Source organism: Cimex lectularius, unplaced genomic scaffold, assembly GCF_000648675.2.
Source record: "Cimex lectularius strain Harlan isolate CLEC.00 unplaced genomic scaffold, Clec_2.1 scaffold378, whole genome shotgun sequence".
Lineage (NCBI taxonomy): Eukaryota > Metazoa > Arthropoda > Insecta > Hemiptera > Cimicidae > Cimex > Cimex lectularius.
In genome coordinates this window covers 140,483-284,661 of record NW_019392932.1, presented here as the reverse complement: position 1 = coordinate 284,661, position 144,179 = coordinate 140,483, and the positions used below count along the sequence as shown (strand labels likewise).

At 35.9% G+C, this 144,179-nt stretch overlaps 4 protein-coding genes and 1 long non-coding RNA gene across 7 annotated transcripts in view; 4 read left to right on the top strand and 1 right to left on the bottom strand.

Annotated features, from left to right (window-relative positions):
* The first annotated feature begins 30,687 nt into the window (after window positions 1–30,687).
* Window positions 30,688–31,286, top strand: LOC106664064. The gene is made up of 4 exons (XR_001340130.2): window positions 30,688–30,723; window positions 30,792–30,872; window positions 30,944–31,031; window positions 31,105–31,286. It is a non-coding gene; the product is annotated as an uncharacterized LOC106664064 (long non-coding RNA).
* A 14,060-nt stretch (window positions 31,287–45,346) lies between these two features.
* Window positions 45,347–104,782, top strand: LOC106664063 (glucose dehydrogenase [FAD, quinone]-like). The gene is made up of 2 exons (XM_014389442.2): window positions 45,347–47,119; window positions 104,206–104,782. The coding sequence occupies exons 1-2, from the start codon at window positions 45,638–45,640 to the stop codon at window positions 104,554–104,556; spliced, it is 1,833 nt and encodes a 610-aa protein (XP_014244928.1). The 5' UTR covers window positions 45,347–45,637; the 3' UTR covers window positions 104,557–104,782.
* A 3,995-nt stretch (window positions 104,783–108,777) lies between these two features.
* On the top strand, window positions 108,778–110,064 carry LOC106664151 (protein FMC1 homolog). Its single transcript, XM_014389601.1, has one exon. The coding sequence runs from the start codon at window positions 108,849–108,851 to the stop codon at window positions 109,167–109,169; it is 321 nt and encodes a 106-aa protein (XP_014245087.1). The 5' UTR covers window positions 108,778–108,848; the 3' UTR covers window positions 109,170–110,064.
* A 2,582-nt stretch (window positions 110,065–112,646) lies between these two features.
* On the bottom strand, window positions 112,647–135,177 carry LOC106664106 (short/branched chain specific acyl-CoA dehydrogenase, mitochondrial). Of its 3 annotated transcripts, none has more exons than XM_014389525.2 (10): window positions 135,056–135,176; window positions 117,402–117,540; window positions 117,109–117,209; window positions 115,980–116,186; window positions 115,752–115,922; window positions 115,570–115,695; window positions 115,328–115,510; window positions 113,799–113,934; window positions 112,865–113,045; window positions 112,647–112,793 (listed from the first exon to the last, which is right to left on the bottom strand). In XM_014389525.2, the coding sequence occupies exons 1-9, from the start codon at window positions 135,071–135,073 to the stop codon at window positions 112,870–112,872; spliced, it is 1,257 nt and encodes a 418-aa protein (XP_014245011.1). In that variant the 5' UTR covers window positions 135,074–135,176; the 3' UTR covers window positions 112,647–112,793; window positions 112,865–112,869. The 3 variants fall into 3 exon arrangements, with proteins under 3 accessions (XP_014245011.1, XP_014245013.1, XP_014245012.1); XM_014389527.2 differs by having other exon boundaries at window positions 112,674–112,793; window positions 117,109–117,202; window positions 135,056–135,177; XM_014389526.2 differs by having other exon boundaries at window positions 112,674–112,793; window positions 112,868–113,045.
* Window positions 135,178–139,330: 4,153 nt separating this feature from the next.
* LOC106664148 (60S ribosomal protein L26) overlaps window positions 139,331–144,179 on the top strand; it is a 4,863-nt gene continuing 14 nt past the window's right edge. Inside the window, exons 1-4 of the mRNA XM_014389597.2 lie at window positions 139,331–139,443; window positions 143,220–143,397; window positions 143,790–143,930; window positions 144,016–144,179. The exon at window positions 144,016–144,179 is cut by the window's right edge and continues 14 nt beyond it. Of these exons, the coding sequence (XP_014245083.1) occupies window positions 143,230–143,397; window positions 143,790–143,930; window positions 144,016–144,156 (450 nt within the window). The 5' untranslated portion in view covers window positions 139,331–139,443; window positions 143,220–143,229 and the 3' untranslated portion in view covers window positions 144,157–144,179. The remainder of the gene's footprint in view (window positions 139,444–143,219; window positions 143,398–143,789; window positions 143,931–144,015) is intronic.

Genomic DNA, 144,179 nt, shown 5'->3' with positions numbered 1-144,179 from the left:
CACCAAGCAGTTGGTACGCCAACCCGTCGTTAAGCCCAGACGTAGGACAAGATACGGAGATAAAGAAAAGGACTAATCTTGAGACCACAAAGGGTGATAAGGCCTCAAGGTTAAGGTTATAAAGAGTCGGCCTTTTGACGACCTTGCGCATCACGATCAATATTGGTCTATTCTCTAATCTCCATCATTGTGTAGAGCTTTTCGTTAGGCTTAAGACTTTTTACGAGATCTGTGCCAAAGGCTTCCGTGACCCATGGCCCCAAAAAAGGACACGTTCTACTGTTTCTTCTTCATGGCACAAGCATGTTTCTTCCTTTCAGCAAACCCAAACCTTTAGATTAGTGGACTTCAGAAACGTACAGGACCATCTACTGTTTGGAAGACTAAAGAAATGGAGGATCAGGACTCGATTAAATCAAATCCCAGTAAATAACCTTCACCTTTCACCTTACAACCTCGGCTCTAATATATTACAACTATTCCTTGATCAGTCCCAATCATCCAAGTACAATCCAATTGAACCGTGGACTTAATCTTAACCGGTTGTCTGATGACTCGACGTTTTAGTCAGTAATTTACGAATTTACGATCGATAGGAATCCTCTGCGAATTTACCTTGTCCAATTTATCGGTATCTTGTATGTCCTTCTGCCCTGATACCCAAACACGGATGATATTGTCGTTTTCCGCAATGTCTGTCAGAGCCGTGAGGCAGTCCCGACGGCTCTGAACTTTTCTGCTAGCTGGCATTTGTGCCACCTGGCAGTTGGAGGTAATGGCTAGTAATAATCCGCGTTTTAGAAAATGTTGTACTAATTGTTGGCTTTTTCGATTTCAACGAATATTATAAAATTTGGCCGCATACCGAGGCACGTGCCGCGACTGGCATCTCTCCCGAAGCCCGTGATCCGAACTTCGAAGTGTTTCAAGTTGTTTTAAAACGCAACTAAGCTTATATAATCCATGTCAACTTCCTGGTAAAACAATTATTTAAAAAAAAAATTCGTAATATCGTTCTATTAAAATTACGCAAACATGGTTGACCACGATTGACTAGTTAAACGAGATCAATTCAACTTAAGCATAAAAATTAAGGGAAAAATAATACAGATTTTTTGAGGATTTCAGGCCCCAGAATCCAAAACCATAAAAACTCCAGAATACTATTTTTTGGGGGGGAGGGGATGATTAACCGCTTTTCGAGTTCTCAATTATTTACCGTCCCTGTTTATGTAAACATACAATTTATAGGGTTCTAAACATCACCAGTTCCGGCATGAAAATATTTTTTTTTGTCTGAAAGTTCTGTATCTCTGATGTGCCCTGAAGAAAGGATCAACGATGAAAATTAAATATTAAGGGTGGGGACTGCAGATCTACAGGTCGCAGGGTCAGATCCATCCCGGAGGACCAAATAACGTCAAGGCTTGCATTTAATGGGATTGGGGTATAATAAATGTATAAAATGTGTACAATGTCTACCATACCCATTATTAATTTCTTGACTTAATTGTTTTGATATTTAATTTCATATACCGCAATTTTATTATCTTTCTTGTGGCATTTGGGACAAACATCCAATTTTATATTTTTCTTTAAATTCTCAAATTACAAAACAGAATTTTATTTTTATATTTAATTTTAATTTAAATTATAAATAATTTTATATTGTCTGCTAAGCGCCCAATTATTTTATTTTATTTTTTATTTTTTTAATTCGCAGATGTAAAGGAATTTTACTTCAGATGTTTATATTTCATACCATATCCTTCGTTTCTAATTCTATAAAGAAAGGCTCAATTGTTAATTAAGTAATTGTTAATTTGAAGTTAAAAATTTTTACTTTTAAGTTAAAAAAGGTTAATTAAACAAATGTATTAAAAAACGTTAATTTTAAGTTAAAAAGAGTTCATTTTAGATTAAAAAGGTTGATTTGGAGTTTAAAAGGTTTTATTTGAGATTAAAAAGAGTTCATTTGGTGTACAAAGAGTTAATTTTATGTGAAAAAGAGTTCATTTTAAATTAAAAAGGTTGATTTGGAGTTTAAAAGGTTTTATTTGAGGTTAAAAAGAGTTCATTTGGTGTACAAAGAGTTAATTTTAAGTTAAAAAGAGTTCATTTTGAAATTAAAAAGATGGTTTGGTGTTAAAAGAGTAAATTGGATGTTAAAAAAAGGTTAAGTTGAAATTAAAAATTTAATTTGGTGGTAAAAACGTTAATTTGAAGTTAAACAACAAACGACAAAGTTATACGCCAACAGAACTGGAAATTTTCACCCTCAACACAAATCGACTGTTAACTTGCTGACCAGTTGAAAGTATGAAAGGTAATACTGTTTATGAAACGTTTTCGGGTACATTATGATATCCTATAACAGTGCAAAATATCTCCTGTGATTAGTTTTCTCCTGTATTGTTTGCCCATGCCTAATATGCTCACACATTTTACTCAATCTTGGTTTTTGTCTATAGTTGATCAATTCGTGCAAAACTAAGCAGTTGGGCCCATGGGTATGGATCCGATGTCTTGTCACTCGCACTCTCTCTCTCTCTCTCTCTCTCTCTCTCTCTCTCTCTCTCTCTCTCTCCTCTCTGAAGAGGCAGTAATTTAAAAACTTAAATTTTATAGATGATAGCTCCACATACACGTTATTTTGTGGGTCATCAAACATACGTAGCTTGCATTCTCTACATATTTGGAGGGTTTGTTATTTTCTGTATTGTTATGTCTGTTTGGCGTGTCTCTTCTCTTCTCCTTAAACGGCTTGGCTGTTCCTTTTATACATGAGTCAAAAATGAAAGGGTCTTTCTGTATTTGTTTATGAACAGCTTTGACGTTCTTGACCCTCCTGGTTCATCTGATCTAGCTTGCTTTCTCATTCCTCCATCTTCACTGCGCATGGAAGTCCCATTGTATTTGGGGTCACTTGTTTTCTCCATTCCCTACTTCCTATCTGTTCGTTTTCAGACAATTATGCTAATAACTTACTGTCCCATTGCCGACCTTCATCAGACCTGGAAGCTCCATATCTTCCTAATTTTCCTCTGGTTTTTCTAGACTCCTAGTTTCCTCTCCATTGACTACTGATGTGTTATTCATTGGTTTTACCGTCCAACCACATGCTTCTTCTTCTATCAGATATCTTCGCACCCCTTCTGTACTCCTCCTTCTAGCTCTTCGGAATTCTGACCTCTGTCACTCTAAACACATAGCTGTGATCAGTCGTCAATCGTTCTCCATCTGTACTCCGAACCTATAAACCTTCTTCTATCTATCCGCCGAGCCCCATTCCTTTCCACCTTTAAGTAAATTATTTTAAAAACAACCCTGGACAGAACCGTGTCGACTTCGTCACGGAAAACTCGCCTTCACTTATTACAGACTGCTGAGACAGCAGGATAAAAGTCAGGTCTGTTAATTGGACATTGCCGATTCTTTGGATATGCGGGGAGAAGAACGAAGATAACCTTTGGATATTATGAAATAAGGAGATTTAGCCTGAGCATATTTTGGCAAGAAGTAAGGAGGTTTTTGATGAGCTAAATAGGTAAAAATAACCAGCTAATAACCAGCAATAAACCAGCTAATATAACTAAAAAAGGATTACCAAGGCGATGAAAGCTACTCATAAAGGGCAAAAAACATCTGTGGAGTTCTTAGTCCGAAGATGGCCGCGGTGCATGACTCCCATGCACCCAGTCATCTCAAAACAAAATGAATTTGAAATGTCTCGAAATTTTAAAAATTTGTTTTTCTGCCCGATGAAAAGAGTTTTGTTTTAGGCGCTAAAAAGCCCCCCGAGGCGACTCAGGATCTTTCTGACGTTGAGATATAATGCGGTTATAAGGAGGACGAGCCAATCCCACAAAAAAGTAATGTTCTGCAATTTCAAAACCGGATTCAAAACCCGGAAGTTTAAGCTTAAAATGGTTTTCAATTTAATGTGAATGTGCCGAGTAAGTGTCGAAGGTACATTTTACCCGGCCATATTGTGAAAGATGTTATCTCTGAAGAACAATATTGAAATAAAAAATGGCCAACCGTCCGGCGTGGAGGCGGAGATACGATTACGTGAGTCGGTAGTGAAACGTTGTTTACATTCGGTCAAGATTATATGGTAGATGTTGCGTTTAATAACGTAACTACCGTCGAGGTGGACATTAAATCCAGAAGACTCGCTAACCCTGACCTCAGCGTATACTTTCCACCTGGCTCTTTATCTGGGTTAGTCGAATAACCACTTTTTCTTAATAATAACCACATCTGAGCTTCTATCGCGATTTTTTTCACTTGGAAAGTGTCATCGTTTTCTTCTCTTCCTGTCGGGAGGGGTTAGCCTGTGATAAACCCCGCGGGTATTTTTTCGACAGCTGTCCAGTTGAGGAGATCCTTACTGTTGCGTCAGGACGTTTCCGCGAAAAAAGATTCATAATAATTCAATTTGCATAGATTGTCGCGAGGAAATGTTTCGAAAATCCTGAAAAGCCCGAAAAGTACCACCTCAGTCAAATTCAAAGAAATTATGTAACTTTTGCCATTATGGTTTGACATTTAAAAAGAATGTGAGATTTGAACAAAGACCAATGTAATATTTTAAATTCGCATAAACCATTCCTTCTTAACGGCTTTCGTACCCAACATTCCAAGACCGAACAGGAGTCGTTGATACATTTCCTTAGTTCTAGAGGGCAAAAAGGTTCCTGGATGTGGCTCTGGCTTTAAAAAAGGTATGGCACCTTTTTATATACTTTATACCCTTTATATACTTAAACTCTTTCTACCCACTTCTTATTACGTAATCCTGGATTTGATTTCAAAGACTAGGATTCATATAAGCCTTAGGTAGGCCGTCCACTGGAGCCGTTTTCGGCCGAACTTGCACGGCCGTTGTACGGCCGAATAGGGCCGGATGATCCAAAAGCGAAGAAACGAATGAGCACGCGTCCATTAGAACCAATTCGTTCGGTCGTGTTGGGCCGTGTACGGCCGAAGTTGGATTTTCCAGACTATTCGGCCGAATGGTTACTTCGACTTCAACTGTCAACCACGTGACATCAAACGCTCACCATTGTTTAACGCCGTTCTTTGCTTTTTGCTTACCTTTTCGTTTCGTTTTCATTTCGATGGAAAAATTGATAAGTGCGGTAGAGGAACAGGCTCTTGGGACATGCGTGATCCACTCTATCATCGGAGAGATGTCCAGCGTAAGCTGTGGTCAAGGATAGCTTTAGAAATGGAACTTACAATATTTCATTCCATTTGTATGTAAACTAAGAATTTTCGAGCAGCAATAAATCTCCTACATCCATTTGGGCTGTGTCGTGAACTGACGAAAATCGGCTACAGTGGACGACGGCGTTCATTGCCGGTCGTCCGTTTGGTCAAATAGTTCGGCTGTTGAACGTTCGGCCGTCGTAGTTCGGTTCCAATGGACGAGCAGCCTTAGGCAATATGCTACTTTCGAATGAAGATTAAGCGAACACTGTCAAGGAGATTAAAATTCTAGGTATTCGAATAGCCCTCTACTCGTACACCCAGGCGTCACCCAGCGCAATTACCGCAACTATTATAGTCCAGAGTCGTTTGGATACGTATCGAGGCTCTGTCACACACTAGAGGAAATAACATCACCCTAGTCTGGGTACCAGGGAGGACACCTATTTGCCATGAATCCTTTTCTGGCATACCAAACTGCCAAAAACCTATTGCAGATCCTCCTCTGGCTAGCTTGAATACCGACTGTATTCAGATGGCTCTAAGACCGAGTATGGATCAATCTATGGGTAACCAAGGATTGCACTTAGGGGCCAATATGTCACTCTTCTTTCAGGCGGATACTGTGCCAGGGAGATCAAAAGGTTGGGTACTACCAACCAATGGTATAGTCATCAACTCGGACAGCCAAGAGGTTCTAAAGGCAACTATTGTCCGGAGGTAATAAAGTCCGGTTGTTTTGGGTAGCATCTATCAGATATTGGGAACAACTGCAAAATTACTCTTGTTTCCGTACCAGTATATACATGGCAGAATGTCAAAAAGGAAGCTGATAAATTGGGCAAGATAAATTCGATGAGGACATCTATCGGCTGTGAACCATTTTGAGGAATACCAAACTGTCATAAAACGTTGATTCATCAGCGAAATGGTTAATAAGTCCACGGTTCAATGGGATTGAACTTGGATGATTGGGATTGTTCGAGGAACAGTTCTAGTAGATTAGAGCCGAGCTTATAAAGTGAAGATGATTTCTTGGGATTTGATTTGATCGAGCCTGATCCTCCAGTTCTCTATTCTTCCAAACAGGAGAGATGGTCCTGGAGGTTTCTGAAGTCCACTAGTCTAAGGATGTGGGTTTGCTGAAAGGAAGAAACAAACTAGTGCCAGGAAGAAGAAGAACCAGCGGAACGTGTCCTATTTTTGGTGTAATGTGGACACCCATTTGTGCCCAAAAACCACGAGACTGTGTATTAAGAATACCTCGGGTCGATGGGCTTGTATAACAGGAAACAATCCATTAAGACCATCGCAATAACTAACCGCAGGACCACAAAATCCAAGGATGTGATAGGACTAATGACAGTAAAACTGCACACTGGTCACCGCAGATTTTGAAAGCATGTGCATATAAACACGGAGTAACAGAAACAAGTCAGTGCAAATCTTTCCAGGAAGAAGAAGAAAGAGCTCAGGTACTCGTTGGAGAGGAAAAGCCAAAGCTTGAACACACACGGGATGCCTTAAGGTTAACCTCGCTCTGGATAATAATTCAGATTGCACAATAGACCAACATTGGACGCGGTGCATAAGGTCCTCTCTATAGGTTATCGGACAAATGGGCATGTGACATCACTGTTCTCTCTCGGTTTAACGAGGGCAGTGATCATTATTTCTGATATGTGACGTCACTTTAATCTCCCTGTTAGCACCATGGGGTTTGACGAGGGTTTTAACACGCCATGTTTTTAAGTGAGACGTCTTTATTATCTCCCTTCCACCATTTGAATTTGAACGAGGGTTATTACCCCACTTATTTTTCGAGTGACATTGTTCTTCCTTTCTTCCACCATTTTGAGGTTTGACGATGGTTGTGATCACTCCATATTTTTTTTAGTCCAATGTCACTGTTTTTTCAAGCACCATGGGGGTTTGACGAGGTATGTTACCACACCATACTTTTATGTGTGACGTCAGTTTTATCTCCCTTCCACCACTATCTAATTGGACGAGGATTATTACCACACTTATTTTTTCATCTGATGTCACCGTTATCTCCCTTCCACCACTATGGAATTCGACGAGGGCTGTGACCACCCTCATTTTTTCGAGTGACATTGTTTTTCCCTTCTACCATCATTATGGGATTTGACGTTGGTTGTGATCACTCCATATTTTGCAATGTCACTTTTTTCCTTCTAGCACTATGGGGTTTGACGAGGGTGTTATTTTATGTAGAGTAACATGACCGTGCTTGTCTCCCTTTCTGAGACCACCTCACGTCTGAGGAACTTGCCTGTGCAGGTCGCTCTCCATCACCACAGCGATGATAAAAATTGAAACGTTCGTAATTTGGATGGAGCAAACGGGATGTTTCAAGGCGAGTCCTTACTCTGTTGTGGGGTCAGCTCATGAGGAAATTCACAACAAGCCGATTTCACTTTTCGTAACTTTTGACGTTGGTCGAAATAATTTTTTTTTGGGAGGGATGGCCATGGAAGACGCAGTTCGAATCATACACGACTGAGCTTCATTCAACTTCCTCCTTCTTTCCGATAGCCCAAACACACGATCAACACAATGCGGACCAATAAATCATTAACAATAAACCCTACAAGGAAAAGGTGTAATTAAATCACATCCACCAATTACAAACTTAATTTTATATCCAGGTTTAAAAAGCCTAACAAGTTTAGATCCATGTCGTCCGCACAAATTGGGCGTAATGTTGATGAGCCGTGTTTGAATTTAATATAATTACGGCTCGGAGAGGCCAATAAAACTGAGTATGACAGAATTTGAACAAACGACATTTCAAGAGGAAAATACTTCGGGTGATAAAATAAACGATCGATTGCGTACAAGGTGCGGATTCATTATCATCAAAGCGGTCCTGTTCGCCCGTTGTTATTATCGCTTTGAACCCCCTCAAAACGTTATTTGAAACATGTAAATTTCAGGAAAAACGCTTGTACGAGGCGGGCTAAAGGTGCCTATGCGGATATAGAGTAAATCCTGGACAAGTTGGAGTTTTCTTTCATTTTTAAATTGAGAAATCAATAAACAACGTTGCAGGGATTTAGCAATACCAGAACCCAAAATCTTGGGGCTTACATTACTGGAAATGGGCTTTGATTTTTGCGACCTTTTTAAAAATATATTCACTCTGCGGAGGACGTGTGCTCATCGATTTTTATGAAATTTTTTCTAGTGATACTTGATCAATTAAAATAAATAAAATTTTTAATAAATATCATTTGTTTTTCTACCTTTGTTGTGCATATATTTCAATTAATTATTCTTTTTATGTAAGGTCTTGGTTGAAATGAAAAAGTAGGTGTCACGAGCGGGATTCGAACTCAGGACCTTCGGCTAAATACGCCGCTGCTCTAACCACGTCATGATAGTTCAAGTGGTTAGAGCAGCGGCGTATTGTGCCGAAGGTCGTGGGTTCGAATCCCGCTCGTGACACTAACTTTTTCATCCCAACCAAGACCTTACATAAAAAAAAGAATAATTAATTGAAATAAGTAATTTGGTCAATTAGACTACCAAACATGTAACATTCGCTTTATAGTTTCACCTAGGATAAGAAATTATAAATTTTGCCAACCGACAAAAAAACCTGAATACAAAGTTTTGGTAAAATGGAAAAATATTTTTTTTCTCAAACTTTTTGCCTTCCAAACCGCCCAGATTTTTTTTTAAATCACAAAAACAGTGATAACGTAAAAAAACTTCTTGAGGCCTAAGAACACTATAAAATACACACTTAGACATTGGTTTTTCCTAAATAATATGTAGGATCGCATTCGTGAGTAAAAAAAAAAAAAAAATTAAAAAATTGGCGATACATGTAACACTTTAAAATAATAAGTTACAACAACCAAAAGACCCAAAGATGCTAGGAGGAAAGTAGACAAAATCAATTGTTTTCCCAAAAAACAAGTTCAGATTCATTTTTAGCCCCACTTTATAACCATATTTTGCCAACCATGTTCAGATGTCATTAGAGGTGAAAAAGTAAAGATGATTTCGACAAAAACATTTATTTTATATTTCCAATTCTAAATTAATTAAAAACTCACTTTTTGCACTATTTATAGGGTTGTAAACTTCACCCGTAATCTGTTCTGAAGAAAGATCTTATGATGCAACATAAATATTGGAGATAAGGGGGAATTGCACAGCCCACGGGCATCCATAGATCGCTGGTCGAGATCCGGCCCGGAGGACCAAATAACGTCAAAGCTTGTTTCAAATGGGATGGAATAATACGCTCGGGTACAAACCATGAGTAATCCACCCCTATCTCCAATATTTAAGTTTTATCGTGAGAACTTCCTACAGGCCAAACGAGGGGTGAAGTTTAGAACCCTAGAAACTACAGGTAATAACGCAAAAATGTGTGTAATTTATTTAGAACTGGCAGATTTTGTGGTATGTATTGATATTCACTAATTATTCACTAAATAAAGCGTAGTTCAGTGCCATCAGAGCGAGGTTTCTATCTTGACTCTTTCCTGAGATATTAACATTTTTGTGATTTCAGCCTAAAATCAGTTTTTTTTCACATAAAATCGAAATGTCTCAGCTTTAGCGGCTTTAAAATTTAAAGCTGACCTTCATTTCGCAAACTACAATACATTTTCCACAAGATAACAACATTTTCGTTGATTTTTTTAGAAATGCTCAATTGTGGCTTGTGCAATGACTTTTCCATCAAAATTGTCGCGCATTTCACCAAAATTACCTTATTTTATAAGTATTCCAAGGGTATAGTCACTTTTACCTTTTTTAGAACTTTTACTGTGAAATCTCCTTTGCAAGGTTGAAAAACGTGATATCGAACCCCCCAAAGATAGCAGCAACCCAAGAACATCGTACATGTCATATTTTTAATAGAAACATTTATTAGTTGGTAACCAAAATCAGATCTATTTCCCTTCTTTCTTTCCCTCATTTCATTGCACGTGATTTCAAGTTCTGCACTTTTCAGAGTTCCCCATATTTAAAAATCTAACGAGGCCAAATCCGGACTCCTCCCTGGCCACGTCACGAGAAAAGTGTATCTAATTTTTATTATTATTTATTTGAATATAAAATATATTTTGCATTGTATAAATTCACTTTTCCACATCCTAAATGTATTTGTTAAATGTAAACATTGTTTGTAAATCCCAGGCCCTGAAGATGATCTCAATAAAAGATCGAAACGTTGGCACGATAAAGAAAATGTTTTTCTGAAACCTACATCACACCCGACAGCATCTCACGATATCTGAATAACTATCGATTAACGGTCACTAATCTCTACACATTATTATTTATTTATTTAAAAAAAAATCGTTAACCTTTTTACCTAGGATAAGAAAATAATGACAGACAGCTAGGAAAAGTTCAAAAGTTTTCAGCCCCGACCGGAAGTAAAATACTGCAACACACACTTAATACACAGTCACACCAATTCATACATTTATACATGATCGCACTCATTCCTCCACCTGTTCACTATAATATACAAATCTAAATTGGGGTCGATGGGGTACTTATATAAGATTTCCGACATCAACCCAAGTCATACACACAACCTGAGGGGCGGTGGAGAACCTACTTCACCATTAGCCCCTCTCCATTCACACTAATTAATACATTCACTCATAAAAGACCCAGAAACACGAAACACATAATTTAACTTTTATATACAATAAGAAATTCCCAATTTCCTTAAAAAGCGGAACAGGGAACCCTGAAACTCGCTGCTGTGTCCGAGAACCCCTTTTAAATCTGGAGGCATGCCTACTCGCGCCCTGTAGGGTGCCAAGGCACGACACGCTTCGGTTATGTGGGACACATCGAGCAACCTTTCTCTGCATAAGGGACACCTTCGGGGGGATTGGCCCACTAGCAAATACCCATGTGTCAACCGCGTATGAACTATTCTTAGTCTGGCAAGAATATTCCTTCTTTACGGCTAAGATCCTCGGGAGGCCATCGTGCTCTTAACACGAAGGAGCCTCTCGGTAGGATTGTATCAAATGAGATTAGACATATAAAAACCAAAATACACTTGCAATAGTTTTTGATGGTTATGAAGGGTGTTAAAAACTAATGAAAATTTCTTTTTTGGGAAAACAATTTTATTTCGTCTTACTGTGCGTCATTTGGTTTTTTAACGCTTTATTTGTTTAAACTTTTTAAAAACGATCATGCTTATTATTTTCTTATGTTGGGTAAAACCACAAACCGAATGATTCTAACCTTGAAATTTTTTTTTTCTTTTAATATTGATCACAAAAAAAGTTTCTTTCAAATTGATGCGGATACCCTCCCTTGTTAGTATCTATCATTTCAATTAGGCAATGCAGAAATTAAAAAAAAAGTCCTATGATTGCGACAATTTGTAAGATTTTAATTGACAATTAACAATGACATGTGGGGAGCGTCGGTGGCCGCAACGGTTTAGGCGTTGACACGGCGCTCATCACTGCAAGGTAAAAGTCCCGGGTTCGAATCTTAAATCCAGCGGCCCTGCATTCGAACCCGACATACTTACAAATGGGATTTTTTTCAAAAACACCGCCACCCCAAGGGTTGATATAACCTCTGCTGTTACAAACCCTCGTTAAAAAAAAGAAGACATGTTTGTAAATGTTTTTTGACTTAGGACCATAGACGTAGACCATAGAAATATTATAGACAATAATGTTTCTGGTTTTGTTTAACATGTCAAAAATGTAGTATTAATGAGGAAAACAGGAGCAAGGAAAACTTCCCTGAAGGCCGTTATAAATTGAATTGTTTAAATTAATTATGAATTTCCGGTACTGATTAATTGCGTTTGTAATTATAATGATTGATATTTATAATGAATATTTTTTAAAAATCATATAGATAATTAAAAACATCAAATCTGTCGAATTGAGTTTTTTTCCAATAATTTGCACAAATAAATATAATATTGTCGCACTTTTGGCTCCTGCTTTGAGATATTTTTTTGGGGGATTTTAAAATAAAAAGTGTTTCGTTTATTTTGTACAAAACCGGTTCAAGGCGAACACGTTTTCCTGCGTCAATTTACAAGTTGTTTATAATAATAAAAAAAAACAAAAAAACAAAAAAAAACAAGGAAAATATCGCGGAACAAGTAAGACAGTACTTATAAAAGCCCGACGTCCTAAAGTGGGAATTTCCCTCCTTGAAACGCCTCAAGCTGATTAAAGGGAAAAAGGGTTTTAACGCAGAATTTGGTCGATAATTCCCAGCAATGGCGCATTGTTGAAAAAGAGCTTTGTCTATGCGGTTTGGATTTTTTTTTTTTTAATTTGTTCGCGTGTCTGACCTCGATCCGTTCAATCTAAAATTTGTCACTTTGAAATCGATGAAATCAGCCCTCGATTAAGCGTCGTTTTAAAATGCAAAAGGGAGCGGGAAAAAAATCCCCGATGCGCCCATTAGGGCGTTCATTGTACTGCAACTTTGATCAATATGTGAAAAATCCGCCGCCAAAAAATATAGCGTAATTTTCTTCCTTTTCTCGGTCCAGGCGGCAGTTCGTTTTAAAAATAAACCTGTCAATTCGGCCAGGAAAATTCTCAACGCTCTAGAAATTTCCTCTTGTTTCAGTTTGTTCAACTCTCCACGAGATCAAAATCCGTGAAAATCAGACCGTATTGAAAAACGAAAAAAAAATTCCCTGACACTGATCCATTCACGCAAATTAAATTTTTAACAATAACAACAGATATAAATTGTTAGCAGTCGATCCTGTGTTAACGAGTTTTCACGATTTTCCCCAGCTAAATGTTTCTCAAAGGTTGAGTTGGACGGATCAGGATGATAAAGAAAACCAAGGACATTCATGAACAAATACGAAAAATACCACCTCACCTTTCACAAATGATAAAACAAACAGGTCTGTCAAAACGTTACACATGCACATAAGTGAATATGGTAAAATGACAAAACAAACAAAAACTGACGGACCACCAAGATGACAAAGTTGCTGATAAATAAAACCCAACTCACGCCTTCATTTTTTACAAAAGTATAAAACGACCAGGGCTTACAGAAAAACACACAAATCCACCACTGAAGATGGTAAAATGACAGCAAGCAAGAACAGAAGGACCATGATGATCAAGAATGTCAAAGTTGTTCATAAATAAATACAAACATATATTTATTTAGAAATCGTGAGATGCAGTCTGGTGTGATGTAGGTTTCAGAAAAACATTTTCTTTATCGTGCCAACGTTTCGATCTTTATTGAGATCATCTTCAGGGCCTGGGATTTACAAATATATATTTTGCATTGTATAAATTCACTTTTCCACATCCAAAATGTAATTGTAATATGTAAACAATCCGAGGCCCTGAAGATGATCTCAATAAAGATCGAAACGTTGGCACGATAAAGAAAATGTTTTTCTAAAACCTACATCACACCAGACCGCATCTCACGATTTCTAAATAAATATCGATTAATGGTCATTAATCACCACACACAAACATATGTATTTCATTTTTCAAAAACGATGACAGGAACAACCAAGCAGCTTAAGAGAAGGAAAGGGAGAACTAACAAAAATAACCACAAACTCTCCAGTGAAGAAGTAGAAAAAGCAAACTATAACAGGTGGTCAAGAACGTCCAAGCTGTCTTTTGGTGACTGGGATTTTTGGTGGCCCTGACAAGAGCCGGTGTTGTTTTGTAATGTTGAGACGATGAACTGTGTGTGGGTACGCCGTTGGTAGTGGTCCGTGACTGAGAGAACCGTTGGCTGAGGTCCGGAGCCGTGAGTCGGTTGGCTCTCCAGCGGTTGAAGGGACTCGGATGCAGCAGGTAGCCCAGTGCAGCAGTTGACCAGTAAAGTCAAGTCGGCTGTGTTGAGAAGGCGAGTTCGAGTCTAATGCTGCGAGCACCCTTGCTGTCGTCGGTGCTCTATTAGGGATTGGCGAGACTCGTCGAGTAGACGAGTCTGACGGAATTGATGAAACCAGTGGGGCAGTTATATATACGAAATGGCTCTACTCTGATTGGATGCAGAGTGGAAGCGAGACCATTCCAGAACCGATGGTCACGCCTAGCGGGTACCGTGGTAATTGCAGGTAGCCACCACATGTCCATAAATAAATCCCATTTCACTTTTGACCCATGAAATAAAGGAAGAGGACGAGCAAATACAAATCTACCTATGTAGTGGAATGAAACCTGTAGACGAAGGTGACAACCAGCAGTCGTCGAAATCTCACAAACACATCGTAACAACTTTTCAACCAACTGGTAAACTTCGTAGTATTTGTTTTTTTCAAACTGAAATTATGTTATAAAAAAGTTTCCACGAGTGTGAGGTGAGACAAGATAAACAAACAACCCTCTTTTAATCTTTCGGAATAATTTTTTTTCCAGTAATATGAAAAATGTAATATGTTTTATTATTTTCTTTTTAGTTTTGTCCGGGGAAAGGGGAAAATTAGAAAAAGAAAAAAAGAAGTGTATGGCAACGGGCCTAATTTCATACGTGACCCTGCTCTGGGATTCATATCTTTCCACAAACTCTAAGTAGGGGGTCGGACCAAGTTTAGTGAGGCACTTTTCCAGGGGAAATGAAAAGCTTTAAGTGTTCTGAACGGTTTGAGAAAATTTCCTTAGGATGCTTCAAAAGTAATGCCATATAACCTACCCTGAGAAGGTTGAAAGTACTGGCAAACTGCTTCACCCACAATAATGAATATGTAGGTTCATCCATGGAATCTTGACCAAATCAATCTAAAATTAATTTCGAATTGAAAAGACGATCAAATGCAAATTTTTTAAAGTATAGTAGCCGGTTGATTTTTAATTGACCGAACCTTTCAATCAAAGATTATCCTAGCTGGTTCGATTCGGTTAACGTCCGGAATTCTTTCCGGTCACTTAAGTTACTATACCTATGGTATTTTGGTACTCTCAAATGTTGCCTTCTTTGGTCGAGAAATATCATGCTGCAATAGTTCACAGCCCATGAAAGTCATAAAAACACTATATGACCATTAGGATACATTCAACGCCTCCCTTCGATTAATACCAGCTCGTGTACATGGGTCACAATGCAATAAGTTCTGTGTACTAAAATACAAAGATGTACCTATAGTTATATACAGAAGTTGTTAAACCCACGATTACCTAGTGGTAGTTTCGTGGGCGAGAACATTACACCTGAGGCCAATCAGGATTCTCAGTACTGCCCAGAGTCTAGACATGCTTGGCTTTTATTGAAGTCAATAAGAATGATCCCCAATTGCTGCCTTAGAAGTCCTTCTGAATCTCTTCACCACATATCTATTTCAGGAAGAGGAATAAAAGACGAACATACAATACACAGGATGTTGCAAGAACTTGCTCCGATAGTCTACCGCCTACAAAAGTGCAATTGAACCTTCGGGAATGAGCTAATTCAGATATGATGAGAAAGTTCAAATTAAATTCATAGAGCAGACAGGCAGAAAGATTCCCAGGTAATAATGGTTATATATGGTATACAGACAGGTCTACAGTATGGGTCATGGGAGCTGTATCTATTGAAATAAACCAAGGGCTTGGGCAATATGTGCCACTGTCTTCCAGACGGATGCTTTGTCAAAGAGATCAAAAAGTTGGGTATTACCAACAAAAGAATAGTCTTCTACTCGGAAGCTAGACAGCACTGAATGCTCAATCCGATCGGGATTGCATCAAAGCCCCCCAAGGATACAACAATAAAATTAAACTTGTTTCGGTATTAGGGCATACAGGGCAGAGGAGGTCGATAAATTTGATAAGGACATCTATCGGCCTTGCACCTTTTTTTGGCATACCAAATTGCCCATAAACGTAGAACGACCAGACATTAAGAATCAGTCCTAGGTTCAATGGGACAGAGGCATCCGAAAAAAGGTCATCAAAAGACCATCGCAAAAACAAACGGCAGAACATTTCGTAAGACGTGTTAGGACACTGGACACTGCAGACTCATAAAGCATGTGTTTCAGTACGGAGTAACAAAAACAAGTGTTTTCATGTTCTCTGTTGGGTTGAAGCCCTATGTAGACTCAGGTTTTCGGACCTGGCACAGAAACGCCAAACCCTGAACAACACAGGATGCCTTAAGCTAAGCTTTGCTCTGGATTATAATTGAGATTGCACAATATTGGACCTGAAGGTGGTAAAGAAGGCCGATTCCTTTCAACCTTAAAATTAACCCTTATGAGGTGTCATTATTACGCACTATCTACAGAAATCAGAAATTATCATGCTTAACCAATGATTCAGAACACAGAAAGACACAAGCATTAGGCCTCAAGGACTGTTACCGACTCATGATAGGCCTCCAAATGTAATTGTTTCTACATGTAGTTTTGACAGATTCTCTAGGCCTTCTCCAGACTTTATCCAAGGATAGAAGGGTGCGAAAAAGTTTATTAAAAGACCACCACAGAAACAAATATCAGGACTAATCAACCTAGGACGTATTAGGACTGACTGGGCACTGCAAACTCCGGAGGCATTGAGACCCGGAGCAGCACTAACAAGCCTGTGCAGATTCAGATGGCGGACCATGTTCTCTGTTGGTGCCATGTCTTATTCAGGCTGAGTTTCCTACTAGGAGAGGAAAATCCAAGGTCTGAAGGACACGAGAGTCCTTGGCAAGGCTTTGGGATCTGGTAAAAAGTTTTATCCTGACGAAGAGAAGAATGACGAAGATTGTACAATAGACCTTGTATTGGACCAATATTTGGTCGCAATGCGCAACGTCGTAAAAAGGCCGACTCCTTATAACCTTAACCTTAACATTATTAGGCATCATTATTATGCTTGACTCTATAAGAATAAGTCCTCGGTTCAGTGGGATTATATTCCAAGACATGTATCCTGCATGTTGACAGACCATTACCAAAAATAGAAATTCCAGGATTTAGAAGTATAACCATTTTTACATTTGAAAATTTACTTTTTCCCTCCATTTTTGTGTCATTTGTTTCTGCTGGGTTAAAAGTTAGTCCTTGGTTGACTTCAAAAATGTGGGAGGAAAACCGTGTGAAATTCTTTGATAGAATTTCAGTGGCGGTCGTCGGTTCTGCCTACTTCCTTGGCGGAGGAGCGTGGGAAGCTTTAATTCCTCGATTAGGACCGGTCGACCAGACCAGACCAAGTACATCAGAAAGCGTTAAACTATGCAAAGCCCCCGAGCGGCGTTCCCTTTACTTCAAGGGCTTTGGTTATGCCGTTTTTCTAATCCGGCAAAACCCATTTTGTTCAGATGAAAAGGGAATTTATAATGGGCGGTAAACCCATCTTAACTTTTTTTTCAGTCGGTATTAGTATTAATTTTATAGTACTTTTTGATTTATACAACTTAAAATTCTATACCTCATCACCCACGCTAATAAATACATTCACACTGAAAAATGGAGATGTACCACGTGTGGTTGGTTATATGTATCCATATGCATTTATCAATTATAAGTACCTAATAATATTATCTTTGAAGTCACTGTTATGCTTAAGAACTATTTCCAGATTAGATGGTTGGTTACACCGTTCTCGGTACTCTCTTAACTTATTACATTCCTCTAATAGGTGTCTCACCGTTACCGGGTTTCCACAGAGTGGGCAGAGTTTTTGACTTCTACCCGCTAGAGGTGACCGTGCGTGAGACGGGTGTGACCTATTCGCAACCTTGTTAATATTATTTTGTTACATTTTTCCAAATTCTCCACGAGCCATGGCCGTACTTTTATTCTTATTCTATTAATTTTAATTAAGTTAACGGATATATTGTTGTTAGTTAGATGAAAATAGAAAAATACAAACAAATGTTAATCCTCATTTTTAATAACGGATTTATTTAAGAATAGTAAACTTGAAAATTACTCACTTTGTAAACAAACAACTTTTCTCCATTTTAATCCAGTTCTATTCTCTATAACCATGTCAAGATACCATCTTGAACCAGAAGTTCACAATATTATTGTGAGAATAAGTCATCGAGGTCATCCGCAAGTGGATATCGCAGAGGCAGTTGGCATTCAGAACGTGGTCTCTAGGGCATTAGCCCGATTCCGTGAGACTGGAAGTGCCAATAGGAGGCCTGGTGATCTCGACGCTAACGGAGGACCGAAATATTGTCATTGCTGCAAGAGGGAACCCTTTCCATAGTGCCTGCCAGGTCTTAAACGAAGGACAAGATGTTTTGGCAAGGCCAATCGGATGCCACTTTGAGATAACCTGCAGCAACAGCCCGTCACCAGCAACTCAGCAGAATATGGTGCAGCGAGCGCCTAGAAGAGAACACGGATTGGAATGTTATGTTTACTGAAGAGTGGCGTTTCTGTCTACATAATGATAGCAGGAGCCGAAGAGTCTATCAAGAACAGGGGATGAGTACAATGCCCCAGTTCGTGCTCCTTTCAGTACGCCTTCATTTTTTCCTTCCTTCCTTTCCTTTTTTTTTTTTTGGAGGAGGCGGTGTAATGGTCCGGGCTGGGATTTGCACTGGAGGACGAACTGGACTCCATATCATTTGATGGCAACTTCACCGCAGTCCGTTATGTCCATGAATTTATCGTGGAATATATCTCTCACACCAGGGATCATGGATTGGCAGGGATTTTCCATTTCTGGATGACCTCATAGGGGCAGAGTTGTTCATCAATGTTTAGAAAACGTGAATTTCCCAATCTGCCCCTTCCCCCATTGTTTCTAGACCTCAATCCCATCGAGCGAGCACATTAGGGATGCGTTGGAGAGAAGGCTTTTCCATCACCATCCGCAGCCAGTTGACCTGCAATAACTGAGTGCGACGTTGCAACATCTCTGGAGTGATTAGTGACACAACCTTCTTTAAAGTATGCCTACCAAGTGCACAGAGGTTTTAGCTAACAGAGGACATTATACGCGGTATTAATTGTTTAAACAAAGTATAGTGTCCAATAAACAAAATAGTGGAAGTAAAAACTTTTATTTTGTTATTTTTCAAAATACATTAAATAAATTTTCCTTCAGTAAAAAACAATAATTTCTAATAAATTTTAATGCAATTTATAGTAACAATAAAATAAAAATGCTAGGGGAAGTAATAAGGAAAATAAGTAATATATTTATTAATTTTATTAAATCCATCCATGAATTATACATTTACATTTTTACTAATCATTGTAATTAAATCTCATAGGGGTCATAAAAAAGGAAGAGAACCTTTCGAATATACTGTTCTTTCTGAAATTTTTATATGTTTAGTACGATCAATCAACAACGATTGAAACAAATATTAAATATGTTGAACCGGCACACGGGCACTACTGGGTCTGTCTTCACTCGCGGGTTTTTTGTTTGAGTTATTCAAACGCGTTTCGGCATTACGCCATCTTCAGTGAAAAACTGTCTGTCATTTAGTCTGAGTGGGGTTTATATAGTGTTGCGTCCGTCGCTTGTCGCTGGGGGCGTTGCGTTAGGGGGCGTGGTCTCCATGACATTATTACACAACGCACAAAAAAGGACGAAAACTAAACATACTGGAGAACCTCGAGATACACAAACAAATAACACTTAAAGACGGAAAACTTACAAACAAACTCAGAATCACACACCACCTTCACACCACTAAAAACACTCCATAACAAAAAACGAACGTTCAGAAGAACAAAACATCGTAACCAACACCAGGAAAAAACAAAAAACCAACAACCCACAAATAATAACCGACAATGGAAATAACCGCCACCGAGACCGACCAACGAGCACGGAGAGCGACAAGCGACGGACGCAACACTATATAAACCCCACTCAGACTAAATGACAGATAGTTTTTCACTGAAGATGGCGTAATGCCGAATCGCGTTTGAATAACTCAAACAAAAAACCCGCGAGTGAAGACAGACCCAGTAGTGCCCGTGTGCCGGTTCAACATGAGTTCGCCAAATCGCAGACCAAACCCCATCATCTATTATAAATATTAAATAGATCCCAAAACAAAATATGAATTTGTTTTATTGAAAGTATGAATACTATTTTTCACTTGGTGAAAAGCGGTAGTTTTTGATTATAAAAAACGATAGAGACGAGAGAAACGTCCCTTTGTCCCGTCTGAACAAAAAACCTGGGTATATTACAAAACTACATAAACATTGTACCCAATAACCCTTTGGTTATTTATATTTCCTGGGCTCATTTATGAATTTTATTTGATTGCAATGGGAAATAATTATAGCTGAAGAAAAATGAATGGCGGTTTAATGAAGCGAAAGGCTATGAAGGAAAAACTGTTACCTCCTACTGGCTAGAAAAACCCTAGATAAGCCTGATTATCCACCTATTCTTCCTGTATTTTCCAATCAGACTCATTTCAACAATTCGGTGGTTTATATTTCTGGAATAAAACGGAAAATCCGGAAAAAATATATCGTTCCTTGTTCAATTATCTATCATTACAAAAAAAAGGTATATACATACGATATATTTATTTTAACATATCACATACATAAATATGTATGTATTTGTGTTTTTTTCCAGGTCCTGTACCTGTAGAGAAACGAGTCAAACTGGCACTCAGCGTGAGGGATTAAGGGCAAAGTCTCGGTGCCATCGTAGTTTAATGCGACGTGGACGGTCCTCGGCATGGAAAAGTGTCGAAAATGGGCAGTATGATGAGAATGGATATAATGCTTGTCATGAAACTTTCAGATGCGGGATGTGACAAAGATTCAGGCAAAAGAAATTCTGATGTCAATGGATAGAGGTTAGTGACGTAATAAAGAAGTTTGACATTCTGTCGGAAAAATTTTTATGGGATGGATGTATGCACGGGATATTATGTGGCTTGGAGGAACAGAGTAGGTTCTTTTCTTCTCCGTTTGACTCAAATGGTCGCAGACATGTGTTTTCGTTGTCCAATGTTATGTTATATTTTCTCTTTTGATGAGATTCCATCAAAGTCTGCCGGCTAGGTATATAATCCTAAGGTTCCGACTTGAGTGGAAGTTGGCAGCTTCTTGTACAGTGGAGGCCTAGATATTTTCTTTCTATGTAAATGTAACCCACTAATTATCGATATCATGTGATAGGTGGTGATGATTTGTTGTGACAAGCAGTATAAATATCGCATAGGAACGATTCTTTGTGGGACACCGCCTTGTATTGTCAGAAATCTGAGTACTCGGGAGGTTTTTCAGCTTGAAAAATGAATATACAGGGGAATGCAATTAGAAAAGGTGTTCTCAAGGAGGTCTTGGATGTTGGAGGCCAGGAAAGGTGGTAATGATTGTCTTGGGATGGGAGTATAAATGTAAAGGGGATGGAACCAAGAATGATTCCTTGTAGGACATCGGTTTGTATTGTCTGATATCTTGAATGCCCTGGAGGTTTTTGAGCTTGAAGAATTAACACGAATGCAATTAGAAAAACGATTAGCCCAAATTGTGCTACAAGTTGGTGGCCTCTTGGATGGGATTCGGGTGGAAAAACATGCTGTATCTTCAGCGTTCGTGATGATGGTGTTGTGATGTATTAATGGTATAGGATGTCACCAAGAACGGTCCCTTGAGAGATGCCGGACATCGCTTTGAAAAGATTGGGCTACATTGAGAAAGGCGCACCGAAGCCATACTCTTTGTACTCTTGAGTAGAGGGAATGAAACAACTCTTAAATATTGCTGGCTCGTGCAACATTAGGGACGAATTGTCGTCGAGGATTTCGGACCTCATGGGAAGAAGATCGATGGGTCTCTAGATAGATATATAGTTCCATATAGTCAGGATTGTTTGCTTGGCAGTTTTAAGGGAAAACATTATAACCATAGATATTCAGATATCGATTAACGGTCACTAATCTCTACACATTATAACCATAACTGTTTATTCGAGTAGATTCATTTACCTTGGTTTCAAATTCTCGAATTTAATTGACGATTGAAAAAGATTTGTATCAATTATTTCAATGAAGTGTCGAAGTGAGAAAACAGGATCCTTTTCAACTCTAACAAACTTCACCTTATCTTCACTCACAAAGTGCAGACAATTGAGTCTGTATTGTTGGTTTCAATCAACGAGGACCGGCCTCTGCCAAGGAAATGTTGGCCTGGAAGACTGACAGTTTCCAATTCGCCAGTGTCAGCTTGGATTTGCACGAATCAACCGGGTGGCCGATTATTTTTGAATAGCCTTCACCCTAGCGTGACCCGAGGGGGTGACGGGACCTAAACAGGAGACTTGGGCAATTACGCTGAATATTTCGCTGGTTTAAGGTGAAAAAATGTATTATTTGTCAAATAAAGTTTTTATTATTATTATTTATTTATTATTATTACTGACGGAAGAAGATTGTAAGATGCCAAACATTTTTCAACTACGCTCCCCTTAAATTAATTATTAAATATTCTTTTTTTTTTATATACAATTTTGTTAGTGCTTAAGTCAGAATGATCTCTTTTGAACCGAAGAATGCTCAATTTAACAACGTGATGAAGCAGGAATGACTCTTGACCTCGTGTTTCCATATTAGCCATGGAAATAGGCAATGTCAAGAGCACGGCACCGGCTGGGGGCAGCAGGGAGAGAGGGCAGACAGACCGATATCGATATTCCTCCGGGCGGGATTCAACCCACTCCATTCTCGCTAATAACTTACTTTTACTCGTAAGATGTCATACACCCCCTCCAGAGTACTCGATATTCCTCGGAACGGAGTTGTATGCAACTTCTTCCTTTCACGCTAATAAATTACATTCATTCCTATAAAAATTAACGTAAACAAAACACCAGATAGAAGCATAACAGTTTGGTCACATTCACTCCCCCAAGTACCGATATTCCTTCGGGCGGAATGCAACCCATTCGTAAATAATTTAATCATTATTTTAAAACTGAAGACCATTCTTGTCAATTCGACAAGGAAGAGTTAAAAATTGGAATTACTGATAAAATGTGACTTCAACCAGAGTGCAATATGGACGTTTGCCACATAAGTATAAAACGTTCGGCGACCTCGAATTGAGAAACACGCACGGTCTCGTTGATATTTGAAGATTTCCCCTTTTGCCATGAAGGACGGCCGGGATATTTGGCGCAAGTGATGTGATTTCCGATTATGATTTCACCGGTGAAGGTGAACATCGCCTGTTGAAAGCGCATCTGTCGAGGTGGCACATTTTTGCCTAGTTTAGATAATAAAATTTACGACCTGATTCGACTCCGGTTAGGCCATCGCGGCAATAATCGGCCATTAAGGCCATCGCTGTCATTTAGGTGGAATGATAGTTAAAATTCTCCATTTATATACAGACCTTGGTGTCATATCCGTACCTCATTCTATTTCACCAGTGGCGAAACGTCGATTATAACGAAACTTTTTTTTTCTGCAACTACTAGGTTGAAAAATATAAGACACGTGCACGAGTATTCTTACCAATGCCCCAAGGAGTCGAGATGATGATAATGAAAAGAGAATGGCAAGCATCTCAGCGTTCTGTTTTTTTTCTTTTTACGAGGGTTCGCAGCAGAGGTCATATAAACCCTCAGGGTGTCGGTGTTTTTGAAAAAAAACATTTGTAAGTATGTCGGGTTCGAATGCAGGGCCGCTGGATTCGAACCCGAGACCTTTACCTTACAGTGATGAGCACCGTGTCAAAGACTAAACCTTGCGGCCACCGACGCCCCCCGTTCTGGTTTATTGTACTATTCCTAGCTCCCTCCTTCAGTGCTATTGACTCAATCCTTCTCCAAAGTATTAGGTCGTACTGCCCTTGCTACAATTCCTTGTATCCCGAGTTATGTCTACATTGAACGGTTGCTTCATATTCGAAGCCTACGGTAGCTGTTTCTTCCTCCTCATTGCATAATCTACAAATGGGATCATCACTGAATATGCCCATATAGAGTAGATGTTTTACCCAAATGCCAATGACCTGTAAATAGTAAACTCCTCTGAGTTTACCCCCTCACTGCTATAGTTGAGATTACCAGTCTCGGTTGTTTTAGCAGTGTTTGGTTTGCTGTCTCTAGTATCCCTAGAGTTTATCTACTTCTCTATTTGTCTTTTTTGATCAATTCCGTGATGGAGGGTTGTGTATTTTTTTGTTATCCCAAGTTAAGGCTTATGATTTTGCAGATCCTCCTCAGGCCAGTGGGAGTGCTTTTCGTTACCCAAAATTCTTTTTATGGCACCCGATATCATCAGGTTTTGGAGATTTTGAAATCATTCGTCGGCTAATTTTGATTTTTTTAAAACATGCAAATGCTTTCATAGCTGCTTGGCTAGAAGTGTAACCTCTTTTAAGTCCCAGGAGTCGAGAGAAAAAATCTAAACAATTTTTCTGTTTTCTATTCCGCATATATTTCAATGTATTATATATCAGTATTTTTTATTTTTACGTGGGATAATAAAATTATTCAATGAGATTAATCATATAAAATGTGACAAAATGCAAAAGGCGCTGCGAGTAAAGTAGGCAATAAAATTAATTTATTTATAAATATGATTTTTTTTCCTTCTCGGCGATGTCCGGTGACCCACATTGAAAAGTTCATAACGTCTCTGGATTTTATCCAACTTCAAGGTTTTTACAACAGTTGGAAAGTTGAATTGTTCGTCTTTCAGCTTTTGTTGACAATGTTTTTTCATAATAAAAATCCTCGCTGTTTTTGGTTTTTCATAACACCAAGTACAATGATTTTTTTTTTTCTTCTTCTTGAGATCTGCGAACTGATGAACCTGTAGTGTGGTCGTTTCCAATCGTCTTTACATTCTACGTATTTTGTTAGCTTTGTCGTCAGATGAACATCTTCCCGTTATTTTCAGTGGTACTTTAGTTTTTCTAGTATGTTTTCTTTTATAAGTTTATTAAAGTAAAGTATGAAGTAAGGTCATGTAAATGCATATTTAAAGCAGATTTATTGTTCATCAGCTTTGCCGTTTTGTCCTTCCTGGTCCGCCCGTCCTCGCTGTTTTTGTTTTTTCATAACACCAAGTAAAATGATTTTTTTTTTAAATTCTTCTTGCGATCTGGGAGATCATGAAAGCTTTCTTTTATGAGACTACTCTCCTGTTGAAAATCGTGGGGGAAAGCATTAAAACGCACTTTTTAATGTCATTTTTCTAATTAGCAATCTTCAAAGGAGTTGTAGAGATTGGGAAATAAGTGTTTACCAAAAATTATTTGTGTATGATTTGGCCCGGGGTTGTGAATCCAAGGAGATTTCGAGAAAAATGAAAGCTAATTATTTATGTCAAAACCCGAAAGGTCGGGTTTCAAGCTCCTAATTCCCAAAGGCTTTCTAAACTATAGGTTAAAAATAATTTAACCTTACAAATTGAAATTACACAAAAACAATGTTATTTTTCAAGGTCTGACTAAACTCTATTTTTCGAATTTATTACAAAAATATAATTTAATCTTCTTTCTTCGTTGTTATTAAGAAAAAGAAAAATTTTAATTAATAATTTTATTATTGTTCCAACAATACTTTTCTCAGTTTTCAATAATTAGTAGTGATAGCGATCGGCAGTGGTATTTGATTGCTTTTTTGCATAATGTTGAGAAGGTCATTAAAACCTTTAAACCCCCCCCCCCCAAATAATTTATTCAGTTTTTTTGTTTACTCGATGTAGCTTAACCATTAAAAATTTGTAATGAAACTTTTTTTGGTGATACTGGGTCGAAAAGTATTAGACAGTAGTTCGAGCTTTCTTGCCTATGAGCCCCAGGATAAAAAATATATTTTTGATATGTATTCCCCCTTTGTTGTGCATCATTTTAAAGTTATTACTTATTAGTCGATTTTTGACGTAGGATAATAAAATAATACGCCAGGGTCATATTAAATGAGCTTAGACTTACAAAACGTTGCAAAAACCAAAAGACCCTGGAAGTAAAGTAGTTTTTTTTGCATCGAATTCGTTTTTAGCTAATTTTTTAACTATCGAATACATATATATTACACAGGGCGGGCGACCAGGACCCGAGGGGTTAAAAGTTTAATAAATCTTTTGGACCTATTCACAAACCCCAGGATTGTGGACCATTTTATCCTGGGGAGTGTTTTGGTTATGTCCTCTCCTTCGAAAGTATTAAATCTTTCCCTAGCATACCTATCGCATTCTGCGAGGTAGTGTCGAGCCGTTTCTTCTTTTGTTTCGCAGAAGCGGCAGAAGGGGCCTGGTAGAGTACCCATTATGAAGAGGTGTCTTCTCAAGGGGCAATGGCCCGTTAGGATACCTATCAGCCTCCTTATTCCCCTCCTAGAGTTAGAGAGTAACCATTTCGTTTCTTTAGGTTTGATTTCCTTCAGAAACTCCTTCGATTGCCTGCATCCGGGGGACATATTCCATTCCTTAAGGAATTGTTTCATGCCCCAGCTACTTATACTCTCTTTTGCTGTGCTTAAAGAGTGGGGTAATACCGGTTGTGGCCCGACAAACGCAGTATTTGATCCTTCCTTGGCCAGGCTGTCCGCCTCCTCGTTGCCATAGTGCCCCTTATGAGCAGGTATCCATATGAGGGTTACCCTATTCTCATACCTGGTGAACTATCGAATACATATATTTATTGCAATACAAAATATATGTATTCTTGGATTATCAAGGTGACAATTTTTTTCTCAGGTGTTCGGTGTTATGTAACTAAAAAATTCATAACTACTCTGGATTTTATTCAAATTCAACGTCATTACAACCGTGGGGGAAATGTCGAGTTCGTGAATGTGGGCTGTTTTCCGCCCGAAACTGCCGGATTGGGAACCGTTTATCCTTCGATCTTTGGTTATTTACTGAAAACACCACTCTCAGAAAGTACAAGAAGAAAAACAATAAAACCGGCCTTTCTGCGATAAAATGAGGACCTCTGATAAATGACGAAGGCCCCACGACTTAAGCAACACGCGAAAAAAATTATTATTCTGCTTTTTGCAGTTTCGTCTAGTTATTCTTCTTCATCTAGTAAATAGAATGTCAATTTATTTTTGTTTAAATTTCAATTCCTCTCACTCTTTTGGAATTAAGTTAAACTTTGATAACAATCTTATATTTATAATCCTTTCGCTGTCTAATGGACAATATTGGTAAGAGGGTAAAGACAGAGCACTAAAGATCTTCAAAGTCTAATGGCTATCCTCATTCTTTGATTGTAAAGCTAATTAATCAAAATTTAACCAAAATATCTTCCAGTCAAAGCATTCCCTCCTCAAGAGAGTCCTGTGTAGAAACAGGAGGATTTATAAAAGCTTAAGATTTGTACCTGATATTAGCAATAAAGTGAGGGTGCTCATAAAAAAAACTATGCACCTGATATAAATATTTGTTTTACATATTCGAATAAGCTAGATAGATTCTCCACAACGTTAAAAGATAAAGATGATTTGTGTAAAACTTCTAACGTTATTTATAGAAATGTGTGGTGGTTAGTGACCGTTAATCAATGATTATTCGGAGATCGTGAGATGCGGTCTGGTGTGACGTAGGTTTTAGAAAAACATTTTCTTTATCGGGCCAACGTTTCGATCTTTATTGAGATCATCTTCAGGGCCTGGGATTTATAAACATTGTTTAAATTTTACAAATACATGTAGGAAAAAGTGATTTATAGAGTATCCTGTATGGGATGCCATGCCAAATACATGTGCCAGACCATGCAAAGGCAAAAAATTGAGTGTATGGTAATAATTGTAAAAGATCGATCGAAATTGTTAACCGGGTTGTCACAACACCGGGCACAATTTTCATTTTGAATTTGACGTGTTGCATACAGAATCATCAGGCGTGAGAAGAAAAGTAAAGGAGACTTTGTACATTTACGTGGAGGAGACCGTAATACTGATCATACATCAAAATACAATGTGGAAATATTTCCGAGATATTTGGTTGATAAAAAATTATGTGGTAAGAATCTGAGTGAGTGAGTAAGAGAGAGTGTGAGTGCGAGTGACAGAGAGAGAGAGAGAGAGAGAGAGAGAGAGAGGAAGAGAGTGAAGTGAGAGATAGAATGTGAATGTGTGAGAGAGAGAGAGAGAGAGAGAGAGAGAGACAGAAATACACAGACAGACAGCAGATAGATACACACACACCTCTAGGCTGATGAGTGATGAATTGGAACGCTTGGTTGAGCCTCAAACTTACCTAGGTCCATATCGGCGAAGGAGAGTTTTGTAAAGGATAAGTTAGTAGTTAAGGTTCAGGCGAGGTTTTTAGAAGACTAGTCAGTCTCAGGTGTGCATCCGCAGTTCAGTCTTGCCGTTTCAGGCGAGTGGATTTCACGTCAGTCTTTTATCAATATGCAATCCCAGGTATGGTCGTATGTCAGCAGTCGGTATCAGTATTTCATTCTGACGTAGTGGAGGTTTGAGTGATATTCTTAGTGAAACCCGAACAAATTTGCTTTCGTTCAGTTTGATTCTCCATTTGCGGTACGAGTCTTCTAATAGGGTAAACGTGACGAGGTGAGTGAGGTGAAGATCCCGATCCAACAACATGATTTTATAGCCGCCTTTTATTTACCGTATAAATTAGCAATTCCAAGTACTAGCAAATTTCAGTTATTATAACATTCAAATAACATCAAGGTCTGTTATTCAATTAAGAATTTAAATTTAATTTTAAAACCAGTCGTTGATCGTATCCTTAGATAGTGCATCGAAACAAAATTAGACCTTTCACGGCTTATACGATCGGGCAATAACGACATTTTAACTGATCCATCTGCGGAATAGGGGGCTATTAACAGAGTATAAAGTCCAGTTGGTCAGTCGGCGTTCGATTTATGCCAATAACGGCACCTTTTAAAACTGATGCCGTGTAATTGCGTGCCCCGAGGTAATTCACAATTTGACTTCTACACTTAAACACCATGGAGTGACAATTATCAATGTTTTGACAAATTACAGTAATTTTTATAGTAGCACCATTAGCTCAATTATGTATAGCTTCTGTTATTTGCATCTGTTGCGTTTTTAATACACATACACAATATCCATTAAAGTTCGTGGTCCGATTGACCAATTAACATTTTTCAATTAATTAATATTTATGAAAGGTATTGGTTGAAATAAATATATATAGTTGAAAACAACGGTGCAATCGTATTTTAAATTAGTAAAAAAAGTAAAAAGTTAAGGCTAAAAGTTTGAAAAACGCATTTCGTTAGTTCTGTTGTTAATTCCACTAATTTGCTTCTTCACTAAAGCAAATATTAATTGTCTTTATTGTTTACATTCTGTCGTTGTTTGTTGAACTCGCTTTAGGAGAGTAGATCTTAATTCCTGGAAGTAAATAAATTTTACAATAGTACCTATTTGTCACATTAAGTATTCCATTTAAAATGAACCGAAGAGGACATTTTTACGATCAAAAGCGAGTTGATATGCACGACAGCTTTATAGTTACTGGTGGTATTTCGCGTGGTGCAGTCAAGTACTCATAGAAATTTCCTGATCGCCTCAAAGTAAACCACAATACACTGCAATATGAGGAGATACGGATCAGATGCTCTTCCATCACCAAGAAACCGGCAGCGTTATTTCGACGAGGAGCTGAATATTTTACTGTATGTTCTCTCCGAAATGTTGGAGGTGTTTTATGTTTTTGAAAAAATAAAATTAGAGATTTACTCCAGACTTACAATTTTAAGCCTCATCTTGTCCAGGGACTTCGGAACTCTGATTATGACAGGAGTCTAACGTTCCTTGCACAAATGTCAATTTGGGAGGCTGAAGAAAACGTTCTTCCATACATCCAATGGACTGATGAATCCAAGTTCACCTCTAATGGCATAAAAAACCGTTGTAATTTGCGAACGTGGGCAGAGGAAAATCCGAGAATTTCGAACTTTTGTCATCATCAGGTGGTTCACCTTATCAACGTTTGGTGTGGTCTTGACAGAATAAATCAATCGTGTCTTATTTCTACGAAAATAATTTAAATGTTTTCGGTTCGTCAATTTTTGAGGAAGGTTTTACCAACACTATTAGATGATGTTCCTCTGCAATAACGACAAAGAATGATTATCCAGCTTGATGGATGCCCCACAGGTGAGACGTTGTTTGGTAGGTTGATACGACCTCATGGTCTGGTCTGTTGGCCCCCTCGGTCACTACATTTGACCCCACTTGACAATTTTCTGCGGGGCCAAGTAAAAAAATAGTTCCTACCCCAATCATAGCACAGCAACCTCAGTTGAAGAACTGCGACAAAGGATAGAAAATGCTTGTCAATTCATCTCCCCTGAATCTATCGCTCTAAGCATCTGAGTGGTTAAAAAGAGCAAATCTTTGTACCTTTACGCAATGTTCTAACATGAAATATAATTAATAAATAACAAACCAAACGAGTCTTTTAACTGTTTGTCATACATTTGTCATTTTTTGACCAATTGAAAATCTGATTACACCATTGTTTTCAACGTAAAAAATCGTTTAAAATATTTTTCAGGATGCATAGGGTCGTATTTGAAATGTTGAACTTGAACTGGGCCTGTTGTACCCTGTATAATTTTTCTCCAAAAAAAAGGTAAAAATTTGAAACTGGATTAAAACATATCAAGGACGTTTTTTATTATTTAAATTTGTTTTTTATAGCATCATTCGTTAAAGAGAAATTCAGCCGAGCCATTGAAAAGGGCACCCTGTACCTCACATTCATGGGTATAATGTTAATTGGTACACCTAGTTTCTAATACTACATTAGTTTAATTCACTGGTCACTAATTAACAAATTATAATGTTCCCAGTTGTTTGTAACCGTGCCTCCTAGATCGTCATGTTTTCTACACTGAGAGAACTCACGTCGCATTGTAGCCACCACTTCACCTCCCCTTAGTAAGTTTATTTACTAAAATTTAATATATAGATGCAATGATAATTAATACACTTTTATTATGTTGTCTTCCAGACCTCACAACACATTCTACTTCTCAACTTTTTCCATCTTCTTCTCTTGTCTTATGAGAAGGTGTCCTTCTCGGCTTTATCAATTATACAGTCTGTTAGGCATAGAGATGTACTATTTTATGAGGTTGTTTGTTTAGTAAACATATTTTAACCTTTTCAGGTGTTTGCCACCGATACCTTCTAAATCACTTAATAAATTACAATTAATTAAGGTTTTTAGTTGAGATAAAAAAGTCAATTGCATGAGCAGGATTCGAACCCACGATCTTCGGCTTGATACTCCGCTGCTCTACCACTTGAGCTAACGTGACCTCGATCCACTCGGACACCAACTTCCCATCTCAACCGTATCTTTTGAATTTTCCCTCCTTTTTGCCATTGACATATTCGAATCCCGCTCGTGCCATTGACTTTTTTATCTCAACTAAAAACCTTAATTAATTGTAATATATTAATTGGTCAAGCGGACCACGAAATTAGTGAATTCACTTAATAAAGTTGTTTATAACATGTAATATATTGGTACAATGTGAATTTATTAAATACAACTAATTAAATAACTATTATAGTTTTATTCATTGGTCATTAATTATCAAATTATAACCTTCTCCGTTGATGTTAACCGTGCCTCCTAGATCGACATGCCTTTTATATCTCCACACATTCCACCCTACTTACCACGTGCGACTTTTTTCCTCATCCTTCTTCTGTCTTTTGAGAAGGTTTCTTTTTCGACTTTATTAATTATACGCATTCTGCCAGGCCTAAAGGCTTATTGGAATGTGGACAGATTTTACTAAAATTCGACTGATCCAAGTTTGCCCCGAAGGTGAATAATTCTGCCCTGGCCCCGATTATAGTTTTAAAAATAAGTTTATGTCGGAATAAAATTACATGTTTTCCCTTTTGTTAAACTGAGCGCAACAGGGGTTAAAATCGCTTGGGGTACATCGACAAACATCTAAAACGGCTTAGTGTGACAGAAGGGCGAATATAAATGATCAAAAATATGGCGATGGCAGGACTTTGAAACATTCCGAAAACCGCTGATGTGATGCCGAGCTGACAATTAGGATTTGCAGGGTAATCACGTAATGTTTTAAACCCCCGCCCGCCGGCGTTAATGAAAATGGGAAAATAAATCACACGAACTCGTTGTGGGTTAAACACCGCCTCTTCTTTTTCTATGCACCTCTATTCATTCCCACTCGTGTCTGTTCAATTAACAGCTCCCGTTGTAGCAATTCGCTCCTCCTGAAACGCATATCTCGTATAATTGGCCTATAACGGACCATCCGCCGGTAAATATTCGCCTCCCTCACCTTGACTTTTAATTAATAAATCCGCAATCATCGGATTTTATCTCCCAGCTTAACGATTAACCGTCGCTCTGGGCTTTAAAAAAATTATTTATTCAAATTCAAATACAAAAGGAACGTTTAGATTACATAAAGGAGGGCATCAGTCCAAACCTTACTTTTAGACTTCATCCAGTTTATTGTAAGGGAAACGGAGTGGTAAAGGTGGAATTTTCTTGGTTATTGTCCTCGAACGTAGACCGTATCGAGAGCTCAACAAGGAATTTAAAATTGACAGATTTCATCTTAAGGTCTGCCGGTGACCTATATATTGGACTATGTTGGGTTGCTGTTATTGTATCTGTGTAACGTCGTGTTTTACTATTTATTTTAACGTACTACTTTTAGGAAGACTGAACTAAATAAAAACTAAGCACCAGACTAAGGAACGATCTCATATCCGGGAATCGGTGTTACCCAAAAAAGGGAACAGGGAAAAACAGTGTCAACGGTTCTACAGCTAAATTGGCTTTTGTAGTTTCTACTTACAATGGAAAAACACTTGAAAGCACTACTCTTAGTCGAACTGTATGAGAACTAATCACGAAACTATGTAAAAACCCCAACATCCTGTAATCAATGCTGACCACAGTGTTACCCTAACAAGTGAATGGAGGGAAAAACAGTGTCAACAGTTCTCCAGCTAAATTGGCTTTTGTAGTTGCTATTTATATTGGACACTTGAAAGCACTACTCTAACTTAGTCGGACTGTATGAGAACTAATCACGAAACTATGTAAAACCCCCAACATCAAGTAATCAGTGTTGAACACAGAGTTACCCCTAACAAGTGAGTGGAGGGAAAAACAGTGTCGTCTGTGTTTTTTTTTCTCACACACCCGAATACAGGGTGAGTCATTTTTTGACGCACCATTGGAAAATCAACGCGGGTGCGTTTAAATCTGACTCGAGGCTTATTTCCTTTGATTAATACGTTAATAAAAGAAAGTGAGTCAATTTTCGGTGCACCATAGGAAAATCAAGGTTGGTGCGTCTAATTATGACTCGGTACATTTTATTTTGTTAGTCTCGTACCAAAAAATAGGCGAGTCACCACTTTTCGACGCACCATTCGTTACAAATTAGTTTTGATTGGAAGGAAAATAAACAAAACCAATATTATTAAAACATTATTCAAACACAATGTAAAAATTTAAAAAAAATTCTTCACAAATTAATCTGATTAAGGTTTAAGAGTATTTTTTTTCGTCCGATCATCGTTTTACGATAGACTAGGCTACTGTGTTGCAGCAAATGGAGGTCTGTTCGAACAATTATTATAATGATTTTGAACATTTTTGATTTGCTAACAAAGGAGATTGTTACATTTATTTAATTTTTTTTACTTTACCAGAAAAAAAGGGGATTGTTATATTTATTTAATTTTTTTACTTTACCAGAAAAAAATACTCTGAAACCTTAATCAAATTAATTTGTGAAGAATTTTTTTAATTTTTACATTGTGTTTGAATAATGTTTTAATAATATTGGTTTTGTTTATTTTCCTTCCAACCTACTAAAATTAATTTGTAACGAATGGTGCGTCGAAAAGTGACTCGCCTATTTTTTGGTACGAGTCTAACAAAATAAAATGTGCCGAGTCATGATTAGACGCACCAACGTTGATTTTCCAATGGTGCACCGAAAACTGACTCACTTTCTTTTATTAACGTATTAATCAAAGGAAATAAGCCTCGAGTCAGATTTAAACGCACCCGCGTTGATTTTCCAATGGTGCGTCAAAAAATGACTCGCCCTGTATATTTGAATGTAAGGTTGGTGCGTTTTTGTACACACCATAGGGAAAAAAAAATGTATATTTTTTATTAGAAAAATACGAAAATTCCACCACACCATATACCGGGTGTCCTTGTCTCCTTGAATTTCTCTTGAACCAAGGGTGATATAAAAAATACCTGCTTTATATTTTTTAGTCGTTTCAAATTTGTACCTTTCTTGGAGAAAAATTATACAGGGTACAACAGGCCCAGTTCAAAATTTCATATAGGACCCTATACATCCCGACACATCATTTTAAAGAATTTTTTTTACGCTGAAAACAAGGGTGCAATCGGATTTTAAATTGGTAAAAAAATGACAAAGTTATGGCAAAAAACACACTCATTTGGTTTGCTAATTATTAATCAAGTTTCATGTTCGAACTGCCTGCCTTGCGTAAAGAGACTAAGATTTGCTCTTTTTAACCACTATGCACCGGTGCTCAGAGCGATAAATTCAGGGGAGATGGATTGAGAAGCATTTTCTATCCTTTGTCGCAGTTCTTCAACTGAGGGTGCTGTGTTATGATTGGGGTAGACACTGTTTTTAAATGTTCCTCCAGAAAATAGTTAAGTGTAGTTAAATCTTGTGACGAGAGGCCAACAGATCAGGCCATATGGTCCACCTATCCCGGAAGTGACTATTCAAACGTTTCACCTGCGGGGCATCCATCAAGCTGGATAATCGTTCTTTGTCGTTATTGCAGAGGAATATCATCTAATAGTGTTGGTAAAACCTTCCTCAATAATTGAGGAACTGAGCACCATTTAAATTATTTTCGTAGAAATAAGGCCCGATTAATTTATTTCCGAGAATTCCACACCAAATGTTGATACTGTACGAAATTCTCGGATTTTCCCACATTCGAAAATTACAAGGCTGTTAACTCGGATTCGTCAGTCCATTAGATGTATGTACGAACGTTTTCTTCAGCATCCTAAATCGACATTTGTGGAAGTAACGTTAGACGCCTGTCATAATCAGAGTCCCGAAGTCCCTGGACAAGATGAGGCTTAAAATTGTAAGTCTGGAGTAAATCTCTAATTTTATTTTTTGAAAAACCTAAAACACTTCCAACATTTCGGAGAGAACATACAGTAAATTTATTCTTTTTATGTAAGGACTTGGTTGAAATGAAAACACTAGTGTCACGAGCGGGATTCGAACCCACGACCTTCGGCTGGATTCGATCCCCCTCCCCCGTAACACTAGCGTTTTCATTTCAACCAAGACCTTACATAAAAAGAATAATTCATTGAAAGCAGAAATTTGGACAATCAGGCCACTAAACATAATGGATTTAACACAGTAAAATATTCAGCTCCTCGTCGAAACAACGCTGCCTGTTTCTTGGTGATGGACGAGCAACTGATCCGTACCTTCTTATATTGCAGGCAAGACGAATGAACATTTTATGGTTTTCTCTGGGGCGATCAGGAAATTTCTGGGAGTACAAGTCGGACTGCACCACGCGCAATACACCACTATCAGTAAACAGACGTACATATCAACTCCCTGTTGATCGGAAAAAATCCTCTTCGGTTCATTTTGAATAGAATACTGAATGTGACGAATAGGTACTATTTATTTACTTCGAGGAATTAAGATCTACTCTCCTAAAGCGAGTTCGACAAGCAATGACAGAACGTAAACAATAAAGACAATTAACATTTGCTTTAGTGAAGAAGCAAATTATTGGAATTAACAACGAAACAAACGAAATGCGTTTTGTAAAACTTTTTATCTTTTTTTTTTTTTTGACCAATTTAAATCCGATTGCACTATTGTTTTCAGCGTGAAAAATCCTTTAAAATGATCTATCAGATGTACAGGGAAATTTTGAAGTTGAACCAGGTCTGCGGTACTCTGTACAATTTTTCTCCAAAAAAAGGTAAACATTTTTCAGCTAGACTAAAAATATTAACCACGTATATTTTCTTTGTTTTTGCGTCATTGGTTCAACGGAATTTCAGTCAGGCCATCTTCAAAGGGCACCCTTTATAACCACGTGGTGCATGATTTTCTTATGGTGCGTCGAAAAATACAACTAGTACATTATATAAGAAACACTTTAATTAAAAATGGTTATATTTTGCATTTTTAATTATTAAAACGGAAATAGTGCAAAAAACGCTTTCATTTTTTTGTGTAAAAAATGCACCTGTTCTGTTTTAATAGGAAAAGGTTAATAATAGGAAAAAAATAAAACTGTATATAAAGTTTCATAAAAGCGAGGTAAGTTTCAAATCGATCCGTGCAGCCAGTGGTCAATGAGGAAAAAAGCAACTCTTTAGGGGCGGAAATCACCATCTTACGCAAACACCCCTTTTCTTCTACGTAATAAAATATTAAACAAAAAACTTTACATTGTTACGGTTTAATGGTCATAAAAATAAATAAATTGTCATTTATGGACTATCGTTAGAAATTATAGATAGGATAACTGCGCGAGTAATTTGCGTTAAGCTGTCGGATCTGTTTGTTTCTTTGTTACAGGGGAAAACAATTTTTTTTGTTAAGTAATAATTTATAAAATTAACATATATTAATCCATATATGTTTAGCAGTCATAATTGACCTATTGATTATTTCAATTAATTATAATTTTTATGTAAGGTCTTGGTTGTGATGAAAAAGCTAGTGTCACGAGCGGGATTCGAACCCACGACTTTCGGCGCAATACGCCTCTGCTCTAACCGCTTGAGCTAGCGTGACTTCGATCCATTCGAACAGATCCCAAAAAAAGGGAAAATTCCAAAGGTTGTAGGTTGAGATGAGGAGTTTGTTTCCGAGTGGATTGAAAGTCACAAATGCTCAAGTGGTTAGAGCAGCGCCGTATTGAGCCAAAGGTCGTGGGTTCGAATCCTGCTCGTGACATTCTTTCTCATCTCAACCAAGACCTTAGATAAAAAGAATAATTAAGTGAAATAATTAAAATATAGTTAGGTAGATATAAAATAAATAAATTTAGGTAGATTTTTTTTTTTAGGTAGATATAAATAAATAAAATAAATTAAAATATAGATAGGTAGAAACTAGTTTTATTGACGTGCCAAACAACCAATTTTGCCTAAAGACATGCTTAAAACTGGTCCATTCTATTTTTTATTATTCAGAAATCGCGAGATGCGGTCTGGTGTGATACGTTTCAGAAAAACATTTTCTTTATCGTGCCAACGTTTCGATCTTTATTGAGATCATCTTCAGGGCTCAAAGAGGTTGAGAGTCAATAACACGACACGCAAGAATGGCACAATTACACAGAAGACAAACACTTTGAGCCCTGAAGATGATCTCAATAAAGATCGAAACGTTGGCACGATAAAGAAAATGTTTTTCTGAAACCTATCACACCAGACCGCATCTCACGATTTCTGAATAATTATCGATTGACGGTCATTAATCACCACACATTTTTATTTTTTATGATAAAATTTACTTATTTATTGTGATTTTATAATTTTCCGCACGAAAAATAAACCTCGTATTTCTAAAGGGATTACTTTTGTGTCCCCTAAGGAGCGAAATTGCGTCAAGGAAAATTTCCCTTTAGAAATCCCCGGCTCGAAGGTTTTCTTCTTATATAATACAACCTGTTTTGTATTGCATTTCCTCCTCCCGAAACCATATTTTACTTAAATATTTACATAGGGTACACAATTATTGTATTTTCCCCCTGAAAGCATCGAAGAGAACGGCTGAAACAGTCAAAATGCTTTGATCACTAGCCAAGTAGAAAAATATCGAAACTCCTTGGTTGAAGGTTTGATTATTCACTTACATCCATGCGCAGATTATTGCTCTTAAATCATTTAAGGTGCATTGCCGATGTTTCGGAGGATTTTGGAATGTAAAGATTGGGTAATTGGAGGTCAGAACGTTGGGATAGACCCCAAAGTTCATTTTCAAAATGGGTGGTAAGGATAGTTTCAGAAAGGTTAGAATGTCTCTCGTGTATACTGAGAACAGGATGACTTCTAAGACCTTGGGTTACCCATGAATCTGTACGATAGCCGGCTTATAGGATGTCTTAAAAAGTATCAATGACTATTAGCAGTACTTGGGAGATTTTTGGGATTGTAAGGGCTGGATAGTTGTAGGTTAGAACGTTTTGATGACATGATGTTGATGAGGATGGCGGTATTGTTCAGTGGTTATATTTCCGAAAGGTTCCAAAAAGTCAAGAGGATAATTCTGTAAAAATATCCATCCAGCTCAGTCCAAAAAATCCATCCAATTCTGTCGTCAAACGTGCCCATAATGTGAAACAAAATCCACTGCTTCTTAGATGGTCAATGTTAGTGGACGTTTACTCGATCCAGTTCGGGTGAAATACAAGGAAAAAATTTCCAAATGAACTAATAAAACTCAATCCAAAAAATCCATCAAGTTAGTGGCCGCATTTGAACGAGAAAACAAATCAAAACTCTCTGCCTTATAGATTACCATTATTATATAATGTTTACACGACCAGTTCAGGGGAAAATCTAGGGAAAATATTTTGGAATGAGCTATTAATATTAAAGCTCCTCAGATCAGGAAAATGAAACGAATTGTGCCGTCCAACGTAGAAAACAATTAAAAATTCACTGCCTCATAGATTATCAGGATTATAGAATGGATATCGGTCCAGTTCGGGTGAAAATCGTGGAATAAATTTATCGAATGGCCTAATGAAGGTCAATCCGAAAAACATTGTTAAGATTGGCCAAAAAAATACCAAAACAGTTACACTCCATTGTACACCGATCAAAAATAAATAGGGATATTTGTAATTTATTCTTGCTCTGTTAATTTTAATTAAATTAGCCGATATATTCTTGTTAGTTGGATAAAACAAAATAGAAAATACGAACCAAAATCAAACATATGTTAATCCTCATTTTTTATAATGGATTTAATTAAAAAACAGTAAACATGAAGATTATTCATTTTGTAAACAAACACCTGTTTTCCTCTTTTATTCATTTTAATCCAGTTCTATTTTCTACAACCATGACAAGACACCATCTTGAACCAGAAGTTCTATTATTATATTATTGTGAGAATACGACAGCAAGTGGAAATCGCATAGGCAGTTGGCGTCCAGAACGTGGTCTCCCGGGCTTAGCTCCGAGAGACTGGAAGTGCCAGTGGATGCCTGTTGATCTCGACGCTAAGGGAGGACAGAAATATTGTCATTGCTGCAAGAGGGAACCCTTTCCATAGTGCCTGCCAGGTCTTAAACGAAGGACAAGATGTTTTGGCAGGGCCAATCGGATGCCACTTTGAGATAACCTGCAGCAACAGCCCGTCACCAGCAACTCAGCAGAATATGGTGCAGCGAGCGCCTAGAAGAGAACACGGATTGGAATGCTGTTTGTTTACTGAAGAGTGGCGTTTCTGTCTGCATATTGATAGCAGGAGCCGAAGAGTCTTCCAAGAACAGGAGATGCGTACAATGCCCCAGTTCGTGCTCCCTTCAGTGCAGTTTGGAGGAGGCGGTGTAATGGTCCGGGCTGGGATTTACCCTGGAGGATGAACTGGATTCCACACTGTAGAAGGCTAACTTAACGCAGTCCGTTATGTCCATGAATTTATCGAGGAATATATCTCTCACACCAGGGATCATGGATTGGCAGGGATTTTCCATTTCTGGATGACCTCATAAAGGCAGAGTTATTCATCAATATTTAGAAAACCTTGGAATTTCCCATCTGCCTGAGAAGTTTAGGTCAAACCTAGAAAACTCAATCCTGTAGGTGTTTTTAAGCCAGGAAAGCTTCGTTTTGCTAGTGAACAAAAATTACCCAAATTTTGTTAAAATATTAAATTGGTGTTCACAACCGGTAGGTATGACCTTTATTTAATGCTGGGTAGGGTGATGAACATATTAGAAAAATCACATCAAATTCGTGAATTTTCAACAATATGTAAATTTGAATAGCCATGTGTAAGAAAATTATTTACTTTTGTTTGTGTAAAATATAAGGAAGAAAGTTTATTTCTTTAAATTCTCGTAGGAAAACTCAAACGAGGTTACATCTTTTTAACAAGACACCACTTTTTTATTTTATTTTTCCTTCCCCCTTTCCTTCACAGTTTCACTTTACGACGGCATTCCCGTTGGGCAACAGGTATTTACGTTTGCCGGGAAAACGGGACGTGTCGTTCCGAGATTTTTATATAAAAAAAACGAGACGCAGTATTGATTTTTCAGCCTGCCTCGACTTTTCAACCCAACGGAACTCAAAACAAATGTAGTGTTCAAAGTGTGGAGGAAGAACGTCCAGCGAAATAGCAATGAGGACATTTTTATTTTTCAAACCTTTCTTGGTTTTCATTTGGTAGTTGGCGACCATTTTTGCCTGCCTGTACTCACTGGGTTGGCCTGTCTGTCTTATAAATCTGACTTCATGTAAATCACACATACACGCCAAAGATGAAATGACAAAAGCGTCTGACATACCAGACCTTCCCAGCTAGAGTAAGCAATAATGCACCCTGGAGATCACAATAAAAGTCACATCAGTTGTACAAAGCAATTTATTAGTTTGGTCTTTTTCTCCGAATTCAAGAAATCTAACAGATTTCTTCGTCAATTTAATTTAATTTGGAAAACCGTTTTCCTTCGTTAGTAGTTCCGCAGGATTGACGATCTATACCCGTCAATTAACTTCAAAATAACCTTTTTAACGTCGAATTAACCATTTTTAACTTACAATTAACCCGTGTTCATCTCAAATTATCCATTTTTAAATACAAATTAACACTTTTTTTACTTCAATTTGACTCATTTTTAACTTCAAATTAACCTTTTATAATTTCAAATTAACCATTTTAACTTCAAATTAACCCGTTTTAACTTCAAATTAACTTTTGTCAATTTGAAATTAACTTTTTTTACTTCAAGTAATTCTTTTTTACTTCAAATTAACCTTTTTCGATTTCGAATTAACCTTTTTTAACTTCAAATTTACTTTTTTCAACTTCAAATTAACCCTGTTTAACTTCAAATTAACCTTTTTCAACTTCAAATGACTCCTTTTTAGCATTCAATTAACCAACTCTTTTTAACTCAGAATTAACTTTGTTACGTTAACCTTTTTTTAATTTTAAATGAACCATTTTTGACTTCAAATTAACTTGTTTTTTATTTAACCATTTTTAACTTTGAATAACCCTTTTTGATTTCAAATTAACTTTTTTTAAATTAACCCTTTTCAACTTTTATTTAACCTGTTTTGACTTCATTTTGACCCTTTTTAACTTCAAATTAGCCCTTTTTAATTTCAAATGGCTCCTTTTTCAGCTTCCAGTTAACACTTTTTTACTTCAAATTAACTTTTTTAACTTTCATTTAACACTGTTTGACTTGAATTTGACCCTTTTTAACTTCAAATTAACTCTTTTTGCTTCAGTTCGTCCCTTTTTAACGTCTAATTAACCCTTTTTTATTTCAAAGTAAATATTTATTTTGATGTGCCATTGTTGGTCAAGGGAGAACATAAAAACAAAATTCCAAAAGTTTGAGAATACATCCAAGTCGATGGGGACCTGTGAAGCTGTGGATTTTATTTTTTTAATTTTTTTTGGACGGATATGGAAAGTTGGGTCGGCATTAACAATTGCCACCTTGGTTTGTCCTTGTTACAAAGACTTTCACAGATGAGATTACTTGCCTAATTAAAGAAGAAGCGAAATTTGATTTATGCACAGCCATTAGGAAATAGCCGTGTTTTTATTTAATTTACACACAAAGGAAGCTAATTGTTTAACGACTCTGTAGATTCTTGTCAACATGAGAACGCGGGTAGCACGGCAGCGGTTGACAAATTCCGTCCTTGAAATACGCACCTCATCAGTTTTTCTTATCATTTTTTTTTTCAAGTTTTCTTTAAACATTTCAATCAGTAATTAAATTTTTTTATGATATATATAATAAATGTCTTAGTTTCTCTAAGCATTGTATCACTATACCAATTAATTAATAGTCACGCTACAACTTCACAATTTTTTTCTACAGAGTTTCAGGATTTTCTCAGGAAATTTTATTGGACTATATAAGTGGAAAGGAACGCCAAGGGATGTTCGCCACTAATTTTTTTAAACAATGCGAGAAGGGTTTTATCGAGGTTGGTGTCTTGTCACCAACTACATCTCCTCCAGGATCACTTCAGGATAATTTGTCCTGAAAATCCAAGGACGCACTCTTTGGAAATTTGTGGATTTAATCTTCGAAAAATTAAAATTAACGCTTTTTAACTGCAAATTATCCTTTTTTAATTTCCAATTAACTTTTTCTTTACAGAATTAAAAAATATAAACAGATGGCATGAAATATAGGCATTTAGCGTAAAATTCCTGATTATTTGTCCTATAAAAAAGGTTAATATCAAATCGAAATAATTTTTTTATTTGAAGTCAAGGGTTAAAAAATTTACTTTCAAATCAAAATAATTTGTACATTTGAAGTTTCAAAGGGTTAATTAGATATTATATTTCTAAATACTTAATGAAGCTCAATCCAAGAAAATCCTCAAATTTTGTAGTCTGACTTGACAGAAAGAATAAAAAATCACAGTCCACTCTCTCATAGATCATCAGTATTAAACAATGATTATACGACCAATAATCGGTGAAAAACGAGGGAACATATCTCCGAATAAACCAATAAAGCTAACCTATCAAATTTAGCCGTCAAAGATGGCCAAAAATAACTAATATCCAATGCATTTTAGATCATCAGTGCTATTTATCGTTTACGCGACTCAGTTCGAGTGAAAATTGTGGGAAAATATTTCCATATGGAATAATAAGCTTAATCCAAGAAGATTTTAACAAATATGGCCGTCAAACGTGGACAAAAATTAATAATATCCAATGCTTTTTAGATCGTCAGTGCTATTTATCGTTTACCCTACATAGTTCGATTGAGAATTGAGAAATATTGCCATATGAAACATTTATTCTCAATCCATGAAAATTAAACAAATATGCTAGTCAAACGTGAAAAAAAATAATATCCAATGCTTCATAGATCGTCAGTGCTATTTATCGTTTACACGACTCAGTTCGGGTGAAAATCGTGGGAAAATATTTTATTATAGAATAATAAGCTCAATCCAAGTAAATCAATACTACTTCAAATAATAAATACAAATATAAATAATAAATAAAAATGAATTTGCTCATTAGAAAAGTATTCATATATGGCGTCAAACTTGGCCAAAAAATATCTAAAATCCACTGCTTTATAGATCGTCAGAGTTGTAGGGCGTTTACTCGAATCAGTTCCGGTGAAAATCTAGGAAAAATAATTCCATATGAAACCATTAATGCTCAATCCAAGAAAATTAGACAAATATGGCCGTCAAACGTGGAGAAAATAAATAATATCCAATTCTTTTTAGATCGTCAACGCTATTTATCGTTTACGTGACTCAGTTCGGGTGAAAATCGTGGGAAAATATTTCCATATGGAATAATAAAGCTCAATCCAAGTAAATCAATAATATTTCAAATAATAAATACAAATATAAATAATAAATAAAAATGAATTTGCACATTAGAAAATTATTCGAATATGGCCGTCAAACATGGACAAAAATGATTAATATCCAATGCTTTTTAGATCGTCAGTGCTATTTATCGTTTACCTGACTTATTTCGAGTGAGAAATGTGGGACAATGTTTCCATATGAAACATTTATGCTCAATCCATGAAAATTAAACAAATATGGCAGTTAAACGTGAAAAAAATAATATGCTATGCTTATCATCAGTGCTATTTATCACAATATCATTTTTTAGGAAATACTTCGATATGGAATAACAAAGCTCAATCAAAGTAAATCAATAGTATTTCAAATAATAAATACAAATATAAATAACAAATAAAAATGAATTTGTTCATTAGAAAATTATTTTAATATGGTCGTCAAATTGCCAAAAAGCCCAAATCCACTGAGTCCTCGATCATCAGTATTACAGAATGTTTATACTGGACCCACGTCAGGGGAAAAAAGAGGAAAAAGTATTGCCAAACGAACTAATGAAACTCAATCCAAGAAAATCTTTTACATTTGGTCATCAATCTTGGGAAAAAAATATCTAAAATCCAATATATCATACATATCGTCTGTGTTATAGAACATAAAAAACCATATAGTATCATATTGACAATGTTGTTTTTATAGAACGTTTACTCTATTCAGTTCAGGTGAAAATCGAGGAAAAATATTTCCATTGAAATATTAATAATGCTCAATCCAAGGAAATCCAGTAAATTTCGAAATCACACATGACCGAAAAAAATCAAAATCTACTGCTTCATAGATCATTAGTATTAAAGAATGATTTCTTAATCCGTTTATTTGATGTTAGAAAGGTTAATTTGAAACTAAAAGGTGTTAATTTAAGTTTAACTTAATGAATGTATCAACGGTTATTTTGATGTAAAAAAAAGGTAATTCAAAATTAAAAATGGATGATTTGATGGAAATAAGCTATAAATGTTCAGAACTCACAACCCTTCTTGGCCTATTTTGTATTTTCTTTGCGTTACAATAACATAAGATTACAATAAAAAAATAATTAATTAATCTCATAGGATGCTCTTTTTATTATTGTAATTCAATTTATAGTGGATTAACATATTATGAGGGATGTTTATGGAATAAAATTTTTCAAATGTGTGGTAACCGGAAATTTCGTATAGAATAAAATTGAGCATCAAACTTTGGTCAATAAGGAGCTTTTTAGTCCAATTTGACATGTAGGGTATCCTCCTTATTGTACTGACTGTTCATGAGACACCCTGTATATTATTTTAATTAGTGTTAAATTTAAATCAGAATAAAAGTTGTGTGTAATTTTTTTTGATATTTTTTTTGTTCTATGGGAGCCGACGATGTTTGTGATTGATCCTAATTGTAGATGTGAAGTTATGTGATGATGGGTTTGTCTCTCGTCCCGAATGACTGGCTGCAATTTAAGGCAGGGAATTGCAGTGGGTGGCAAAGTGCGCGTTACGTGCGGTAGTGAATTTAAATCGATTCGGCGCCTATAATAACAAAGTGGCAAATGAATTGTTATTGTTTTTATCGTTAAAACGGCTCAGATATGGTAATCGATGGAATAACAGCCGTTAGGGAGGTGGTGACTCGATGTTTCAACCTTGGAAGGCCTACCTCGTCTCTGACGAAATATCTCCAGAATGGGGGGTTAACCCCTTTTCCTCCGATTATTCTGCCTCGGTCGACCGCAATATTCGCTCGAAGTCTCGCACGCACGCATCTCTCTCATAACTCGTAGGCCTCGGAATTTGTTTGCGTACTAAACTAATAACGCATGAAGTGACCGTCGATGAAAAGTAAGAGGGGAAGTTAAACAGTGGAGTGTTTACATCTATTTAACATGTTTTGTTTAAAATGGATTTTATTTTTTTGCGTGTTCGAAATCTCAACCGGGCAGTTTCAATCCGTGCTGAATTATTACAGGGAGATATTGAATATACCCCAAGGGGCGACGAGGGACACGGACGTCTTCAAGAAAGAGTACGATTTCATAGTTGTTGGGGCCGGGTCGGGCGGTAGCGTCGTAGCGAATCGATTGACCGAAGTCGGCAACTGGTCCGTCTTGCTTTTGGAAGCCGGGAAGGAGGAGATTCTCATAACGGACATACCACTCCTCGTATCTTACATTTTGGGGACGGAGTTTAACTGGGGGTACACCACAGAGCCCCAACAGTTCGGCTGTCTCAGCATGAACTCGGGCCGGTGCAACTGGCCCCGTGGAAAAGCCATGGGGGGCACGAGTGTGATCAACTATATGGTTTACACGAGAGGATTCAAGGAGGATTACGACAATTGGGCCTCCTTGGGAAACACGGGCTGGGGATACAAAGACGTGTTTAAATATTTTCTTAAATCAGAAAACATTCGAGTTCCCGGCTTGGAAAAGTCCCGGTTCCATAAGAAGGGCGGTTACGCGAACGTCGAGAGGCCGTCCTGGAGAACGCCCTTGGCGAAGAGTTTCATGGAAAGCGGCGAATCCCTCGGCTACCCGACTGGAGACAACGACGGCCTCACACCTCCCGGATTCTCCTACGTACTGACGACGACGAAGCGAGGCGCCCGCGAAAGCGCGTCGAAAGCTTTCCTCCGTCCGATCAGAAACAGGCCCAACTTGCACGTGGTGAAAAAAGCCAGAGCCACGAAAATCCTAATCGACCCGACATCCAAAAAAACCTACGGGGTGGAGTTCGTCAAAAACAGAAAATATTACAAAGTAAAGGCCAGTAAAGAAGTCATAGTCTCAGCTGGATCTCTCAACACCCCGCAGCTGCTCATGCTGTCGGGAATCGGACCGAAATCCCACCTAGAAGAACTAAACATTCCGGTTTTAAAAGACTCCAAAGTGGGTCACAATTTGCAAGACCACGTATCCATGGCCGGACTGGCTTTTCTGGTAAACGACACCGTTTCTATAGTCGAGAACCGGTATATGAACCCGAGGTACGTCTTGGATTATTGGGTGAGAGGAGAAGGTCCCTACACCCTCCCAGGGGGTGCGGAAGCCGTGGCTTTCGTATCGACGAAAAACAATCCGAACAAGACCCATCCGGACATGGAATTAGTTTTCGGACCGGGGGCTTTCACCGGCGACACAGGCGGTTCCATCCGTATGAGTTACGCGATGAACGAAACCTTCTTCGACCGGGTTTATCGCCGTTACCAAGGAAAAGACGCGTTCAACGTCGTCCCCGTCCTCTTGAGGCCTTACAGCAGAGGTTATTTGAGACTCAGGTCCAAGAATCCCTTCCATTGGCCCTTGTTCTACCCCAACTATTACACGGATCCCAGAGACATCGACGCGATGGTCGACGGAATCAAAAAGGTAAGATCGTGAAATGCTTTAATGCTAGTTTTTTTTAAAATTTACTACTGTTTTGAACTAGTGCGATTTCTTTGGACTTTGTAGGATAACATAAACAACTATTTTTTACTAGTCATCGTCAATTTTAATGTATTATACATATTGTATTAAATGTTCGGAGCCAACTGGTCATCATCAGTAACACTATAAAAAAAAATTCTGAAATAATATTTTAACAACACACTGCATAAAATTACATTCCAAAACCATGACAAAATACATAAATATAACATACCTCAACTTAATTACAATCTGTTACTAAAATAAATAACTGCATTTTTTCCATAAGATAATATAGTGAGCATTGACTTATGGAAAAATGCAACCTCTTGCTAAGGGACAGTCTTAATGACACTGCTTTTGTCCGCTAGAGGACATGTCCTCTAATGAGAGGTTTTTATAATTTGATAACACATAATCTGAATATACGTACAGACACTACATGTGAAATGTATCTGTAAATTTTCAATGACTTTTACAATTTACATTTTTACTAAGCTTGGATTTATGGGCTAATTTTATTGCACTGGGTCTCGCGATATTTTCTTAAAAATCAACCATTTCTTTTCTATTATTTTCAAGTCAACTTTTGGCGGGAGAGAGTGATAGACTTTAACGTTTGATGAGTGGGGATGAAAGAGGGGGGAGGGAGAGAGAGAGAGAGAGAGAGAGAGAGAGAGAGAGAGAGAGACTAAAACAAATACAGTCAGGCAGAGACAGAAAGTGAGTGTTTGAAGGAGAGAGACAAAGTAAGATGGGAAGCTAAAAAATTAGGGTGACTAGGAGAAACAGAAATAGGTAGGGAGAGAAAGGAGATCAAAACATGAAAGACAGACATGAAGGGAGTGAGAGTGACTGTCTGTGGGAGAGAGAGAGAGAAAAGGGAGACAAACAGAAAAAGTGAGACAAGACAACACAGACACAAAACGTGAGAGAGAGAATGAGAGAAATGGAGAAAGATAGCGAGAGAGAGGGGGAAGAGAAAGAGACGCAGAGAAAGAAAGAGGCAAGCTAAAAGGAAGAAAGTTAGACAGTTTTTGATTACGGCGAAAGGAACATAGATATGTAGATATATAGATGATAGATAGAGAGAGAGAGTGTGTGAGAGTAAGAAGAAAAGAAAGAGAGAGAGAGGATGAGAGAGTGGGAGAAAAAGAATGAGTGAGAGAGCCTAAAAGGAAGAGAGGCATACCAAAGAAAAAAATTTATCACGAAATCACCTAGCAATCTGTATGTGTTAGTGAAATGCTTTGTATGTACAGATACAACACGTGGGTGTGGATGTGTATATAAATTTTCAATGTCTTTACGACCTTAAAATTTTAATTTAAAAAATATAATTGTCTGAAAGAAAAGAAAATTTGACGAAGGGAGTTAAGAAATTCAAGTAACTCCAATTGAATCAGTAATATTAGGGGGTATTCACGATGTTTCTAAGATGTTAATTCGTGTTAACTCGAACAGAAAAATGTCCAGTAAGATCGTGAACGCCGTTTCATCCCACTTTGTGGGGAGAAAAATGTACATTTTCCCCCTATAATCGAGGGTCTGAAAGCCGGGGGTCGTGTAAATCGTAGGAGCCGGTGCGCGTTCCATTAACTCGGTGAAGAAACCCCGGCGAGATGGAATCTCGCTTTTTCCGACCCGACGGTCATTCGCCGTTTCACGAAAACCTTGACCGACAGAATGAAGGACTTGAGAGAGGAGAACACAGCACACCTGGAAACGTGTTTGACGCCCTCTCGGGATATCGTTTCTTCCCGGACATATTTCATTCAATTCATTAAAAAAAAAAAAATAATCCGTCTTCCCACAAAATGTTTGTTCGAATTGTAAGACGCATAAGCATAGAATCGGTAAAATCAATAAAAAAAGTATACTTTCCCAGAGTTATAATTTCGTAAAAAGGTAAAGTGCGGAAAACTAGGAATTAAATGGCCATTTTAATTAATCTATTGAAACATCTTTCTAATTAATTCCCACCCCACGTCGTCGTTTCAGGATGGCCATCGGGTTGGTAATTGTTTTCCATGTAGGTTTTTCACTCGGAAAACTTCCACCTCGCATTACTGTTTTATAAATCCAATATTCAATTAGCATTTACTAAATAATAAATCGCTGATTCTGTACCAGCTTTTTTCGTCTCGCTTTTGTTTTAATAATAAACACTAAATATGCATAACTTATTACTTGCGAGCGTAAAATGTTACCACTAATGAACTGACTTTTCAAAAAAAAATCTCTTTTCTAAACATTTATTTATTTTTTCGAGAGCGAGAGACGTGCCGATGAAGAGAGAGGGGGAAGAAAAAGAGACAAACAGAGAAAGAAATAGTGTGTGTGTGTGTGTGTGTGTGTGTGTGTGTGTGTGTGTGAGTGAGAGAGAGAGAGAGAGAGAGAGAGAGAGAGAGAGAGAGAGAGAGAGAGAGACAGACGGACAGACAAAACAAAGTGAGAGGGAATGTAAAATTAAAAGAGAAAGAGAAAGAAATAGTGAGAGAGATAGAGAAGACATTCAGACAGAGAGAAGGAAGTGAGTTTTTGGTTAGGGATAAAGAGAGAGAGAGAGAGTTAGAGAGAGAGAGAGAGAGAGAGAGAGACATACATACAGACAGACAGACAGACAGAAAGCGGGAAAGAATTGAAACATGAAAGATAAAGACAGAGAGACAGAAAGAAATTGTGAGAAAGGGAACGAAAGAGAGACGGACAGAAGAAAGCGAGAGAAAATGTGAAATTAAAACAGAAAGGCGGAGAAAGAAATAGTGAGATAAATGGAGAAGACAATCAGACAGAGAGACGGAAATGAGTTTTTGATTAAGGACAAAGAGGCAGACACGGAAAATGGGAGAGAGAAAAGAAGAAGATAGAGAGAAAGAATAAGAAGAAGAGAGGGAGAGAGAGAAGGAGAAAGAAGCACAGAAAGTAATGGGGAAAAGCTGGTAGAGAGAGAGAGAGAGAGAGAGAGAGAGTGAGAGAGAGGGGGAGACAGACAGACAGACAGACAGACAGACAAAGGGAGCTAGGAGAAGGCAACCAGGCAGAGAGACAGAAGTGAGTTTTTGGTTGGGGATAAAGAGAGAAGAGAGAGAACAAGAGAGCCAGAGAAAGAAATAGTGAGAGACAGACAGAGAAGAAATAGTGAGGGAGGGAGAGAGAGAGATAGAGAAGACAATCAGGCAGAGAGACGGAAGAGAGTGTTTGGTGAGGGAGAAAGAGACGCACACACAGAAAGTGAGAGAGAGAGAAGAGGAGGAAGAAGAAGAAGAAGAGTGAGAGAGAGGGGGAGGGAGAAAGAGACCGACAGACAGAGAAAGAAATAGTGAGGGAGGGCCAGACGGACAGAAAGCGAGAGAGAATTGGAAAAGAAAGATAAAGACAGAGAGACGAGAAAGAAATAGTTATTAAGTAAGAGAGAGGGAGTGAGGTTGTGATTAGGGAGAAAGAGATTCAGTCACAGAAAGTGAGAGGGAAATGAGAAAGAGAGAGAGATATGAAAAAGAACGAAGCAGGAAAATGTAAGAGAGAGAGAGAGAGAGTGAGAGAGAGAGAGAGAGAGAAGAGTGAGAGAGAGAAAGAAAGCGAAAGACCGAGAGAGAAAGAGACAGAGAAAGAAAAGTAGTCAGGCAAACAGACAGAGAGTGAGTTTTTCATTATGGAGAAAGACGCAGAGGATGAAAAAGACAGGGTGAGGGGCCGGTTAAAAGAGTGACTGTCAGGCAGAGATATAGAGAATCATTTTCTTACCGATGACGACCATTCCAATTCTTGTATATTTGCCCTTGCGTTCCTGTTTTTATATACCTTGTTTATATCCGCCAATAACAACATTATTAAGCCGGACACTCAAAATTCCATTAACCCAGATTGCAAGAATTTCGAAAGGGCCATTTCTTGGTTGCCTTACCTTTCATTCGCTTTTAATAAAGTACATGGAATTTATTTTCACCGGGTTATTTTCTATAGTTTTACGATTTTTGACATGGGTGAGGGGGGAGGGGGTTATAATAGAAAATCGAAATGTTACGTCAGTTTTCGTTCCTATTTAGTAATTGCCATTATTGTTGTGAACGTTTTTGTTAATTTTGATATTTACTTTGTACTTCGAAACTGGAATATTTTATTTACTTACTATTGTTTACTTTGTATTGCTTTTTTTTTGACCTACTAGTTTTTTAATTGATAATTTTTTATTTATTTATTTGTTACTTATTTTTTTCTTTTCTTCATATATTTTTTAGACGGTTTTAATCCATGCTTGTATATACTTATAAATTTATTTCTTTGTTGCAAATAAAAGTATCTACCTATTTATCTTTGGAATTAATCTAGGCCTGAAATCGTGTAGGTTTTCCGACCTGTCAACCTAGAAATTGTGACTTGCATGTTTTTTTTAATTTGTTCTCGCAAGACGTCCTGGTTAGATTTATGCCAATTTCCACCGTGCTTTGTTCGTCCTTTCATTGAATCGAGTAAAAGATTTGTTTTTTTTTTAAGGAAAATTGAATTTGCTGGGTTTCTTCACCAAGGTGACTTTTCGTATGACTTCACAAAAGAGAATCTGATTGAAATTTTCTTAGCAGTTTAATATAAATAGAGATTTAAGGTGGAAAATTTTCGGTCCTCCTTTCGCCAAGCCAAAATAAAATTATTCCATTTCTCCTGATCCTGATTAATTCTGGAAGGTGAAAGAAAACGGAGATACGTGACGAGTTCCAGCCATAATGCAGTCGCATTTCTTCAAAGGGCAGAATCGTTGTGGATTTTTTTTTTTTAATTCGAACCGTTTTTCGAATCAAGAAAGTGGGTCGTTGTTAGTGATAACTGGAATGAAAATCATCTGAAATAAAGCCCACGGTTTGCGACTAGCGTTGAGCAATGTTCTCTTGGCATTTTAAACTTATGTGCTTTAAAGTATAAAACTTGACAACAACTGGCATCAGATCCGTTTAAATTAAAATTTATTCTTGAACTATTTTACGTAACCGAGTGTTTCTTTTTATATTTTTTTAAAAATCTAGAATAATAAAATAATACATGGGATCGCGTTAAATAAAATTGGATTCATAAAAAATAACAAATGCCATAACACACTTTCAGTAAAGTAGGCCAACAAGAATTTTTATTGGAAAAAAGAATTCGAATTGGTTTTAAACGCCCTTTAAAACTATAAAAACAACAAACTTTTATTTGACTAAAAATATATCTTTGTTGGATTAGCAGGGGCATTTTCGTCCCTCAAATGTACAGTGTTGCTCTTAAAAAATTCATAATTCTGAATTTTAGCCAAACCCAACATAATTACAATTATTTTCAAGCTGGATTCTTCTTCTTTAAGCCTATACCAACAAGGTTTAGATTTTATGCCTTTATAAGCTATAAAAATAAGGATGAAAGACTATAACTCCTCAAGGGTTTCATTTTTATTATTATTTTTTATCACCGGTTTTAAATTATTAAAGGATGGTACATTTGTGGCTTTACATGTGGTTTGTAAGCTTCTAAATCCTTGTACAATTTCCTTTAGGTAGATTGACTCATTTCAAAGTAATCACCGTATTTGTGATTTTCCTAAACAATAGGATGCAATTTGGAAAGCAAAAAATTTGAGAGAAAAATAATATTTTTTGATTTTTCGAAAAAATTGTATTCTAAAGTTTTTCAGGGTTAAAAAAACAAATATCTGATTTGTTTCTTGACAAAAAAATTCTACCTACTTCGCTACGTCCCACAGTCACAAATTATATATTTCACGATACCCATGGTTAGCTGACAAATATAATTTTTGAGTTAATTTATATAATATTTGTTTAGTGAAGGGTAAAAAATAATATGGATGATCGTTTTAAATGGGATTAGATATATAAAATGACACAAAAACCATAGAACGCACACAGCAAAGTAGGCCAAAAAGCAATTGTACTAAAAAAAAAACAATTCGGATTCGTTTTAAGTACCGTTTCAAACTCTTAAAAACTATTTTTTATTACAATAAAAAATATGAATTTTTAGGCTGAATTTAGCTGGGGCCAACTTTCGTTTCTCAAATGTCCAGTGTTCCACTTAAAAAATGTCATAACTGCTCTGGATTTCATCCAAACTCAAAGTTATTACAATCATTGCAGTTCGTGGTCCGATTGACCAATTAACTTTTTTTAATTAATTAAACTTTATGAAAGGTATTAGTTGAGATGAAATAGTCAGTGTCAGGAGCGGGATTCGAACCACGAGCTTCCAACCAATAGGATGCAATTTGGAAGGCAAAAAATTTGAGAGAAAAATAATATTTTTTGATTTTTCAAAAAAATTGTATTCAGAAGTTTTTCAGGGTAAAAAAAACGAATATCCGCTTTGTTTCTTGAAAAAAAAACCTGCTTCGCTACGTCCCACAGTCACAAATTATATATTTCACATACCCATGGTTAGCTGACAAATATAATTTTTGAGTGAATTTATATATTATTTGTTTAGTGAAGGGTAAGAAAATAATATGGAAGATCGTTTTAAATGGGATTATATATATAAAATGTCACAAAAACCATAGAACGCACACAGCAAAGTAGGCCAAAAAACAATTGTACTAAGAAAAAAAAAACAATTCGGATTCGTTTTAAGTACCGTTTCAAACTCTTAAAAACTATTTTTTATTACAATAAAAAATATGAATTTTTAGGCTGAATTTAGCTGGGGCCAACTTTCGTTTCTCAAATGTTCAGTGTTCCACTTAAAAAATGTCAACTGCTCTGGATTTCAACCAAACTCAAATTTATTACAATCATTACAGTTCGTGGTCCGATTGACCAATTAATTCTTTTCAATTAATTAAACTTTATGAAAGGTATTGGTTGAGATAAAATAGTCAGTGTCAGGAGCGGGATTCGAACCCACAAGCTTCGACTAAATACGCCGCTGCTCTACCACTTGAGCTATCGTGACTTCGATCCGCTCGGACACTAACTTCCCATCTCAAAAATTCGAGAGGTGTGGTTGAGATGGAAAGTTAGCGTCCGAGCGGATCGAAGTCACGACAGCAGCGACGTATTTAGCCGAAGCTCGTGGGTTCGAATCCTGCTCGTGACACTGATTTTTTTATCTCAACCAATACCTTTCATGAAGGTTATTACAACCGTTGGCAAAATGGATTATTCTTCTTATAGACTAAATAAATGAGGTTTACATTTTCTTTTATTATAAGCAAGAAAAATAGGGAACTGAACAATATTTTCTTTTCTATCTGTTTCGAAATATTTTAACGGATTTGTTTTTCCAGATTTGTGCCATTATGTTTTCTCTATAAGATTAATCTTTGTAAAATTTACTTTAGATAGGTGGATTCATTTCAAAGTTATCACCTTTTTTGTAATTTTCGTCAAAAACATCCGGACACATCTCAAGGCGATAAATTTGAGAGTAAAATAATATTTTTGTCATTTTCCGAAGAATTTATATTCAGGGATTTACATATTTCTAAACTCTCTCAACTTTGGTGTTAAATTGGTTCATGCTTTTTACTAAGAGGGATTCGAACCCACGACCTTCGGCTCAATACGCCGCTGCTCTTTAGCTATCGTGACTTAGATCCACTCGGACATCAACTCCACCATCTCAACCTACCCCATTTCATCCTTATCTTGCATACAAAGAATAATTAATTGAAAGAAATATATATTTACGAGGGTTCGCAACAGCATAGGTCACCCTGAGGGTGCCGGTGTTTTTAAAAAAGCCCATTTGTAAGTTGTCAACGTCTAAACCGTTGCGGCCACCGACGCCCCCTTGAAAGAAATAATTACAACCGCTGTTAAGCAAAATTCTTCTTCTTTAAGCCTATACCAACAAGGTTTGGATTTTGTCATTATAAGTAAGAAAAATAAGGGAGAAATTGACCGAAACTCCTCAAACTTTTTTTTTAAATCTCGGTTTTAAATGATTAAAAGAGGCCAGATTTGTGTCATTAGGTGTTGTTCATAAGCTTCGAAACCGTTGTAAAATTTTCTTTAGGTTGACTCATTTCAAATCACCGTTTTTGTGATTTTTGCACACAAAAAAATCAGAACCGGAATATTTTCCAGAAAATTTGAGTTCAGGTGTTTTTCATGGTAGAAAAAAAGATTATCAACTTTGATTCGTCTAAAAAATTGTTTTAACTCATCTTGCTATTCTGAATAGTGGGTATAGTAACTATTGATAAAATTGAACTATTGTCTCGAGCTATACCCCAACATCACCTCTCACCTGCCGAATTTCATTTTTTCAGACACCTTGACAACGTTCTACAACATAAAAAATTTATTGATCAAAAGTCGTTAGAAAATGCGTTTACAGAATTTGTTAATAAAAGCTCAAAAATCTCTATTCAGAGGGTACAGACCAGTTGCCGTCACGTTGGGATAACGTTTCTTATCAGTGATGGTGGGTATTTTAATTAATAAAAAATGCTTAAAATAATTTATTTAATTGTTTTTTTGTTTTTTTTATTGTATAACCGTAAACCTCCATTATTTTCCGGACAACCGGAAACCATATAGAAATGGAGATAAAAAATAATATATTTAAGGAGTTTTAGTCGATTTCATCTTTATTTTTCCCACTCATAATGGCATGAAATTCAAACCTTGTTGGTATAGGTTCAACGAAGAGAAATTCACCTTGCCAAGGATTGTAACAACGTTGATTTTGGATAAAATCCAGAGATGTCATGAATTTTTTAAATGAAACGCCGGACATAGGAGGTACAAAAATCGCCTCCAGCTAAATCCAGTGTTAAACATTATATTTGTTTAATTTTCCCAAAAAATTATTCAGGGTTTTTTTGACGATTACGTGCAGCTTATAAACTTCTTAAGTCCTGTAAACTTTGCTGTTGATTGGTGCAGGCGTTTCAAAATGATGTAGGGTTTTGTGATTTTCGAAAGAAAAAACAGGCATATGGAAGGCGAAGATTTAAGATTTTTGATTTTCACATATATTTGTATTCACGGGGTTTTCAGGGTGAAAAAACGAATATAGAGTTTGTTTCTTGGTAAAAAAAAATAAGAAAAATATTTTAACAAACTTTCCCAAGGCGGTCAGTCGGAAATTATGCATTTCAATATCAACCGTGCCCATGGCTAGGCTGTGTCATTGTCCAATGTTCCTCTTAGAAAATTCATAACTAATCTGCATTTCATCCAAACCTAACATAATTACAAGTAGCGTATACTCCAATACAATTTAATACCAGCCTTGAAGTTATTTGGTCCTCCGGGTCGGATCTGCAGTTCCAACCCTTAATATTTGATTTTCAGACTTTCACAATAATAAATAAATATAAATATAATAAATCGTAATGCCACAAATCCAGCGTCCTTTAATAATTTACAACCAGTGATAAAAATGAAACGTTTGAGAAATTGTTTTGTTGTTGATTTTATCGTTATTTTTCACACTTTTAATGACATGATAACTAAACATGGTTGATATACGTTCAAAAAAGAATAATTGATCTCGCCAAGGGTTGTAATCTTTTTTTAAAATTGTAGTTTTTTTTTAAATTGGAACACTAGATATTTGAGGAAGCCCCTGCCAATTTGGCCTAAAAAATTATATTTTTTTATTGTAATAAAAATTCGTTTTTAAGAGTTTGAAAGGGTGCTTAACATCCATTTTTTGTTTTTCAATAAAATTGTTTTTTAGACTACTTTGCAGAAAGCGTGTTATGACTTTTGTGAATTTTTATGTTCTAAATCTCATTTAATATTATCATTCATATTATTTTCTTAGCTTAAATAAAAAACCAACTGGACTGATATATTGTTTAATAATCATGAAATTCACGAGTAACAATAGTATATCCAAGGAAAGTTTCTCGTCTCCTAAAGTTCATTGGGAAGAAAACTCCGACAAGTGGCTAATATTTTTCGACCTAGTATCAACAGAAAAAGAATCATTAGTCGAATGAATGAATTTATTTACAATGAAAACTCCCCTTGTTTATATCAGAGGGTTAAGCCTAAGATGACTTATTAAAAAAAAATTGGTTAACTGATCATAGATCTTCTTAATAAAAAAGTCACTCGATAAAATTGAGATAAAACGGTAAATCTTCATAAATCGATACAATTTATTTTAAAAAAATGTAAATTAAACTTGGTGTACGAGATGAAATGGAAAGTAAAAAGTATTTTTAATCCTGTCCAAATCGGCGATGATAAATCTCAACTATATTTAGCATCTTGTCCTCACCGAAATGATGAAAAGTATTGCTTTCATTGACTATTTTACATTTTTCCTCTCCTCTCGCTTTGAGAAACCTTTTGAATGAAAAATTTAACTTTCTAAAAAGGCTCAAGGATTCAGTGTGATCAGAAAAGAGGCTTTAAACATATCTTGTAGGTTTACGAAATTCTCATGGTTGTTTGACCGCGATTGCTTTCACGTTTCGTCCGGCCATTGTCGAACTTGAAACCGCGATTGTTATTTAATTGGCTTTTAAAGGTAAAAACCGACAAAAGTTATCTACCATCTCTCTTTTCTTAATGGTCGTTAAAGCCAAGGATTAAACATAGTTAATTCCAGCCTGCGACTATCACGAGATCCTTTCTTTTATGGAAAAAAGGAATATATGTAAAAACCTGCAAACTTTGTTTAAAATTGATTCAATGTTTTTTTACTGTGTATATAATAGAGGAACTATTGTTTGCACAGTGGCCGGTAAAAACCAGGAAAATCTTTCATATGACACATTTGACGCTTTCTAAGCTGAACGACAGCAATTGCCTATGAAAATCGATTTGCATTTTAAAGTTAGAGCACGGCACGTGTACGAAAATCCCTTAAAGAAACAAAAAAACGTGTTCTGCACGTTTTGAAATTTCGTGTTGATAAAGGGGTCGATAGCTCGTGGTGTACATTTGGAAAAATAACCGCTGGGATATAAATTTGTGCGATCAGGCTTTGCTATTCGGCAAGCATCCGAAGGCAAAGCATTCCCTGGATGAAGATATTAAGTTGATGACTTTCAACTCCTAGGGGTCTTATTGCCCCAGTAAAGCCCAGGCCGAATTGGCTCATAAGCAACAATTTTCAAATGAAAAACGGGGTCGAGTAATTAACCGTATACCTATATATTTAAGTGTAACACATAATAATAATTATTGAGGGAGAAGTGTGGCGGCTAGAATGTATCACGAGATCTAGATCGCATGTCGATCTAGAAGTCTCTGGTGAAAAAAAAAGAAAAAACTGGGAAGGTAATGTGACCAATAAAAAAAGACATTTCATGCATTAATTAGCCTTAAGGCACCTGTTTGTGAAAGTAGTAAGTTCCTATAAAAAGGACAAACAGGCGAAAAAATAGCACAGACAAACAGGCTCACCTGCATGATCAGACACAACAAAACAAAACCTCAATGAACAATTACGAGCAAAATTTTAGCACCAGAAAATATCATTGCTAAAAGAGCCAAAAATTTGTTGCTTTTTAATTTACTTTTAATTAATAATTTTGTACTTCAAATTTTAAAAAAATGTTGCTTATAAGAGCTTTATTTCATTTTCTGAACGATCTAGAATGTCAGACGGCTTGATGATCTGGGTAGCACTGGCGAAAAAACAACTGAGAAAGTTATATTTTGTTAGATAGTGACCTGTGAATTAAATGACAATAGATGTAGTAATTAATTGTATTATTTACCCTTGCACCTATATATTAAAGTGTAGCAGACAAACGTATTGAGAAAGGTAGCGTAGCGGCTAGCATTTGTCGTGAGATCTAGTCATCATGTTAATCCAGAAGGCACCGGCGAAAAACAACTTGGAAGGTTACATTGTACTATTGTACTGATCATAGTTCTCATAACTGTAAAGTCTTCGTTAAATAATGACCTACTTATATAAACATCATTCGAAGGATTTACGTGAAAAAAGGCGTTTCGAGGATTAATTAGTTCTGAAACTAATTCAAATTGTCATTAATTTATCTATTTTAATTTACTTTTAAGTAACAATTTTGGGCTTGAAATTTAAAAAAATATATATATCATTTTCTAAATAAAATAGACGGCCTCGTGATTTCTGAGATCTAGAAGGCATCACGTTTTGGCACAGCCTTTTGCATCTTCTCCAGACAATGTTGGATTCCGTGTAAGCTATTGATCTAGGGCGTCTTCATGTTTTTGGCCCCTATGCCACGATTTAAAAACTGGCCAGGCCATTTTGTAAAAGTTACCATTATGATCACGTAAACTCACTCATGATAATAACTAGATACTAAAAATATTAATACATTCTCACTGCGAGAATTAATTTTTTTATGCGCATGTGTGTAAATCTTATTCGTTTCATTTTCAGTTAATAGAAGAGCCCTTGGAGAGGTTAGACTGCTCGAGACGCAACAATCTCGTCCCTAACGTCCCAGAACCCTTTCACCCTGCCTCTTTCTCGGAAATCCCACCCCTGTAGAATTTCCGCTCGGTCTTATATCACGCCCATTCGAAGAAAAGAAGAAAAAAGGTTAGGGAAAAAATAAGTGGGAAGGGTGCTTAATCCTGTTATGAATAAGCAGCAACATGCTTATTTTTTCACAAACCCCTTCTCATGTTAAACAACAGGACAAGTTTAAAAAAAAGTTAATTACAGCCCTCACCCACACACTTAAGACAATTTGAGTTATTCGACAACGGAAAATTAAACAGAATCTTCAAGTGAACTTGCGGAATGGTTAATGCGGTCAGACTCTCGGCTCGTAGAAGTCGTGGGTTCGTATCCTATTATCACTCGTGAAATTTCTTTACCTTTGCAAGCATTCAAAGAATGTTTAACGACCGAATTTCACGGATTTTCAACCCACGGAATTATTTTTCTCTCAATTTTCACCCAATATTAGTCGAGTAAACGTTGTAGTATACTGACAATCTATGAGACCGTTGATTTTGATTTTTTCAGTCAAATGTGATTGCCTAATTTGATGATTTTCTTGGATGAGCTTCACTAGTTCATTTGGAATGTTTTCCACCCGAGCTGGGGCAAATAGTTTTATAATATTAGTGATCTACGAGGCAGTGGATTTTTTGTGGACAAGTAAGACGCCCAAATTTGAAAGGTTTTCATGGATTAAGCTTCATTAATTCATTCGGCAATACTTCTTCCAAGAGCTTCACCCAAAATGGGTCTAGTAAACATTTTATAATACTTACGATCTATCTGGCTGTGGATTTTTTTAAACAAGTTTGACGGCCAAATCTGTTGGATTTTCTTAGATTGAACTTCATCAGTTCATTTGGAAATATTTTGTCATCGATTTTCCCCTGAACTGGGTCGAACAATCCTTTATAAAACTGATGATCTACGAGGTTGTGGATGTTAATTTTTTTCGGTAATCTTGACTACTAGTTTCATTGATTCCCTTCGATCTGGCTCGATGGAATATTCTTTTATTTTGAATTGGATCGAATAACCGTTGGTTAATAATGACGATCTGTGAGGCAGTGGTTTTCGATTTTTTCTTTTCGACAAGTGAGATTACCGAGTCAAGTGAGATTTTCTTCGATTGAACTTCGTCAGTTCATTTTGAAATATTTTGTCCTCGATTTTCCCCTGAACAGGGTCGAACAATCCTTTATAATACTGATGATCTATGAGGCTGTGGTTCTTGATTTTTTTCAAGTGTCATTACCAAATTTGATGGATTTTCTTGGATTGAACTTCATTAGTTCACTTGGAAATTTTTTTCCCAAAAAAATGGCGAAATCTTGAGTATAAACTGGATGAACAGGAATTATCAGTTTGATATCAAAACGACCCGAAAGCCCCGTCAACCGGCTCCTATAAGATTTAATCCTGTTATATAAATATATAAGTATCTTTATTTTTCGTATTAAACGACTGGATATGAGCAAAATTCATTCGTCCCCTTCCCAATGTTAATATTTGTAATGAATTATTGATTTTGAGGGGTGATACTGTAATATCAAAGTAGACAAGTAAATATCGAGAAGGCAAGCATTTTTTAATATGACACGGAGCTAGGGGAAAAGAAAAGGACACGATTAATAATACAAAGGTTACTACAAAAATCTGCAAAATCTCGGGATAGATTGAGTTATACACAAACTTAGGTCAGCCTCAAGTTTTACCGGTTTCTATCCTTGCGACAAAAGCCCCACCATTGGTAAATTCAATACGTCCGTGGATCGAACTTTGTAAAGGTTTAGACATCATGGATTACATTGTTTCTCCGTTTTCTGTCCGTTGTTTCTGAAGTATGTAAATACAATAATAGCATGAAGTTTTTCCCTTTTCTACGAGTTCCAATATAGGAAATAATTCATTATTTTTAAACTGCTTCACTTGTTTGTTACACAGTACATTCAGATGTTTATGTAAAGGTAAAAAGTCATAAAACGGAACTGCATTCGAAGAAGGTGTGAAATTGGTACGGGTCGAAAGAGCCCAGTAGGTTTGATAATAATGGTCTAATTACTAAACGACTATATTTCTTTTGCACTTTTTAGATTCGATGGGATGTAATCATCAGGAGCGAATCCGAAGATGGTAATGACGTGTACTGGTGGTATTGCTAGGGGATCATTTCATCAGTTTCTTCAGACCTCAAATTCCAACTTATTTTGGACACAATAGGAAAGGTTAAAGGTACCAATTGAGGTCCATGTGTATCCACTGCCTAGCTTATCACAATAGTTGTTTATAGTACATTAGCGAAACCAATGGACTTACGAAAGGCTTTCGGGACTGTTTGCCATCGGCATATTCAGTAGACTGGTAGAATATAACTTCCCTCCGTATATTATATAGTTTACGTCTATCTCTTATTCTGCAGCTGATATCTATGGATATAAAGCAAGGACAAGAATTAATTAGGTTAAGAAAGATTAGGGACCGTTTATGTTAGGTAAGAAATGATTAGGTTAGAGATGGTTTAGGTTAGAAATTATTAGGTTAAGTAGGATTAGGGACGGTTTATGGTAGATCAGAAAAGGGTTAGGGATGGTTTAGGCTAGGAATTGAGGTTGAGTAGGACTAGGGATGGGAAAGGTTAGAAATGGTTTAGTTTAGGTATTGTTACGAACGGTGTCAGTTAGGTTAGATTAGGTTAGGAATAGTTAGGTTAATTAGGGTTAGGGACGTATTTGGAACATGATAAGTTAAGTAGGTTTAGGAATGGTTTAGATTAAGTTAGGGGTCGTTTCAGTTAGGTAGGTACGGTTAGGGACGGTTTATGTTTGGTCAGCATTAGTTCGGTTAGGGACGGTTTGGTTAGGTATGGTAGGTTTGTTCCAAAGTTTGGTCTTCATTTGTGAAAATCTAACCTAAAATAGTAGACTAGTTTGATTATCTAGCTGAGAGCAAACCTCTCTCACACGACATGTTTCCAAAATGAATTTTTATCTAATTCATTTTATAAATAACTCAAAGGAGTTACTCGAGCGGGCATAAATAGTGCAAACCCTATAAAGTAAAACAAAGCAAAAGTTAATTTTGGACTTGTAAACAATGGTGTTTATTTTTATGTATATAACAATTTTTCATGGCCGATTTTCAAATGTTTTTACCATTAAAATTAAAGAGAGAGAGAGAGAGAGAGAGAGAGAGAGAGAGAGAGAGAGAGAGAGAGAGAGAGAGAGAGAGAGAGAGAGAGAGTGTGAGAGAGAGAGAGAGAGAGAGAGAGAGAGACAGACAGACAGACAGACAGAAAGACAGAGAGAGTTTAACTTTTTTATTTGTCTGATCAATTATTTATTTATTTTTGTACACAAACATTTGATTGAATTGTTTGTAGTTTTATCACTTGGTTGTCATTATTCAAAATATTTTTTAAAAACNGAGTGAGAGAGAGAGAGAGAGAGAGTGTGTGTGTGTGTGTGTGTGTGTGTGTGCAAATAATCAAAAAAGAAAAGTTTTTATTGAGAGGTAGGAAGGTTTTCCTCTGTAAACGTTAGGAATTTACTTTACAGCTTATGTTAGTGGCCTAATGTATGAGAACGTAGCAAACTATGTAAAAATATGTATTGTCCAATAAAGAGTCAATCATCCTTTATTAAAGAGCCCCGGCACCGTTTCCATCACGAATTTTCCTCTTTTGTGCCACATCAATTCAATGATACGCCATGTCTATGTACGAAATTTCTCTTCAACGACAATGAAAATATAAAGTGTTATAAAAAAAATAACGTTTTGTAAATACAGGTTTTCCTGTCACCTCGCTTATTTGGCAGCCTTCATTTTCAGCGTTTCTCAGAAAAGTTTTTACTCCACATAATTTCTACTTTCCATTTCCACGTTTCAAATTAACAAATTATTTATCTATGTTTAACTTTTGCTCTTATAGCAAAAATTTTAAGTTTCCAATTGGAAAAAAAAGAAAAAAAAAGGTTTAGTTATGAAAGTTACGTTTAATTTTGTAAAAGATCATTAAAAGCGCAGGAACTTTTAGGATTTATCTTGTTTTTTTGCTTTTATTGGGAGAGATAATGTAGTGCCTAGAATGTGCCGCGAGATCTAGACGGCTTGTCGATTTAGAAAGCACCGGTAGAAAAACAACTAGAAAATTTATATTTTGTTAGTTAATAACCAGTGAACTAAATGACAATCGTTGTAGTAATTAATGTATTAAAATTAGCCTTATACCCACATATTATTAACCAATTAAAGTGTGCGGAGGTGTGGTGGGAGAATGGAATTTGTCGTGAGTTCTAGACAGCATGACAATCTAGAAGGCACCGGTGAAAAAACAACTCGGAATGTCATAATTTTTATTTGTGAGCAGTGTACTAAATTTGAATTAAATTATAATGATTGTATTGATGTGCGGTTAGGTTCCTCAATCCTGCAAAATTAACTTAGTTTGAGTACCGGGCGCACCAGGTGGCGTATAAACTGGCCATGCAAAGTTGAGCCTTAAATTAAACTATAATCCTTTTTGTCTTATATGCCTTTGTTGAAAAGATAAAAGTACTGATTGGAGTTTGTTTCGCCGTTTTCACTGACTGCCGGAACTCAGGTGTCGACTCCCGCACAACCAAAAGTCCCTTTTATTTTGATTTTGAGACCTTTTTTGAATATGTCATCCTATTGTGATGCCGAATAGCTTCTAAACCTAAAAAGAACACGGAGAATGTTGTATATTTTATTGTGAAACCTGAGAGAGGTAAAACGAGTTAAAACGAAAGGACTGATACTATAAAGTTCAAGTAGCGCAACCAGGAGGTTTATCTGTTTTGAAAAAGTGATGGAAGGATCGTGTGAATGCCGGGTGGATTCTGATTCCGAAATGAGAATTTGTCGAGAGAAAAACAGAGGCATAAATGCGTTTTCTTAGCACGTAACCTCGGCTGGAGAAGTTTTCGGCCGTCAAATTTGGCAATAATCCCCCGTTCGTCGTTTGAGGGGGGTGAAAAAAGGGGGGAATGGCTCGGCTGCCGGGCGAAAAGGAAAATTGGACGAGCCCCATGGAGAAAAAGGGGAGCGGGGCGGGGGAGAAAAAGTCCTAAAAAAAGTTTGACCGCCATAATCAAGTTGGGATATTGATTTTTTAAAAGACGATGATAGAGGGAGGGCAAAAAGTAACTTTTGTGCCCATCGTTCGTGCCCCTCGCCCGTTTTCGTTTTTAAAAAACAGATTGCTAACATTCACAACCCACTTCCTAAGCGGTTCTCGCTACTCTGGAGAGAAACTGAGCTAGAAACGAGATCTAATCAAATTTTTTACCACGCTTTTCCCTAAATTGAACTATGCCAGACGGACCGGACTTCATGAATAAGTTTTAATTTATACATTAAAGTAACAGAGAGAAAAAATTACGCCTGCGCCATTATTGATTTAGCATCATTCGGTGCCTTGTAACCCATCACAGTTTTACATGGAAGTCATATCGTTCTCTCCATTATTTGAAACATCTTGCCACCCTTGACAAGGTGTTGCGCGTTCATGTTATTATTTTAGTTGGCAGGTGTGGCTGTTTAATAAATTAAGCCTATGCAGATGGAATAGCAAATAATCGTACCCTGTGGACATACGAAATGAGGCTATCATGTCTGCACGACGCAGAGTTGTTGGCAGCGAGTTCTCCAGGAGGTTGATCCATTGATTCCTTTGTTCCAGATGATTATGCCTTTTCCGATAGATTTCTTTGCTCCGCGACTGCGTGGGGGTTGTAGTTGAGGCTTCAGCGCTACCTGCAGAGCCAGTTCATCTGCCTGCTCCTGGCGACAATGGCTTAACATCCCCTGAAATACAGTTCAATGAGCCTGTTTATCCTCTTTCTCACCATCGTCACTTCCTGGTGGACTGTACGATCTCTACTTGCCACTGCCTGTGGGTAAACCAGAAGTCCAATTTGCAACGGAGGAACTTTTCTTGAAACCTCTTCTGCAGCCAAAGAGATCGCGTTCACTTCGACGTCAAAATTTGTGGAATTGGTACCCACTGCAGAGGAGAACTCAAAGTTACTGCAGTAAACGCCAACTCCTGCATCTTTGTTGGCTGATTGTACTGAGCCATCTCAGTACAAATGAATCCAATCGTTGGCAGGGAAGCGCGTGTGGATGGTTTCTAATACCGCCGCGCGCTGCGCCCACTCGGGTGTATCCGATTTGCCTACTGGCTGAAGAGGTTTAGCTCTACTTCTACTACATATCTGCACAAGTTGCCTATCAACTTGTATGCCATGCCGCACTGCTACTTCCTTTATTACACTTATTAAAGGCCTCCGCGTTTTCAGTCGTAGAGCTGAGGTTTCTTGCCTTTCTAAATGGTGCCTTTCTGGTCTAAATTTAGGAGTTTGACTCTTCCAGCAGAGTGATAGTCATCTCTCTCCCAATCTGAAGGGATTTAAACCAATTGATGTGATTTATTGCGAAACTTAACCGAGCTGTACTGTGGCAGACCTACTCGCACATAAACCAGCATTGAAAATCTTCGCCTTACAATTCGTAAATTGACGTTAACATTTCTAACTTGTTGAAGTCGTTGCTTGATTTCAAAAGCAGTATAATGTCGATCACGGAGTACATTCGAAACCAAAAAACGATCATCTCTCTGAGATGTGACTCGATGGCGACCTGATCCACACCTTCTTGAGTAACCTCCAGGATCTTGGTAGCGATGGAAGACCCTTCGGACAGTTGTTCCGGGAATGTTAAGCACCATGGTCACATACGCTTGACTTCTTCCAACTTCCAACAATGCTATGATTTGAGCAGAATCTGTATCATTTAAAATCATCACTCATTGAAACTTAAAAATGGTACAACTTAAAAAAGTCAAACCACCGGAACGTTAGAAAAAATCTTTACAGAAAAACCAACAAAAAAGAGATTGACTTCAAAGAATTGTGTATTTACAAAATCCTATTGTAAACACAAGAAGAAAATTTTATCTGTGTTTTATTTGCCTCTAGTCCATTAAAACGGTCCAAAAGTTGTAAGATAATCACTGAATGATTGTCTAAGAGATAATTAAAAATATTAAAGATAGTGGCTTTTATTTGCCTCACAGTGTACATGCAAGAAAAACTGCAGATTTACAGGTAAACCCTTCTGACAGTACAGCGAGGGGCGAGAGCAAACACCCAAACATTACATTTAGAAAAAAATCTAGCAAATACATTTATAATAAATAAATACATAATCCACATATTTACACAGGAAAACCTGTATAAAATATATTTGAAAATAGGATCTGAGATAATTGTTTTTTAAGTTAAAAATTAATTTTCTTTTAGATTTGCGTAGAAAAACTGATTAAGCAACTTTATTCGTGACCAGGTAATCGGGGTTCTCATTCCACTAATCAGCAATGGAATCGCTGCTCTTTGATACCTTAAGTCTTCTCTCAGCCTGGTATCGCACAGTTCCAGAGGTACCACAAGGAAGTATCTTAGGACCTATCCTCTATAGAGTGTACACCGACATACCTAACCGTTTTGAAACCTTACCACCGATTGGTACTGTGCCATTCTCTGCTTCCATAAAGATCCCGTCGACCTTCCAACCTCCAACTATAACGTCCTTACAATTCAAAATCCTTCCAAGTATTGCCGATACTTGATACTATTATCAACCAGGAGCTATACTCTTCGCAGTATCCACCGCCAAACTATGTATCGGTACCTCCATCCTTTGATCTAGCTTTGATCTTTTCGATGAGGCTCAGTGTAAACCAGCTTTTTACGGTTGATAATACCAAAAAACAGCTTCGATCCCCTTTTAAAGCTTCTATTAGAAAATTTGCGCATTATACTTCTAAAAGATTTTTCCATTTTCCGACTCACATTTCGTCAAAGAGATTAAAAGATCCCGATTAAAAAAAGCCTACAAAAGCTAAGCGGGTAAAGACAAATCCCACTCGTCTTCCATTGTTGTTTGTCCCTAACAACGGGAAATTGCACAAATGGGAACTCCATTGAAAGTTTTTCCTCCAGACAAAAGTGAGAATATTAAAACTAAGCGTCGTGTCTATTGATTTTTAGAGCTTTGATTTTTAAGCTCATTAGGTAAGATCGACCTTGTAAAGTGCTGTTTCGCAGCTTTAAAATTTACCCAAGACTAGCATTTCTCGAAAAATCCATATTTTGCCTTAATTTTACTTTTTAAATAAGCCCATTTGTTCATAGGGAGGATCGGTAAAGATATCTAAATAAAAATGGACTTTTTGTTGACTTTTGTATTAATTAATATAGACCTATTATCCTACCTAATAAATCTCCGTTTTAAGTTACAACTTTTTGACAAAGACTATAATTTGGAAGTTAATTTCAAAACTGTAAAGAAGAATTAAAACTCCTAGAGACTTGATGATGAACGGCCTTTATCGTGATTTAAAATGTTTGTTTATTTGATAGAAATCAGTGGTGTTTAACGTTTTTCTTCATAAATATTCAAAAGGGTAGAGAAAAATTAATTATTATATTTTCACACAGACACTGTGTTAGCCTTTTTTGAACGTATGTTGTTTTTTGATTTGTTTGGCGCCAATTTAAATCTTGGAATCGTCCATCTCCAACATAGCTCTTCACCACCTGCCGTTTCTTTTACAATTGCTAACTTTTTAAGGAGACAAATAATTCATTATGCTATAAATATTCCATACAAATCATCAGAACACAAATTTCTTTTAATGCTGGCCGAATTCAAAGTGTTTTCTTGGCCTGTCGAAATGTTCTCATTTTTCTGTCTTTTCGGCATTTAAACAACAAATGATGCGTTATGTTCGAAATATTCTATAGAAATCATCAGAAACACAAATTTCTTTTAATGTAGGACGAATTCAACGTGCTTTCTTGGTCTGTCAGAATTTTTTATATTTTTCTTTCTTTTCGGCATTTAAAAAACTAATTCGATAAAAAGAAAACGTTCTTAAATAAATTTTACAAATAGTGGGCTAAAAGGGTTAATTAGCGGGACAAAAGTAAGTTTCATATACACAGACAGTATCGTTCCTGCATGGTTTCTGACCATGTGTTGGCAACATTGATTTGTTTGGCGCCAGTGTAAAATATCCAACTTCGCCCTTCACTGCCTGAAGTTTGTTTCATAATTACTGATTTTTTATTGAGGTAAATGATTCTTTATTTTTTCAATAATCTATTCTCTAATCTACTGAACATATTTAATATGGACTGAATTCAAGTAATTATTTTTCTTAGCCTGGCAAAATTTTCTCATCTTTGTCTTTTTTCAGGCGTTTAAAAAAGCTTGTTCGAGGAAAGAAAAAGTTCTTTAAATCTATTTATGATGTGGGCTAGAGAGGGTTAATTAGCGGGACAAAATTAATAAAAGCATGTAATACACAAAGACAGTTTCATTCCTTTGTGACATTCGTTCCTTGACCCTTTGTTGGCAACACTGATTTGTTTGGCGCCATTCTCAAACCTCCAACTTTGCTCTTCACTACCTGCAGTTTCTTTCATAGTTGCTAATCTTTTTAATTGAGGTAAATGATTCTTTATGTTTTAAATATTCTATGCAAATCTCCAGAACACATTTTTTAATTTGGACTGAATTCAAGGTGTTTTCTTAGTCTGGCAAAATTTTCTCATTTTTTTCGGCATTTAAAAAAAACTGATTGGAGAAAAGAAAATGTTCTTTAAAATCTATTTATGATGTGGGCTAGAAAGGATTAATGGGAAGGAGAACAATAATAAAAACATGTAATACATACAGACAGTATTGCTACTGCAGTGTTTTTGACCGCGTGTTGGCAACGCTGAATTGTTTGGCGCTAATCTAAAATATCCATTGTAACTCCAATCTCCAACTTGTCTCTTCACTACGTGTCGTTTCTTTTATAATTGCTTTAAATTTAAAGCATAACTTAAAAAACTAGCAAGGTAAAGAAAAATTTTCTTAAACCAATTTTCCATATGGTAAGCTAGAAACGGTCAATTATCGGGAGAAAACAGTGTTGGTCCTTCCCATCTGTTGGCAGCACTTTGTTTGGCGCCAATTTAAAAGCTCCAACTTAGAATCTTCACCTGGAGTTTTCTTTTATAATTGCTGAATTTTTATACAGGTTATAATGATTCGTTATATTCGAAATATTCCAGTCAGAAAATGGGCCGATAAGAGAAAAAATATTCTTAAATCAATTTTTCATCTAGTGGGCTAGAAGCTGAAGTATGGCGGTAGGCGAAAAACGACTAACAGACGAAACAAAGATAATCGCATCAGGATAATCGGAAACGACAGAACATTTATAAACATGTAAAAAACGTTGTCGATTTGTTTATATTTTGTATGCTGCTTTTGTCTAGATGTTTATTTACATTTCGGATTGAACTTGGAAGTAAATAAATATTTACTGTGCATTGTGTTGAGCGGAGTGGCACTGTCAACCTTCTTAAGTTAAGATACTCAATTTCAATACAGGATTGAAATAAAGGTTTTGGGAACGTTGGTTTTTGTACATATATTTATTAGGAATTAATTAATTTTGAAAACATTCTTTGCAAATGATATTTTGAAAAAGAGGGAAGACAATTTTTATTGTTCATAAGGGAAGTTGTTTTTACCTCTCAGAGAAGAATCGGTTTTGGAAAAATAGAGGTGGCATGAATACAAGCAGATCCTATTGAGGTCATGGACTCACGGGGCACTAGTGGAATGTGTTTTCTCAAAATGTCCAGTACCAAAATACGACTGCGTAGGAATAATTTTCATTCCGGTTTCTGTTGTGTAAAATCTTGTAATATTATTTCGCTGTTTCGACCGTCGACGTGTTGTGTGTCGAAATGAAATATCACGACCGAGGGGAAAGCGCGAGATGAGACGGGCCCGCGAGGCCGTCGTTCGAACTGAGAAAAAATCCCGCTTTTTATTATCTCACTTCTTCTCTCGATCAGGTTCAAGGGCGGACGCGGCCGGTGGTGGCTGAGTTTCGTGTTTTTATCTCCCCTAGACAAGAAACAAAACATCGGTAGTGATAGCCAAAGCATATGTCAGAAAACTGGAAATAAAAGTTTCAAGGGTTTCAGCTGATAACTGAGTGAATTATTGATGCTCACGAATTAAGGAATGTTATTCATAGGTTATGAAATGTTTTGTTAAATTTTAAACAAGTAGCTATGTTTTACACCGGTCCCATCTAGACTGACACGCCTAACGAGTTCAGGAAGGCTATTCATAATTTATAGAATTATGTTTTGTATTTTTTGTACGTGTATCATTAAGATTAATTATTTCATTTTTCTTGACTTTAGTATTTAGTGATCACTTAATTAAATTTTAACAATTATTGTATTAATTAACAATGCACAACTAACAAAATATAAGCTTCCTATTTTTTTTCCCCACCGGTGCCATCTAGATGTCAACATACATTCTAACCACTATACCACCTCTCTCAACATAGTTGACCGTTGCAGTTTCAATTGTACAGGTACAAGGGTAATTGGTACATTTAATTAGTGCAAGTATTATAGGTTAATTCCCTAGTCACTAGTTAAAAATATAATCTACCCAGTGTTTTTTTCACCAGTGCCGTTCAGTTCGACGTGCCTTCTGGATCTCACGACACCTTGTGCTCTCCACAAGACCTCTTGAGTTTTTCTTTTCCCTTTTTGACTTTATCAATTACAATCTATCAGGCATAAAGGCTTACCGGAATATGGACAAATTTTGCCAAAATTGGACTTATTCAGTTTTGCCACGAGGGAACAGCATTATGTTTGGCTTCTGTTATTAGTTTTAAATATAAGTTTGTGTCAGAAGTAAAATTACAAATTGCTTGCATTAAAATTTTATGTAACTGAGCGCTGCAGGGGCAGCATGGGGAGCATCGACATATTGCTGAAACGGATTCGCATGTATATAATAAGCATAATATAAATACTCAAAAATATAATGATGGCAGGACTTTGGCATATGCCTCCAGAGTCTGCAGTGTCAACCGTGGGTATTTACATGTCGCTAATGTTTTACAAATATTGGCCTATTTTTAAATTTTGTCAAGGACGTATTATTTTTAGTATGTCTCACTACAGTATTGACATAATTTTGAATAGTATAGACGCGGTGTTCAAAAAAAAAATTACCTTTTAGTAGAGGAAGAATATATGTATTAAGATCAGTGCACCTTAGATATTATTTAACTCTAAATTGCCAATTAAATTATCTAAATGGTTTGTTGGATTAATTATGTATATAGTACGCTCTAGGATTTTTCACAAGTTGATTGCTATGCTCCAGTCCGCTAAGTGCCTTTGCCCCCTTTCGAATAGTATTTTGTTTTTTAAAATGTCACGTTCGAAAAAAGGCCGATGGGGAGTTCTGAAAAAAATATTTTCGAAAATGCTTAATTTAGCTCCTCCGATTGGCTCGGCTCCAACCACGGCGGAATTTCCGGCGGCGAGACGAATATTTTTGAATACTATTTTTTTATCTTTATACGCGTTTTCCCCCTTCTATCCGTTTCGACGTGGTCTGCTTTTAGGACGTGCAAACCTTTAGGAACTTTTTAGGACAAGTGGCCTATTTTTCGCTTGACTTGTTCTCCCTGTAATTTTTTTTTTTGGAATTTTGTCGTGTGTGAAAGGGAGGTCGCGAATTGTTGAACTTAAATGGTTCCATTGTTCGACGTTGATATGTGTGTGTTCTAAACGGGGGTCCTCCATTTCTTAACTTTCCGTATGCGACACGATTCTCAAAAAAATTTCATTATATCGTGATATTTCCTCATAGGATCTGCCGGGAATGAGGAAGAAACAGCCACCATATTATCCCCTAATGCCAACTGCTCAGTTGAGACATAATATAGGGCCCTAAGAAAACCCGGCTTAAAGAATTTCATCAATGACAGTCAATGACCTACTTCTTAAGAGAAGAGGATCGAATCAGTTGAGCTGAAACAAGGAACTGGGAAAAGTACATGCCAAAATGGTAAAGTGCTTCCTTATATTCTTCCCATCTTCATGAAGGTTGCAAAATTTTACCTCGTCTGAAGATACCAGAAAAGTTCAACCAGAAAATACATTTGCGCTAATAAACTAATAATGACATAAAATTGAGGTGGCTACAACGAATCGTGAAATCTAGGCGGCATGTCTATCTAGATGACACCGGTAAAAAACAACTTACAAGGTTATATTTCGTTACTTGTTTATTGTTAATTATAACAATTGTTAAAATGATTATTTATTATGTTGTTGTTTGTTGTTATATATTAAAAAAATGATCACTACCATGCCGATCTAGAACGCACTGGTGAACAAAACAAGTGGGAAGTTATACATTTTAACTAATTACATTAAAAGGTTAATAAAGGAAATTAACCTATAATACTTGCGATAATTAAGTGTATTAATTAACCTTGTACCTACACAACTGAAACTGCAACAGTCAACTGTATTGAGAGAGTTGGTATAGTGGCTAGAACGTGCCTCGAGTTCTAAAATGCATATCGATCTAAAAGGCACTGATGAAAAAAATTTAATTAGATGTAGTTTAACCAGGGAATTAAACTATAATAAATGTATTGAAGTACGGTTAGTTGGAGTACAATGGGCGAGATGCCCGTTAAACTGGCCTAGGAAATTTCAGTGAAACGATCGACCATGAACCCTTTTCCAGCCAAATTACCAAAAACGTACATCCATCAGACAGTCCTCGGTTCAATGGATTTTATTCCAAGAGAGATGCGAGCGAAAACGTTCATAGTAGGACTATCGCAGAAACTAACGTCTAACGTCAGAGCTACTAATCCAGGACTAGAATGATAACACTGCTGACTGGACATTGCAGACTCCGGAGATTATATTGCAAAACAGGTGGTGCATATATTCCATTCTCTGGCACAAGCATTATTACCATTTTAGCTTGAAAGACCGAGCTGTTTGATTGTGGCCTAAAGAGTTTGATTACTTTAAACTTTGGGTTTCTACAGAAGATACCTGTGCCAGTTTCATCGGGCTGATGATATTTTCCTGATTTATTCCTCCACTTCGTCTATTAAACCTTTGTAGGATTTTAAGCGGTTTCTAATGACAAGTCCCATCCAGAACACCGTTTCTTTATATATATCTCGCATCTCGCTTGTGTCTCGACACCTACCACGGCTCTCTTTTTGTACACATGCATCGGCATAGGAGACGATGCCTCAAATTCCGTTCAATCCTTTCAATCCACTGCTATATCAACGTGCATGCCATGAAATTCCAAATTATAGAAAACTCAACGGCTAAGCGATTTTTCCAAAAGAAAAAAAACCTTAGAGGATTTATTTGATTGCGGTATAGAGATGTTTTACAGTGTAAATTTAATAAATAATCATATCGATAGTGTTATATTCCGGGGGTCTCTAAAGCTAGACTAAGCGGAACATGATGATCACAATGCGTTATACAATATACACTGACTGGCAAAAAATTCCACCCACTTGTAATATAACTTGATTTGTATGTATGTTTTATTAATGAAAGTTCACGTTTTTTAACGTTTAACAATTTTATCTTTGTCTAAAGAAGTGAAAAATGTAAATTGCTAAGGAAAATTAAAAAAAGACGGACAGATAAAATTTGTTTTAATTAGATTTTTAATTAACATTTTAATATCGCGTATTTCCTCCTTTTGCCTTAATTACATCTCGAAGACGCCTCGGCATACTTTCTACAGTCTGGAAATGTCTCTTTGCTGGAGGTTAGCCCATTCTTCGCGAAGAGTCCTTTCAAAGTCGCGGAGTGTAAGTGATGGACGTGCTCTTATTCGTCTTTTGAGGTTATCCCATAAATGTTCGATGATGGGGTTCAAGTCTGTAGAACGGGCTGGCCAGGCTAAGACCCTGATGTTATGCTATTGAAGGTACGTCTGCATTATGCGAGCGACATGTGGACGGGCATTATCGTGCATTAAAATAGGCTGATTTCATCATGGACAGGCAACGCATGATGTTTATGATGATGCGATTTCATCCACATAGCGAGTGGCCGTCACAGACCCTCTGCGAACAACAACCAACACTAGTGCGACTCTCCATTGAAATTCCCTCCCACACCATCACTGAGCTACGGTGAAAAGGTTGGCTCTGGGAAAAATTACAGGCTTCGTACCTTTCAATTCGCCTTCTCCACACTTTTTCACGCCCATCTGGAGATCTAGAGCAAATCTACTCTCAATTTTAAAACGTACAGCAGTCCAATCGTCTAAAGACCAATGACTGTGTTCTCGAGCAAATGGGAGCCATGTAACTCTGTGTGTTATAAAAAAAATCAATTGGGTGGAATTTTTTGCCTTTGAATGCATTCCTGATTATTAAAAAAACGACAGATTTCTTCGTTGATGCTGGGGGAAATGAACATGTAGTTTGGTCGTTTTGGCACTGACACCCCACTAAAGATACGAGCAAAGGGAACGATGTTGGCACGGGAAAACCGCAGATAGCTCACAAATGAACGGAAAAGTTGGAAATTTTACTAGGTTATTTGGATGTGAGCAAGACTGATTCCGGGATGTGAGGTTGTTGCATGGTTCGGTGTCTATTTAGTTTAGTTTTAATAAATAGAAATTATAAAAACCGATTTAGATGTAAAATGATATAGGTATAAGGTAGTGTTGCCATTGGTGAGGATTGTGCCCAAGTTTTGGGTGTAAATTATTCCCATTCATCAAGAACAGACATTTCCAGCTCTCCTTGGGTGTTAGGGCCTTGGTTTCGCCGTCGTATTCGTCCCTTAAGTTGGTCCCAAATGTGTTCGATTGGGTTCAGATCTGGACTTCGAGCTGGCCACATCAAGCAGTCAATTCCAATACATGCTCTATGGTGCCTAGCATTATCCTGCATAAGCAAGAATTACTCATTGATGTGGGGGGGAGGAGGGCAATGGCACTACATTTGATTGTGTCTTGCAGGTACTTCTGTGAAATAGAGATCTTCCTTGCACAACAACTAATTCAGTACGAGCGTCCAAATACATGCCACCCTAGATCATCAATGACCCACCTGCAGAGATATACAGCATGGACCGTCTTCACATGAAATTACGCCCATTTGAAAATTTGAGGACAACTCTCACCTCAACTGTAAAGAGAACTCGTCCCCATTCTTCCAATGTCCAATTCATGGTCCCGTGCGAATTAGACCCTGGTTATTTTCTGAGCTGTGGTAAGAAGAGCAGGTGCTGGGCCCTGAGGTTATTTTTATATTATTATTTATGAGTAAGGTTATTCTTACAGTCCTGGAGGAAATTGAAACATTTCGGACTTGTCTTATGAGATTTCTTATCTCATTTCCCGAAATGCTGCGGTTTTGTACAGCCTGATGACATATTGGTTCCCTTATATACTAGTTAACTAAAAGGACATGAGAAGATGCCTTTCGGCCTTATCGGACGTTTTGATTCTCAAGATGAGGGATGACGCACCTCCACTCGCGACAGGGTGTGTGTTACGCCGCAAGTTTTGGTGTAGAAGACGTCTCGGTCCCTCGCCGGAAAGGGATACCCTAATAGGTCGAAATGCACCAACCTGTCTCCTACCGCGCTCCCTTGATAGAGAAGGCAACTCTATCTCATAGAGTATTGGGGCTCCTTCAGCGTAAGAACTACCGGATTCGCTCCGGCCGCGGTTTTGTTTATAGTGAAATGTATAACTACCCTCTAGAGGAACTCAGGAACCCTCCTCGGAAGGAAACCGATAACGGTACCCCTAGCAACAGGTTCACACTAAGTTCTCGCCAGGAGCCTCACCACTAAGCCACTACGAGTCCATTCCCATGTAGCTGCAACATTTTGCTACCCCGTAGTTCAGATGGTTATGCACCATACCCCGTCTATGCAGACAGGATCTGGTACCCTAACCCACGTGTGCCTCCGATCGAGCTACCCGCCGTCCGCTGCCGACTCGAAAGCCAACACGAATCCAGCTTGTGCTTTAGAAAGGTTGCCGCGCACTCAAGGCTACACCATAATTTTGCGCCTGGAAACCTCCCCCCCCCCCTTCAATCCAATGGTTGGTAGAGGTCTCAAGAAAATATGCCGTAGGACCTGGATTTAGAAAGATTCCCCACCCCCCGGCTACGATGAACCATCTATTGTCACCGTGATCCCATAGCCTGATGACAGATGAATCTATCGTTTCTCTCGTCTGCAGATTTATAGGTCTACCCTGTCCTCGCCTTCTAGCGTGGAGCCCTGTTTCGCTGAAGCGCCGAAGAACCGTTCCAATTATCGAGTGATTTATCGACTCCTGGCGACTTCTCGCTGGCTGTACCCCTTCTCTAATAATGTTATGGCCCTGACGCTGTCATACTCACCCAAATGCCAGACTGAACCCATTGAAAAAAGGTATAAGAATAAGAATAATATCAAATTAAATCAACGAAGGAAAAAAGATTAACTGAAAGCTATAGCGTGGCAGAATGGAAGGGCGTAATGCTATATTTTGTGCAAATCGGATTAATCAATACAAAAGTAAATAAAGTATTATTTACTGTTAATTTTGTCTACGATCGCACCTAATTACTTAACTAATGTAGAAAGATAATGAATTTAATTTTAAACTAAATAAATTGAGCGGTGCGTTAAAATGTGCCCATCAGTGTAGTTTTCCCTTTTAGCTGGTCTGATCGATTCTTAGTAAGTAGGTTGATTTTTGCTACATACATCATTTCACCCCAGGGTGAATTAGATTTTCGTCGGAAACCAATTTTATGCTTGAAAATCGAGTTAGCGCAATTGATTCGTGTGGAATTTCGCCACTTATGTAGAGGTAGAACTTAAAGAGTTAAGGAGAAGGACCAGGATATACGAGTATGTTAGTTTCCAGCCCTTTTGGGTAAATTCATTTATGACTGGTAAAAACAAACGGATATCAATTGAGTGCGTGGAAGCATTTAAAAAATCGGTGGTTACGGAAGCCGACAAATTCGCTTTTTTAACTGTGTGCTTTGGTGAGTTTAAACGACAGTCAAAGCGATTACACCGTGGCAAAAAGGCAAAGGGAAAGCTGTTATTTTTATTTTTGTTTTAACGAATCGTTTAAAGTCATTCCATCCGACGTTACATTTAATTTCAATTTCGTGCACATTTCAGAGAGATTGATCCATCCCGCGGACTGAGAGGGGAGGACGAAAAGAGAAGGAAAAGTGCCGAAAAAATGTCTCATTTTCCGAATTTAAGGTCATCCCCCACTATTTATAGAAATTCCACCTGGCTTTTTATATCTGAAGTGGTTCTCGTGATTAAAAAAAATTCGGTCTTGAGTAAAGGGTTAAAACGCTTTGGACCGGGCGATGCGATAATAAAGGCTAGGGTAAAGCCTTATGCTAATGTATTGTGATGAGGAATAGCAAAACGTTTCCGCGTCTGCGCTATTTCCCCTCGGGGCTTCAAATCGGCCCTGACCTTAGCTACCTCGGGGATAAAGCCGTTTGCAGACAGACGTTTCCTCCACTGACTCACTAACTCCGACGATGTTTTGGGGGCGACGCCCGGCCAAGCACGCCAGAGGAAAACCTGCCGAAAAACAGGATGAAAATCGATTTTTAATCTTATGTACCCGGGGAAAAAATTCAATCCTTGATGTTTAAAAAGATTCTACAGATATTCATTTCATTTTTGTATTGTCAATAAAAGGAAACCGGCCTTTTTCCCTCTTTACTCTCATAAAGGCGGAGATAACGTTCCTCATGTCTCAACCTTTACAATCCACAATTTTCTAAGAAAATGGATAGATAGAATATAAATCAGTCGATCTGTTTTTTCGAAGAATTAAAATAATAAATTCGCTCGGTCACTCAGTCAAAATTACATTTGGCAGCTAGCCATGGAGATTGAAATACATAATTTCCCACTGAGCGATTTCACTAATCTGGTGGACCAAAGCTCAACAGAAAGTAGCTTCTTCTTCTTCTTATAAAATTAATGAGCCAATATGTCAATATTCTTAAGAAATTACGGAGCCAATGAGTCAGCTTTCTTATGAAATAAATGAGCCAATGAGTCAGTTTTCTTAACCTTATCGCACACAGTACTATAATCTATATTGGTCGACCAAAGCTCAACAGAAAGTAGCTATCCAAACTCTAGGCAGCATACAAAGATTTAGCAAACCATGTATCACAGGGGCAATGAGAACAACCCCTACAATGCCCTAGAAACTCTGCTAAACCTACCTATACGAGCCAGTACTCATCTTCCTCTCATAATTACAGCCTAAACTGGCTGTTTATTTTAATTTTATTTATTTGTTTATATATTTTGTTAAAGTAAAGTAAAGCTACATTATAAAAATAACTACATTATAAAAAAAATTGTAAGTGACCTATAATTTTGTCAAAATGGGTGCAATTCGTACATAGACCTAATAGTTTTCTTATGAAATTGATAAGTCAATGTTCTTATGAACGAATCGAAGGGTCAGTTCTTATAAAATCAATGAGCCAATATGTCAATATTCTTAAGAAATTACGGAGCCAATGAGTCAGCTTTCTTATGAAATAAATGAGCCAATGAGTCAGTTTTCTTAACTTTATCGCACAGAATATGCCCAAGAAACTCTGCTAAATCTACCTCCACTGGAAATATTCATACAAGGAGAGGCAAGGAAAAGCTCGCTTAGGCTCCAAAAACAATCAAATTGGATAGGAACTAAACAATCGGGCATACAACCATAATCAACAAAATCAGATACCCATTATTAGAAATGGGGTTTAACTGTATGAGCCCGGAAACATTTTTTACAACATCCTATCAAGTCTCAACGGACTATAAAGGAGAAGAAGAACTCAGGAGAGAATCAGATGCAATGATATGGTATACAGATGGCTCCAAAAAAACGAAGGAACCGGACGGGCGTTTTCTGTACAAGCTCAAGATATGAACAATTAAACTCATTAGGGAAGTACACTTCGGTCTTTCATGCGGAAATACATGCCATCAATGCTTGTGCCCTAGAAAAACTTAAAAGAGGTTATACTGGCAAAAATCACATCAAAATTAGTCTGTGAATGCATCCAAAATCTCCAAAACCTGGGGAAACACAACAACCTGATGATATCTTGGATGCCAGGACACAAAGGAATTTTGAGTAAAAAGCAGACACACTGACCAGAGGAGGATCTGCAAGACCATACATAGACCCCGAATTTATACTTGAAATAAGAAAAACAAATACAGAATCTTCCATCAAATAATGGATCCAAATAAAACAAAAGGGGAAGTGGATAAAGTCTAGCGGTGCTAGATACAGTAAGATGATTATGTAATGGGGAGGAAGAAACAGCCACCCATATCATCTTAGAATGCGAAGCAACGGCTCAGTGGAGACATAACCTAGCATACAGAAAAAACTTAGGGAATGAAATTGTAGCAGTAACAGTCAATGACCTAATACTTCTGAGAGTGCCTGGGATGCACAAACCCCGCTTCGTAGTATCCTCATCACCATCACCATTAATGAGCGACTTAAAAAAAAATTATCATGAAATAAAATTTTTGTTCGTTTCTTAAAACCTGAAAAACCCGCGAAAACAAATTTTCGCATTCCAAATGCCTACGGTTGTTTTTCTTAAATCGCAAAAACGTTACATTTTTTGCCTGCACCAACCAACAGCAAAATTTGCGAGAGTTTAGAAGTCTCAAATTACACGTATTAGCACAAATCAACCCCTGATGTGCCTTGAGAAAGGATGAATGATAAAACTTAAATATTGGGGGGATTGCACAGCTCGCTGGTTCAGATCCGGCCCGGAGGACCAAATAACATCAAGGCTGGTATTAAATGGTATTGGAGTATATGCTAGTTGTCATTACGTTGGGTTTGGATGAAATCCAGCGAAGTAATGGATTTTCTAAGTGGAACATTGGACCATAAATATGTATATACATTTTTTTACCAAGAAACAATCTCGATGTCCGTTTTTTCACCCTGAAAACCCCTTTAATACATTTTTTTGTGAAAATCAAAAATCTTAAATTTTTTGCATTCAATTTGCCTGTTTTTTGTGTTTTTTTCGAAAAACCCAAAATCCTAAATAATTTAGAAACGCCTGCACCAATCAACGGCAAAGTTTAGAGGACTTAACTGCGCGTATTCGTCCAAAAAAAACCTGAATAAGTTGTTTGTAACATAATGTTTTATTTATATTTTTTGGCCAGAAACCAAGGTGATAAACTTTTTTTCCACTCTGAGTATATAATTGAAATATATAATTTGAATTAGCAAAGAAGGTTGAAATGTTTTTTTAATCAAAAAACAAACTCAATGTCCGTTTTTTTCCAACTTGAACCCTGGATTTTTGAGAAAATCAAAAAATATATTTATATCTCATTTTTCGCCTTCGAAAAGACGTTTGTTTTTCTTAAATCACAAAAACGTGTATAAACTTAGTAAAGCGTGCGCCAATCAACACCAAAGTTGAGAGCGTTTACTCTAGGTATGTAAACCCCTGAATACAAACTCTTTGGAAAATAACAAAAATATTATTTTCCTCTCAAATTTATCGCCTTCAAAAGTCTCCGGATTTTTTTACGAAAATTACAAAAACGGTGATAACTTTGAAATGAGTCCACCTATCTAAATTTAGGTTCTAATTCAAAATAAAATTTTACAAAGATTAATCTTATAGAGAAAACGTAATGGCACATATCTGGAAAAACAAATCCGTTAAAAAATTTCGAAACTGAGACAGAAAAGAAAATATTGTTCAGTTCATCCTTATTTTTCTTGCTTATAATAAAAGAAAATGTAAACCTCATTTATTTAGGCTATAAGAAGAATAATCCATTTTGCCAACGGTTGTAATAACCTTTATGAAAGGTATTGGTTGAGATAAAAAAGTCAGTGTCAGGAGCGGGATTCGAACCCACGAGCTTCGACTAAATACGCCGCTGCTCTACCACTTGAGCTATCGTGACTTCGATCCTCTCGGACACTAACTTCCCATCTCAAAAATTCGAGAGGTGAGGTTGAGATGGAAAGTTAGCGTCCGAGCGGATCGAAGTCACGATAGCAGCGGCGTATTTAGCCGAAGCTCGCAGGTTCGAATCCCGCTCCTGACACTGACTATTTTATCTCAACTAATACCTTCCATAAAGTTTAATTAATTGAAAAAAGTTAATTGGTCAATCGGACCACGAACTGTAATGGTTGTAATAACGTTGAGTTTGGATGAAATCCAGAGCAGTTACGACATTTTTTAAGTTTTAAGTGGAAGACTGGACATTTGAGAAACGAAAGTTGGCTCTAGCTAAATTCACCCTAAAAATTTATATATTTTTGTTGTAATAAAAAATAGTTCTTAAGTGTTTGAAACGGTGCTTAAAACGAATCCGAATTGTTGTTTTTTTCTTCTTAGTAAAATTGTTTTTTGGCCTACTTTCCTGTGCGCGTTCTACGGTTTTTGTGACATTTTATATATCTAATCCCATTTAAAACGATCTTCCATATTATTTTTTTACCCTTCACTAAACAAATAATATATAAATTCACTCAAAAATTATATTTGTCAGCTAACCATGGGTATCGTGAAATACATAATTTGTGACTGTGGGACGTAGCGAAGTAGGTAGAATTTTTTTGTCAAGAAACAAATCAGATATTCGTTTTTTTTAACCCTGAAAAACTTCAGAATACAATTTTTTGGAAAAATCAAAAAATATTATTTTTCTCTCAAATTTTTTGCCTTCCAAATTGCATCCTATTGTTTAGGAAAATCACAAATACGGTGATTACTTTGAAATGAGTCAATCTACCTAAAGGAAATTGTACAAGGATTTAGAAGCTTATGAACAATACGTAATACCACAAATCTAGCCTCCTAAAATCATTTAAAACCGAGATTTTAAAAAAAGTTTGAGGAGTTCCAGTTGGATCGAAGTCATGATAGCTCAAGTGGTCAGATCAGCGGCGTATTGCCGAAGGTCGTGGGTTCGAATCCCGCTCGTGCCTCTGGCCTTTTTCATTTCAACCAAGACCTTACATACGAAGAATAATAATTAATTGAAAGAAGTAATTTGGTCAATCAGACCACTAAACATAATGGATTGTAATTATGTTAAATTTAGATATGATCCAGGGTTGTTATGAATTTTTGTAAATCAAACAAGGACAATGACATAACTATTTATGGGCATCTATGTTATTGAAATACTAGCTTGAATATCAATGAAGCCTTTAGTTCCAACTGGTTATTAGTTCATTTGGAAAACTTTTCACTTACATTTTAAGCTTCTTCTGCCTTATCCTAATTTTATAATTCTATATACATCCTCGGAATTGAATGAAATTATTTCATTTAATGAAAAGAAAACAATATAAACCAGCTAACATGAGGATGAACTCTGTTTTTTGCTATTATAAGATAATTATATAATACATAATAACGTAATAATAATAACTTTATAATAACAAAAAACTGAGTACAACCTCATGTTAGGATGGTTAAGTTTATATTATTTTGTTTTTATTAAATGTAATCATTTCATTCAATTCATTAGATGTAACTTATAAGATTATAATAAAGCCGAAGATGCTTACAATGTAAGTGAAAAGTTTCCCAAATGAACTAATAACCCGTTGGAACTAATGGCTTCATTGCTAATCAACCTTTGATAATGGAGTTCCACCAAAAAAGTACAACGAACCATGAAAAACTCGACGTTGAAATATATAATTTCTGACTTAGGAAAGTAGGTTAAAAAAAATTTTTTAAAGAAACCAAGTCGATATTCATTTTTTCCACCCTGAATAAATTGTAAAATTCTTCGCCTTCGCAATGCCTACGATTTTTTTTTTCGAAAAAGCACAAAAATCTAGATAAGTTTGAAACCCTGCACCAATGAACAACAAAGTTTACAGAAGTTCAGAAGTATATACGTAATGGTGCAAATCTGGCCTCTATTAATAATATACAGGGGGAGATAAAAAAATAATATATCTGAGAAGTCGATTTCATCCTTATTTTTCTCACTTATCAAGACAAAATTTAAATAGTGTTAGTATAGGTTCGAAGAAGAATACCTCAACTTGCCAAGGATTGCAAACGTTCCGATTTTTTTTTTCAATAAAATTGTTTTTTGGCCTACTTTGCTGAAAGCGTGTTTTGGGTTTTTTGATGTTTTATCTTTTGGATATTTACAGATTTTATACTTGGAAGGTGAAAAATTTTTGAATATAGATTTTTCGATTTTCACAAAATTTATGTTCAAGGGGTTTTCAGGGCGGAAGAAACGAATATCGACTTTGTTTCTTGATTAAAAAAAAATTCCCAAGGGGCTCAGTCAGAAATTGTGCATTTCAGTATCAACCGTACCTACCATGGCTAGGCTGTGTCTTTGTCCAATGTTCCACTTAGAAAATTCATAACTAATCTGCATTTCATCCAAACCCAACATAATTACAAGTAGCGTACACTCCAATACTATTTAATACCAGCCTTGAAGTTATTTGGTCCTCCGGGCCGGATCTGAACCAGTGGATCTGAGTTTCTTCCCTTAATATTAATTTTCAGACTTTCACAATATAAATCGTAATTCCACAAATCTGGTGTCCTTTAATAATTTAAAACCGGTGATAAAAATGAAACGTTTGAGATTTTGTTGTTGATTTTATCGTTATTTTTCACACTTATAATGACATATTAACTAAACCTTGTTAGGTTCGACGAAGATTGATTCGCCTTGCCAAGGTAATACAATTTTTTAAGTGAAAGACCGGACACCGGAGGTGCAAAAATCACCTCCAGAGTTAAACATTATATTTTTTGATTTTCCCAAAAAATTATTTAGGATTTTTTTTGGACGATTACGTGCAGCTTATAAACTTCTTACGTCTTTTAAACTTTGCTGTTGATTGGTGCAGGCGTTTCAGAATTATGTGGGGTTTTGATTTTCGAAAAAAAATAGGCATATGGAAGGCGAAAAATATTGATTTTTGATTTTCACAAAAAAATGTATTAAGGGGGTTTTCAGGTTGAAACAACGAATATCGAGTTTGTTTATTGGTAAGAAAAAATATTTTAACCAACTTTTCTGAGTCGCTCAGTCAGGAAATTATGCATTTCAATATCAACCGTGCCCATGTCGAGGATGTGTCATTGTCCAATGTTCCACTTAGAAATTCCTAACTTCTCTGGATTTTATTCAAACCCAACATAATTACAACTAGCGTACACTCTAGTACCATTTAATACTAGCCTTGGCGTGATTTGATCCACCGGGCCAAACCTGAACCAGAGGCGTGTGGAGCTGAAGTTCCCTCCCTTAATATTTAAGCTTCATTATTCGTCCTTTCTTCAGGACACATTAAAGGAACATACTTTCCACAATATAAATCGTAATGCCACAAACCTGGCGTCCTTTAATAATTTAAAGCCAATGACAAAAATAGAACGTTTGAGAAATTTTTGTTAATTTCATCGTTTTTTCTCACTTACAATGGCATGATATCTAATCCTTGTTGATATAGATTCAGCTTGCAAAGGGTTGTAATAACGTTGACTTTGGATAAAATCCAGAGAATCTGTTAATTTTTTAACCGGAACACTAGACATTTGAGGAACGACAGCCTAAATATACATATATATATTTTTATTGTAATAAAAATTCGTTTTTAAGAGTTGAAAAGGTGCTTAATACTAATCATAATTGTTTTTCGGCCTACGTTGCTGAAAGCGTGTTATGTGACTTTTTATGGTTCAAATTTCATTTAATACGATCCTTATTATTGTTTTATTATCCTTGTCCAAAATAATATTTTAATTCACAACGTCAAAATTATATTTGTCAGCTATCTATGGATATCGGGAATATTGACATGCATAATTTCTGACTGAGTGAGTGAGAAAGAAGTCAATCAAATCAAGTCAATCGATAGGAAATTTTACTAAACTTTCAATTGGCCACCTCCCACTTTGTCAGATTGCGATTTTTTTTTTGGGGGGGGGAACGTGTCTTTTACGTGCTCATGGAAAAACCGGTCATTCTCTCTCCCGATTTTCAAGTATGCATTAATTTTTAACCGTCATGTTTTCGCTAATTTTACGCTGTACAACTTTTATTCCGAGGACTTTTTCAAAAAGGAACAGGGAAGCGACAATTCTTCCTTTTTCTTACTTTGACCTTTTGGGATGCGGAATGCTTCTGCTGTCGATAACCAATTGTTATCACTTCATCACGGAAATTCAACTTTTCCTTATGGCAGTCGGCTTTGAATAACGTATGGAAACAATAGATGTTTGTATGGTAAAATCGGGAGAAAAAGAGAGATAGATCGGTTTTTTTCCATGAGCACGTAAAAAAACCAACAAGTTTTTGTCCAAAAATCGCGAATAACTCGAAAACAGTTGTCAAATCGGGCAAAGTGGAAGGTGACAAATTGAAAGCTTATTAAAATATCCTATCGAGTATTAAAGGCCATAGCTTCAGGACGATTTCCTGGCTTCACAGGTCAATTTGAAGTAGTCGTAAAAAGTGCAAAAATTAGCATGTTCCGGAATTTGTGATGATTAGTGACCGTTAATCGATATTTATTTAGAAATCGTGAGATGCGGTCTGGTGTGATGTAGGTTTCAGAAAAACATTTTCTTTATCGTGCCAACGTTTCGATCTTTATTGAAATCATCTTCAGACCTGCCCACTCGGCACTCCCGATACGACACGCAAGAATGACACAATTACACAGAAGACAAACACTTTGAGCCTTGAAGATGATCTCAATAAAGATCGAAACGTTGGCACGATAAAGAAAATGGTTTTCTAACCTACATCACACCAGACCGCATCTCACGATTTCTAAATAAATATGTTCCGGAATTTTTGAATTTACTGATGAATGACTGAAAACATTTAAAAAAGCCATTTTGTTCAGCGTAAAATTGTCTAAAAAATGAGACCTAGCGCAGGTCTGTGACTTAAAAGGCCGAGAAAATATGCATTCCCGAATTTGGTGAGTATTTTTTTAAGAATGATTTACAAAACAAAAATTTTCCTCAGCTTCTAGGACTCATTGGGAAAAAAAGCTTGGAGACGTAGCTGCAGCACACCATTATAAATTCCAAGTTCTCTTAAAACCAGTCATTCTACGCCCCTTGAAGACATTTGCACCCGCTGGTAGACTGTTTTGTGCAAAAATTCCTCTAGTGCCACTACCTACGGAAAGGTCTCGAGGATAAAAAAAAGGCAAAATAAAAGGACTCCTCAGGTATTCATCCCCCTGTTTTTCACCTGGCTACAAAAGCGACTTTCACGGTCCGTCTACAATTCCTGACAATAAAACCATTCAAGGCCTTCCCGGTTCCTGCAGGCGGGACCGAGTACGTCCGACGTCTTTTCCTTCCCCCTTTGCACACGGTCAAGTCCACATTACGAAAGCTTTTCAACTTTTCAGCCTTCAGATGTTTGTCTACACCTTTTCCCTCGAATAAGAATGTTTTCTTTTCTCAACGAAGTCAAGTACATCATAAATGTCCTATTTCAACAATAAATCGGAAATATTTGCCAAATATTTAATTTAAAAATATGTTTCAAATTTTCTATTTGTATTTTTCTTTCAAGTCGTCAGGTTAGCTGCGGTGCGTCAGAAATTCAAGCGGCGACGGTGAGAATCGAACCCAGTACTGAGATCTGTCCCCCCCTTTATTTTATAGACGCACGAAGGCCTATCTCGTCCTCTGAAGGAGGAAAATTTGTTTGTTAAAGGCGAACTGATTAAACGAGGCCCCTTGCGTGCAATCGCTTCATGGGATAGTCACGCGGACATGTGCATGCGAGTCTTCTAATGCAAATAAAACGGAAAATTTTCCCTTTTGTTTTCGCTGGGTTTTAATCGTATTTGGTTCATCAGAAAGGGCTGATCATCTTTTTCAGAAACCTCGTTAATTAATTAAGTATATTCGGCTAATTCGAATATACTTAATTAATTGACTTTTAGTTAAACTGTAACAATGCAGCAATCAGCGGTAGATCTGATCGGTTTTATTAAGGAATATGTACATGTTGAATCAAGTGTACTTTAACAAAAAGCTAAAAATAAACGTTTGGCAAGTGTGGTTGTGTAGTTAAATCGTTTATGATCTTTATAGTCAGTTGTTTGATGTGTTTTGCCTTCCCGCCATCTTTAGTTTTAAATAATAATCTTGTTAAAACCCAACAGGAAAGATATTAAAATTAAAAAAATAGCAACACAAAAAAGTAAAGCAAGTGAAGAGACATGTTGGAGATTGAAGATTACTGAAGATTACCAAATGGAGATCTTAGATTGGCGCCAAACAAATCAGTGTTGTCAACACGCAGTCAGAAACAAAGCAGGACCAAAACTGTCTTTGCGTATTACATGTTTCTATTATTTTTCTCCCGCTAATTAACCCTCTCTAGCCCACATCATAAATAGATTTAAAGAACATTTTCTTTCCTCGAACAAGCTTTTTTAAACGCCTGAAAAAAGACAAAGATGAGACAATTTTGCCAGGCTAAGAAAAATATCTTGAATTCAGTCCAAATTAATTATGTTCAGTAGATTAGAGCATAGATTATTGAAAAAATAAAGAATCATTTACCTCAATAAAAAATCAGTAATTATGAAACAAACTTCAGGCAGTGAAGAGCGAAGTTGGATATTTTACATTGGCGCCAAACAAATCAATGTTGCCAACACATGGTCAGAAACCCTGCAGGAACGACACTGTCTGTGTATATGAAATACTTATATTACTTTTGTCCCGCTAATTAACCCTTTTTAGCCCACTATTTGTAAAATTTATTTAAGAACGTTTTCTTTTTATCGAATTAGTTTTTTAAATGCCGAAAAAAAAAATTCCGACAGACCAAGAAAGCACTTTGAATTCGTCCTACATTAAAAGAAATTTGTGTTTCTGATGATTTCTATAGAATATTTCGAACATAACGCATCATTTGTTCCATAAAAACTTAGCAATTATAAAAGGAACAAGCTGGTGAAGAACCAAGTTTGGGTAGTGAAGATTCCAACAAGATTTCAAACTGGCGCCAAACAAATCAATGAATCACAGTGTCTATGTGTTTCTCCCTCTAATTAACCCTTTCTAGCTCACTTCATTATAAATAGTTTTAAAGAATATCTTCTTTTCTTGAAACAGATTTTTTTAAATGCCGAAAAAAGCCAAAAATTAGATAATTTTGCTTGCCTAAGTACACAGCAATTCAGCCCATATTAAAAAATTTGTTTTGGTGATTTGTGTAGAATATTTAAAAGGCAAATAAATAATCATTTAGCAATTTTAAAAGAAACTTCAGGTAATGTCAAGAGCCAATTTGGTGATTAAAGATTTCAAGATGGAGGTTTTAGATTTGGCCGAAACACTTCAGTGTTATCAGTACACCGTCAGAAACATATTAACGACAACACTGCGGCCGACCAGTTAACAGCCAGTTGTTAACTCTAGGATTAATTCAATATATAAGTAATTGAATTAAGTCCCAATCCGAATGTCCAGTGGAAATCTTTCCCTTCGCAAAATATACGTTTCTGCATTTTCTTGTCAAATTTTGACTGAATCGATCAGTTATTGGCCTAGCTCACTCCAAACACTGCTGTCTGTAGTAACCTGTAGTTTGGTGGTTTCCGTTCATTTTGTCCTTTTCATCCTCACTTGTTCGTTCTATCAGACCCGTCTCGGCTTCTCGCCATCTTCAGGTTTTTTAATTTTGCTTCAAACCCAACATTTAAGCCACCAAATATTCTGGCCGACTAGAGTAGGGGTTGAAAGGGAAGTGCGCTTCGGCGCTTACATAATATCTATACTTAAGCTATAAAATACATTTTCCAAACTGAAAAACGCGAGTTTAAACGGACCACCACTCCATTTGCTTAATACGTAATGCGCGTAAGGCGGTTTTCCAAGGCTACCTGGTTTGAACTCTTCAGTTTTTTTTAAATATCGAACCTCACCTGAAAAGAACCGCGGGCCAGACGAAGCCTAAGTCTTCAAAAATGTAACTCGTTTTTCTTTCGTCACGGTACCGGCCTCGCCAAGCGTCACGGCTGACATTTTTTTGCCCGAATCAATGAAAAGTTTCCAAACTATACCACCGAAAACGAGAAACACAGAAGGGCTCGAGAAATCCCAACTCGAAACGATTTGTTTATTACAAACGATCATTAAAATTTTTCATACTAATTTTAAACATTCAGAAAGAACGTGAAATCAGGGTTTTGTGAAAAATATGAAAATCTGTGCAATAATTCACCTCCGAGGGTGTGCAATTGTAAAAATCGAGGTAGAACGATGATATCTGGTTTGTAAACGTTTTAAACTGTCAGGGACCTTGTCTCGCGTATTTCCCACGGTTGACCGGCCGGTTGAATATCCATAAAATAGAAACGGAACACGTGTAAATTAATTCGCCAATTAAACGGGCCACCAGCCGGCTTTACACTCTCAAAAACAAATGAATGCCGTTTAACTCTCACATCTGAATTCATCCGGCGTCTCATCTGACTAACATGCCGATCTATGCCGAGTTTTTTACATGGACGTTAAACGGGGAGGATTTAATGTGTGATACATCGACAGTTTTCAAAGCACGTAGCGTTTGGGTTCTGACCCGATAAAACCTTATCCGTCATTTTCTTTTTTACTTTGTTTAATGTTGTGCTGGTTTCAATCCTTTTCTGTTTGTTCAGAATTACAATATGGTCACTGCGCATAGATTTTAAATATAAGGATGTGATGTGACGTTGAAAGAAAAAAAGATTTTTCTGCACCAGTTTTTCCGTGATGTGGAGTTTTTACATAGTTTGGTGATGATGAATATGGTGATGAGGTCACTAGGAGGCGTGGTCTGTGCTCACCAAGCACTGCAGAGTGCGGCCTTCTGGCTTATTTTACCTTCATCGTTACCTAGTCCAGTGCAATCGACTCAATCATTCTTCTCAGAATCAGTATTATGTCATTGACTGTTGCTGCTACAATTTCATTCCCAAGGTTTTTTCTGTAAGCTAGGTTATGTTTCCATTGAGCACTTGCTTCACATAGTCTGGAACTTGGTTCAGCCCAAACTAAGTAAGAGCAGTGCTTTCCAGTGTTTTTTCAATATAAATAAAAATTAGAAAATCCAATTTAGATGTAAAACATTTGAAACAATTTTTCCATTCACTCCTTTCTTTGTTGGGCAACACCATGGGCAACAACGTTTCCGTGATGTGGAGCTGTTCATATTCTGGTGCTTAGTTCTGACTTAGTTCAGTTCAACTAAGATAGAGAAGTGCTTTTAAGTGTTTGTCCGATATAAATAGAAACTACAAAATTCGATTAAAATGTAAACATTTGAAACTTTTTTCCATCCACTCCTTTGTTTGGGCAACACTGTGGGCAATACTGCTTCTAGGACGTGGATTATTATTTAGTTTGGTGCTTAGTTCTTATTTAGTTTAGTCCGACTAAGATAAAGAGGTGCTTTCAAGTGTTTGTCCGATTTAAATGGAAACTACAAAATCCGATTAAGACGTAAACATTTGAAACTTTCTTTCCATCCACTCCTTTGTTTGGGCAACTGTGGGCAATACTGCTTCTAGGATGTCGGGTTGTTCCTTAGTTTAGTCCTTAGTTCTGTCCGACTAAATTAGAGTAGTGCTTTCCAGTGTTTTTGCAATATACATAGAAACTACAAAATCCAATTTAGATGTAAAACATTTGACACTGTTTTTCCTTCCATTCCCTTGTATAGGCAACATGATTCCGAGATGTGGGGACCATTCAGGTATTATAACTTTTTTAGCTTGTTTTGTTTTATGTTTCCCAGTGGGGTCGCAATGTCTTTTAACATTGAGGTTCTTTAGCGTCCGCACCTAGCACGTAGGCCTTATCACACGTTTAGATTCTCAAGTTAGGAGCGACTCACCTCCGCGCACGGAAAATCTGCTTCCGTGAGGTTCGGTGTAAAAGCCCACATCGTCCTGCAGCGTTTTATGAACCCTCGGGGTGTCGGTGTTTTTGAAGAAAAAAGCCCATTTGTGAGTACGTCGGGTTTGAATGAGGGCCGTTGCATCACTCGAACCCGGGTCCTTTATCTTACAGTGATGAGCGCCGTTTCAACTCCTAAACCGTTGCGGCCACCGACGCCACATCGATGCTATTCTTCCTATGACGGAAGTTTTTGCTGAGCCCCACAACTCAACTCCAAAAGTCCAGGTCTATTTTGTCTTTTTAGTTTAGTGTGTGTATGTATATATGTTAAGGTAAAACCTCTCTAGAAATAGAACCTGCCTGACAGGCAGTATGTAAATTAAAATTTAAACTCTTACTAGTATTTTGTAATGATAAATAGATAGATATAGTTTATTTTCAAAATGAAAGAAATTTAGAGTTAAGCCATAGTATTATTATGGCATGGTATTAAGACCGTCAGCCAAAAACTAGTATTTTGTAATGATTATGAAGCCATAAATGTATCAACTGACTGTCTGAATAATGAAAAGTTTAGATGGGCCGAATATATTTCGAACAGGATATAAATTAGGAACTCAGTTTAATTGGATTTGCCACGGGTCGTGGATTGGTGATATTGGTCAGCAGTTTGATAATTACCGATCCTTCCTCTGGTCGTACACACTCGTTCGTTTTCTGAAATCCTTTTAATGATAACGGAAACTACGAACCCGTCTATAATATCTACGATTCTATGAATCCGATCGACCGGCTAGTATAATTTCGCTTCTAGCCTTTCCGCCCGACAAAGGGAATTTTGTGCCAAGTCTAAAATTTATGTTCTTTTATAACGGACATTCTCAAGAGGCAGACCGAACCATTTCGCTTTTTTTTTACCGCATAGGGGCGATTTATTGATTTATACGAAGTCTCCTTCTAGAAGATAATCGCATCAAAAATCCACTTTATTGGGAAGCGACGCGGACAATTTTTTTTTCAACTTATCAATGGTTTGTCTTTTGCTATGTATTCTTTATGGCTATTTTCATTCGAAAAGTTGCATTACGTAATAGTTGACCTTTTTTTATCTGAACATAATATTCACCCTAAACATTCCTTTAAACATTTCAAAAACTTGGTTGGTAGCATTGTTGGATAATTTTTTTTCTTAAATAATAACCCTTTATAATAAAGTATAGTGAACATTAACTGTATTTCAATTTAAATATAAAAAGCAAAATAATTCCATTACGTTTTCCACCTCAAAAAGAGATAAAAACAAGAATATTTTTAACAATTGTACAATTTTTTTACCCTTTATAAATTGTGTTTGTGGTGTTCGCGGTTATAAGTTAAAATCTACAACGGACACAGATCGCTGCTTCGTTGAAAAATGACGCAGTCAAATAAAAAACATTCCCTAGAGGGGTGAAAGGCGAAAAAGGGGGGAAATAAAGTTTGGTCGATATAATTAAACCCTACCGTAAAGGCTCAACGTGTAATATGAAAAATTTATCCAGGGGAATTTTTTTTAATATATTTTTTTGCAAAACAAATTTTCACAACCGGCCTCATTCGTATTGATTAACGACAAGGTGTACAGTATAAACCGTTTTATTTATTAAAATTATAAACCTCCGATTGAAATTTTTGTAATATTATTTTTATTGTTTGAAACGGCTTTTATGATGAAGTAATAATGAAGAGAATGAAAGTGTCATATCTTGTATATATCTTGCAAGATCAACGGGATCGTTAAATCTGATAGAATTCACTTCACCTTAGAAGAACCCTAATCTAGTCGGCGTTCTGATTACAATATCCATTCTATCTGCGGTTTTAAATTTAAATTTTATCCTAACCGTTTGAACGCTCATTTGAAAATACTCTGATCACATATTATCTTTGCATAGTGAAATAGAACAGAAAGCTTCTGGTTTTTCTATTTGACGTCAAAGTTGCCTTAAGAACACCATCGGAAACTTGCACACAGTAATCCAGGTCGGGAAAACAAGCAGAACCAATAGATCGGAAACGACAAAACTACAGGTTCATCACCCCACAGGGAAATGAAACAATTTTCTAACAATCTAAACACAAATCAATAAAAATAAATTCTTAAACAGTTGAGGCTGTTTTCCCTCCATCCCTTATTTTCTGTAACACTGTGGGCAGCGCCGATTCCGTGATGTGGGTAGTTCCATAATTTGGTACTTAGTTGTTACGTTGTTCAGTCCGATTAAGAATACTGCTTTAAAGTGTTTTTCCTATATAAATAGAAAATAAAATAAAATCCGATTTAGATTTTAAACAGTACAGAGGGCAACACTGATTCCCGAATGAGGGGTTGTTACATAATTGATCATAATTAAAAATGAAAAATGTAGCCATTTTTAAGTGCTATACCAAACTGTTTACGTCTATAATATATAAGGTTGTGCATTTTTCGACGCCGCATATTTAAAACAATGTACATCATGGTTATATGGAATCTGGTGGAAGTTTTTAAATTTAGTAATAAAAAATATAAATTCACTAATTTCGTGATCCGCTTGACCAATTAATACTTTACAATTAATTAAGGTTTTTAGTTGAGATGAAAAAAAGTTAATGGCACGAGAGGGATTCGAACCCACGACCTTCGGCTAGATACGCCAGATACGCCTGCTCTACCACCTGAGCTATCGTGACCTCGATCCACTCGGACACCAACTTCCCATCTCAACCGCACCTTTTGAATTTTCCCTCCTTTTTGCCATTTTTCAAATGTCGTGTAATCGGATTGGATTCTCGACGACAAATGAAATGGCGACGGAGAGCTTTAGTGAAGTGTACTTCATTTTAATTCATTAAATTCACTAATTTCGTGGTCCGCTTGACCAATTAATACTTTACAATTAATTAAGGTTTTTAGTTGAGATGAAAAAAAGTTAATGGCACGAGAGGGATTCGAACCCACGACCTTCGGCTAGATACGCCGCTGCTCTACCACCTTAATTAATTGTAAAGTATTAATTGGTCAAGCGGACCACGAAATTAGTGAATTTAATGAATTAAAATGAAGTACACTTCACTAAAGCTCTCCGTCGCCATTTCATTTGTCGTCGAGAATCCAATCCGATTACACGACATTTGAAAAATGGCAAAAAGGAGGGAAAATTCAAAAGGTGCGGTTGAGATGGGAAGTTGGTGTCCTAGTGCATCGAGGTCACGATAGCTCAGGTTGGTAGAGCAGCGGCGTATCTAGCCGAAGGTCGTGGGTTCGAATCCCTCTCGTGCCATTAACTTTTTTTCATCTCAACTAAAAACCTTAATTAATTGTAAAAAATATAAAATTTTCCTCATTGTATGTAGAAAAACGCAAAACCTTAACATTCAAATAGATAGATATGGGTGTGTGAAAAAAAACAACAGTCGACACTGTTTTTCCCTCCACTCCCTTGTTTGGGCAACACTGGGGTCAACACTGATTCCAGGATGTTGGGTTTTTACAGAGTTTGGTGGGTGCTTAGTTCTTATTTAGTTCAGTCCGACTAAGTTAGAGTTGTGTTTTCAAGAGTTTTCCCGATATAAATAGAAGCAACAAAAGACAATAGATGTAAAACAGTTTATACTGCTTTCACCCGACCTCTTGTTTCGCTTAATACTGAGCAAACTGATTCCTGGTCGAGTGGTTGTTCACTTGAGTGCGTGCTTAGACAGGCCATGACAGAATAGTGCTTTAAACTGTTATTCCAATGTAGGTAGAAACTATACAATCCGATTTATTGTTTGTTGTTTCGATAGTTGGCACTTTATTTACCTACAGCTCTTGTTTGGGTAGCACTGCGGGCAACACTGATCCCATAAAATGGAATTGTTAAGTTTACTATGTACTTAGTTCAGCCCGTCTGAGTTACGGTAGTTGTTTCAATTGTTTTCCTATGTAAAAAAGAATTAGAAAACCGAGTTAGATGGAAAACAGTTTCCCTCTAACCCTTGTTTGGGCAACACTGTTTTAGAAAATTTTCTCTCAAGCCTATACAAGAACAGATTTTGTTTAGGTGAGAAACATTGCATTTCATTGTACACCATTATGTTTAATTATTTTATGTTTTATTAATAAGTAATGTTTAGAACAAAATCCGTCTATAGTAATTAATTAATGTGTAGAGAATAATATATGTATATGTATATCGAAATACAAGGGTAAATAGAAAACGGCGACAACGAGCGGACCAATAGATATCAAAGCACGACAAGTTGATCACTAGAGTAAAAGGTGTTCCAGTGTCGATCTGCTAGTGATTTCGTAATGGAAAATTGAAAATGACAAAGCTCTCGAAGGCAATACATGAAGCGGACACCGTGCCATGTGATATTTGTGGGAGGAAAAAGTTGGATCGGATTTAAAAGTTGTAAGCGATTCGTTATTAAACTATAATGCCTTAGTAGGGTTAATTTACTTGATACTTTTATACTTTACATTTGTCCTTGTTTTTTAATTCAAGGGTGGACTTTTTTCCAAGTTACGTTCCTACAATAATTTAGCCCCGTGAAATTTATATTGGGCATAATTTCAACTTCTGAACATAAAAATGTTTTCTTGTTTAAAGTCGGTTTTATATTTAAAATTTTTAAGATGTTTGCCCTGTTTCGCTTTAATATACTGGGGTGAGCTGTATCTTTCTATTTGCAGTAGTTACTCGGTAAGATAATTAAAAATTATCACACAATGGTAATGAAAAAGTTCAGAATTTTCAGAAGTTTAAACACTCGGGGGGGGGGGGAGTTTTAATTTTGAAATGTGTCTAGGAAAAGATAATCAATAATTAAAGCATTAACGTGATAAATGTTGCGGTTAAGAAGTTCTAGTTTACAGAGATGAGCTTTTTTTTATTTGATTTAAACACTTTCATACACCACGGAAAGGATTTTACAAAAATTAGCATACGAATGGGACAAAGTTAGAAAATTAAAAAGTTGAGATTGTGTACATTTGGACTTAAAGAACTAGACATAAAGGTATAATTTATTTGTCTAAACCCTAGAATTATCCACTGGATAGAGAATCGATTTTTTGTTAAAAATATAATTTCGAATATACCTGTTGTTTGCTGAAACATAGTTCGTTCAGTTTAGCAATACATTTGGATAATTGAGAAAAAAAATCGTCATCCTCACCCGATTAAAAATTGGCCGTACGAGGTTGAAACTCCTCCATATAGAGAGCGCGTAGGAATGCCACCGGATATAAGAATTGTACATGAGCAAGGCAGCGAGTATCTGGGACCCCTGTTTCGATTCTTGGAGGAAACAAGCTTGTTTTATTGTATATATTAATGCTAGTTTTGTGTTACTAACATATGTTGAGAGTGAATGTATTTATTAGCGTGATTGTGTAGTGTGAGAAGGTCCATAGAGGAGTACTGACCCATCGACCCCCCCCCCATCAATTAGATTAGTTTATATATGTGTAAAGGTTGATGGAGGAATATCGAATCTTCCACCACCCTAACTGAATGAATGGTATGTAAATAGGAAAAAAATGTATTTAAGAGTGAGTTTAAATGGGTTTGGATTTAAGAAATGATTGTGTTGGGTGACAAATAAACTAGCTGTTGATAGTCCCTGGAGGCGATATCTACCTAACGTGGCACCATATACAAAAAGGGAGACTAATACATCAATTACCCCGCCCCTATCTGATATTAGGAGATTTCATCTCCCACAATACCATATGGAGTCGGAAGCGACAGACTCCAGGGGCGGACTTATACAAGATGTAATAAATGATTACGGTGCTGCTTAACAATGTATGTAAGTATTCACACCGGGAGGTTCAGCGCGATAGACCTTAGTTTCGCCTCTCCGTCAATTACCGCTAGCCTCACATGGAACACGTTAAACGACGAATATCATAGCGATCACACTCCGATTATCATTGAAACCTCCGTTAATAAGACGCTTTATATCCCTTCTGTCAAATATATATCAGACAAAGATGGGAATGTAGAACGGGACGAAACCCCATTCGTCGAAGAGAGTGCCGTGGTTGGCCGAAGGCGGCAAACAAGAAAAAGGATAAGTAGCTAAAGAAGTTGAAACGAAGTCTCACCTCGGCCGACTTAGATTTGACAATAAAAAGATCAAAAGAACGAAGGCTATTGACTCAGCAGAAAAAGAAAAGTATGGAAGAATATTTATCGGGGCTACTTAAGGAAAGACGATCGTTACAGATATGGGAAAAAGTAAAAGTGATTACGGGGAAGACACAAAAATAACAATATCAGCACTAAAAGTGACTGGTAGAATCCCCACGTAAGGAGGTGGCCGATGCGCTCGCTAAATAATACGAAGATGTCTGTAGGTATCGGTCAACACCGAAAGGTTCCGAACAGAACAGCTTGCACTGGACTTTTCCATCGATAACGAGGATGAATACAACCGTCCAATAACGATGGCTGAACTAGAAGAAACTTTAGTCGGTCTAAAAGATAAAGCTCCTGGTAGCTAACGCGATGCTTCGCCATTTCACACAGGTGGACTCTAATGTATTTAATTCTAATGTGGCGCCGGAAAATACCCGGAGCAATGGAAAGAAGCCATCATAGTACCGTTCGCTAAAAATTGTCACTCCCTTCCATCGCCAGCGTGTACACGGCGGAACTAAACGCCATATCACTCGCACTAAGCATCATAAAAAGTAAATCTCATAAATCATTTTTATTATATACCGACTCGCTCAATGCTGTCCAGAAGATAAGGAGAGAGCCTCCGTGGACCCTCTAGTAAACAAAATAAAAGAATAATTAAAAGGGATCGATGCAGTTGTCATGGGTTCTCGGCCACAGAGGGATAATTGGAAAGGAAGAAGCAGACAGGGCGGGCAAAGAGGCCGCCGTAAGGCCCCATGGTGCTTTCCATCTGTACGCCCAGCATATTTAAGGCTAGTTTCTAATACTTTAAAAGAAGAATGGAGAAACCACTGGGCTTGTAAAAATAGAAATAACCATGCCAAACTTAGGCAGGTTAAAAAACAGACATACGTCCCTGGTCAACTGAGGACGGCTCGAAAAGGCCATGCTGACAAGACCGCATAGGTCCAGCAAGAATAACTCAAGGGCACCTTTTGGCCGGAAAGCTACCGTGTATTTATTATGCAAGGATAAAAGAAAGGGTCGAGCTCTTTTCAATTGTAGAAGGCTTGACGTATTAGAAAATATTTTGGCGTATCATCGGACCCGTGCTTAGTCATGGGGCACGGCAGCGGGCACAGATCGCTGTTCAGGTACCTCAGGGCAATAGGGGGATTTTTAAATCTATAGTGTTTATGTATGTTTGTGTTGACTTTATTTTAATTTATTGGAATGAATGTAATTTATCAGCGTGAAAGGTGGAGTTGTTAACCCCGCCCGGAGGAATATCGAGTACTCGGGGGGAGTGCATATGACCAGAATTCTGTTTATGGTGATGTCTATTATGTATTGTGCGTTTGGTCTCTATCATGAAGTTGACAACCTGAGGTACAAACGAGAGGCTAGCAAATATACACTGCTCCACAAGAAAATGGCGTACTATGAAATTTTGATTTCTTTTTTAATTTGACAATGTTTTGGCCATATTTTTTGTTTTATTACATTAAAAATGATTTAATAATTATAATTAAACGGAAAGTATTTGTTTTTGTCGCCGATAGTGAGGCAAAACCGCTTAATTCATAATTTGATTTAATATCTCCACAATGTCAATCATCAACAAGGGCATTTAATCCTTTAAGAATGTCTTCATTCATTATTGTGCTGGTGGCACAAAACAAAACTATTACAAAAATATGCAAAATCAGAGAAAAAGTTGCCTGTGCCATTGCACTCGTTAAGGATGGAAGAAATGAGCGTTACGCTGCAAGAGTTTTAGATATGCCTAAAACGACGGTTGTCGGGTTTTTAATGGTACCAGGAGATTGCAAGGTGTACCCGGAGACCAGGATTGGGACGCCCAAGCCCCTAAGAGCACAAGGACGAGCTGGTGACCGATTAATCGGATTTCACACTCTGAGACATCGGTTTTACATTGCTTCTGAAACGTCTCATTGACTTCCAACTGTGCCGATGTGTCCGTTAGCGCTGAAACAGTAAGAAGGAAACTTGCCGAAGTGAGTCTACTGAGTTCAAATGGCTTCCACATCCCTAGGAAGGAAAAGTGAAATTCTTTTGAAAGCAAAAACGGAATTACACATTTTTAATAGGCCGTCACTTAATACAAAAATCTACGAATTAAATAGAAATTCTTGAGGAATGTGTGATGCCTTTTGCTCCGTTTATTGGCGAGCAATTTTTGTTTATGCAAGATAATGCAACCAACAATAACCAACTGTCGCCACCAGTGTTATGCAGTATCTTTAACATTTGCATCAAGACTGCCAGTCCGTATTCCTGATTTGAACCACATTGAGTACTTTTGGGACAAGCTCGGACGTTCGGTAAAACGAAGAAATAACCCAACTACAGCCTTAGCTGAGCTGAAAGTATGTTGAGATTTGGGATGACATTACTCAAAAAGTGGTAAAATTGGGAGCGTGCTGAGAAGTTTAAAGTGTGTAATGAGAGCAAGATGAGGTAATTCACCCTATTAAAAATTAATAAGTTTGTTTTATAATATTTTATGTTCATACACAAAAATAATTTTTTCAATTAATTTTTTGGCTTTTGAGAGATATTTTTTTAATATTATTTAAAAGGAAGTACATAAAAAAATATCAAAATTTCAAAGTGCACCACTTTTTTTGTCGAGCAGTGGACAGCAGGATATCGACATAGAATACGTAAAAAGCAGAGTCAGGAGGTCTTGATATGTATCAACACCTTCAAATGGCCGCAGTTTAAAACAAAATGCGTGTGAAAGACCAGGAAAAGACGTACAAACTTGCAGGTGGCCTGTTTTAAATAAGGACCAATTAATTATAAATTATAATGTAATGTATTAATATGTGTGGGTTCGATTCCCACCGCCGCCTCTGGCCCTTTTTCATGCTCCCCCCCCCCCAACTATATATTATGAAACAATCAACGGAATCGTATTCTGGCTAATATGCAAGTTCATGATGTCATTAAATAATGATAAAGTTGGAGGCTCATGAGCCGTCAAACAGCTCAGGTCAACGCCGGCCCTCTGCGTGTTTTCCTTCTCTTTCTGGTCTTTCACGCTCATTTCGTTTTAAACTGCAGCCATTTGAACGTCTCGATCTGGTTATGACTCTCTGCTTTTATATATACACTACGTCGATATCATCTCTATATTCCTCGGGAGCAAGGTTGAACCCACTCCATTCTCGCTAATAGCTTACGTTTACTCTCCAGACGTCACACACTCACCCCAGAGTGAGTACATTCCTCGGCGCGAGGTTGAACCCACTCCATTCTCGCTAATAGCTTACGTTTACTCTCCAGACGTCACACACTCACCCCACTTTCATTTTATTTTTATTTTCTGTGCTAAAACAGGATGTTTATCAATACATTACATTATAATTTACAATTGATTAATTTTTTGTAATATTTTATTCCTAATGGTTCATCCAATGGGTAGCTTGGTGGTTGTTCACAGGATAGAAGAAACTTTATTATTTAGTTTTATTCCTTCCTTATTCGAAACTTACAAATCTGGTTCATTAACCTGAACACAAAAAAGGTAGTACGAATCAAAAAGGAAAATTATGGTTTAACACCCATTATCGCCAGTTGCGAAAGAAAAAGTTTGTTTATTAGAGTTTTGGGCTATGTTTACAAGATTACTCACTGACCATCGATCAGTCTGCTTTAATTGAGCGTTTTGTACGAATTCGTTTCTGTTAAGACAAATTGTCTTTTTATCTTGTCTCCCTAGACCCTCGCTAACTTTGAAGTTTGCAAACCACCCACGCTCAAGCCTGTAATATTTCATAGTTGTGTTTTTTGTGTTTTATTTTCGTTAAAGTAATCATTAAAGGATGGAATGGAATGAATTAACGATTTTTATAAAAGGCGCAATGGAGTAAATAATTTAATTAAAAATTTGTGAGAAAAGTTTTTTCCTCGTTCATTTCCTGTTGAGTTCTAATTTTCTTTTAGAATACGGTTCAGTAAGAAACAACTATTTTTAAGAAAAACCGGCATTTAAAAAGTGTTGCGATGTCTTGAATTAACTACTTGTGTAGGCTCTCTTTTTATTGCTTCACTGCGTGTTAATTCGTTCTTTGTCGGAAAAATGTGTAATTTAAAATAATAAATCAAGAGAACATGAACTTGCTAGAAGATTGCATAAAAGTGCATTAAACTCAATTTCATTTGAGTACTGTTTTTTTGAAAAACTCTCTGAGTTGGACTTTTCGTTGTTTTGAGCAGTTTTGAACAGGACACAAAAGTTTGCTTGTTTTTTTCGTCGACAAAAGCTCGTTTTAGCCCTTTCTCATCGTCCCATCGCACCGGTGATCAGGAGAAAATGGGAGACTGCAGAGCTGGCCCGACTGAAAACCGAAAAAATACCGCTCCTACTTCCATCTCCTTAAGTTGACTTACTAGGAGAAATATCGTCCTGGTTTAAGACGGTAGGAGTCCTAGAATTGGAGAGAAGATTACATTAAGATTAATAAATACGTTTCCGTTTCCAAAACAAAAATAGAAAAAACTCGGCGTAAATTTCCCGACCGCCTTCGTAAGTAAACGTGAGGAATAAACGCCCATTTGGATTAGGCGTACAAAGCAAGAAAGGAGCTCGCTCTCTCACCTCTTCAATCAGTTATGAACTCCTTTTACACGAGGGGCAGAGGCTGCCTAGTTCACCCCATGTGACTTATTAACTAAGTTGTTTATCGACACTTAAGTCAAACAAACATTATTGCCAAACTTGTTTTTTTTTCTCAAATTATGAAAACATTTTATTTGGATGGCAATAAAGAGGCGTGATACCACGCTATTTTAAATTTTTACCTCATTGGTAAACGATTTGTCAGTTTATTCAGTTAAATCGTGAAATTCTATCCTGTAGCCTGCGTTGTGGTAAAAGGGACACACTGAAGAATGCGAAATGCAGGAAAAAAATCTTTGAAACTAATGATCAAGAAAACTTACTAATTTCATTACAATTGAGAATTTCCTGAATAATTAATTGTTTGAGGCCCTCCTAGCTTCGTATAAATCCGGCACAATTTGACTGCTGTTGCGAACCCTCCTTCAAAATAATAATAAGTTGTACAAGTTACAAATAATAATACGTAAATTAACAGTTCGATTTTAGAATTACTAATCTTACTTTTTTTTAAATATATATAAAACTTATTATTGAGACTTTTTTTAGTGTCTTTATCAATGAAGCCCGTGATATGCGTCTGTGTTGTGTTGTATGTTGTTTTCTTCGTGTGAGCCTGAGTGTTTGCTTTGCAGTTGATTGTATTTATGTTTCTCTCCCTTTTTCTGAGTTTTCCCCTATTATTTGTTTCTGTTCGTCGGTTTTTTTTCTCTTGGGGTGTGCATCTTTTTCCTTCTTTCAGCCTGTCTCTCTCCCTCACTCTCTCTCCTTTCTCTCCCTCTCTTTCTCCTTTCTCTCTCCTCTCTCACTCTCTCTCTCACTCACTCACTCATTCTCTCTCTCTCTCACACTCACTCACTCTCTCTCTCACTCTCTCTCTCTCTCTCTCTCTCTCTCTCTCTCTCTCTCCTCCCTATTCTATCTATCTCTTTTCCACTGAAACCAGAACTAGGTGAACTACTTTTTGTGCTAAAATTGTAACTGGAAAAATGGCTTTTGAAAGAAAAACTCAAGCACTGGACAAAAGCAACAAGGTAGGCAAGCTAAGAGATTCATAAATCTCTCACAAGTGAAGGCGAAGGAACTTTCTCAGCAGACGAGAGTTGAGGAAAATTTTAGTCCTCTATACCGACCACTGTCCTCTTGTTTACCAACTAAAGCAGATGGGCTAACTCAAAACTAAAACATGCCGATTCTCTCAGGGGAAACCAGAACCGATTAGCCCTGTTAAGACTCTACTTTCTGGCAGGTTGCTCAATTCAGGGTGACATTCGTCTGTTACAACTCAGTTATTTTACTCTCCCAAGAAGTTGTTAGTTTTTAAATAGCTCATCGTCTCAGTGCCTGGTACACCAGGCAGGCATTAGTTTACTTGGTCTGCCCAGAATTTTTAACTTCTTTCAAAATTACTTTGTTCCACTGGACATTTTTTTGTTTTTTAATATATAATATGTTAAATTATGGGCTGAAGGAGAAGCAACATTTAATATAGTGAGGTTTTTTAATTTTACCACTTGTATGGGTAAAAAGAACACGAAGATTTATAAGAAAAAAATTTGAATAAGATAGACCCAAACGATGGTGAAATTCTGATAGACCAAAACAGCACGAATAGGCAGACCATAATGATCAGATGGGACCAATCAACAGGTTTATATGACATTTACTTCGAACTTCATTTAAGCCCAATTACATAATTTTCAATTTGATAGTTATTGATCGTTTTGGTTATATACTTCTTATACTCGATGGGTTGGCCAGTTAGGTGTGTTTCAGCATTTCACCGTCTTCAATCTGTCTGTCCCTTTAGCACTTAAAATGTTTATGATTATGTATTTTTAATAATGTTCTTGCAGAAATGACGGTTGTAATTATATTTATAGACATATTCAAAATTAATTATCTTTAAAGATTTTTTTCTTTTGTTCATATTGTTTCATTGTGTTTGTTGTAGGCTCTCGAGATAGGACTGAGCAAGCCATTTCAAAAATTCAACAGTAAACTTATCGATTCCAAGTTCCCTGGATGTGAACATCTAGAGTATATGAGCGACGAGTATTGGGGTTGCTGTGCGATGCATTTGACAACCAACCTCCATCACCAAGTCGGCACGTGCAAAATGGGCCCGAACAACGATCCAGATGCTGTCGTGGATCCTCAACTGAGAGTGTATGGTGTGCAAGGACTGAGAGTGGTCGATGGATCAATCATGCCTGTGATTCCAGCTTCTCATACGCATGCAGTTATTTATATGATAGCTGAAAAAGCGTCAGATATGATCAAACAAGCTTGGAGGGGGAAATAGATTTTCTGATTGTACAATTAAACACATTTTTAAGTGTTTAATGAGACAAATATTAACCAAAGCCATTTACTTTTTTCTTTAAAGTTATATTTGTAAATATTTAGTTTTTGTTAGAAAATATATACTATGTGGATGTGTTACCATATTTTAAGGTATTAAAGAAAGTTAAGTTATTTTAATAGTTATGTTTTTAGACAGTTTAGAAAGTGTACTGAAATATTCCAAATGTTTACATTTGTTATAAGAATAATATTTTTAAAAATTTGTTGCAAGGTAAGAAGATAGCAAAATAAATTTTACAATCTTAGCAGTTTGTATATTCCTTAGACTTTATAAAAACATTGAATAGACTTAAACATGTAATTTTTTTCTTACTGATCTTGGTCTGTCTAGCCTTGCTCGGTTCGTTTGTCAAACGCGTTTTGGCATTTCACCGTCTTCACTGTTGGGTCTTGACCAAGGTAATGACCATACAGGATCAACACTCAACCATATCACCTTTAGACCATTGAGGTAATTAACTTGTAGTTTGTTGCACTCCGAGGGTTAATATGACCTCTGCTGTTGCAAATCATTGTTTAAAAAATTGAAAATAAATAGTGTTCTTAGGCCTCGTAAAGTTTCTTGTGGATCGGTGGAATCTTTCAATGTTATCACTATTTTTGTGATTTTCAAGAAAAAAAAATCCAAGCAGTGGAGATAAGTTACTAAAACACCTAAATCCAATGTGACAGCTTAGCCTAAAGGAAGGCCTTGGTAACTATGGCAGGAAGAATGGGAAGCGACTTCCAATGTCAAACTTAGGAGACAAAAGGCTGCATAAAACCTTGGGCCATATCTCTTAGGGGTTCCAGGCAAGACGAAGAAATTGTCATTGCTAGGCTAACTCATTCTTATCTCATGGTAAAAAAAGATACTCTGCTTTGTTTGTGATGTTTGTAGGGAAAGGATAACAGTTAATTATATTTTGACAAATTGCAAAAAATATGAAAGAGCGAGACATTAGTGGGAAATTCCAACCCACAACAAAGACTCTGTGATGGCCCTGATCAAATAGATAAATTACTAAATTTCCTTTAAAANACTAATTTCTGGAATATGAAAATAAAATAATAAAAATAATTTAATACAACATGAATAGTTATTTTATTCAATAATCCGTATTTTACTCAGAGGTTGGCTGTTGTCGGGGGCTGAAGCCTGGGTGCCCATCCTGTGGTGGTCTGATGTGCAGGGTGGGGTACGCTAGGATCCTCGGGTCATTATGAGATCATCAGAATGAGGAGGTGTGTGGTCAGCCCCACACACCTGCACACACCTATTCTGAATGATCTGTCCTAAACCAAGACTAAAACGAAAGGGTCTAAGGGACAAATGTATCTTCCGGGGCCCAGGTTTCCTCTGCTGGCAGGTTCTTGGACTGCGACCTACACACTTCCCAGCCGGAAAGCTTTTTATGGCTGAAAATGACAAAGCTGTTGGTCACTTTTATAATCTATTTTTTAAAAAATATTATGGAAGGAAAACGATGTAATACATTATTAATAAGCCATTTATGTTTAGTGGGCTAATTGACCATATTAATTATTAGAAATAATTAACCAATTAATTAATAATTATTAATTGTTAATAAATCGATGGTCGTGGGTTAAAATCCCGCTCGTGACACTAACTTTTTCATCTCAACCAAGACCTTACATAAAAAGAATAATTCATTGAAATTATTAATAAGCTTGAGAAAATGCCAGTTCACGAAAATACTTTTTGAAACTAACTAATAAAATTCATTATTTAATTAAGTTTAATTAAAGTAAAAAAGAATGTTTTGGCAGCACTGCTTCTATTTGTAATTTGTAAAACGAAACCTACCGAATCTGTTACCTTCAACCAATCTTAGTTCATTTGTTTTTGTTTGTCATGAGCCTTTCACATTAATTTTCAAGCGAGTGGATAAAAGGTAAACTATTTATTATGAGAACTAATGAAAATATGTAAATTGGTAGTTAAAACCATTTTGTCCTGCCTATTATCCTCGATGACGAAATTCGTCTGACAGTTCAACACATCTTGGAAGAATATATTTATTGCTCAAAACTGTTTTACTTGTTAAGCCTTTTCTGTGTCGATACTACTTAGGTTTCAAGGAAGAGACTGACAAGAAAAGACACTGACTCCTTCCATTTTTGCCTAATTTTGTACATGTCAAATGTGAATATTGTACAGAAGCGTCTTATTGGTTTGGTATGGCTATGATTATTGCAGGCTCATATGCACATTAAGTATAATAAGCCCAATAAAAAGCAAACATGGCATTTACACTGCCTGCGGTGCTGAAGGAAATGCTGATTTCAATGCAATTCGTAGTGTTTGGGTGTTTCCACTGCCCGATGCGATATGATTGGGTGTTTCACACATATTAATAATTAACTTTTCAACGTCCGTTTTATTTATGTACGATAAAAAAAAGCTACAGATTACATGAAACCCTAAATTTTACTCAATTATATCAATCGCATGGAATCCCTGACAGATCCTTCCTTAGTGATTTCAGCTTTTACTCGCCCATGGCCATTACTTTCAATTTTCAGGTAATTGGGATCTTGTTCTTAAAATCTTCCCTAGACCTTGTTTAAAGTAAAGAGGTTTTTTGTTTTTGTATATAATGATTGAAATATTTCAACAGGGCTTTCCTTACTGTTTACTCCATTATAACAAAATTTAATGTAAGATTTCCTCCTGTAGTCTGCTGGGTGATGAATCTGTAATTTTACCCTTACTGATCCTCTTGGTTGGTCTGTCAGATGCCTTTCAGCATTTTGCCATCTTCAGTGTGCCAGACACATTATCGTTGAACTCGTGCTGAAATAAGGGCCACTTATTGGGTCTTTTCTCACTGAAAATGGAGCAATGCTGAAACGTATTTGAATAATTCAAAAAACCCACGAGTGAGGACAGACTCAAACCCAATGCCGGTTCAGCATGACATTAATAATTGTCAAACACAAACCACGAAATGGATAAACAGACCGAGATTATCAATAAGCTCCAAATTTCAAAATCCTAACATACTTCAATAAGAATGTACAGTGGCATATTAAAATTTTGAATTAGTACTATTTAAAATTAATGTACTTAAGGTGATGATTTTTACTGCTACTTTTTACTACTCTCAACAACGTGATCTTAGTCAGATATTTGGGAAACTTTTTTTTAATGTTTATGTTAGCGATTAAAGCTTACACTTATGAGAAATTTAGCCACCATCAGTAATTGAGGGGCGACCCAATCCTAGCTCATCTAATTGTCCACAGATTTAAAACATCGACATAGCAAGCCAAGTTCCATCTCAGGAAATTTCAGCTGTATGTAGTGCAAACTGCAGGAGCTGTTTATCAATATTCAATTTATGACATATTTATGTATGACCTGCATGTTTAATGTATAAAATAATCTTGTACACACATTTAGGACAACAGGGGATTGCAGTCATCGAGTAGTTAGGGCGTACGAGTAGTATTTGCCATGCTAGCGGTTCTTTGTTTGAACCCCGTCATAACCCTTGTAATTTTAAATTAATAGTAATATGAAAAAAGTATTGTAAAGTGGTTTGACCCCCTTGTCTGCAACACCCAATAGGTTGGACGTTAAGCTCTTTTGTATGACAATAATACTTATTGATACGGGATTAAGCATCAAACAACATTAGCTCTATTAAAGGTAATTTTTTTCCTAATTGTCTGTGATAATTTCAAAACTTGAAAAAAGCCAATAGCTTATGATTTTTGAGACATTATATGAAACTTAATTTATCGTTCTTTATCTTGTTAATTAACGTTCAATAAGTCTGACCTGAGATAGATCATAATGGGAATGAAAATTGTCTTTACATATTTAAAAAAACCGGTTTATTTATTTTTCAATCTTGGGTTCTTTATGTCAATATTTTGACAGTCCAAGGACTATTATCATTTTGTTGTTTCTTTAATTGTAACATTTATTTATCTATTAATTAGAGTTAAGTTAGTCAACGGGAAGCAGCTCCAGGTTCCCCCATTCAAAAACTATTTTAACAAGAATATCAATGAAGAGACAGAAAAATCTTCATCAAAATCTACAATATATACCACTGACAACCTTATACCTGGAGCAGCTTTATTTTTACTTACTCTGTAACTGAAAATTGCCAATTCTAACCCTAGTACAAAAATTGTTTCTTTTCAGAAAATAGAAAAGTGATGCCAATTCTGATATGATATCTGCCGATTCTGATAAGAAGAAATAGCAGGAGTATCATGTCCCTAAAATTTAACCCGACTTTAAAAACCATAAGGTTTTTAATATCGGAACTGAGGAAAGTAAGCACTGCAAAGAAGCTAAGAGAGCACAATTTGGTCACCTACTTATTTAGCCAAGCAAGGCGATTCCAAGTCACCGAGTTGCAAGAATGTAGAGCGAAGGATGAAATGAAATTTTTACTAGATTCTTATGCCAATTATCTACACAGCCAGAGAAAATACGGCGAGCTTCTTAAGATCTACGGCCAAAACGGAGAACGTACTGTTACAGACACTGCCAGTATGTTGGGATTTAAACTTCCCCAGGACCCAAAATGAGTTTAGTGTTGTTTCTGGTTAATTTTTTAATACATTTAGTCATTTGTAATTATGAAAATTTTTGTGAAAAAAATTATTTCAAAGTCAACGGCATGTCTGATTGTCATCCACTATTAACATGTGCTGATTTACCTCAAATTACTTTAAACAAAACTATTGGTTATGGAGCTGTTAAACATGTTTTTCTCGCTAATTGGGGCAATGTTCAATTGGCTTATTCTATATTAAAAAACAAAACATACTCTCAAGATTTTAATGAAGGATTGAAAATGCTAAAAATGTTAAACCCCAGTAAATTCCTTGTACAGCTTGTGGGGTACTGCGAGCGGGAAAATATAATTTTAACAGAATACCATCCTTACAATAACGCCAACAATATCCTTTATTTATTGGAAAACAGAACTGATAGAACACGTTTAGGGTTACAGTTGTGTTTAAACTATGCACAAATACTAAATTATTTACACAATAGCCCAGTGGGAATCAGAGTGAATTGCGATTCAAACGGAATGAAAAAGCTCTTAAGTCAATTTCTAATCAAGTCCGATATTTCATTGATTCTCAACGACTTGGATGCATTGCCAGAAATCACCAATAAATCGGTGAACTGCGGTCATGAAATATTGTCTGACCAAAATACCAATTCAAGGCGTAAATCGAAAAGTTTATTTGAGTACACCGATAAATCAGACGTGTATAAGTTTCCAAATGTTTGCGAATATTTTTTCAAAGGAAGTATTGAATTTAATAGTTTACAGTATTCGTTTTATAGCATTCATAAGAAATGTAAAAATCAAGATGCAAGCAAAAGGCCAACTTCTTCAGACCTAATGGCACATTTCAAAAGTTTGTTATAAACTTGTTAGTAAGCAAAATATATTGTTTGTTAATTATTCTTGTATGTATTGTTATAACTACCTCTCTCCCTAGAAACTAGATAACATAATATAAAAACCATAAATATTAATTAATTAATGGGTAATGTAAGGTGGTGGAGGATGCAGTGGCCGAGTAGTTAGGGCATCCAACTTGTATTTGCCACGCAAGTGGTTCTGGGTTCAAATCCCTGCCTTCAATGAAAAAAGTCTTGGATAATAAGCCCTCCTGTACAGAAGAAATTTATTTATTTAATTAATTTTTTAAATTTATGTTTTTAATGAGAACCACAGTGGCCGATGAGTGGGTTTTAGGTATCTTTGTTGGTCATAGAACACATGGTTGTCGGTTCAATTCCCATTGTAGGTTACTTTACTTATTTATTTTTTAATGCCTCATCCACAACACCTGAAGAGAGTTGGATGTTCATCTTTTTTTGACAATTTAATCTGCCTAGCGTTGAGATGATGAATCAAGGCCAGGACCGTGTGTATGCTGTTGGTAGTGGTCTATGACCAAGAGAACTGTTGGCTGAGGTCCGGGGGCCATGAGTTGGTTGACTCTGCAGCGGTTGAAGGGACTCGGGTGCAGCAGTTGACCAGTATAGCCAAGTCGGCTGTGTTCAGAAGGCGGGTACTCTTGCTGTTGTCGATGTTGGTGTTCCATTAGTGATTGGGGAGAGCTCGTCGGGTAAACGAGTCTCGAGGTGTGAAGTGAGATCTCGTCGAATAGACGAGTCTCGAGGTGGGAAGTGAGATCTCGACGGGAAGACGAGTCTCGAGGTGTGAAGTGAGACCTCGTCGGGGAGATGAGTCTGCTGTCAGTGCGGCAGTGCCCCTGCTCTACTCTGATTGGCTGCAGAGTTGAGGTCGAGACTGTTCCATAACCACTAATGGCACCTATCAGGTGTCGTGGTAACTACCTACAGGTGGTAACCACACTGCCCATTTTTGTTTTTTTTAGCTTCTCGCCATCTTCTCTACTACGTCGGTGTAAGCACAAACATTGTGCATGCAAATATTGCAAAAAGTAAAAGAATATATAGAAAACTAAAAATCTTGAAACGTGTCTCACAGACCAAAAATGGCACATATAGGCAGACGAAATTGATTGGCACTCCACAGACCTTAAGAGGAAATCTTACAATAATAGGTGATATAAAATAATATAATTCATTCTGTATATGCCATATAGATGTTGTTTTTTTTCTACACAAGTCAATACATAATGGCCAGCACTGTTCACACAACACATGTTAACAGAAACCTGCCAAAGCTGGCACTTGATGAGGGATTAAAAGGTGAGGAAGTCTCGAGGACATCATCATTTAAGGTGATGGGAAAGTTGAAAAAGCTTGGGTGAGGGTTAGAATGGATCGAAAGCTTAGAGTGGAAATTTTAAAAATGAGATTGGATCTGTTCATTGAGGTCAGTGACATAAGGAGCTTTCTCATGAACACTCTGCATAAATGTCTTGAAGAGAAAAGCAAATTCAGTTGCTACTGCCAAGCTTTTGACATATTTAACTATACAAAAAAATCTTAAATTACAGATTGACATTTTTAAGTTTTTTACAGGCGATCTCAAATTTCCTTGAAAACCGACTCAGTCCTAACATTGCCCAGGGCTTGAAACAGATATCAAATTGTTAAAATAGGCTGAAAAATTGGCAGTAACAACTGAGTGTTTTTTTCTTGAAAACCATACCTTCATCGAGAGTGTTCGTGAGTGAAAATGTTGTTGACAAACTATGTAAGGATCTCTGACAATTTGTCTGAGGACTTTTGATTAGAAGGACTGAATGGCGCTTGGCGGAACCCCACAGTTCCACTCCATCCAGAGTGGTCACAGTAATAGTAGAGTGAAATCTTGAAGTTCAAAAAAATTTCAGTCCTAAAAGTTTTTACATTTGTCCAAGTCTTCTATGAAGTTGTCTTAAGTCTTGTGTAAGGATTCTAGATCTAGTCCTAAGTATCTGACTTGAGTGGAAATCAGTAGCTCTTTATTTAAAATATAAATATTAAAATTAAAACAATTCTTTGGTTTCAGCTTCAGAATGAATAGGTAGATTTTGAGTAAATTAACATGGATTAAGTTAGGCTTACTTTTAGGTTAGGTCCGTGTTTTTCTATGACTTCGACAACATCCTCTTGAAAGACAGATTTTAATCCATGTGTACATATTTAGGATATAGTGTTTCTAGAAGATTATCAAATTTTTTTGTAAATAAGAATTTATCTGTGTTTTTTGGCTAGATACACTATTTTTTCATGTTACAGGGAGTGCACATGGGGTTGAGTTAGGTTATAGATAAAGGACAAGTTAATAGAAATGGTGAATGATGGATTGAGTGCGATATTCAATCCTTTTTTAAAAAGATAGTTCTTACTCACATTAAGTTGTTTTCCAACGATCCTGATTTTGAGCGCTTAGCTCATCGTCAGGTTGTAGAAATCCTTCAAAAAAAAAAAAGGAGGGCCAAGTTAGGTTATATACCCATGATTCAATATTTTTCTATGAAGGAGTGAAAACATGCAAGTGCAAAGTATGAGTTTAACTTTAAAAATTGTTATTATTTTTATGGGATAAAAAAGTAGAGGAGTAAAAATGTATATACTTTATTGCAATATCATTTTTTTTACAACTTGGTTGTATCAGTATATCAAAAATAGATTTTTGGCACTTATATTATGAAGATTCAACAATATCCTGTAGACTTTCATATTCTGCAAAGTAGTTTCTTAAAAATCTGTGGGCAAAACAAAATAAAGGATTATATAAAATTACGGCTATATGTTGTTTTATTACGAGTCAACCGACCACAGCTATGAGAATTCCTTCCTCAGTACTTTAGCTATTGTGTTCAATTGGATGTTTGATGTTCCTTCGTAGATTGTACCAATTTTGGCGTCTCTGTAATATTTCTCCTGTGGGAAATCCGTCGTGAAACCGACACCGCCCATCCAGTCAATACATTTTCTGGTTACATGGTGAGCCACCTCTGAAGAAATAAAAAAAATCAATTTTATAGCTTGTTATTTAATGAACTTTACATGTTTTTATCCAATATTTATCCCCGGAAAAGGGGAAAGAGGAAGGAGCCCAGGAAGAAAAGGATTCAGAAACCTGTGGTAGGAAGAATGTCTGTGCATGGAGTCACATGAGATCCCTGGAGAGCCAAAGATAAAAATGTACAAAAATAAATAAATAATAATAGTTAGGCATTAAGCTCATCTCCAGTGAGTCCCTGTACACAACATGCATAATCGTAGTGGTGGGGAATAAAGGAGAAAAGAAGTTTACACATTACTAAAGGGGAGACTGGCTCAGACTCTCAGAGCTGATGGAGGGTGGAAAAATAGCGACAGGAAATATAGGGCTTCCCTAAAAACAATCCCAAGGTTCTTGACTGTGGGACAAAAGGACATAGGGTGATTGTTAATGGTAAATGGAAAAAAAAGGACTGAATCCAAACACAACAGCCTTTCTACATTCAAGTTAACCCATTTTAGTACTTCTGAATTCTAACAATTTCAACTTGCATCAACAATAAATTTGGAAATCATCTTAGGACTAATTTTCCTATTTAGGAAAGTCAAGTAACAACCAAAATGGAAAGTGACATTGAGCCTTGATGGACTGCGGAGCTTTTATTGTAAATCTTTGAAAATGGTCTGTACTCTTAACAGAAAGAATGGAAACAGTAGTGGAACATGATTTAAGTTCATTGTTAATATTATAACATAAGTCATACCTGAGGCGTAATACTTGGCCATAGATGCTTCTTTCATAAATGGTTTGCCTGCTTGTTGGAGTCGGGCTGCATTATAAACCAATAGCCTAGCTGCTTCGATTGTCACGGCGACATCACTTATTTGATGTTGCATACCCTAAAATACACCAAATTATAGCTATAAGCATATCACATGTATGAACTAAAACTCTCACATATTTTATGCTAATGTTATTAATCCAATCACAAGTTTGTCCCTGATCACCCTGGATTTTTTTTTTACTTTCCTCAGTGCCTTGTGCTATTCTCAAACTCATGGTGTGAGAATTGTCTTACCAAAGTGGTTGTAATGGGCTAGTGCCTCACTTTTGTACTCTCGTGTTCCTTCACCTTCCTATCTGAAAGATTTGCGAATCTCTTAGCTTGCTTAATGACTGGTGCTTTGGTCCAGTGCTTGAGTTTTCTTTCTCAAGCCATTTTCCAGCTCCCACTTTCGCTCACTCTTCGGTGTACCTAGTTGTGGTTCTGGTTCCATGGTTAAGCCACCCCTTTTTATGCTAGTTGGTCAGCCCGTTTATTTCTTGCTAAACCTTCATTTCCCCGAGCCCACCTCAAGGTAATCTTGTAATCTCCTAGGTTCATTAGGCAATTTACACAGCTTATAGCTAAAAGCGTAAGCACTTAGCACTTTTATAGCAGCCAGACTTTCTAAAAGATCCTTACACCCTTCATTTTCTTCTTTACCAAATTCTGTACACAGAGTTGGATTGTACACAGCTTTGAAGATAGTTGAAACCAGTGCAAGGAGTTTTGCTAGTGCATAATTCAGCATTTTTGCCACCCTGTATGTTTAAGCATAAAAAAAATCTTCTTTTCTACCAACCGCTTAAGATGGAAAACTACTGGAATAGTCTGGAAAACAAAACTAGGAAGAATAGGCAAACCAGGATGACCATGAACAACACGACAACACATTCTTCATTTCTCTGACCTCAGCACAATTTGAAACAAACAAAAAACTCAACATGTTTGTAATTTAAGTACAAATACATTTATCTTCATGGTTATGTTAAGGTTAGGCTTAGGGAAGGTTAGGGTTATAGAAGGTAGAGGTTAGGATATATCCATGACTTGAAATTTTTCAATGTAGGGAAGTGGGAGTTATATTTCTATTTTTATGCTATTATTCCATCAAAATGATCAAAAATTAATTCTTAAAAGTTCCAGATAAAACAAAATATGTTTGTAATCATGTTAATCTTAGGGAAGTTTGGGTTATAGAAAAATTAAACTTTAGGTTGCACATCGATGATTCCATGTTTTTCTGTGGACCAAGGAAAATATGTGAGTTTTTCTATTTTTATATTGTTATGCAGTCAGAATGGTCAAAAATTACATCTTACAAGTTGCAGATAAAACAAAATAGGTTTTTGATCATAATTATTGTCATTTTTTTTTTGTATGCTGAAAGGTTCATGCACTCATTTTTCATGTAGGCCCATTTGACAAATAAAAAATAAAAAGATGTGTTATAGATGTAATTTGCTTACTTGATTTTCAAAAATAGGTGTACCGAACTGTTTTCTTTCCAAAGTGTATGGTATTGTCGCATCAAAACATCCTTGCATTAGCCCCAACATTTGTGCTCCGATTCCGATTCGGCCTTCATTTAAAAAAGCAGCTGCGTATTTGTAACCTTTTCCAAATTCTCCTAATATGTTCTCCTTGGGGACCTGCATCAAATTATCATGTAATCGTGCGTCAGTGTACAGTTATAATTTTACCTGCTTACTTTGACACCATCAAAATGCAGCATACAGGTCCCTGACGCTTTGATTCCTAGCTTCTTTTCCAATTTCCCAATAGTGAAACCAGGCATGTCTTTTTCGACTATGAAGCATGTGATTCCACGGTGACCCTGTGTACAAAAGTTTTTAGTAAAATTGGTTTCATAAAGGCAATTTTTTAATATACTTTTGATGGGTCCGCATTTGCCATGACGATGAATATTTCTGCGTAGTCTGAATTTGAAATCCACATTTTTGATCCTGTTAAAAGGTAGTGGTCGCCATCTTCTTTGGCGACTGTTTTTAGAGCAAATGCATCTGAGCCAGAAAGTGGTTCAGTCAAACAAAAACTTCCAACCTTACAGAAAACATTTTACAATACAAAATTGTATCGTCAAAAACATTTAACACTCACAGTGTCTGTTGCAAGTCTGGTCAAATATTTCTCTTTTTGTTCTGGGGTGCCTAACTTTATAATTAAGCTGTTAATTAAAGTATTCTGTAAAGCCACAAGAAGTGCTAATGCGGGGTCGGCCTTTGCTATTTCTTCTATAACAAGGATTGTAGAAAAGAACGATGCTTCAGTCCCACCATATTCCGAGCTGATTTCTACTCCCATAAGCTTAAAAGATAAAAAATGTAATTCAAAATTGTGACACTTGTAAGCATAAATATTTTGCAGTATTATAGTTAAAAACAATTGGTTAATATCATTTAAAAGGTTTTCTTAACAAGGAAATCACGTTAGCTTTAGACACACTATTATTTATTCAAATTTAATTCAACAGTAAATTAATTACAATATAATGAAAGATAACAAGGTCAAACAATCATCATTATATATTTAAAGAAAAAAAGAGTATATTCACATTTTGCTGTTTATTTCAAACTATAAGTATTTTTACCATTGTATTTCTTGCAACTTATTGATTGTGATGTAAACCAAATTAAACGAGATTAGCAATTTTAATCAAATTTATTTAATTATGATGGCTTGATTCAAAATTCACCAAAACACCAGAATGTCATTTAATATAAACCATCATAATTAAATATCTTTTATATTAAAACTCATGAATTTCTTATCTCATTTAATTTGTTTACATTAAAATAATAATGATAATACCAATAAATATACATATAATTTGAAATAAACAACAAAATACGAGTTGTCGGTTTTTTGTCTTCAAGGGAAGTAACATCCCTCTTACAATTTTATTAATTGAAATTATGTTAGTAATCACTCGTACAGAAGTATCAAGTAAAAAATAGATATTGTTAGAATGCCAAATGGTTTTAGCCAGTGAAAAATAAAACCAAAACAGGTTTGAACTCACGTTTATTTATAATGTTTCTGAGCTAATGGATGTTTGACTGTAATAACAAAAATAAATCTTTTACTGAAAAGTGGGCTTGAAAATCAGACAACTATCTGCATAGAAAATTAGGAATTTTTTTATTCCATAGAAGACAAATGAGGAAAATAAATATGTACAAAAGAAATCACTTAGTATAATAACTTGGGGAAAAAAATTAATACTAACTCCATTTTCAAACAATCCCTGAACAATTTCTGGTAGAAACCTTCCATCATCATCCATCTGCTTTACAACTGGAGTTATTTTCTCTGTAGCGAATCTAGAAACTAAATTGATTGCAAAAAACAGAATTTAACCTGGTTTATTTTTTTAAATGCATAAAAATGTATAGCATTAAAATTAATTGTTGCTGTTTGATATGGTGAATAATCTCAGGCAACCAAAGGTAAAAACGACTACAATTTTGTATAGGAAAAAAGAATCAATGCAAATGTTCTATTCTATGTATAAATATATACCTGTGTCTTTCATCATAAGTTCCTCGTCTGTTAGAGTTGTCAAAGGTGGAGGGAATTCACTGACACTCGACATTTTCGCTACCGTTTTGAGCATATTAGTAGAATTGTGGTTTGCTAACCTTAGTCCACATCTTGCTACCTGAAACAGTATACAAAATAATATAAATACTTGATTATTATTATTATTAATTTATTTATTTACACCTGCACCAATTGCTGTACTTAATTAAATTTGATAGTAGTATTATTGTATTACTCATTTGTAGCCACTGTTGTGTATTACCGCAACAGAATTGTAAAAGTGGGTGAGTTCAGCTACAAGCTTTTTTAGGTAGGTTCAAATGTTTTTGCAATGATTAGGTCAAAACCGGAGCGTTCTTTAGTGGCAAATAAATAAACATAAAACACAAATCAAATTTATTACCCCTGTTTTTGTTTTTACTCTATACTATTATTTTATTATTTTTACTATACTTTTACTCTATACTCTATACTTTTTTTTACTCTATACGGTACTGATAGATATATCGTTGTGTGTTCCCACTTGTGTATATTGAGAGTGAATTTATTTATTAGTATGATTGTGTAGCGTGGGAGAGTTGATGGTGGAATAGGAATATAATCTGTGTAAAAAGTGATGGAGGAATATGGGATATGCATCACGAGTGAAAGGTATGTTTCTAATGTGTAAAGGTATGTTAATAATAACATTATTATAATAATGTTAAGAGCAAGTGGATTTAGATTTAAAAACTGATGTATTGGGGGACAAAACAGACAGCCCCTGGATTTTAACTTATGTGGTCACACAGATAAAACCAAGGTCTTTCCTTGAACTGCCAAAACCCAAGGCGGGTGATTCTCGTGTCTTGCCAGCAAATTGATTGTAAAATGCACAAAAGCAGGAATTGCTGGTTATCTGTAAGATGTCGTAGGTACATAGGTTTGTCATAGGTACATAGGTTCAACTTATTACAGATGGACAAAATTGTACACATACAATAATTGACTAGTTGACAACCTGAGGTACCAACAATAGGCTAACAGTTTAGAATATCCATTTACTACACAAATGGCTACAAATTAAAAAAAAAGACGTTTGAGAATGGAACATATTGTCCTATCCAAATCACTGGGCTTTGTTCATTTTTTAATTTTTTATCTTTCCTGCTTCTCACATTCATTATGAGCTATTGTGTTTCTCAATTAAATTCCAATCTTTGAATTGTAACTAATATAGGATTAGCATAAATGGAGATTTAGAAACCAATAATTCAGTGACAGAACATCCATTGAAACATATTATTAAACTTTTATCACTCATACTTAGGTCGCATCTAATAAAAACACTATTGATTAGACACACATCCATAATTAAATCTAAATAATTAGGCAAATGAGTGACCACGTAGAAATCATTAAGAATATGTTTTATCTGATATTACCAGAATGTACCAAACGAACAAACACTACAGGAAAACTCATACCCAACCATATTAGCTTTATTTTATTCTTTAATTTTATTAGTAATTTTTAAACTCTTATACTTTACATTTTAAATAGTTGAGTTTGTATAATGGGATAATATCATATAATTATTCATACAGTCTTAATTAGCCGTGTGAAAGCAGTTGTATAGTTGAATGCCAACTTGAGTCCTAATTCGAATTAGTAACTCTCTATTTTGTGAATTAATTGATACAAGTCTGTAAATAGCATTTCTAATTAATACTTAATAATTACGGGTGAACACCCATAGAATTTGTATTTATAAATTTTAGATTAGGGTAATTGTTATTGATACAGTGATATTTGTGTGCGGGATAAATGTTCCTTTCAGTTATTTTTCTTATGTTTTAAGTATCACTGTTTATTATTTAAACAAATAAAAGTGATTTATTTAATATTAATTAATTTAATATTATATTAATTTTAAAGTAAAATAAATAGAAATAGAGTTGATAATGGGTGTCTGCAAGTCAGTGAACTCATATGCTGAATCACCGAAACTTGTGTCACTTATTGGGCCTGTCTTCACTCACAAATTTGTGAAATTCCTCAAATGTGTTTCGTTATTGCACCATCATCAGTGAGAAACTGAGAAAGAATAAACAGTTCCTGGTGGTTCAGCATGAAATAGAAATAGGTTGCTTGGATGGACTCTCATCTTTCTGCTTTGAATGTCAATGTATGTTTTGCTCGTGGCATAAGGGCTATGCTTGAAAAAAAAATTCAATAAGTCAGAACAAGATACATACTTGAATTGACTGATTCTTTCAGTATGATCATCCATCCTAGAAAAGGAATTTGACTGGATCTTTCTTTACCCTGTAGTTGTTGTTTATAAGGAAGAAGTAATTTTTAGAAGTTTGGTTGGGTGTCACGGACATATTATGATCAATTAAGTAGACTATTTCCCATAGTAGGATTCGAACTTCGAACCGCTACATAGCAAATAGGAGTCCATCCCCTTAACCACTAGTGCCATGTTGTCCTCTTTAATACGTAAGTACTATTAGGTCTATTAATCAATAAAAATTGTACTAATATTTAATTTTATATGCATGGAATTTGATAGCATTAGGGTACAGCCTGAAGTCCATAGGTTCAAATCCCATTTAAACTTTTTAATTTTATATACACAAAATCTATCTCAAATTTTGTGTGTATAAAATTAAAAATGTATAAAAATATTAAAAATAAATGAAACAAATAAATATAATAACCATTTCTTAATGTTTATTAATTAATAAATAATTACTGTACATTAAAATATAGTAACAACCATATTTGTGAGGTGGTGTGATGATTAGAATATGTCATGAGATCTAGATGACATTTTGATCTAAAAACCAGTGGTGATAATCAATTTGGAAGGTTTTTTTTCATTTTTGACCCTGAATTAAACTTTAATGTGTGTATTAATTATTTTTAATATAGTAAATAAATTAACATGAATATATTAAAATGTAGTAAACACCTTAAAATCATTCTCCAGTTTTAATTGGTTGGACTGCTAAGAATGGTTAGTGTTATCGTTATAGTGGAATAGTTAAGAAAGCTTTTTATATACATCTGCTGTAAAATTGAATTATGAGAATATGCTCATTAGATAGTGAGCTAATGAGCGTGTATCGATAATTGTATCAAATATGATCATAGCATGATATCATAGTAAGATAAAAATAATTAATTTTATCGCTTTTGGCACTATGATAGTATTAATTCAGGTTTTGTGAATCTAAGTGATAATATGTACATTTAAAACTGGCCATCTTCATAGATAAATGCCATCTTCATTTTACAGAAAAGCAATTAATTATTGATAGTCTTACTCACCCTACCTTTTAACGTAACACCCATGTTCACTCACCAGTAAAGTGAAAATGGTAAAAATACATTTCCACGTTAAAAAAAGAAAATAATTTTTTCATCTACAAATTTAAATGTACATGAGTATTGTATATAAATTTTCTTACGGGTTGAACATAGTATTAAAAGAAACTCTCTAGATTAATATGAAAGAAATAAAATCTCAAAACTGTGTGTGTAAATAATACTGTCCAAAGTGTAATTTTAATGGCAGTTTCAGGGCTGCTGGGAAACTAATGTGGTCATTGCCGGCCAATTTCTTTCATGTTTTTCCTGGGAATGACCAATTAATTTGTAGGAAACTTCTCTATTCACGCTAATAAATTACATTCACCACCAGAATTCATTCACACCACCCCAGAGTAGTTGCTATTCCTTGGAGTGATCGAGGGAAAAAATCTTTCCATTATGCTAATAAATTACAGTCACTACCAGAATTCATTCCTACCACCCCAGAGTAGTCAATATTCCTTGGAGCAATCAAGGGAAGACGTCTTTCCATTATGCTATTAAATTAAATTCACACACCAAAATTCATTCACAACATCTCAGAATATTTGATAGAATTCTAGAGAGAATTCTAGAACAGAATATGAATCTACTTGCACACTAAAAAATTAATTTCACTTAGGGCACACATACAAGAAATGTTTCTCATTCACCCTTTTCCTTCAAACCAATAAATACAGACATGCAATATATCATAACATTCGTGCTCAAGTACTCGATGTTCCTCGGAGATCAAGGTGTCTAAAGTAAAAGTATAAATAAAAAAAGTATAATATAATAAATAAAACTGTTATTATGTTAATGGAAAATGAAAAATCAATCTTTGTTTTAAAATTTAAAAAAACTTGTGGACATGCCAATACTAATAACAGTAGTCTCTAAGAATGGTTCATCCTAAAAGGTAAACAAAACAAAACAAAAATATTACAAACCATTCAAAGCTGTCTTTATTATCTCTGATTTACAAAAAAAAACCTTATCTCAAGAAAAAAAATGCTAGGTTTAATATATGGGAGAAGTGATATAACATTCATATCATATCAAATTGTGCAATACTATCAGATAGTAGGATTGGTTAAATTTTTGATTTAAACGTTATAAATACGTCAAAAGCAATTATGTCATCACTAGCTCTGCCCCTTTTTAATCGATATTTAACAAAGATCACATTGCATATGTCAAGATTTTATAAATGATTCCCCTATAAATGATAATTGGATAATCAATTAACAATCAATAATTCATTTTTTAACCATGTGGTAAATTTACGAAAAACAAAATCAAGTGCAGTGACAGTTTGAGCCAAAAATATATTTCAAACTTCAGTTTTTCTGCAGATTAGTTTGAACCGCAATATATAATATGGTGATTAAGTATGCAGTTCTTTTTTAATCCAGTGGATTATTAGTAATTTTTTTTAAATTGTGTAAATTGCAGAAGACAAATAAATCAATAAATAATTTAATATTAACCTAGTCGTATTTTAAACAACTTCAACAACTCTCTTGTGCAATACCACCACTAACATAAAGCAGTCATACATATCAACTCGCTGTTGATCGGAAAAATGTGCTCTTCGGTTCATTTTGAAGCGAGTTTGACAAACAATGACAGAATTATTAATGTTTAATTTAGCGAAGAAGCAAATTATTGAAGTTAAAAGCGAAACAAACGAAATACGTTTTTTCAAACTTTTTGCCATAACTTTGTCATTTTTTGACCAATTTAAAATCCGATTGCACCATTGTTTTCAGCGTAAAAAATCCTTTAAAACGATGTGTCAGGATGTATAGGGTTGTATTTTAAATTTTGATGTTGAACTGGGCCTGAGGTACCCTGTATAATTTTTCTTAAAAAAAAGTGGTAAAAATCTGAAACTAGACTAAAAAATATTAAACATTTTTGTATAGCGTTATTGGTTCAAGAGAAATTCAGCTGGGCCATCTAAAAAGGACACCCTGTACAATATATAATAAGATATAAATAAAGTATTTATCTGCCTATATTTTTTTCGGGCTGTAAACATAAATTTTCGCGTTACCGGGATGTGCACGCGGGTTAGTATTAGGTTAGGAAAGGTTAGGGGCGTGATGGGTTAGGGTAGGAACGGGCTTTGTTACGATTTGGGCAACGACCTTTGACAGACGGACCTTTTAAGTTCATGCCAACATAGATATGCATTTGTAGTCGATCATCAAATTTTCTGTAAACAAAGTATTTAATTATCCATTTATACGTTTTTGGGCTGTACACCTACATTTTCACATGAAGTGCGTGCGCTGTGGCTAGGTTTAGGGATGTGGATTGTGGACAGGCTAGGTTAGGTTTTTATATTCGGGTTTTATAAAAAAAAGTTCAATTGCTGTCACGTTACTCATTACTTTAGCCGAAATAATGAAAATAAAATAATCCGAATAATTCGGATGAAATACGACTATATTGGCCAAGAGACAAAATAATAATTCTTTCTTAAGCTTAACAATTAACTTATGTAGTGGCAGTATGAGATTCTATATTATTGGAGTGGAATGAGTCAGTTGAGAATGGATTTAATACAAAAAATATAGAGAAATACCTATACAAAAACATATAAGGTAGATACAATATAATGGTACAATAGGTAAAATATAATGTCAATCGGAAATACCTTCAGCTGTTGAAAAATGTCGATATTATAATACAATATAATTTATCTTCGTTTTCTTCAAATTAATTCAGCTGCACTGGCTTTTATTTATTTTTTATTGTTTACCCATTGAAGTTGCAAGATCAAGTATGTCCGTATAAACAATCTAAAAAAATCCCTAACCATAGCTGAAAATTATGTAAATATAACACAAATCCAAAATATCTCGATTTGCCATGAAAAAATCCTATAAACAGGATAATATGGAATTTTACTGACGTCGTTTAAAATAGATTAGTCGTTTTTCACCTAGACAGGTAAACGATTTGTCTCGGCAGACATTTCTAAATGATAAAATTATACAGATTCTTTAAACCCTTCTGGCAAAGAGGTTCAATTTTTTTTAAACAGTAAACCAGCCTAGTTATAATTTAATATATGTCCCTTTTACCATTTGAGAATCAGTGATTTTTAGAAACCATAAAAGTGGTTTGAAAGACAAAAAGCAAATTTACTTTCAGTACATCCATGTTCTTCGAATATTACGGATATGTACGCTACAGATAAGGGCGAATGATAGCAGATATTACGACACTGATTTTCCATTCTCCATATGCTCTAAAAATATGTAATTGGTTGGTGCAAAATTAATGCAGGTTTTGAAAATTTGTTTTATTTTCGCAGGTGCTTGTCATGTAAACAAAGTTAAATCCTCAAATCTAATTTATGGATTATAATAAATAGTTTTAACTGTTATCTTTTATACAAAACATTTTAGTTTATTTAAATTAATTATTCTTTTTATGAAAGGTCTTGGTTGATATGAAAAAGTTAGCGTCTCGAGCGGGATTAGAACCCACGACATTCGGCTTAATACGCCCCTGCTTTAACCAGTTGAGCTATCGTGACTTCGATACAGTCGTCGTTGGTTCGAATCCCGCTCGCACTAGCTTTTTCATATCAACCAAGACCTTACATAAAAAGAATAATTAATCGAATTCTCGTCTACAGACTTCCACTTTTTTAGGTTTTTTGATCGCTTCTGGAGGAATAGATTTTTTAAAGAACGCGGTGAAGCAGAAAACGCATTACAAGAATTTATTGTAAGCCGAAATAAAGATTTTTATCTCAGCGGAATAAAAGCGGTTATTACACGTAGCCAAAGAAAATATTCGAATACATTTTCTTTATTTGATCAAAATTAAAAATAGTTTTAACCGCCTTTTCAAAACGTGCATTATTTTTGCACCATCCCAATACATTAATGAGTGCCGTTTTTCAATGGGCTAGCGAGACGCACACACATCCAATACCTAACACCATCATTACGGAGAAACGACGCGCGAAAGCCAAGTGGCACCGTCTAACTCAGAAGTGGACTAGTGACCCTGAGAAAAGAAACAAAATGACCCACGTTCAGACCACGAAGGACAAATCTCTTCCGACAACAATACAAAGAATACTATCCTACAAATCAGTTTTTTCCTCGCTTCGTCCAGATTCACTCATCCTGACCTGAACGATCCCGACTTCACTAGAACCACAGAAGATGGTTTCTCGCGGTATGGAAGCTTAAGAGAGCGTTGTTATATACATGAAAATATTCGGCGAAACAGTTCACAAAGCCGTTTACCCTGACAACATGGGCCTCACCCGACACTCTGAGAGAACACATCCTAGTTTAGAAGAAATGATCGGTAAAGACCAAAATACGGTTCATCACCATAAACACAGAAAAATCTTAATGCTTTTTTCTTTACCCTTTAAGCCTGTCGAGTGATGAACCTGTAGATTGTTCGTTTCCGACCTGGTCCTACACTCGCTGTTTTGTCAAACGCGTTTCATCTTCTCGTCATCTTCAGCAGACTAAGTTGATCGTCAACGACGAAACTACTTAGTGTCATAAGCTTAAGACACAACTTTACCTACCGACCTACCGACCAAGAAGGCAATAATAGAATATAAATAAGAAAATGTTAAGATAATAAATTTTGTAGTACATAATACCAACCAGTTCAAATCAGACACCCAATCTTAGAAATATGATCCCGGAAACATTCTTTGCAACATCCTATAAAGTCTCATCGGACTATAAGGCACTACTCACACGGGGATACTCAAATGTAGGATACGAGGAAACTGAGATACAGAGTCTTGGAGACTCGAGACTCTGGTTGCTCGTTATGCTCATACGTCTACTACTGAAGTTGCGAGTTTCCATCAGTAGGTATTCAGTTCCCTGCCTTTATCCAGTGCAATAAAATGTCTAGTGATTCTAATAGTGATAATGATATTATTATCCAGTGCTATTATCACTGCAACGAAACATAAATTGTATACTATTTGTTGCTGCAAAAGAATTGCAGGAATCAGATTCAAAATTCCTCGCATTATACAGAATGAGAAAGGACACGTACCGAAAACATTATATAACATTGGAAATTTTTCAGCTTCACCCACAAAATTCAAATTAAACGCTTCACTCATCGTACTAAGGTGTAGGAAACTACGGAACTGAGCTACTAGGAGACCAGCATGTCAGTCTCATAGTCTCTGAGTAGCGCCGTTGCCAAGTCTCCACTACTGGAATATCTCCGTCTGAGTGGCGCTACGTACTTACACATGACGCGTCTCTTTGTTTACGAGTATCCCAGTCGTTCCGAGATTTGAGTGAGTAGTGTCTAAACGAGAGGAAGAACACAGGAGAGCATCAGATACAATGATATGGTATACAGATGGCTCCGAAACAAATGAAGGAACTAGATCGGGCATTTTCTGTACAAGCCCAAACCATTAGTAGTACACTAGGTCTTTCAAGCACAAATACATCCCATCAATGTATGTGCCCTGGAAAATCTTAAAAGAGGTCACACTGGCAAAACATCCTCATAAGATCTGATAGCCAAGTAGCCATTTAAGCATTAGCGTGTAAAAGAATCACATCAAAATTAGTCAGTGAATGCATCCAAAATCTCCAAAACCTGGGGAAACACAACAACCTGATGATATCTTGGGTGCCAGGGCACAGAGGAATTTTGAGTAACGAGAAAGCAGACTGGCCAGAGAGAATCTGCAGAACCATACATAGGCCCGAACCTATACTTGGGGTAACAAAAACAAATATAGAATCCTCCATCGTAGAATGGATCCAAACAAAACAAAAGGAGAAGTGGATAAACTCTAGCGGCGCTAGACACAGTAAACTTTGATGAAACAACCCTCACCAAGACTGGCAAAAATGCAAAATCACTGCTGCGTTTGGAGAGAGCTAAACTCAGAGGAGTGGTAGGAGGACAACTATCCGGTCACTGGCATCTGAGAAAACATCTTCACTACATGGGCATATACAGCGAGATCCCATCTGCAAATTATGTAACGACGACGAGGAAACAGCCACCCATATCATCTTCGAATGCGAAGAACAATGGAAATTTAACTTAACATACGACAAACTTTGGGAATGAAATTGTATCAGCGATTGTCAATGTACTGATACTTCTATGGAGAAGGATTGAGTCTTTTGCATAGAACTAAGGAACTAGGAAAGTACAATAAGTCAGAAGGCAGCAGTGCCTGGGGAGCACAAACCCCGCTTCCTAGTATCCTTATCACCATACCATACCATAAATTCCTCCACACACTCCCCCCTGGTGTCATCGCGCCTACTTCTACTGTGCCACCATGGGGAATGTGCATTAACATCTGCCCCAATGATGATCCTTCCTTCTCTATTCCTATTATAGCTTTCTCCAGCATTTCCACGTGTTCTGTGGTAGGCTGCCTACATTGGAAGTACGTACTGGCGTACTACCGACGCCAAGACTGGTATCGTTACTATCGCCCGACTAATCCTCCATCATCAACAAATAAACTAAATGAACCTTTCCTTCAGCTCAAATAAAATTAACGTCTCCTTGCTCGGGCTCATTAAAATAAATCAAAATAATTCTCCTGGTGGCGTCAACACATACCATAACAGGCCAGTTCAATACCCAAGTTGTTAAACTATGAAGGTAAAAAAAAACATAAAAGCAGCTAGGTATATTATATCAAAATAAATAGTGTGTATAAGCATAAAATGTTGGAAAACACCGAGCAGTATCATTTCATTTCACCCTTGTCAGCATACTCGTTTCCCCACTATTTTAACTGACGTTCTGTCACGACCAGCTCTCGTCTTGAAAAACTTTACCAAGTCTATTTTACATGTTTTTGTATTATTAATTATTTTTTATAATTTAATTTAGCAAAAAAGCTGAGAATTGTAAATTCATGCTTGTTCATAAGGAAAGGCTTCACAGATCATAATGAAAAATGTTTTCTTAATGTAATTTGTGACTGAGTGACTTAGGAAAGTAGTTTGAAATATTTTTTTTACCAAGAAACTAAGTAGATATTCGTTTCCTCCATCTCAAAAAACCCTGAATATAAATTTTTGAGAAAATCAAAAAGTATTTTTTTCTCTCAAAATGTTCGCCTTGTTGAAAAATAAATACATATTTGTATTTTCCCAACAATTTGTATTCGGGGGTTTTTCGCGATGCAAAAAAGTAATATTGTCGTTGTTTCTTGATTCTGATTTATTTTCTCGAAAATCACAAAAACTTTTCAAAGATTTAGAATCTTATAAGCAATGGCACAAACCAGGCTTCTTGAAATAATCCAGAAGCGGAGATAAAAATTTAAATATGTGAAGAGCTTTTACTGATTTTATGCTTATTTTTCTAACTTATAATGACATAAAATCAAAAATTGTTGACATAATCTAAAAAAGAGAATTACCATCATCCAACAGTCGTTTTATCGTTAACTTTGGAAAACATCCACAGGAGTTATGAATTTTTGAAAGTGGAATACCAGATATCAAATAAAAGAAATTTGCCCCCGGTTAATCGAGCACAAAATAAGTATTTTTTGACTTTATAAATATTCATATTTTTAGGTTTTAAAGAGTGCTTCAAACGAATCCGAGATTGTTTTTCAAAAAATATGTTCTCCCTACGTTACTTGAATCGTCTTTTTGTATTTTTTTATATCTAATTTCATTTAATAGATCTTCAGTTTTATTTTATTATCGTATATAGGTTCAAAGGCAAATGCAGCTTACCAACGGTTGTAATACCGTTTAATTTGGATAAAATTCAGAGGAGTTTTTGACTGAGAGCCCAAGGAGCAAAAGATTTTTTTAAAATAATTTTCTTAAATATAATAAACTGTTGTGCATGTATTTCAAGGTTATCATATATCAGTAGATTTTTTGTTATGGAGGATAGTATTAAATAAGATTAGATACAGAAAAAGCAATAAAAACGAAAAGACGCTTTTAGTAAAGTAAGTCAAAAAATTTCGTGTCTGAAAAAACGGATTCGGATTCATTTTAAACACCATTTAAAACCCTTGAAAACAAACTCTTACAGCAAACAAAAGAAGACGTTTTCCAGCTGGACCTGGGAGGGGCAATTGTTTTTCTTCGGTGCCTGGTGTACCAATTAAAAAATTCATAACTCCTCTGGATTTTACCAAATTTATCGTTTGTACAAATCGGTCAAGCGGACCACGAAACTAGTGAAGTTTATACAAATGTTGCAAAGAGGAAAGATTAAGTCAACGATAAATTTAATGTCGTTATATGTGAGAAAAATAATAATAATATCGACACAAACTCCGCAAATTGTAAAGTATTATAATGTCCTACTTTCTGCCATCAAGTGTAGTTTACGGGGTTCTAAAAACCTGCAAAGTTTCCTCAAGATTGGTGGAGTAGTTTCAAAGTTTTTGATATTTTGTGGGTTTAAAAAAAATCGCCATACGAAGTGAACAATTTCGTTTTTCTCTTCTTCCGATATTGCTAAGGGTTTTGCAATTTTTTTAGTATTTCACCCTTTTCAACACAATTTATTATTTATTATTAACGTTTTTTGCGAAATTTTATCTGCCAACTTAGGAGATTCATAGAAACAAGACTTTAAAATTGACTGTTGATTTTTTTTGTGATATGAATTGGTTACTGTCGCAAAAGGGAAACACATACGTCAAAAAATATTTATTAAAAAAAACACAAGTCATCCGAGTTAAATGGATCCTAGGATAATCGAACTCCGAATAATAGAAGTTCTACTGTATGTATCTCAATAGCGTATTTTTTAAGAATGCGAATATCAAAAATTCATATTAACATTTATATATCTTAACTGGGGGAAGCCAAGGTTTTTGTTTATCGAAAAAACCAGTTCGGAAATTGCATTGGATAAGGCTGACATCCTCTGAAGATGGCGCATTGTCTCACCAATAAACACAGCTAGCATGAACCTCGAACATTTCCAGCCGTTGCCATCCCAGTGATTGAGATTGATCAAATTATCAATTAAAAAATCCTTAATAGTAATATATTAAAAGAACAACAGACAATTTTTGTCGAAATTTTGTTTTATTTTCCTGCTAAGAATTTCTTAGAAAACACTGAAAACTGTTGAAAGCATAAATTCATCAGCAATTTTGCTGTTCATAAAGAAGACACAGCTTTCGTCCTAATTTCAAAACTGAAAAAGGATAAACTTAAAAAAATGCGTTTTTAAAAGTTTAACTTGCTTAATTTTTTTAAAAAAATAAATACTATTTAAAACTTGACAATATCATGACTTAATTATCATGAGGTTAAACCATTTTTCAAGGTTAGCAGTCAAAAATACTGTTCTTCTGTGTCCAAAAATTTAAAACAAAATTAGTTTTTTCTCCTGTTAGCATTGATTATAGTTGTGAATTCATACAAACGCTAATATCCAACGTGCTTCGAATAGTCGTTTTGGGCTAATTTGTCAAACCTCACTGAAATGTGAAAAAATTAAAATACAACTTGAAATATAGTTGTAGATTTGTCTAATCTTTTAACTTTTTGTTGGCATATTTTCGGTGCGCGTAGTCTCGCTGTTCTTTTAAACATATCATTTGGTGTGATTTTATTAAGATTTTGACAATAATCAAACAAAATATCAAATCCAAACTCATAAAATTCGTATTATTATTATTATTATTTCACAAAAGTTTATATGTTTTTACTGTTTTATATTTTATCAACGGTGTGAATCTCGGTAAGTGTTAAAAGGGAAAATTTTCACATCTGAAACCGTAACATTTGACATAATCAGGGTAATAAATTATAAAATTACTTCTGACGAGCCTTGAATAATTAACCCACGTCTATATATAAATTTTTAACCTTGGATTAAACAAATTACGTAAGCTCACATTTTACATTTTTTATCTTTTAACTTTCTTATTTTCATGTTTTTGTTCCAACCAATCATTTCTTCAAAAAATGTTATGTTTTTAACTAAATTTTGGTGTTTTTCGTCCCTTTAAGATTTCAAATTTGGAAAAAATTAAAATCTTATCAACGGAAACGGTATTCGTTGTTACTAAATGAGTAGATCACATTTAAAAAATGTTCTACCAGTTATTATTATTTTAATATATCTTTAAAGTATGCTCCTTTGCGATGGAACCTACACATATATATTTTTTTAAATTGATTAAAATTTTATATTTATTAAAATATATTATTTTAAATTTACGTAAACCATATTTTATTCGTTACGTTAGGGCTTATTTCTAGACCACAATAGTATTTAAAAGACCAACCTATAAGTTCACGTGGCAGACTTCACAATTTAAGGGTTAAAGTGCAGCGAAATCGCCAGTAATTTTTAAACAGGGCAAAGCCACAATAACTGACCATTAATGCACTTCATATTTATCTAGAAATTATAAAAAACTATACTTTGCTAACTGAAAAATTTCCCCTTCGCGGAAATAGGAAATACGTGTTCGGATTAGGCGGATAGTCGGTTTACGGGAATCCTCTATATAATAAAAAAAATATATTTAGCATTGTATAAATTCACTATATTTTGATATATTAATAATATATTTATAGTACATATATACAGTGTAGGTTTTTTTTAATTAGGGCAAAATAGAAGAATCTTTTTTTTTCTCATTTTCGCAACGTAGCAACATTTGTGCCATATCCATTCCAAAATTTCATCTCTGAAAATATAATTTACTTATAACGAATAATATAAAATTCGACGCAATAAATTTGTTATAAAATTCGTTTTTAATACATTATAATATTTTAATTTAATACATATTACATAATTTATACCTATTTTTTATGATTTATACAATTAAATTAACATATTTGGAAAAATAGCAACAATGCACGTGGTTCTCGACTTGATGGAGGTTACATATTTGAACTGTTACCCTTGTGGTTTTTCAATTTTACCGCGCGCAGTAGCAAACTAGGTTCAACAACCCCGAATACAAATTTTTGTGATAATCAAAAAATGCTTTTTTTTCTCTAATTATTCGCTGGCCATATGCTTCCGATTTTTTCAAAAATCGTAAAATGCCAATAACCTTGAAACAACTCTCTTGGGGAAACTTTACAGGTTTTCAGAACCCCATAAACTTAATGGCACATACTAGAACTTTAAAAAAAAATATAACTACGGATAAAGAATAAAACATTTGTGAAGTCTTTGCCGATCAGAAAAGTTCTCAGTTCTCCTTGTGGTGTTTATATTGGCATTATTCTAATTTTACAGAGCGAAGAAGGAAAGTAGGTTGAAATATTTTTGTACCAAGAAACAAAGTTTATATTTGTAGGAGAATAAATTTGAAAATTGCGCCAAGGTGACGTCAGACTGTGACGTACTTAAATCTGTTGGTCACTTCTAAGAAGGTTATTGGTTACAAGTGCTTATGTAGAGAGAAAATAAAGAGCATGTGTTTAAAAACGAAAAGTCTACGGTTTCTTTATCCGATCCAATCCTGAAAAGGCCCTACATATTCAATTTTTTCACCTCAAAAAACCCCTGTCTACAAATTTTAGGCTAGATAATTTTTTCTCTCTCAAATTGTTCGCCTTGTGCAATTGCCATTTTTTTTCGAAAAAAACAAATTGCTATAACAATCTTGAGGAAACTTTACAGGTTTCTAGAACCCCTTAAACTACACCTAATGGCACAATCTTTGTAAAAAAATTTAGAATCCGGGTTAAAAATAAAACGTTTGAAAACTTTTGTTGATTTCATTCTTATTTTTCTCATTTATAATGACATAAAATCCAACCACTGTTGACACAGTCTAAAAGAAGAGATCTTCCACTTTGCAAAGGTTGTAAAAGCGTTAAATTTGGACAAAAATCCAGATGACGTATGAATTTTTTAATTGGACCCCAGGACACCGAAGTAAATTTTTTTACCACTGGCTCATCTAGCTCAAAATGTCTATTTTTCGTTTAATATAAAAATTTGTATTCAAGGGCTTTAATTACTAATTGTTTTGATTACTTTGCTAAATATTTTTGGAAACAAAACTTTTTTCAATGTGTTAAATTGTGCATTAAACGAATCAAAACCTTTTTTCTCACAAACATTACAACTTTTTATCTGTATAAATTCGCAACGGTCCCAGCGATCTTGAGGAAACTTTAAAGATTTTTAGAAACCCATAAATTACAAAAAAAAAAAAATTAAAAACATTTGTAGATTTTGTAGATTCTATCCTCATTTTCCTCACGTATAATGATATAAAATCAAATCTTTGTAAGCATAATCTAATAAGCAAAATCAGTAAAGTGTTAGCGTCTTTTCGTTTTGGTAACTTTTTATAATATATCCTATGGATTTACTGAAATATTTTTTTTAACCAAGAAACAAACGTTTTTCCGACCTCGAAAAACCCCGAATGCAAATTTTTGTCAAAATCCATAATGTTTTATTTCCCCCCAAATTTTTCTCCTCCTTTGGCCTCCGTTTTTATTTTCTCGAAAGATCACAAAAATGAAAATCACTTTGCAACGAACGTACCAATTTTGAGTAAAGTTTTATTTTTACAAGGATTTAGAAATTTATATACAACACATAATGGGTTTAGTCTTAAGAATTAACCAACTTGGACTTAGTAACAAATAAGAAGCGGAGATTTAAAAAAAAAATTGCGAACTTTTGTCATTTTATTGTTGTATTTTTTTAATTTGATTAAATCTAACCATTGTTGAGATAATCTAAAAGAAGAGAAATTAAGCGCTCGAACTGTTGTAATAACGTTGAATTAGGATAAAATCCACAGAGTTATGAATTTTTTATGTGAATCATCGGACATAGGAGACAAAAATATTTGACAAATTGTCTACTTGTTGTTTGCTATAAAAATTTGTAGATTTAAATATTTTAAATCGTGCTTAAAACGAATTCAAATTTGTTCAAAAAAAAATTTGGCCTACTTTATTGATAGCGTCTTTTTGTTTTTGTTTAACTTTTCCTATGTCCAACAGTAGGTTCATTTAATAAGATCCTTCATATTATTTTCTTATCCTACGTAAAACTCTATTTATATAGAATAACAATCTATAATAGAAAAAATATCATGACAGCTCAAGTGGTTAGAGCAGCTGAGTATTGAGCCGAAGGTCGCGTGGGTTCGAATCCCGCTCGTGACACTAACTTTTTCATCTCGATCGAGATCTTAGGAAAAAGAATAATTAATGAAATGCATGCAGAACACGGGCAGAATAATATATTTTAAAAAGTGTTTCTGTTTATCGTGTACATTTACTAATTGTTTTAATTACTTTGTTAAATATTTTACAAAAGAGAACCTTTTTCAATGTGGCTTGGGAATGTTTTTATATCATTTCTGATAGCCATGCTCCAAGGTGATCTGCTCGTTGTGTAAAAACAAATATTTACCAAGCGAAAATCTTTGATATTCATAAATTGTATACTGTAGGCCTTCCTTAAAAATGTTATTTTGAAGCGTGAATTCTTCTTAAAAATACGCCTGCGTTTTTATTTGGGATTAACGAAATATGCGAGAGAAAAGAAAGGATTAAGGAATGATTTATCAAGAGATTTTTTTTTTGCGTTGTACACACGAACTTGTTATTTGTCTTTACTTAAGGATGACTATGTATTTCTAGCCTTGAAAAATTTAGACATTTGTTAATCCGTCCAATTAGCTGGTTTTATTTATTTAATTTTTGTGTTAAATCCTTTTCAATCGATAAACTGCTGACAGTGAATTAAACAAGCAATCTGCATGTAATCGTATTTGCAAGGCACGTATGCGTGACCTATTATATTCCCTTTGAAGAGAACAAAAGCCCTGAGAATTCCGTCTGAAAAGACTTGAAGAAATTTTTCTTAAAGTTTCCGTGTAGTTTTCTGTTTTAGGCCCTGTAGGACAAAGGACCCTAAGAAACTAGCGTTGATATCACTTGAAATATACCACGAATTTGTCTGAACAGTGAAAATTAAAAAAAAATGTTTTTGTGATGTTTTTTGCTTCTTTAAATTTTAATCAAATATGCTGGTGTTTAGTTTTAAATTAAATTTTTGATACCACGAGAAAAAAATGGCGATTGGGTTAACAATGTAATTTTTTTAAAGTGAATGCTGAATTATTTTAAAAATAAATCGAGAAGAATTTAAAATTTGGCGAAAATCGTTCCAGAAGGCAAGAAAAAACTGCTGTACAATTTTTGCCAAAAGACGTTGCAAAAAATATTTTATATAATTTTTTTCAAGGCTAATAAAAAAAAGAAAAAAAAAAGCAAAAATTAAAATAAAATAAAACGCACCTTAAACAAAGAATACATAGCTGTTGGTCTGAGGTGAGAGAACAGACAGAAGACGCAGTTGGAAAAAAACTGAAAGCCTAGGCGGATGAGGATTGAGGAGGAGGGACGGACAGAAAGGCAAAACGGGGGTCCCTGCCAATTTCTCTCCTTGAATCAATTAATTGTTATTATGTAACGAGGCAAAACCGGTTTATCGATAGATATCTCGATACAAAGTTGAAGTTTAAAGAGCTACGTGGATCGATTCTAAACTTCAATTCACGGAAGACGGAAGAATGCACAGCCTGAGCTGGAAAATAAATTTCTATACCTCTTTGAATACTCAGACGTGCTGTCATGAGTTGATTTTTGCCTGGAAAATAAATTTTTTACCAATTAAAAAAATATATATTGAAACTTTATCGATTCTGTCGAAATCATCCTGTAGGCATACACAGTTGAATAAAAAGAAAAAGAAGGAATAAAGGTGTTTGTCCTTTCTAAGGTCAACTGGAAATCACTGTGTTGTTGGTTCAACCATCATAAGGGCAAACTGAAATATATTTTCTTATTATTCTTTTGGTTTTGTTTGCATTTCCGTTTTTTTTCTTTTTTTTTTCTTATTGCCTTTTAAGATGTTCCACTACCTTCCAAAAATGTCACTTTACGCTCATAAAATATATATAGTTTTAATTAAAAATGGTTGAGCTGAAATTTTGATGGATTTAGATTTATTCATATTTTTTATACCAAAGATAGGTGGTACCAAATCTTCTAGGATGATGGGTCTTTCCTATTTAGAGAAAATGAGAATATTCCCAGATTGACTGAATTTTTTTTAAAACCGATTGTACATAAACAGTAAAGCAGGGATTGTCTAAAACGAATTTGATGCAAGGATGCTTACATATTTTATAATCTGTGGTATGGGTGTACTTAATTGAGGGACCAATATCAGTCTGCCCAGTTAGAAATGGGATAATATCTTCCCTCAGCAGGTTTTTCTTGCTGAAATAAGAGGCTATTATGTCTCCGAGTTGTGGACATACACCTCTGAAATGATAACACTCCTCTCTTACTTTTAAATTTCAGAGTGAGCACATTTCAATATTCGAGTCCTTTTCCAACCATGGCTTGTAATTCAGATAGAGTAATTACCCTGGAGTTTAAGAAACCCTCTTAACTAAACCAGATTACCATTTATTATCTTCTTTATAACCTGTCATAATTGTCTAAGTCGTTGCACACTGCATACACTCTTCATGATAAATGCTACTTACTTTGGAGCACTCCATACAGACATATATTCTGAAGTTCTTAGTCAATTACAAGAATATTTTTGGGGCAGTGGTATCCACTCTTTGAACCAGGTTTTCTTTTATCGTATTTGAAGCACAGAAATTTTGGGGAAATAGAAATCTTGAAGAGATAGAGACTTTTATTAGGCTATATGAAAACAAGGGAGAAAAGGCAATGAAGTGTATTGTAGTGTGTTTTTTATTCATATAAATAGAATTATATATTTCTCTAATAATAGAAATATATTGATAAATATATTTTTTTTAAATTTGCAATAGGGCTTGGCCCCAAGAGGAGTAGGTATAAAGGAAAAGTATATAAGAGAGAAGAAAGAAGGAATAGCAACAAGATCATGTTGCTGTTTGATCAAATCAAGGATTGTTTGCAAAAAATTTGAAAGTTTCATCCCTAAAAGCTCGAAGGGAGTGGGCTGACCTAATATGTTGCGGAAGGGAATTCCACAGATGCACCCCAGCAACTCTAAATGAATCATTCATAGATTTGGATCTATGACACAATCTTTTTATAATATTTATAAACTATGAGAACAATTACAATAGAATATAATGAATAAGTATGATGGGCAGGGCTTACTTTTTATTTTAAATAAGTAAATAAGAATTTATGGCAAACATCTAAACTGTTCAAAAATGAATACGGATATTTGTAGTTTATTCTTATTCTATTAATTTTAATTAAAATAACCAATATATTCTTGTTAGTAGGATAAAACAAAATAAAAAATACAAATCAAAAACTAAGAAATGTTAATCCTCATTTATTAATGGGTTTACTTATAGTAAACATGAAGGTTACTCATTTTGTAAAAATACACCTTTTCTTATATTTTCTCCATTTTAACCTACTTGTATTCTCTTTAAGAATGGAAAGACACCATCTTGAACCCGAAGTTCACAATATTATTGTGAAAATGAGTTATCAAGGTCACCGGAAAGTGGATATTGCAGAGGCAGTTGGTGTTTGTCAGAGCATGCTCTTGTGGGCTTTAGCTCGATTCTGAGAGACTGAAGGTGCCAATAGGAACCCTGGTTAGTGGATCTCAGTGCATTTCAATACTAAGGGAGGAGGGAAATATTGTCACTGATGCAAGACATAACCCTTTCCATAGTGCCTGCCATATCCCAAGTGAAGTACAAAATGTTTTGGCAAGGCCTTTATCAACATTAGGAATCGTTTGGGGTTGGCCTCACATCAGATGCCCCATTGAGATAACCTGCAGCAACAGCCCACCACCAGCAACTCAGAAGAATATGGTTCAGCGAGTGGCTAGAAAAGAACACGGATTGGAATGTTATGTTTGCTGAAGAGTCGCGTTTCTGTCTGTATAATGATAGCAGGCACTGAAGAGTCTACCAAGAACAGGGGATGCATAGAATGCCCCAGTTTGTGCCCCTTCAGTGCAGTTTGGAGGAGGCGGTGTAATGGTCCGGGCTGGGATTTGCTTGCACTGCAGGACGAACTGGACTCCATATCATTTGAAGGCACCCTCACCGCAGATTGTTATGTCAAAGAAATTATCGAGTAATACATCCCTCAAACCAGGGATCTTATTGGCAGGGATTTTCGATTTCTGGGTGAAAACAACCTCTCCTAGAGGCAGAGCTGAGTTGTTCATCAATGCTTAGAAAAAATTTCCCATCTGCGCCTTCCCCCCATCGCGCGTGTAAAGCACATATGGAATGCTTTACAGAGAAGGCTTTTCGATCACCATCCGCAGCCAGTTGACCTGCAACAACTGAGTGCAGCATGGCAACACTATGGAGTGAAATTCCTTATAAAATTAGTGACAACAATTAATTAAGTTTTTAATTGAGATAAAAAAGTCAATGGCACGAGCGGGATTCGAACCCACGATCTTCGGCTAGATACGCCGCTGCTCTACCACTTGAGCTATCGTGACCTCGATCCAGTCAGACCTTAACTTCCCATCTCAACCCTACCTTTTGAATTTTCCCTCCTTTCTGCCATTTTTCAAATGCCGTGTAATCGGATTGGATTCTCGGCGACAAATGAAATGGCCACGGAGAGTTTTAGTGAAGTATACTTCATTTTAATTCATTAAATTCGCTAATTTCGTGGTCCGCTTGACCAATTAATATATTACAATTAATTAAGGTTTTTAGTTGAGATAAAAAAAGTCAATGGCACGAGCGGGATTCGAACCCACAATCTTCGGCTAGATACGCCGCTGCTCTACCACTTGAGCTATCGTGACCTCAATCCACTCAGACCCCAACTTCCCATCTCAACCCCACCTTTTGAATTTTCCCTCCTTTTTTGCTACTAATAAAAACCTTAATTGATGTGTGTTCAATAGCTATGATTTCAGACTGGAAAACTGTAGAATATTTTCCTAGGTGTACTGTCAGTTCAGTATTTGGATTCATCCTGAAGATTACAGCTGCGATGCACTGTCGGTTTTGGAGTTGTCAGTGTATCAGCAGGAGTTGAATGGAATCAGGGATTAAATAATGAATAAAATAATTAAATAATATATATTTTAATTAAATAGAATTGTTCATAAAATATATAATTATCCCATTTATATTAAGTTATATAATTTGTAAGCTATATGTGCATATATCGTATTAATTTTACGTACAAATAATAATTCAAAGAAGCTTCAATCTTGCTTATTTAATTGCTCAAAACCTTAACTCACTTGCGTACAACTTTTATTTCAAAATTTCTCAAATCTTATTGTTTTTAATGTAGAATTGTTTTCGAAGCCTTATTTTATTTTGTTAGGAAATTCATTTTCAAACTCAGAGCCAATTTGATTTTGTTCATCTTACTGCGCCCTCCCCTTAAAATCGCATAGTTTAAATTTTTATTTATATCAAATGATTGTTTAAAATTATAGTAGGTTAATAATTTTTTAAAGATTTATTTGATTATATTTAAGAAAGAAGGTTATTAATTGAAATAAATTAAAAAAAAAAGGATTCGCAGAAAACCTGGCCTAGGCGGTATTGGGGCAACACTGCATGTCCATGCGTTTCGACCGGCGAAGGTACGTCGTTCATTTCGTGTTTCGTCGTCCTCGCATTCCGCGTGTTGGTTTTTTCAATCCGTGATCATCCGAAAAGGTAACAATTTTTGACAATTTCCTTTTTTACATTTCAGCCTTGTTTCTCGCCATCCAACGGGGAAAATATTTATTTAGGCGTTTCGATGGGGTTTTACTTAAAAAAACCATTCGGCCCTAGTTTAACCTCGATCTTTTGTAAATTGTATTTTTTTTCTATTTCCCCCATATGTCTATGCGAATTGAACATATTTTGGTTAAAGTGTAAAATATCTTGTAATTTAAAAGGAATGATGTGGAAAGTCGAATAAAAAAGACCACGCTTTCCTTGTCACCAAATTCGCCCACCCGACCATCTTGTGTACCTTATCCAAATAGTAAAGATAAAACAACTCCATAATGGGTGTGAAGAATAAATTAAAAACTATTCCTCCTCTGATTTATTTAACTTTAAATACAGTTAAAAGGCAAATTGGTTCAGTTCACGTGTATTAATTAAAACTGTCAGGAACGTGGATTTGAAAACATTGACAACAACAAATTTGGTTGACATACATTATATATATCATACAAGTTAATAGTTAATATTTAGTATGAAACATAGCTTTAATTATTATTTTAAAAAACAACATGTTTTGTTTGCTATTGATTCACCAAAGTGGAACAACCTTTTAGGACAGGAGTATTTTTACACACATTTAATGAATTTCAAGCAATTTTCAGTTATTCTGTATGTTACATTAAGGTTATTACATCAGTCTAATACATATTTATTCGGTTATTTTTACTGAAGATTTCTTTTTGAGGTGTGCAAGGTGATGAACGCGCAGGTTATTCAATTCCGTTTATTTGTTCTGTCGGGCCAAAATGGTTGGAGGCTATTAATAATGGTTGTATTTACTATCATAATTTGTAATTATAATGCGGCATTTTGTTCCAAAAGAAAAACCTCGCCGATTGCCGCCGAACATTTACCAAGTCTCAAGTTGCTCGTCTCATCATAATACGCCAAATAGTGTCTACATATACACACATTTGGGGTTTCTGCGGAAACAGGAAATATGTATTTGCCAAATGCCGTGTGAGTCCTCAACTTTCTACTACCAGTCGTGATGAACAAAAATAAAACTCATTGCTGCAGCCTCGATGACTGTTAGGTGTAGTGTCTACAAACTCAGTCATAGAGAACTAGTGCTATTACTTTCCATCCGTTTCCACCCATCAAAAATCTCGTTCAGATTTTTGTGATTTGGAAGTGAAGCATTCCAAATTATTAGTTCAGCTTAGTACAGATCGAGGGTCTCAAAGATAAATATGTTGGGCCAATCCATTCCTAACCTATAGGAACAATGCTATATTGTTCTTTCATTCATCTGTACTATTTAGGAATCTTTTATTATTGAAAAATACAAGCAGTAAATAAAAGTATGTACCTACTGTTGTTTGTTGATTACATTTAGGGATGGTTAGGATTTACATACAGTACAGTTGGTTTCCAAACGTGTGGATGCTTTGCGTTTAGCTTATTCACAAATATTGTACACTTTGAAGCGGACAAGGAAACTAACTATTAGCCGAGCAAGGCATGCACCGAATATTGTTACTCGGTGAATAACCGAACATCCGTCCCCACTAGTCGGGATTCAGTGAATCCCGCATGTCAGGAGCCACATTTAGATTCTAGTTCCTTTAATTTTATTCCATTATGGATCATTTTTTGCTTAGGCGATTTGTGGAGTGAGCCCACAGATTAGGTGATTCCGATTAATTTGGTCTGCCTATTGCTGTATCGGTCTGTTGGGCTAAAATGAACGAAAACTATAAATTATGTTTGCATTTACTGTGATAATAAGTGATTATAATACAGCATTTTGTCCCAAAAGAAAAATAAGCTTTTTGTCATGTTAATTTTATTTACTATCATTTTATTCCATTATGGATCATTTTTATCATACAGTGAGGGTAAGTGTTGCGTTTAAAAAGAAATAGTTTTCTTCTGGACTGCTATCAGTTATACAGTCTATCGTTCCTAAATACTTTCTGGAATATGCATCTCATTTTGCACATTGCCAAAATTTGATTTAACCACTTTTGCCCAAAGGGTCAAGGGTATCAAAAACGTGTGTTTATATCCCTATTAAATTTGTATATTTGTAAAAATCTTTAGTGGTTCAAAAATTGGTAATTTCCACTTTTTCTTAAATCTGAAAAGTATAAATGTTAATTATGTACTAAATTTATTTTAAAACTAGTATCCAATCATTAATTTTTAGTGGCAATAAATTGAGCGAATTAAAAATAATATAAAAATAATAAATAAGAGTATAAATTTCAAGGGGTCAAAAAAGTATTGGCACGGTAGAATCTTTGTTTTAAACGAAATTTTATTTCATTTTAATATTTTGTTACCTCACTGTTTGTATGAATTACGGCCTGGTCTTGGTAGCATCGAGGATACAAGGTAGTGGGTTATTACAGGTCCATTTTTATCCCATTCTTATAATACAACAGTACTGTGATGTTCTGAAGATTTTTTATTGTTCATATCTTTAAGTTCAGCAAGTGCCATAAATGCAGTGTGGGATTAATATCTGGTAATTTTGGAGTTTTGATTTGTTTCCAAACATAAGTAGCCATTCTTTAATTTTATTGGCAGTGTGCTTTGGATCGTTATCTTGTTGAAGTTGCCCAAAATGTCATGTCTGCAATCATAATACCTTCAATGATACTTAGGCTTAAAGTTACACAACATGCACCGTGTTTCCACTGTTGGCCTGACATTCTCATTTCACATTCAGTATTTGGTTTTCTCTGTGACCTAGACTATTGATATCGTGCGGTTTGCACTAAACCTTTAGTAGTCTTATAGTAGTAACCAGCATAGTTGCTTGCCATTGCCGGTAATCTATGATTGACATACAGGGATTGCCAAAGGGAACAGGATTTGACAGGAAGGGGCGGGAGATCCTGTGAAATAAGAAGTGTGACCAGAGGAATAAATTATTGCTTTAAATTAAATACCTCATGCCCAGAGAATCTTTCAGAAATAATTAATATAGAGGCATGATCAGTGCCTCAGCTCCTAATTGCCGGTCCCATCAACGAGGGGGGGATATTTGTCCTGAACCTGGTGGCTGTTGGATCGAGTTGCAGACTTAATAAATGCACAGGAATGTGGGGTGTTTTCAAAGGAACTTCACCAGAAACATTACTTTCAAACAACCGGTGTAAGTAGTGAGGCTGTGAGGATCCATACCTGAGCATAATAAAAGACACTGAGATCTCAGGATTATACAACTCCCGACAATACTCCTCACCCTTTCCCTAACCGCTTTGAGGTCCTCACTGATCCATTAGCCTACAATAGGACAAAGAGTGAAGCTTTTCAGCCATTCTGACAATTTCCACCAATAAATTAATTGCAACTTATTACAATTTTAATAGCGGGGGTTACAACATTTTTATTAATCTATAGCTAAGCGTTTAATTATTTTCAGTGGCTGCTTTATTCAGTTAAGTTTGGAATAGTGGTGACGTTGAATGCTTTGTTTATTTTGAGAATGCATTTTTGATAGTAATAAGATTAACTCCAATCAAATTAGTTTGATTTCCTTTGGAAGCCAGTCTTGTTAGTTTATGTGATAGTTCATTTAGAGGTTTTTTCTAATTTTATTCTCTACCTGCTGATTTAGCAGTGATACTATTTCTCATAGATTCTTGCAAACATAACATAGTGATTTATTATAACACTCCGTTGTCACTTAAACTAAACCCCTCTAATTTAATGAAATATTTATTGTTATTCAGATATCGTGAAATATTTATTCTTTTTTTTAGAGGCACAAAAATGAAACTTAACAAAATGGTGACATCCTCTAGGAGGAAAAATAGGAAGAGGCATTTCACCGCTCCTTCCCATATCAGGCGGCGTCTCATGTCCGCCCCTTTGTCCAAGGAACTTAGACAAAAGTACAACGTTCGCCGAATGCCTGTGAGGAAAGATGATGAAGTACAGGTTTGTAACTTTGACTTTAGAATAGGAGAGATCATTTTTTCAAATTTTACAGTTGAATTTGATTGTTGGTTTTTTACACAGTTATTACTAACAAAACCTTTATTCTTTCAGATTTTTTACATTATTAAAGTGCTTCATAGTGGTTAAGATGCATTAAAATTTCTAATTATTTTTATTAATTAAAAAAAATATTTTAAAATTTATCTTTTATTATTTTTGTTGTTTACTTGAAAACAGGGTATGCGCGCTCTTTACCAAATAATTATTTTAAAATAATAAATTCCTGGTCTATCTAGTGAATGTTAATATACATATTACCCATTACATAATTCAAATGAAAATGGGAGTAAGCTATATGATTCACACATAAGGTTTCTATTAATTTTTTTCAGGTTGTTCGAGGTCATTACAAAGGACAGCAAGTTGGTAAAGTCATTCAAGTGTACAGAAAGAAATTCATAATTTACATTGAAAGAATCCAGAGGGAAAAGGTCAACGGGGCTAGTGTTTATGTGGGAATTCACCCCTCTAAGGTAAGTAAAATAATTAAAATATTAGTCCATATCAACGGACTAAATTTGATTTATTTTTTCTTAATGGCGTTCTTTATTTTTTCAGACTGTCATAGTCAAACTTAAGGTCGATAAAGACAGGAAGGAGATCCTCGACAGAAGATCCAGAGGTAGAGCTCTTGCCAAAGGCAAAGACAAAGGAAAGTACACTGAAGAAACATCCACCACTGCTATGGATACATCATAATTTTTTATTTCAAAATATAATTT

Excerpts from the sequence above, each read along its gene's own strand:
- LOC106664106 (XM_014389525.2), bottom strand. Across the intron at positions 115,923-115,979 it reads CCAGACTTGCAACAGACACT|GTTGGAAGTTTTTGTTTGAC; the intron begins GTGAGTGTTAAA and ends GTTTTCTGTAAG. Across the intron at positions 115,696-115,751 it reads CAAATGCGGACCCATCAAAA|GGTCACCGTGGAATCACATG; the intron begins GTATATTAAAAA and ends TTTTGTACACAG.
- LOC106664063 (XM_014389442.2), top strand. The coding sequence starts at position 45,638 with ATGTTTTGTTTAAAATGGATTTTATTTTTTTGCGTGTTCGAAATCTCA. Across the intron at positions 47,120-104,205 it reads TGGTCGACGGAATCAAAAAG|GCTCTCGAGATAGGACTGAG; the intron begins GTAAGATCGTGA and ends TGTTTGTTGTAG.
- LOC106664151 (XM_014389601.1), top strand. The coding sequence starts at position 108,849 with ATGTCCCTAAAATTTAACCCGACTTTAAAAACCATAAGGTTTTTAATA.